Source organism: Crinia signifera, chromosome 4 (genome assembly GCF_055691185.1).
Source record: "Crinia signifera chromosome 4, ASM5569118v1, whole genome shotgun sequence".
In the NCBI taxonomy this organism is placed as follows: Eukaryota; Metazoa; Chordata; class Amphibia; order Anura; family Myobatrachidae; genus Crinia; species Crinia signifera.
In genome coordinates this window covers 172,565,685-172,709,863 of record NC_139220.1, presented here as the reverse complement: position 1 = coordinate 172,709,863, position 144,179 = coordinate 172,565,685, and the positions used below count along the sequence as shown (strand labels likewise).

Genomic DNA, 144,179 nt, shown 5'->3' with positions numbered 1-144,179 from the left:
ATATTCATTGATTATAAATCTGGACATTCACTTATTGGTTGCGTGCAAAATGAATAAATTAGATAGACTTTGCATATATAAATAAATGGACTTCCATACCTGTTTTATGGTCCTTCGAGGTTTTCCAGGTAGTGGGCGATTATGTACACTACTATTTATGTTTTTCTTTTCATACACTTGGTGCCACCTAGAGAATCTTCCTGATGAGCAATTTAAAATAAACTATGTCCTGCATTTCTCAAATTGTCTATCACGCTACATGCAGCTAAACCCATCCATAATGAGCGTGTGATCAAAAACATCAATTGAATATTGCTGTGTGATCTTCTGTCACTTTAGATGCGAAATTGGGGGTGATAAACAATTGAATTTAACCCATAGTGCCTATTCCTGATTGGGTGTGGAGCCTGGTAACTACATCATGTCTGGGGCAATTGTGTTTTTCTTCACAAGGAATCAAGGAGACACTCAAAAGTAAAAAGGACAAAGAGAAAGAAGCAAATTTATATAAACCAGGTGGGTGGATCAGTGTGGAAAAAAAAGGAAATGGTTTACTAACCCACAGCAATGGCTGTCATGGAGTATCTAGAAGATTTTGGCAATGCCAACATAAATGATCAAATACATGTTTTATTACACTTACACCAGATAGAACGGTTATGCTATAAAGGGACAACATGCACAACATAGACAAAAGGTTGACATGGGTTCTTAATGTGTTTTTTTTTTCTTTGTATGTTAATTTGTAGATTTCATCTTGTGTAATGCAAAGAAGTATACCACTTCACTCACCATGCTTCTGGCTAGGGGTTTTGCTCCGCTACCACTTTACTGTTCCCAATTAGACCCAACAATGATAATATAATATACATTTTACAATTTCTGTACAGTTTGGTGTCACTGCGCCGGTGGGTATATCATGTTAAAATTATATCCTAAAATATCTTAATTACAGTACTACAGTTTGCTTTTTTAATATAAGAGACACAATATTTGTTTATAGACAGTAGTTCATACACTTTATAGGTTCAATTTTTCAAATAAAAACATAACATACACAACATAAAAGCACGTGCTAAATAAATCCATGTAGAATTGATGGTATTATGGTCATTAGGTCGATATGCATTGGGTTGACCACTGAATGTCAACATGGGCTTATGCTGGCCACACATAAGACCAACTTTCCTCCAACCATCCAACTAGTCGCTTGGATGGAATAAAAATATGGTACCGGATGGGAGCAAATGTAATATTTACTTTAGAAATTTGCTCCCAAAATCTGGAAACTGAGAAAAACTGTCGCTCAGACACGGTACTGTAGTTGAACCTGTTTGATTGATACAACTTGACTGAATGTTTCCTGGGTTTGTGAGCACATTTCTGATTGTCCTTTGCTTCCATCCAGTACCATATTTTTATTCCATCCAAGCAACTAGTTGGATGGTTGGAGGAAAGTTGGTCTGATGTGTGGCCAGCATTAGGTTGACAACTCAGAAGGTCAACATGGGGTTAGGTCGACACAATCATTAAGTCGACATGGGGTCAACAGTCAAAAGGTCTATATGGGTTTTTCACTTTTTTTTGAGCCCACATGTGCCAACAGGTGGTATTTCATGCCCTACCATCCACTAGGGCGTGGAGGGAGAATAAAATAGTGTGCCGAGCGTAGCAAGGCACCGTGCCCGAAGCACATTTGGTACAAAAAACGGTACTCTTTACCTAGTACGGCGCCCGTCGCGGGCATCGCGGGTACATTTATGTATGGCCGCGACGCGACCGACGCGATGCCCGCGATTTCCCATTGAAACCAATGTAAAACATGAAGATCGTGTCGGTCGCGTCGCGGCCGGCCATAAACGTACCCGCGATGCCCGCGATGCGATGCTCACGATTTCCCATAGGAATCAATGTTAAAAGCCGCGATGCACCCGATTTTACTGTTAAATGCCTCAATCCACCCGATTTGGCCATAGGAATCAATGTTAAATGGGCTACAGAGCCCATTAACCCTTAAATGTCCCCCCAAATTTTTAACGCCACCCCACGATCCACGCCAACCCGAAGCGTGGCGAGCGCAGCGAGCCCGCGAGGGGCGGCGGTACGCGTCCTCCGACCTTTTCATGCCCTACTATCCACGTCGGCGTGGTGTGAGAATATAATAGTGTGGCGAGCGCAGCGAGCCACCGAGCCCGAAGCGTGGCGAGCGCAGCGAGCCCCGCGAGGGGACGCGGATACCTTCACAGTTATACGCGTCCCCTCGCGGGCTTCACAGGTGTCCGTGGCGACCCGGACACCTGTGAAGCCCGCGAGGGGACGCGTCTACCTGTGAAGGTATCCGCGTGCGCTCGCCACGCTTCGGGCTCGGTGGCTCGCTGCGCTCGCCACACTATTCTATTCTCACACCACGCCGACGTGGATAGTAGGGCATGAAAAGGTCGGAGGACGCGTACCGCTGCGCTCGCCACGCTTCGGGTTGGCGTGGATCGTGGGGTGGCGTTAAAAATTTCGGGGGACATTTAACGGTTCATTGGCCCTATTTGGGCTGTGTGGCCCATTTTACATTGATTTCTATGCTCAAATCGGGTACATTGAGCCATTTAAGTGTAAAATCGCGGTCAATCATGCTTTTTAACATTGTTCCCTATGGGAAAATCGCGGTGATCGCGGTCATCGCGGGCATCGCGGCCATCCCGATTTACCCGCGATGCCCGCGATCACCGCGATTTTTACCCCCGACGCCCGCGATTTCAATCGTGGGCGCCGTTCTAGGTAAAGAGTACCCAAAAAACTTGAAAAACTATGTTGACCTTTTGACTGTCAACCTTACCCATGTCAACTTAAAGCTTGTGTCGCCCTAATGACCCTGTCAACCTTCAGTGGTCGACCCAATGCATGTTGACCTAAGTTGTGTCGATCCTATGAACCAAACCCAGAAGTAATTACGCAGAAGATATCTCATTCATGTTCAAAGTCTCACTTTTCCAATGTTTCACACCTCATCCGTTCTTTAAGACAGACATTTATGCATTGAACACTAAAGTCAGTAACAGAGATTAGTTTTTATTGTATGTCCATTTTTGGAAGACTACTATTTATAAAACGTTACAGGATAATTGTGGGTCCGATCAGCTGACATCAGGACACCAAGCCGGGAGGTGTGTTACGCTATGCAGAGAGTGGTGCATTCCAATAAACATCCTGCCGTGATATATCTAACCGTGCAAGTTCATGTGTGCAGGAACTTGCTTTCACTTCTAAAACAAATGGACACTGCTGCCTGCTGTGCATTGGCACTATACTTGCACACCACTGGAGGTAATTAAATTGCTTTGTTCCACTTACTAATAGAGACATTGTTACCATCAACAAAGCCAGCAATATACATCTGATCGCTGAATGATGGGCACAAGGAAATCCACTCTGCACATTTACAGTATATTTCATCCAAAGGCGTAACTACCATAGGTGCAAGGGGTACAGCTGCTATGGGGCCCAGAGCTGAAGGGGGCCCATCTTTTCTGTATAAGTTATATTTTCTATATACATTTATCGCCAATATTTTGTATATAGGGGCCCTTACAAACTTTTGCTATGGGGTCTGCGAATATCTAGTTACGCCCCTGATTTCATCTTAAGATGTCGGGGAGGAGAAGGGCACTATTGCATGGGATGCAACTGCGTTGTGTATGTGGTTGTTATCTGCACCTATATCTTATACCTAGCTGTGTGTGATCCATTAGAGATAGAGAAACCAGATTCTATGCCCCAGTATCCTGAATGAAGTTGATTGCACAGTGTATATGAATGAGGCCTAATTAGAACTATCAGTCTTTTTCGTTTATTGTTACAATAGACATTTTAGGTTCTGTGAGTGCTTCTTTCAAAGGAATGCACTTCAAATTGGGACAAGAGGTTTAGGTATTCTGTTAAATGCAAAAACATCAAGTACATAAGCATGAAAATAATTTTACTAATAAATAGACATTGTATTAATTACAGGACACACCAACATTAGTCAGCAACCGTAGATTACATCATAATATGAAGGTGCTATGCCTTGAATGTTGCACAGCTTTTTTTCAGCTGGATCCTCCTGAGGAAAGAAAGAAACTGTGTATTAGCTGGAGCCATGGAAATGGAGACTATTTAAAAAAAGGTTACAGGCTACTTGTGGCACCAGAGTAGGGTCGGAGACTCTGAACCTTGCAGAACACATTTCTGTCCACAATGGAAAGTCTAAGGAACAGTTTCAATTAGCCGGGGTAATTCACTGTGTGGGAGGAAAAGGGTGATAGTTTTAGACACTATGCCCTATGGAATGCATAACGTGGTATAAGTAAAATGACGCAAGACCTGAACAAGCATGTAGATAGTAACACTAAAGGTACCTATACACTAGTGCGATTTTGCCCAATTTCATTTCATTTCGACGCATCTGGACGATAAATCCAATGAAAGTGGCAAATTGCATGTGTTATACCTTTAGATCCAATCCGATACACAGTCCAGTGTGCAACAGATAGGAGCAGGAGATCGTAGGGGCTGTACCATAGATTTATTGGATACGCAGCCCTTGCGATAGACATATGGTATGCATGTGTTCTAGACATTGGGTCAATTGCCAGGGTGTTGCATGTGATGCTAGTATGCGATAACTCTCACAAGTGCATGGTGGCCTTAAAACTATTGAACAATCATTGTGAATGTCTGAGATATTTTGCATACAAACATACAGATGTAGCCACGCCAATTGCCACATGCAACATACATGGCGATTGGCGTGATCCCATCGACATGTGCATGCATCCAGGGCCGGTGCAAGGCACCGGAGCGCCCCAGGCGAATCGGGGTGGGGGCGCCCCGGTGCCGGGGGGGGGGGGAAGGTAGCTGTCCTGCGGCGCTGTGTATTTGTAAGCCTCTCCCCCCCCCCCTCACCTCTGCTCCGGCGTTAGTACGCCGGAGCTCCCGTGCTGCCGCTGCGCTGTCAGACTCCCGGCCGCCTGTCACTTTTAGCAGTGACGTCGGCGGCAGGCTGAGGGATGATCGCGGTGGCTTGGAAGGACTCGGGTGCCTGAGCGCTCCCGAGTCCTCCCGCGCCGACCATACCCGAGCCTGCCGCCGACGTCACTGTAAAATGAGTGACGGGCGGCGGGCGGCTAGCGGGCGGCAGGGGATCGTTGCCGCCGGACAAAAGGTCATGTTGGAGACAGGGGGGGACACAAGGTTTGTGGCGGGGGGTGGGCACTAGAGGTGCTGCGCCAGTGGTGCACACCTGGACACCACTGGCGCGCACCTATTGTATGTTAGTGGTTTGCCCGGAGATTTTCCGGGACAGCCCGCTGCGGCAGCGCAGCTGAGCCCGGAAAATCTCTGGGCAAACCACTCAAGGGGTTAAATACACAGCGCCGCAGGACAGCTACCCCCGCGGCACGGGGGAGGGGGAGCAAAATGCCGCCCTCCAGTGGCCGGCGCCCTAGGCAAATGCCTAGATTTGCCTAGTGGTGGCGCCGGCCCTGCATGCATCTAATTTGCTCCTGATGGTGCGGTGTAGTGATTCTGTGCAAGCGACCATGGCACTGCAAGGATAAGCACAGCTATATCTGTATGTAAGTAGGTGTGTGTGAGTGTATACCACTGTGTCCCTGGTCCTCCCCACTGCCCGTTTCTTTGTGCTTCTCGAAAAGAGCTTGAACAGCATATCTTGAAACCTCAAACTGCTTTAAAAATCTTTGCCTTGGAGAGACACTGCTGATGCAGTAGAACTACCTTTTGTCTTGTCACTGTGCTCAGTCTTGCCATGGTGTATGACCCGTGACAATAAATGGTCTTCCACAAGCTCCATTTTGCTGCAGAGTTTGGCTGTTCCTCACCCAGTTTTAAGGCTACTACACAGCTGTTTAAGTTAACAAATGTGCTTCAACATACATATGAAAATGATGATCGTTGTCACTTGTTTGATATGATTGGTTAATTCTAAATCCTGCAATCCTAAATATTCCCTGACTTTGTGCAAGTGTACTTAGAAGAACAGATGCTGTTTTGATGGCAAAGGGTGTCAACCTTTAATATATTTTTGATTTAGATTTCTCCTTTGTTCGTTCACATCACATTTTGTAAATTGATAAAAATCTAGGAAAATGTGTGGAAGAGAATACATGTTATACTTACATGTCATATTTGAAGACTTCCAGTGTGATTTTCTCAGGTGGTGCTGGTAAATTTGTAACATCTACACCCAGGGTTTTTAAAGCTGTGAATGGAAAAAAAATACTAAAAAAATCAATTTCAAAAGCATCTTGTTTTATTTAGTCATTTCTTACTTATATTTTAAATCATAAATTAAATATCTTTTTTTTGTAACTGAGTTATTGGATTGGCTTTTTTGCAGACTGTAAACAAAATGTAGTAGAATCCATAATTGTAGGACTTTTGCATGTGTGAAACGCATGGATGTGCGGTGAGGTAAATGGCTCAAGAGTCCCTGGCAAGTACCAGAGCCAGATTTACACACAATATATGAGCCCAGGGGTACATACCAGCATAATACACATGTGCAGCAGTATATACTGCTGGACAGGGGCGGGCTGGGCCGGGGGGCAGAGTGCCATATGCCCCCCGGGCCGCTTACCCACCCATTGGCTGCGGGCCGTGCTGCGGCTGGATCAGCTTCTCCAGCCCTCCTGCACTGGCCGCGGCTTACAGAACACGGCCGCGGCTACAGGAAAATGGCCGCCGGCCCCCTGCACTGAGGACATGTTCTCAGTGCAGGAGGCCGGCGGCCATTTTCCTGTAGCCGCGGCCGTGTTCTGGAAGCCGCGGCCAGCGCAGGAGGGCTGGAGAAGCTGATCCAGCTGCAGCACGGCCCGCAGCTAGCGAGTGGGTAAGCGCTCTCCCCCCCCCCCCCTCCCTCACCCCAGCATATGTGTTTCTGTCACTGTGGGGGCATATCTGGCACTGTGTGGGGGCATATCTGGCACTGTGTGGGGGCATATCTGGCACTGTGTGGGGGCATATCTGGCACTGTGTGGGGGCATATGTGTATCTGGCACTGTGGGGGGCATATCTGGCACTGTGGGGGCATATATGTATTTGGCACTGTGGGGGCATATGTGTATCTGGCACAGTGGGGCATATGTGTATTTGGCACTGTGGGGGCATATGTGTATCTGGCACTGTGGGGGCATATGTGTATTTGGCACTGTGGGGGCATATGTGTATCTGGCACTGGGGCATATGTGTATTTGGCACTGTGGGGGCATATCTGGCACTGTGGGGGCATATGTGTATCTGGCACTGTGGGGGCATATGTGTATCTGGCACTGTGGGGACATATGTGTATCTGGCACTGTGGGGGCATATGTGTCTGGCACTGTGGGGGCATATGTGTATTTGGCACTGTGGGGGCATATGTGTCTCTGGCACTGTGGGGGCATATGTGTCTCTGGCACTGTGGGGGCATATCTGGCACTGTGGGGGCATATGTGTCTTTGGCACTGTGGGGGAATATGTGTCTCTGGCACTGAGGGGGCATATGTGTCTCTGGCACTGTGGGGGCATATGTGTCTCTGGCACTGTGGGGGCATATCTGGCACTGTGGGGGCATATGTGTCTTTGGCACTGTGGGGGAATATGTGTCTCTGGCACTGTGGGGGCATATGTGTCTCTGGCACTGTGGGGGCATATGTGTCTCTGGCACTCTGGGGGCATATCTGGCACTGTGGAGGAATATGCGTATTTGGCACTGTGGCAGAATATCTGGCACTGTGGCGGCATTTGTGTCTGGCACTGTGGGGGCATATGTGTATTTGGTACTGTGGCGGAATATCTTGCACTGTGGGGGCATATCTGGCACTGTGGACATCACATTGTGCGGTGTAATGGGCATCATGGTATGGGGCGTAATGGACATTACGGTGTGGGGAGCATTGGGTAATTGCCATCACAGTATGGGGTGTAATGGGCATCAAGGTGTGCAGCATAATGTGTAATTAGCATCACAGTGTGCGGTGTATTGAGTAATTAGCATCGCAGTGTTGGGCGTAATGTGTAACTGGCATCATGGTGTTCAGCATAATGTGTAATTGGCATTACAGCATGTGGCTTTATGTGTAATGGGTATTACAAGGTTCGCTAAAATGTGCAATCTGCAGGTACACAATACAATCATGGCACAGGCAACGCCCCTTATGATAGGCCACGCCCCTAATTTTTCGGCGCGCCTACGGCGCGCAAAAGCATTCCTTCCGACGGTGACTTGGCTGATTATGGGCCAGTGCTCTGGACTTGCCCCCTAGGCTAAAAGTTGCCAGCCAGCCCCTGCTGCTGGAGATGCACTGAGGTTGCCAGGTGAGGCACTGCCTCACCTGCCATAGACTTTTTACTCCAGCGTTTTGACTATAAAAATGATTAGAATAATAAAAACAAGAATTTCTTTATAAATTATTTGTATTTTTGACATACTTTATCAATTCAAAACGCCGGCATATGCGCTAGTATAACAGGAAAGGCTGTGCCTCACCCCACCGCACGCCACTGGTGAAACGTAAACAAGGGACACCCTCACTAATCCATATTAGTTGTCCTATAGCAGTGGTAGCCAACTCCAGTCCTCGAGAGCTACCAACAGTTCACGTTTTTTAGATCAGTGGTTCTCAACGTCGGTCCTCAAGGACCCCCAACTGCACGTTTTCCAGGTCTCCTGGCAGTTGTACAGGTGCACTCATTATTCACTGACACATTTTAAAAGATCACAGGTGGAACTAATTAGTTCACCTGTGATTCTGTGTGGAGACCTGGAAAACATTAGCTGTTTTTAGCTCTCGAGGACTGGAGTTGGATATCCCTGTCCTATAGCATGTACATTGCCCAGAGGCAAGTACAGATATACAGCACATGGTATGTACAAAGTAACAGCAAGGTGTGAGAGTAGGCCTAGGTACTACTTCTTGTATTCAGCTTTTAAGACTTTTCCTTTTGTATTCAAAAGCAAGTTATTTTTAAGGGTGTGGTATGGCCCTCCAACAGGGGGGATCCCGGCGGTCAGTATCCCGACTGCCAGTGTTCTCTATGCTCGCCACAGGTTCTATTCTCCCTCTATGGGGGTCGAGGACCCCCACAAGGGAGAATAGCCCCTGTGAGTCGGGATCCCCCTGGTCGGAGCACCGGCAGTCGTGATTCCGACATCAGGATACTGACTGTCGCGATCCCCCCTGTCGAAGTGTAATCCGGCACCCATTTTTAGGTGGTGTATTTCCACCAGACTCCATAAAACAACCAACCATGTAGCACTTTTTTAATACAATAATCCTAAACATTATTTTAAATCCTACCTAGACAGTAGACATTGAACAAATAATGCTAGCAATTAAAGTCATAAATGCAAAATAACAGAAGTAGAATCAGCATCATAAGATTGAGGAGAAAGTCAACAGCTATTTTATATAGATCATTGCTTTAACAAGAGAGCTACATGGTCTTGCTGGATAGACATGCCTGTGTTTAGATTTACATGTTTCAATCAATATCCAGGCTGAGTTCTGCTCTGACCTATACTTTCACAGAAAAACGCTATGGGAGGAATTAAATTCTCTTCATAGGGATGGTCTTTTCAGGTAAAGTGCTCAATGCTAATTAATTGTTTGTGCTGTAAATCAGCAAATAGCGCATTTTCATTCCGTTCACCATAAGGAATGAGCAGAAATCCTTGTTAGCTAATGCATTGGGGCTAGTCATGGTGTTTCCAGTCTGGACTTAAATTAAAATATGCAGTTTACCACAAAAATGCTGATTACCACAACTATGCCCTGGCCATTAGTCACGGTACACTGCAACTCCCAACTTAAGGGCCAGACATGATGTAGTCCGTTGAACAGCTTTAGGAACTTAGCGCAGGAACTACATCCCCAAAAGAGAATTTAATTTAACCTGAGCTGCATGTGTAGCATCAAAGAATTGTCCCATTGGAAACATTCATTTCAAGGTGTTTATATTATGTAATGAATAGAAGTGGAGAGTTCCTACGATTACACTGGCATAACTATAGCTCCGCAGACCCCACAGTGGCTTGGAGGCATTAGGCAGGTTTGGTCGCTGCGTGGTCTGCGGAAGTTATTGCTACGGTCGCCGCCAAATCTGTTGATGCCGCCCACCAGGACCAGCAGAGCTTCATGTCTGCAGTCCCAGCACTCCACCTGTTAGAATGTCACTGACCTCTTCTTGCATCCTAAATAACCCTCTGCTGTGAGGGGGGTGGCCAATTTTCAAGTGATAACAGGAGCACTGGGACCGCAGACAGGATGATCTGCTGGTCCAGGCGGGCCAGGAACAGAGCAGCAATGGACAGGGCAGCGGCAGATTATCAGCCTATGTGCATGGTAATCTTTATGACTACAGTAACAGGCCCTCCTTATTTTGGACCTTATCTTCTTTGGCCACTATAAAATAAACAGTGGTCCTATTATCTTGTGCTCATTCATGGCAGTATCAGCCCATATTAACTGACAGAGAAAGGAGACGGAGAACAATATACAGATGTATATTCTTACACTCGATGTACTGAATCCTTGTAATATAGCCTTGGCCTGAAGGGTCCAGTATTCCAAAAACAGCATCTACATTAGATTCATCAAAGAGGCACGGATACTCTACATCTGCCAGCCTGGCAAGCTTTAACTTTTCCAACTGAGTTATGAGAAATTCTCTTGGTCTTTCTGCACAAACAAATATTGAAGGTGGTTAAGATCAAAATATGACAGTGAGCATCAACTTTTTTTCTGCTAAAAATGCACTGGACCCAGGGTTCCATTTGTACTGCACACCCTCCACTCACTAGATACACCACTGATTCTCAGGGAATTATTCCTATGCCCTGACTACTCAGTGGCGCATGCAGGGAGGTTTCTGGTTGTCCAGAAACCCCGGACAGGCCAAGTTGTTTTTTGTTCATCGGCTGCCGACATCATGCCAAGCTCACCCGCCACCTGTCTGCTCCTCGCTGCCCGCTGTGCCACTCAGCAACAAATGCAGTGCAGGGAGGCGCTCTCCCTGCTATGCTAGCTTGCTGCTGTCAGCTGTAGGGCGTATCACATAGGCAACAGCGTTGTGAGCGGGAAGAAGCCTCAGCAGTGTCCCAGATTGGGGCGGGACAGTTTACCAGTGGCCTTGCCCTCCTGCAAACTTCAGTGGCTGCGCCCCACCCCACAATGGGCTGAGTAATTAATATACAGCTGGACCAGCGGTATGATCAGTGGCAGCTTAGCAGTGAGGGGCCTGTCATACAGTGGCTGCAGAGACGGCACACAGTAATGAACGCGCAGTCCTCTGCTTCCCTTCTACGCTGCTCAGTGTGTGTGTCCCAGATTGGGGGAGCAAGCTCTGCCTCCTTTTTCCCCACAGGCAGCCCAGTCACAACTTTCCCTGTACCCTGCCCTGTCCCATCCTGGTCGGGGTATCAAGCCCTGCCCCTTCTCCTCAGGCAACCAATAGCTTTCTCTGTACCCTGCTAGGTCTGAGGAGCATGCTCAGTCTCAGCTTTCCCTGTGCCCGGCCCTGTTCATCCCAGCAAAGTCAGGGAAGCAAGCCTTGCCCCCTTCCCCCCTAAGTCCCAGCTTTCACTGTACCCTGCCCTGCCCTGTCCCATCACAGTCAGGGTAGCAAGCCCCGCCCCCTTCTAAGGCAGTTCAGTCCCAATAAGCACGTATTATGTATATGATTGCGGTAATAGAAATGCCCAGTAGGTGCACACAACAAAATGGTCTGCACACACCTTTGACACACACAGTATATACAGTGGTGGATCCAAGGGGGGGGAAGCACCAAGGCATATGCCCCCCTTGTCGTTAGGAAAGGCTGCTGGCTGTCAGTACTCTGGCTCCAATGCAGTCAGTGAATTTTAGCAGGCTATATAAGGGTCCTCCAAGCAGCAGAGCAGCATAACTGAGTTATCTTACAGCACAGGGTGGCCACCAGCTCGGAGAGATGACTCCCGCAGCTACCGCACTGCTGAGAGCTGAGCCTAGAGCCTGTTGGTAATTTTGGAGGAGAGGCAATCGCCCAGCCCTCTACCACGTGCAGTGCCTCCACTCACTCCTCCAGAATTGTATATGCCCTTGTGTCAATGAAAGGGCACCTCCACTTGAACCTCAACCTTCTTTTCCCGCTAAGCCTGCTCTCTCCTGGCCACATTCTAGTCCCACCTCCTTTTTCCCCTTTAGCCTGTCCACAAGCCCCAATTTGCCATGCTCTTTGACCAACCAAAAGACCAGGTGCAGCCCTCCTCATGTTTCATGTTTAGGGAGGTGCTGGAGTGTTTTTTTTATGTTTAATGTAGTTTATTATAGTGATGTAGTGTGTTATATAGGGGTATGTAGTATAGTGATGTAGTGTAGAGATGTGATGTAGTGAATGTAGCGTAGTGATGTAGTGCGGCATTATGGGGATGTAGCGTAGTGAGGCATATAGGGAATGTAGCGTAGTAATGTAGTTAGGCATGTAGTGAATGTAGCGTAGTGATGTAGTGCAGCATGTAAGGGGATGTAGCATAGTGATGAGCATAAGGCGATGAAGCGTGTACTGTAGGGGATGTAGTTTAGTGCAGTGTGTAAGGCTATGTAGCATAGTAATGTAGTCCCCCACCCTTCTATTGTCATTGTGTCCTCCCCCTATCATTTTGTTCTGGATCTTCCCCTATTTATATAAAACATAAACCTGAAAATCAAAAGGATTGTCCTGAATTATTATATCTAACGTAGATTATATCTGCTTCTTTAGCGCCATCTGTTGGCTTACAGTAGTAACGCAGAAACAGTTATTAATAGTAATAATCATCTGTATTAGCATCTCTTGATAATGGAGGTCTATATATACACTTTGAGGACACCACACCCTCCTTGATGTATTTTGTTTGTCCTATGGCCTTTTACAGGTAACCGTAACTAACGTGAGTGAGGAAGCGCAGACCAAGCTACAGCAGCTATTACACACACACTCACACACCACAACACGACAGTTTACCGGGCTGGTGGTAGAGCAGAAGACTGGTCAAGTTATTAACTAGCTCCATAATCTTGTGTTCCTGAAGATAGTCCTGCGCTTCCAGCTCTCGAGCCGACGCCATGTTTGCTCTCAGCGTTACCCGTTGCCAGGTGACAGAAATACGTCACACACAGGGCGCATAGTCAGGGACAGAGTCTAGAGTCTCACGCTTGAGCCAAAACTGTACCCGAGATCACGGCGGGCGTATAGGCGCCATTCTCTGTGAGACCAAGTTTGTAGAGTATTAATTAACACAAAGTGGTCCCAATTGAAACCGCATATATTTACCTCTTCGTAACTTGCTGTCTGTTATGTACAGCCCGTGACGCCTTCTATTATTATTTTGTTGTTGCATTCGGTGGGAATACTCCCCCCCTAAAAAATTTAATATACACTGTGCGAAATGATTTCTGTTGATCTACAATAGTATTATTAGTAATACAGGTAAATAGGTCAAGCTTAAAAAAGGGTGAAATGCATCTTCACAGAAATTGCCTATTACCAATGGGCGCGGAGAGATCATGTGCTGGGCGCCGCTGACATGCACCTGCAGCAGGTGTATATCTGGTAGGCGAAAACAGGTGCTTGCCTACCTCTGTGGGGCGCCTGTAAATGAGTAGCTTTGTCAAGCTGCAACAATTAAAAAAAAGGGATGTCACTCCCTTTACACAAGAACAAATGTAAAAGTGGGTGGAGTTGCGCTATGTAAGTGATGTTTAATAATAAACGTATTAGAAAAGTGTGCATTTATTATTATAACAAACATTAGTCCATGACTAAGCATAAAATATTTCCAAGGTGAGTGGAGGAACGCCACCTCTCTAACTGTGCCTTCTCAGGATCCAGAAAGTGAACCCCACCATCTCTCCCCCCCCCCTTCTTCGCTTCAGATATTCCATACACTTGAAGGGACGCCTATTGATACCAATACTAATACCAACCTTTTTCAGCCTAAAAAGAGGGACACTACATGATTGAGGTGATATCAATATATTTTTTCTAATACTGGATACAGCAACAGTTTTCAAAGCAAATATTTTATGCTGTCATGGACTTTTAATAATATATATTTTTAAATGTTTGTTATAATAATAAATGCATACTTTTCTTCTTTTAATTTTATTGTAATACGTTTATTATTAATCATCACTAACATAGTGCAACTCCACCCATTTTTACATTTGTATATCCGGTAGGGTTAGGTCTTAATTGAAGTGGGCTAAGGAACGTTGTGACATGACAGGAGAGGGGGGCGGAGAGGAGCAAGGTCGGAACAAGGGACCAATACAGACCATCGCGGGAACGGTGGCTTCGCTCGCCACCTGGTTACTAAAGGCAACCAGTGGTGCTGTGGATACTGAAGGAGCAAGCCCCCCCCCCTTGCTCCTCCCCCTGGGCATGGAAGGTCCTATAGCCCACTACAATTTAGTAACTACCTATCCAGTTGGGAGGGAGAGAGGGCCAGATGTACTAAGTTTCAAAAGTGATAACACGGAGAGTGATAAACAGCCAGCCAATCCGATCCTACCTGCCATGTCACAGACTGTGTTTGAAAAATGTCAGGGAGGTGCTGATTGGTTAGTTGTTTATCACTTTTCAAGGCTTAGAACATCTCGCCCATTGAGAGAGAGAGAAGTGACCTCTTCTGTAGCCTCTCCCCAGCGCATCACACAGCAGCATGTCACTGCACTCCACCATCTATAATGTGGAAGGAGAGGAAATGAGCAGTAGCGCCCTCCTCTCTCTGCATGACATGCCATCACAACTAATCACCTGTGAGATAGCATTTAACAAGTACATTTTAGAAAATAATAGACGCTCATTGGTTCTTAAATCCAATCTCTCCACTTCTCCCCTTTTAATTGTAATACACTATCCCATAGGCTGTAGGGAATACATAAGGATGACAGGGGGTGGGGATTTTGGTGGTCAGAATACCTACACTAGCATCCAAATAGAAGAATCTCGAGAGGGGTCAGGTAAGTATACTTCCCTTCACCCTGCAACCCTAACCCTCCCTGCATACTTACAATCTGGATGCTGGCAGTCAGGATTCCAGCTTCTGTCATTTTTTTTCAAACACAGTTTGGACTATGACAGTTAGCAGTTGACTGTCTACTTTATTTCTGTCTGGGTGGGATGCGCACACACACACACATTTATATACACTGTATATGTTTTAGAAAAGAATAGAGAAGTACTCCATAGTGTAAACTGTATTTATTAAAACACGATCAGTGCAACAGCACATAAAATCAATAAAGACTCCTACCGATACGGTAACTGCTGTGGGCTGGTTACCACAAGTTTCAAAGTATAAAGCCACAGGCAAAACTCCAACCAACGTCCAGACTCAACAGTACCACGGAACCACAATGGCAGAGGGTGCCCTCTGACGAAGTCTGATACGAAACGCGTTACACGGGGTTGGTGACGTCAGCTGTACCTGTGCCCGGCTCTCTTCACCGTGTCTGTTCCTGGCTGGAGTCTCCGGCACGCCGCTTTCACTTAGTAAGCAGTCGGCGTGGTTCCTTTACTAGACGAAATGCAGTAAAGGCTCAGAAAACATTTTTTTCCTTTAGTATATCCCATCTAGGGTAATCAATCTCAGGATACAGTATTGAAATATACTTAAGCCTAGGATACCCTCATTTCTGTGCATTAATTTCAATATATTGTAAACCTGTCAATGTTAACATGGACCCCCACTTAGTACAGCACTTCCCTGGCCAAAATTTACCGTTCCCGATCAGAATTCCCATGGATGTTAATGTACGAACAGAGGCGGATTGGCCCAACAGGAAACCGGGCCATTTCCCGGTGGGTCGGACCAGATTTCCCTCTGGCTGGGCCACCTACCTTGGTTCCAAGCGGCAGCAGCCCAGTCCGGTCACAAACGGCAGCATTGGCCAAAACAAATATGGCCACCACATATATGCATATATTATATGCACATATGCGGCAGCCATATTTGTTTTGGGCTATGCTGCACTGTGTGAGCAGCTGCGGCCGCTGGATGTCAACGGAAGCGCGGCGGTGGTGAGTAGTAACCACCCCCCCTTCCCGGGCCTGATTTCAATCCCAATCCGCCCCTGTGTAGGAACAAATCCGAAGAATGTGAAACTTTTGTCGACCTTTTGTCAATGTGGACCTATTGCCTGCCAACCTAGGTGCTGTAAACCTATCAACCAGATACCCACTAATCCAAACATTCACCAAATGAATTAAGTGTATTATTTACAACCACCTTACTGCCTTTAACCTCAATTACTGCTTGACCCATTATAGTCCTGCTCCGTCCTCTCCAATCCGCTGAAATCCGCTCATAAAAAGCTGCAATGACCTCCTTGCTGCTAAACCGAAGGGCTGCTATGCTCTGCTGCTTTTGACACTCTGGACCACCCTTTCCCTTCTCCTTTCTTGACTCCACCTTCCCCTAACTATCACTGTAGGTGTCCCCCAAGGTTCTGTTCTTGTCCCTTTCTTTTTCACTCGCTATACAGCCTCTTTAGGTACACACATTAGCTCTATTAACTTACAAAACCATCTGTATGCTGATGATACTCAAATCTATGTTTCCTCTCCTAACTGATCACCCGCTCTTCTCACTCGTATTGCCAACTGCCTCTCTGCTATATCTTCTTGGATGTCTCAGCACTTTTATAAACTCAACATGTAAGACTGAGCTGATCATCTTCCCAACCTCCCACATAACCTCACCTCTCACAATTTAATAATCTATTGATGGCACTACCATCTCTTCTAGGCACTAAGGGGTAGATGTATTAAGCCTGGTAAAGAGATAAGGTGCCCATACATGGTACAATTATTGTAATCAATATCGCATCTCATCACATTGCATAGGTTTTGCAATGCAATAAAATGAGATCTAGTACAAAAAGTATGTGCTGCACATACTTTTTGTACTAGATCTCATCTCATCGCATTGCATTGCAAAACCTATGCAATGCGATATTGTATACAATAATTGTATTGTGTATACGCACCTATAAACTGGAGCTAAAAGGAGTGAAAGGAGATAAAGCACCAGCCACTGAACTGTTTGAAAGTGACAGTTAAGAGTTGATTGGCTGGTGCTTTATCTCCAGTTTCTCTCTTCCCCAGGCTTAATACATCTTACCCTAAGTGCGCTATCTTGGAGTAATCCTGGACTCCTCCCTCTCCTTCAAACTACACATTCAGTAGACCTGTCCAATACTTATGTATTACTGGGGCATGCTATGCTCCCTCCCCCCCCCCCGCTAATCTCCTTCTATGCACCCCCACTGACCTCAATCCTAAGGAATCCAGTAAACTCCTTCCTTCTCCACATGTCTTGTGCAGTCAAATACCCTGTAACTGAAAATTTTCCACTGCCTACGGTCACCAAGAGTTATTGAATAGGATTTGGTTTGTGGCTAGGATAGAATATATATTGATTCTTCAAAACACAGCAAAAAAAAAAAAAAAATCATTTTTTTGGCTCCCCTGGTATACATATCATACCTCTTCCTGGCCTCAAATAACTCCTCACCTCTCATGGATTCTATATAAATTAATGTAACACTAACCATCCCAATTCGCTAATGGATTTTGCACCTTTTCTCCTATATTTATCTTTGTTACAGTCACACTTCAAAATGTATTTAAAAGAATCGATTTCTACTCTTTTCCCCCCATATTCTTAGATATGGGGTGAGATTTAATAGGATGAGAGATTCAGAAAGTGAGAGATTTGGTAAGAAATCTCCAGTTTTTTTAAAGCAGCAATCATTTACACTGCAAAACCAGTTTGATTTTGCAGTGTAAATGATTGCTGCTTTAAAAAAACCCTGGAGATTACTTACCAAATCTCTCACTTTCTACATCTCTCATCCTATTAAATCTCACACGTTATGTTCATAAAACAATTGTTTAACCTGATCACTTTATACACTACTTTATATGGGGATTGTCTTCTCTTTTTGGATTGCTTGTTTTTTTAACTTCTAGTCTGTAGAGTTGTTACTTTTCTTTATTACTACCAGTCCGTTATTTGTCATCTGTCTCATTTTATGAGGTCCATGTGTCTGTTGATTTTATGGTATATTTGTACTCAATAAAAACTTTATGATTTAAAAATAAAATAATTGTACATAATTAATGCTGGACTTAAGGGCACTGTGGCTAACATCTAATATGGATAACATTTTTGTAAAACTACTGTTAATTAGACTAGTTGCCAATTGATAATGGCGCTTCAGTTACTCATGTATACTATTCTCTCTTGGTCTTGAGGGTGTATTACTAAAATGTTCATTTACATACTTATCCAGGACTCCTTTTAGCATCAGCTGACTTTTCAAGATGGAAATAGAGCCGGTTTTAAAAATAACAGTTCTGCTCCACCTACTGGTCCATCGCAGCATATAGGAGTACAAATCTATTCAGTGACTTTTGGTGTATTAATGAAAATGTTTGCATTTTATGATGATCTTTCATAGGGAAGATAATGGTTGTATTTTTTACAGCCTTTATAATTTTTACTATACCTAACAAGTTTTTTTTCATAAAATAAGATAATTAAATGATATAGCCCCTACACTTGTTCTACTAATATGGGAGTGATTTGTACTGTTTTCTTTACAGCACATTTTATCTACTTAAAGCCCCATACACACGGGGGAGATATATTGCTCAGCCATATATTGCTAGCAATATATGGCTGAGTAATATATTGCTCAGTTTCTCCTTTTCATCAGCGACCAGAGATGGTCACTGATGAAAAAGAAACTGCCGGGGGGAGCCCGGCAGTGGAAATCAGCTGGTCGCAGGAGCATGTTCCTGTGACCAGCGATCACTACAGGGGTAAAAACGGGAGCGCGCACCCGGCGATATATCGCCGGTGCACACTCCCATCGCGGGCAATATGGTCGCTTAGCTACCATATTTCCCGCGATATTACACAAAATCACCCCTGTGTGTACGCACCTTAAGACACCTTTCTTAGCATCCACTTCTATACATTATATATTACGGGTGAGCAGAGGTGTTATGGATGTAGTGATGTTTGAGGACCATCCTTCTGTTTTCTTCTATTGATATTTGCCTGTTAACATTTTCAATGTTTTATGGACATTTGGAATACATTTTTACGTGTAACCAAGTTTGGATTCAGGATGCTTTATTGGGGTCTGTAAAAATCCGAAGGAAAGAAACTGTTCAGTGAAAATAGGGCACTGCCTAAAGGTGAGCTTACATTGCATGGTAATTGAAGCACATGATGTCCTGAAAGATATGCATATAGGCCCTTATTCAGATCTGATCGCAGTACAAATTTGTTCTCAAAATAGGCAAAACCATGTGCACTGTAGGTGGGGCAGATGTAATTTGTGCAGAGAATTAGATTTGTGTATTTTTTTTTTTGTTTCTGTGCAGGGTAAATACTGGCTGCATTATTTTTACACTGCAATTTAGATTTCAGTTTCGACACACTCCACCCAAATTTAACTCTCTCTGCACAGGTTACATCTGCCCCACCTGCAGTGCACATGGTTTTGCCCATTTTGAGAACAAATTTGTAATGCGATCAGATCTGAAAAAGGGCCATAGTGCCTGTGATACAGGTCACTGTAAAGGAATACCCTTTTCATTAAAGATTCCTCTAAAGTGGAATTTTCATTTCATTTCCTTTTTTCTCTATTTCTTCTTCATATGGGTACTTACCTGTGGCGAAACATCCATCAGACGAAAGAGGAATAGATGCCACACTCTTCGTTACAGACAGCGCATCAGTTTCCACCTTTTAGGTTTTTGTATACATGTATGTGGGGTTGGTATCCCTTGGTGGTGCACAGTGCAGCAGCCTGTGTTGGCGTGGCTATACCATTTCAAAATCTAGTTTTTGTTCTTATAGCCAAAACAAACCCATCAATTTATTGAAATAAAAATTACAAAACAAATGTTTTTTTTCTTACAAACATATAAATTATTTTATTTACAAAGCCATGTTACAAAAAATAAAGAAAAAACAAAAATAAATGTAAGACAATAACAATACATCCCTCACTGGAAAATATCTCCAGGCCAGGCACATGACCATGGCAGTATCAATCAGATACATTTGTTCAAAATTTTTTAAACTACTTTTTCATTTTTGAAACTTTATGCCATAGAATTTTCTATTTACATCTACTTGAAACATATTGGGAGGGATTTTACTTTACAGTTTTTCTCCACTGGAAAAAAAAATACCCCAATATTTCTAGTTTTAATTATTTTAATTACAGCTCCACTCCAGCTTAACAGTCCATAAAAAAAGTATTTTTCCATTATTTTTTTATACAAAAATCAGTGTGAAATCCTCTACATAACTACCCATTATTGAGGACACTTCAAGTACATTGAAATTAAAATATTTAACTAAAAATACTCAAGCATATTCCTTCCTTACATTTTTTGCCCTGAATACTATCATAATCACCACACACTTTGTTATATTTCAGTCATACTGTACCAGTTAATCTTAGATCCTATGTTACGCTGCATGAAATATAAAGTGAGCTTACTTTCCTGCATCTGGTTGCTCTTCCAAAAATTCCATTTAAAATGAGAACTGGATTTGCATTGTACTGCTTGAATACCCTTGCAAACTGGGACTGGTGCTTGGGAGAAGGTTTTTAAGGCCTTTGAGGAACAGACCCTATATGATCTGACATGATCAATCCACCTTTAGTGTAGTTTAACCCTGTCAGTACTGGAGAGTTGTACGTACTCCCCAACAATGAGAAGGTTAAGGCATTTGTGTTTCAACAGATATCCTGTATGTGGAATATCACTACAATGAACCAAACTGAGGTTCCCATTCATGGGACCCTGAGAATTTGCCAGCTTCCCCTTCAAAAGGAGTTCTAGTTTGATCAGATTCCTGCCAACCACTCTCTTCTCTTAGTATTATAAGCAAGGATTGATATACATTGGATACTGCTAATACATAAAAGTGCTGAAAAAAAGAAAGGGAATACTTAGCGTTACAAAGTCAGGATTAATAAATTAAATTCCCACCAAATACAGTATAAGAACTGTAATAAATGATTTGGGCACACACTCTTCAAAGGTCTTCTGGAAAAGCGCATTAGATTTAGCCAAATTATTGTTTTCTTTTCTGCACAAAGAGCTTGAATTCAGAATGCACCAGCTAATCAAAGCCCAGTTATTATATTGTTGTTTAGATTTCATGGGTGAAACAGGCGTCAAAAAAATATGAAGTTTGTTTGATTTTTAAAGAGCTTGTCAATCATCCAGGGATAATAGTGTACGCTGTATAAACTATATTCTACGTAGGTCAGTGGGATCTATGTACATTGTTACATTGCTAAAAAAGAAGGCAGATAAGTTCTCTGTGTAATTATTTTATGGCTAACCGGCCTGTGCAGACTGATTTTCTATTGCTGGGAATGTAATTCCAATTATTACACAGTTTCCTTCAGCATATTGTTGTTCCTTTAACAGAAGGGTTAATGTAAAATTAGGACTATAGTGTCTGCTGAAATTTCCAGATGAGAAAACCTCTGCTCAGATGGGCAGTAACTCAAATATGGTTGATCAGATAAATAAAAGGCTATTGTAATGTTATACAAAGCTTGTGGGCGTGATCATCATTTGGTCCAAATACTCTGCGGAGATTTTCTGACAGTAGGGCTTGCAATATAGCTACAAATGACAGGGCTATAACCTAACACAATCATGTTTCTTTCAGACAAAATTAATATTCTTTAATACCAGTCTTCTTTTTAATCATCCATGTCAGATTTCATGAACTATATTAAAGTGCAGTACAATAATTAATTGCTTAACGCCATGGAGAAAGCAGAAGCTGTTTCGGAGGTTGCCATTGGAGATGGTCAGTGATAGTAAATTGTGGCATTTAAGTTTTAGATATCAAGACTTTAAGAGCGAAAATGGGAAGCTACTTTTAATGCCTAAAAAGCATTAAAAGAAACAATGACGCTTATTTAACTACAGGGATAAGATCCCACTAGTACTGCATTGTGCTATTAAGTTTGGCTACAAACTGAACTTGTACCTAAAATCTAGGTCTAAAAGAAAAACACAGGGGTTTTACCTCAGAGGAAGCTAAAGATAGAATGCTGAACCACAATGCACTGCAGCCTAACTCCAATTTAATAAGTCTTTTCTACTAAATAAATGTATTAGTCATGCTAAATATTATGCATAAATAATCTTCTGAAGTAGCATGAGTGTTTGATAACATTACTAAAATAAGAGGCCTGTGTTGTATGTAAATGAATGGTGAATCCTCTAAAGGTAGTATTATAATTAAAAACCTATTTGCCAACCAAATCCCATAATTGTGTCATCTTGACACGAGAATATTTTTACTTGCAGCTTGACAGACTATGAGTTACTATGCACATACTTATAAAAAAGAAAATAGGCTGCCACCATTTTATCTCTTTCACATTAGCCCACATACATTCTCGGTTATCTATACAGCCATGGCATTTGCACTGCGAATACCAATGGTTCAGAGAGGTCTTTAAATACAAATTTCTCAACACTGACAAATCAAATCACTATTTCTATCACAACAATTGCATGGCAAACAATTCAACAAATATTAATCTTTGGTCACAAAGCACAAGTATTTTGTACATTGCCAAAGATGGTATAACCCTTCAAAGCAATTGGTTTCCATTTTTCTTTTTCTTTTTAAATCTGTGCATACAAGTTATTTCTCAGGAGATTAGTAGGTTACAATTATGGTAATATTCTAATTTCTTCGCCAAATCTACAGACAGTGGACTTTACCAAAGGACCCTGGAGATTAGTCAGCAATATCAGAACAAATAATTATATTTCCATCCGATTATTTAAGTATCATTATAGCATAACATGCCCACTTTAAAGTACAGCAACAGTGCCATGACAGAATACTTCAGTTCCCTGGGCAGTTGTCCCCCCAGCACACTCATTGAGGTGTATTCTATGCCGTGGTGAGGGGGGTTTGTACAGCGAGGATGGCTTCTTTTAGGCGGGGAAAATCCACTGCATTTTGTGGAGAGCCCGCCATTTTAATGGGCACACTTGCCATTTCCACATTGATGAAAAGACCCAGTGAGGTGGAAATGACGAGTCTAGGGGAGGCAGTTGAATACACCGACGGTGAGCAATCGGGTACTTGTGTACTTTCACGGCTCCCATCGCATGCCATATGTAGTGGCATGCGATGCGAAGCGATTTTCACTTGTTTTTATGCATTTTTTATAAAATTGCATGCGTTGCGATGTCATTTTTCACAGAAATTATGGACATGAGTTGACATCATGTAAAATGCACCCCAAATGTCATTTTTCACACTGTACCACCCCCACTATCAACGCCAACCCAAAGCGAGGGGCGGCGGTATGCGTCCTACGACCTTTTCATAGCCCCACTATCCACGTCGGCGTGGAGTTGAGAATAGAAAGTGTGGCGAGCGCAGCGAGCCCCGCGAGGGGACGCAGATACCTTCTCAGGTATCCGTGTCCCCTCGCGGGCTTCACAGGTATCCGTGTCCGCTCACCACGCTTCGGGCTCGCCACACTTTCTATTCTCAACTCCACGCCGACGTGGATAGTGGGGGTATGAAAAGGTCGTAGGACGCGTACCGCTGCGCTCGTCACGCTTCGAGGTTGGCTTTGATAGTGGGGGTGGTACAGTGCGAAAAATGACATTTGGGGTGCATTTTACATGATTTCAACTCATGTCCATAATTTCTGTGAAAAATGACATCGCATCGCATCAGATCAGATCGCATGCGATCTAATGCGATGCGAGTTTTCCCTGTACGATGCACATCGTGGGAGCCGTGAAAGTACACAAGTACCAGCAATCGTTACTGCTCGCCATCAGAGCACTGAATGCCGCATAGTGTTTGTGCTGCAAAGAGAAGTCTGTAAGTAGGAAGCTGTGTGCATTCCATATATGCATTTGTCACCTCTCATAGACCCAACAGGTGTCGCACTATCACATTGTGGGGTAGATTTATGAAGCAGTGATAAGGGAGGAGAAGTGATAAAGAGCCTGGTACTTTATCACTGGCCAATCAGCTTCTGACTCTTAAATTACAGGCTGGGTTTAAATAGGAGCTGATTGGCTGGTGATAAATTACCAGGCACTGTATCACTTCTCCTCCCTTATCACTGCTTCATAAATCTACCCCTCAGTTCTGATGCTGTATCTAATGAGTCTTTGGAAACAGAGTTGAGCATTCAATTCATTTTTTTCCCTTAAGCATTAATCTCCCCCTGATGCAGGTTATGTGCCTCTTCGTATATTTACCTTTCAAATCTGCTCATTGCAAAACGGAATAATAAAAAAATGTGCTTCTACAAAATTATATGGTGGTGTCAACTAAAATAAAAACCACAAAAGTAATTTAATTCCCTTTCAAATCAAATGTAAAACAAACCCAAGCAAAATCTCTGTAGTCAGGAAAACTAACCTTGTTTGGATGTCTCTGCAGACAACTGATATTACAAGGCACAGTGTCCTATATTAGTAAAGTTACCAAACTACTCACTGAAAAGACATTCCAGAAGTGCGCATTTCAATTGCCTCAGAATGGCAATGGCCACAAAGTTCATGAGAATCCGTACTCCAATCCTGTTAGTGTCCACAGTGGGGTGCTCCACCTAAAGTAACACATAAAGTGTGCCAAAAGTGGTTTTTAATACATCATCAAAGTGATTGACTTACTACTTTGGTGATGTATTTAAAACCACATTTGCCCATTTATTGAAGCTTGGAGAGTGCGCTCTAGTCAGATCTTGTTTGGTCTGGACTTGAATTCCTACACACACACACACACACACACACACACACGCATATATATCTTTATTGTCTGTGTTAACTGAAGCTTGGCGAAAGTGTATTTGAGGCATATTAGACGAGAGCATCAGACTTGATCTGCGGTCTCCTGACTCACCCTTCTGACGCCGATATCAGATGCTAACATATGTATATATTTTCCATGTTTTCGGAAGAAATGGGTACTTGAAAGAAAGGAATGTAAAGCAGCAAAGGAAGAGGCAAGATTTTCAAATTAAATCCTCAGTTTTTGAACCCCAGAAAGTGGGAAAACAATAAATAAATACGTAAACGACCATAAGTAAGATCCTTACAATCTTTAAAAAAATGTGCAAAAATAACCAAGATATGTACAGATTATTTTCATCTTTAGAAATATACAACACAATTCATATTTAAAAAAAAAAATATAAACATTGCTTTGACTTTTCTAATTTTCATTACTCAATCTCAGTCAATTTTCTCAGCAAAACATAAATTATTATAAAATTAACACTTAATAACAAAAAAAGTCCTAAGTATCCATAATGTTTTTCCCCTGAACAATCTTAGCATGGATTCATAATTGCTTTAATCCATTACAGGTTCTGTATGGAGCAGTATAGGAAAAACAAGCAGACATCCATTTCTGTACTTTGATGTAAAAGAAGCCAACATAGTAAGTGCACTTTTAACACTGTAGAGACAAAGTGTTTGGTATGACTGAAGTTCAGGAAACTCTCAGAAATCCCCTCTGACACTAGATGAAACCGATTGTACTGTAAAACAGGGCATTTCATATGAAAAAAAAAAAACTGACCTTGTACTTAACATTCCCATTACATCTGGCAGTGAAATGGTTGATTTTAATAACAGATCAAATTTCGCTAGTACTTCGTTATCTGCTGACGAAACCGCCAAATTGCACAGATTTGCATCTTATGTGCTTTAATTTGCAACAAGTACATTTTATTAAATAAAACACCTAATGTATGATCATTGGTCCTGTAGCCCAACAGGAAATTACAATCCATCTCATAACACTGCAGCAACTTTCTAAGCTCATGCTCAGACCCCTTCTGGGTTCAGTGGTATAAAAAAAAAAGGATAGGGACAATGCTGCTATGCCACGCAGCACAATTACTTACATTGCACTAAGATTTAAATAAAGTCTTATAGCTACATGGGAAATAAAGTTAGACAATAGCTGGACTGTCAAGAGTTGGCCAAACAAACCGATCCAGTGGATCCAGCTGAAAATAAGCTCACAATAACAGAGCAATAAGAAGTACAGCTTCACTACTGTAGTGAGTGCAGTTAAGTAAAGGATGCACATCACATTTCCAAAGCAAGAACATTGCAACTGTGTCCCGCTCTGCATTTATATGCATCCGTTTGATTTTTAACAATATTAGAAAAATCGCAATTATCCAACTCATGATATTTATTGTATTGGTTAAAGTGTGCAAAACCAGATTTCTAGATAAATTGCATCATCCAAGAAGGAGTCAGAGGTGGCACTATTTAGCCTCCTACTGCAGATAGCATTTCCATAAGTATCTTTCGCTTTTTAGTTATATCTCCAGCTATATAAATATAAATATATATGTATGTACAGTAATGTACACAAGAGAGATTGTATCTTTTTTTTAATTAGTCAGCAGCTACTATGTTTTCTCTGTATATTTTTTTCTCTCAATAGATTGGCTTTGGAGAAACTGAAGTACTAATATCGCGTCCCTAATGACCAGCATCATTAACTCATTTTCTTTATTAGGGCTGGAGGACCAAGACCTACATTGTAACACACAAGGTGGTAACTCCAGTGTAGTCACCAGATGCAGTAGTGTCCCCTTACAGATCAGTCACTGAGGTAATGTAACAAAGACCCTCTTAGCAAACTGCAGCACAATGAGTGTGTGTGTGTGTGTGTGTGTGGGGGGGGGGGGGGGGGGAGCTGCCACCACTGAACTGGGATTCAACTGAAACCAGCCATCTACTTGGGAGATGCTCTGCAAGTGAATGTTCCACTTCTCTTATATGCAGTTATTTATAGGAGGCCTCCAGTTATACAACTCCCCAGGAATATCATATTGTTGCATGATACAAAAGTGATCATTACGTTATTATTTGAGTTGTTCCTTATTTCTTGCTTTCATTGACAAATGAGATTCCAAACTGGGAACAAAAATAATACAGGACATTTAACATGTAAACTTGATGTGGCAGCATACTGTAGCTACACAAAATAATAGGAACACTTCATAAAGGACACAATTACTCCCAGCCTCGTACAGTGCATCACAAACTAAAGCAGAACATTTGTACGCAGTACATCTCCCATCACAAACAGTGGCTACCGCACACCACTAGGTGTTCTGGTGTCACAGTTGGTTGTATCCACTCTCTTATTACCCTCTAATAAAAATTAATGATTGTATGCATTATTTTTTCACAACTGTTATCTGGATTCATCTCAAATGATTTCACCCGAGAGCCGTATTTCCTCTGCTGCCTTCTTCATTCATATAACAAAATATCGTAGTAGAGATGGAGGGAAAATTAAATAAGGAGTACAGGCATCGCTGATGTGAATCAGAAGGGTTGGGCTTGATGATCCTTCTTGCAAAAAAAAAAGAAAAAAGAAAAAAAGGTTTCTAAGTAGATTTTGCTTTTCTCCTAGAATACCTTTGAGATCAAGAAGAATTATTTCTACAGGAGAAAAGCAATACACCAACATAAATGGCAAAAGCAAAAACACCCAGTTTGGTTCTGTAAACTTTAGACTAACAGGTCTCCTTCACTTCATAATGAAAGGCGACATTGTCCCTGCCTGCTGCAAATGAAGTGCTTGAGTAGGGATGCTGAGATCTCCAAATAATCGGCTGATTATCTCCCAGTGTCATGGAAGTGTTCTTATCCTGCCAGTGCGGTTTGTAGTCTTCTTAAAAACAAAGAAACATGGATTGTTACAAGCATGTAAAACCAGGATTTTAGTTCAGTAAAATATCATTTTTAATGAAATTTCTAATAAAAATAAAAACAACAACACAGCTGCAACAAACAATTGAAATAGAAAATATAACAAGGTGCTAAAATTAACTGCAGCCATAAAAAAAAGACTCTGGGCTGCACAAAACTCTAAAAATATCATAAAAAGCTTCAAACAATTCCCACAACACACATTCAAGTAACTGGCAATAAAGGATGGGTTTTCCTTAGAGCATCATATTGAAAATCCCTTCAAAACTTGATGGCATAGTTCACACCTTTGCAGTCATCAGTGTACTATGTATGCTATGTGAATTACTCATTATACAACGGAACTAAGTCGCATCCAAGGGAAAAAATATGACAGCACTGTGAAATGCCACTACTAACCGCTCAGATCAAAGATTTTGCATAGTGTCATTTAAAAAGAAAAAGCACCTTCCTCAACACTTTTGCATAGTGTCATTTAAAAAAAAAAAAGTACCTTCCTCAAACCTTGAACCTGCCTCCAGTGTCTGGTTTCAGCTAGAAAACCATGGGCCTAATTCAGTAACAAAGGAAGATTAAAAAAAAAAAAAAAAAACACTGACAATTTTCAGCAATCTGCACATGCACTTACACCCCATTGCATGTGCGTGAATCTTTACACTGCTGTTGTGAAATATACACACCCAACCCACAATCGAACCGCCACTCGGCTTTACATCTCATTAGTGTTGAGATCGCAAAATCGCGTCAAGGGTCAGGACCCAGCATACGGGTGTGAGCGTGGGGACTTTTATTACCTAGTGTGTAACATCTGAGCTCTATACTGCTGCATATTTTTTGTTTTTTTCTTATTCAAGTGACCGACACTTAACTCTGAAAAGACAATGGGGTATATTCAATGCCAAACAGGCGATCTATGACAGGGAACAGTGCCTATTGCAAGCCGTCATAGCCCGCCCTCAGTATTCAACCCACCCCCTGCACTCGCTGTTTCCATGTTGCTGTTTATAAAAAGCAAGGTGGAAACGGCCGCCAGCGAGGGGTTTAAATGGCGAGGATGGCTTGTTTTCAGAGATCCTCGCATTAACTGTTGGTAGCTCTCGAGGACTGGAGTTGGCTACCCCTGGTCTAGGGCAACTATTATACTGTATTTTTAAAGTCACAACATTCCTCAACAAACTAGCCAGGAATGGCAGAATAATGATGGCCTTTAAATTAAGGTAGTGTCTCGATATCAAATTGTATTTGCATAAAACGGTTAGCCTGAAAATACAGGAGATTTATTTCCATGCTGAAGTGTACTTACTTGCTTGTTGTGTGCAGGATTTGATGTACATGAAGGAGCAGATTGTGACAAAGCTATGCTGCTACTTTTCCCCATCTGGTAAGGACACAAAAGGAAGTTACTGTAGGAAGTTTGTAGCCCCGATAAAAGCCACAACACAGTCAATGCTACATAATTCCCTGGCAATCTGTGCCCATACTTGCACACTTTTTACAAACAGTAGTTTGAGGCAGAATGTTGCCAATGCTGCCATATCTCTATCTTTAAACACAGTGACAGTCAGATTGCAGGTGATGCTACACTTAGGACAATGCCCTGGAATACAGTATGAGCAGTAGATACAAAGATAATACTGCAAACAATATTTGGTGACAGAACCAAGACAAAGCTAATTTGTTCCGGTTCTGGTGCCTCAGGCAGGAGTGTGAGCACCCAAAAACACCACCATAGCCACTACATCATGTTTTATAGTTGAAAGAAAATGTCCTGCAAGCGGCAATCATTTACACTTCAAAATCTAACTGGTTTTGCAGTGTAAATGATTGCCGCTTTAAAAAAACTGGAGATTTCTTACCAAATCTCTCACTTTCTGAATCTCTCACCCTATTAAATCTCACCCTGTGTGTTTGGGTGTGTGTGTGTATGCAGCCCTTACAACAATAAATACACAAATACCAGGTTAGCAGGAAAATCTCAAATTCACAGCTGAGCCAAGAAGCACCAACACTCTGGCTAGCTGCTGACACTCATAAAAACCCCATAAAACATGTCTGCACTGGGTGACACAGTAACACATGACACTACAGCCAATTAGCTGTTGACAGAAGGTAATGTGTCAATGCCCACAAGAATTTTTACATAGTTACATAGTAGGTAAGGCTGAAAAAAGACTTGCGTCCATTTAGTTCAACCTGGTATAGATATCCATTGCTGATTTGGTAGGTTCTGATATTTTACAGACAAATTATATTTCTTATTTGTACCCATGGATGTTTTTCTCCAGTAAATGTTTGTCCAACTTTGCCTTGAATGCATTTAATGAGCCAGCCGTTACCACCTCTCTGGGAAGAGAGTTCCAGAGTTTGACTGTTCTGACCGTAAAGAAATTCTTTCTACTAGCTGAATGAAATCTTTTTTCTTCTAATCTATACTCATGCCCTCGTGTCCTAGATTCCTTTCTAGTAGAAAAGAGGGTGTGTGACAGTTCCTTATATTGGCCCTTGATATACTTGTACATGTTGAGCATGTCCCCCCTTAAACGTCTCTTTTCTAATGTAAATAGTCCCAAATTGCTTAATATCTCCCCGTAGCTTAAATTCTCCATTCCCCTAATAAGCTTTGTTGCTCGCCTTTGGACTTTTTCTAATTCTATGATGTCCTTTTTATAGTGTGGGGCCCAGAACTGCACTCCGTACTCGAGGTGAGGTCTCACCAATGCTTTATACAGTGGCATAATTACCCTTGAGTCCCTAGTTTCCATTCCCCTCTTAATACATGCCAGAATTTTGTTGGCCTTTTTTGTAGCTACATTACAATGGGCACTACATCCTAGTTTGCTGTCTATTTGGACTCCTAGATCCTTTTCAAGTATGGAATTACCCAGTTCCTCTCCGCTAAGGTTGTAACTTGCACACTGGTTGTGTCTCCCAAGGTGCATAACCTTACATTTATTTACGTTGAACCCCATCTTCCATTTTTTTGCCCACTCATCTAGAATTGCAAGATCATTTTGAAGCATGGTGACATCTTCTGATGATTTGATGACTTTGCTAAGTTTTGTATCGTTCGCAAAAGATGGATACATTGCTGAGTAACCCTATCCCAATATCGTTAATAAAAATATGAAACAAAATGGGCCCCAAAACCGAACCCTGGGGCACTCCACTTAGTACCGGTATCATATCTGATACGGCCCCATTCACAACCACTCTTTGTTCTCTATTACATAGCCAATTTCCTACCCATCTGCAGATATTTTCACCCAATCCTAGGTTCTCCATTTTAATAATCAATCTCTTGTGTGGGACAGTATCAAATGCTTTAGCGAAATCTAGGAAAATCACATCTACAGCATTTCCATTATCGAGGTTTTTGCTAACCTCTTCATAGAACACTAGTAGATTAGTTTGGCATGAACGATTTTTCACGAACCCATGTTGGTTAGTACGGAGTAGAAGGTGATGATCTAAATATTCCTGTATACCATCCCTTAAAAATCCTTCAAATAGTTTACCCACAATTGATGTTAAACTAACGGGTCTGTAATTAGCGGGATCTTCCTTTTTTGAATATTGACACTACCTCTGCTATTCTCCAATCTTTTGGTACTATACCTGACGATAGTGACTTGCTAAAGATATAATGTAGGGGGGTAGCTAGTTCATCCCTTAATTCCATTAATACCCTCGGATGAATCCCATCTGTCCCCTGGTGATTTATTTGTTTTGAGTTTGCTTAGCCTCAGTATTATTTCCTTGTTTGTAAACTGTGGGGGTGATTCTGGTTGGTTTGCAAAAGCAAACTTTTTTAATGGACACTTGGTTTGCTTCTGCAAACCAACCAAAATCACCCCTAAAACACAAACTCCTCCCATTTAATCCCTCATTCTTGAAATTGATCACTCAGAACATCTCACTGTAGTAAGCTAAAAACATTCATATAAAAAAAAAAAAAAACACCATATAGTTTAAAATGATAATTTTGTTTTCTGCACTAAATTTCAAGAACAAGGGATTACACGACGATACAGCTCGTCTCCTGTATCCGTAGATTGGTTATCCAAAATATGCAAAAAACCATGGGTTTTATTCCCCCCGCCCTTTTTTCATACTTACCAAGTCCCCCATGTCCACGGCAACCTTCAGGATCTTCTCCAGTGGTCCCAGGAGTGCATTGCGCGAGTGCGCCGGTGACGTCACCAGCTCGCCCGCGAACTCGCGCAATGCACTCTAGGGACCGCTAAATAGGATCTTGAAGGCCTCTGTGGATGCCGGGGGACACTGTGGATGTCGTGGGACCATTGGGGTACCATCAGGTGACCACATAAGTATTAAAAAACAAAATGATTCCAAAACCCGTAAATATCCCTTAACCAAAATTCTGATGGTCCCCAACATTTCGGATAAGGGATACTCGACCTGTATGCAGAATTGTGTATTGCCTGCAATATTTCAACCAATGTGAATTACCATGAATAAAAAGAACTATAGCAAAAACCTAAAAAGGCAGCAGTATGCCAGAGTCACATATAACTTTTTGTTCGCATAAACAATCCTTATACATAAAAAAAAAAGTGGATTTGATAAAGGAGAGTACAATAGTGTAATACTGATTATTTTCTATTTTATGCATCCCTATACTAATTTTTAATTAAAAAGTGTTAATAATGAAGTTAATAAGAACTCCCCCCCCCCCCCCCCCCCCCCCGCTAGATTGACAGTCTACAAACAAATCCTGGCTCATTTGTTGCTTATAGGAAATCATCACCCTAATATTTTAAATAGAACATCACAGTTTGAAACATTTTGGGGGATATCCTATTACCCCCAAGTAACCGGTTCGCTAGGGGCTATTGGCAGGTGAAGTAAAATATCTTCCAATTGGCCATGCAGTGTGACCTACCAAAATATATCAAATACAACCTGAGGGAACGCGCAATGCCTGATATGCAGGATATGTTGTTCCGATTTCACTGAGAACTACATATCATCCAGATATTGGCCAGGTTGTTCACCCACCCTTAGTCCAATAAAGATCTAGTGCCATAAATCAGTATTGTATACCACTGCTTTAACGGTTACTAGGTACATTGTAAGTTACTAAATTATGCCGAATTCAGGTGCAAAAAAAACTTCAGGCTAGTTTTTTTTTTGAATATTTGCTCGTAGAGATTTGATCCATGCATTGATTTTAATGTTTTCTTTTTTTTTTCGCATAAAGAAATAGTATTTTTTATGTGCCACAAATTATACACATATAGTAAACGGATTAGAAAAACTCATACTTACACAGTAGATACACAATACTAACCATCTACAAGTAAGAATAACATTGCAGAGAACCAATCAAGAAACTTACCTGCCGTGACAAGGAACTATTTGGGGGATCTGGCACAGAAGATATAAGGTTGGTGGTGCTCTTTTTGTGAACACTGTTCATACCAGGCATTTTTGTGATTTTACAGGCCTTACTGCTTGCACTAGAGTTTTTACGCTTTTTTCCCTCTGATTTGTCAAAGGGAAGAGGCATCGAAGACACTGCATTGTGCACTGCCAGTGTGTGCTCCCCAGGATGGTGTACCAGGGAAGACACTGACAGGCTAGAGTCAATACTGCTAACAACCATGCTCATATGTTTTATAGAGTCCGTTGAGCTACCAGATAAAGAAGTCCTTACTGGCGGTTCCAGTTTGGCACTGATTGGGCTTGTTCCATTGTTTGCATTGTGCACAGTCACACTGTTATAGGAAGAAGTCGCCTGATAAGAGTTTATTGTCGCACTAGAATTCAAAATGCAGTTTTTCTTGTGGGACCCTGAAAACGTAGACGATGAGGACGTCTGTAAAGGTAAAGAGGAGGAGGTGGAAGAAGGCGTCTGAGGCTTTTTCTTTTTGTTACTTGAAGGCTCGTCGATCCGCGAAGACAGGTCTTTTGCTTTTGATGAGTTGCCGGTCTTGGTTTTCGGCAGCTTATGTGATGGCAAAGGGCTCGTGGTCGGCACAGGAGAAATGGCTGAAGGGGATTTGAAAGTAGAGTCCATGATATTCAGTGTGCTTGTGACATGGGGGAATGCAGTCGTGTGCGATGTGACTGAGTTCGTGTCAGATGATGAAACAAAAGATGCGTTTGACAATATATAAGAGGAGGTGGTTCTGGAGTTAGTGGGAGGGGAGGGGTGGTACACTGAATTGGGGCTGCTGAAAGGCTGCAGAACAGATGCAGGGAAAGGGCTGCTGCTATGTGCGGCTGCTGGAGAAGGCATCGGACTGTCTGCGGCTGGAGGAATTTTTCTTTTAGAGACAAAAATATATATCAGAAAATAACGCACACAGTCACTGAATAAATTCAAATATTATAATAAATCTATAGGAGATACACGATCAGTATGAGATTTTAAAATGACTGTATTCTGCATCTAGTTTTGTATATAGTACTGTGATATAAGCGATCACAACTAGTGTTTTTATTTTCATATTTTGTCTGACCGACCTGGATACAGTTAGATGGGTACTTGTTTCCTAGCAGGGCGCCCACTAAGCTATTTGCTTAGTGGGCTATTCTGTTTAGTGAAATCGCATCGCACTTCGCATGGCTTTTTGTGCCTTGCGATGCGATCTCAGTAGTTAATTTATTTCATTGCACCCTGAGTGAAATTGCATCGCACATCGTATGAGATGAGACGAGAGATATGATGCGATCTCAGTAGTTCATAGGGTAAAATGCCTAAAACACCACCACTCTCCACGTCACCCCGAAGCATGGCAAGTGCAGCCGAACGCGTCCTCTGACCTTTTCATAACCCCACTATCCACATCGGCGTGGAGTTGATTTCTATAGTGTGGTGAGCCACCGAGCCCAAGCATGGCGAGCCCCGTGAGGGTACGCGGATTACTTTACATGTATTCCGCGCCCCCTCGCGGGGTCCGCTGCGCTCGCCACACTATATAAAATCAACTCCACGCTGGCGTGGATAGTGGGGGTATGAAAAGGTCGGAGGACGCGTTTTCCGCTGCGCTCGCCGCGCTTCGGGGTGACGTGGAGAGTGGTGGTGTTTTAGGTGTTTTACCATATGAACTACTGAGATCGCATATCTCACATCTCATGCCACAAAAAAGGGCCATGCGATGCGATTTCACTCAGGGTGCAGTGAATAAATTAACTAAATTAACTACTGAGCATACGTAGGAAATCTAGGCGCCCTGCTAGGAAACAAGTACCGTTAGATGTATAGAAACTAAACCCCATATATCAAGACAAAATGCTTTATTAAAACAAGGAGTATCCGGTTAGATTAAAATGTTTTTACAAAAGGTGACAGAATACTGATTTGTTCTCTCTCTATGATTTGTAGCACTTGTTTCCCTGTGTTAAGTACACAACTGGTTTCAACTTATCATAAGTGCCTTATTTATAAGGAAAACACAAACTTGAGCCAAACAAGGAATGAATACTAATAAAGCACTGTTGGAATAATGCAAAAACTAATGACTTACTTCCACATCTGTGAATTCAAGTGTTTCTCCACCATGGAATTTAATGCAAAACGAAACCGATCCCACCGCCTATCGAACACGTAATACCCTCTTCCCATTAAACGACTTCCAAATGAGCAAAACTGTAAGTCAAATGCAACAATATATGTAAACAACTGTATAAACATATCTAGATCAGCTTGTTTATTTCTCCCTAATTGTTTGGGAGTATGTGTACAAAAAATTTCACGTGGCCTCTAGCCCCTCACCAATTATCACTCTTACTCGGGTATGCATAACTTGTAATATTCTTTGTGGAGAAATAATATTTTATATTTAAAGACATCGCTAAAGACCTATCTTTTCCACAATCTACCCAGAATCAATGGAGATGAACATTCCTACTAAGAAATGTTAACAATATTTACAGACCAGGTATTTACACTCTAAAATGGGAGAGGTTTTATCCAGAACCTCTTTTAATCCGGACAATTTTGATTTGTCCGGATTAAAGGAGTTTAGGGACCTCTTTTAATCCGGACAAAGCTAAATTGTAAATTGTCCAGATTAAAAGAGGTTGCTGAACTCTTTTAATCCGGAAACACTTTCTGCGCATGGGCGTAACACGCAATAGGCGCAAGTGTCAGTGATTACAGTTTCCGTGATAACAGATTACGATGCTTCCTGTGTCACCTGCAGTATTTGACACAGGAAGCATCGTGGCGTCTGAGGTCAAAGCAAGTACCGCACATCGGTGGAACACACAGCATGAGCAAGTGCCACTGGGTATAGCTACCAAGGATCCTGCAGGTGACACAGCAGGCAGCAGTGGGCTGATATGGCGTCCAAGATCCCAGAAAGTACCGCACATGGGCAGAAGACACAGTATAAACAAGTGCCACTGGGTACAGCTTCAAAGGACACTGCAGGTGACACAGAAGGCAGCAGTGGGGCTGATATGGCGTCCAAGGTCCCAGCGAGACTTTCATTCATACTGCACTTACTGTTAATGTTTGTTCAAAATATACCTGGTACCTGATACCTTATACAGCACTTAGTACACTGTAATAAACAGTTTTGCATACACTACTGTGTTCATTCATTCATTAATATTATGCTGTAGCATATATTTGACTATTGCTTTAGAAATGTACTGAAGGTGCAAAATTAGTAAAAACTAGAAATCCTTCGATAATCCGGCAAAATCGATAATCCGGCATGGCACTGGAACCAATGATGCGGGAAAATCGGTGGTGTACCTGTATACTGTATATATATATATATATATATATATATATATATATATATATTTTTTAACACAATTTATTGGATGAATCACAAAAAGATACAGACATGACCAGATACAAATTCAGTAAAGGGTATACAAATTGTTATTATTTAACACTGGTGTGATCCAAACATTTTATATAAAGAAATGAGTGAGAGAAGCCTCCCATGGCCAACTGCCAATAGGGGAGTCTTAAGGTGCCCATACACTAGTAAGATTTATCTTCAGATCTGGCTGGTTGGAACAAAAAGATGGTTATGGTTGAGTGACAGTTTGTCAGTTTTCCAGCATTTCCAAGCAAATGGTCAACTGTCATGTGCCCTCATCCATAACCATGGTTTTGTTCCAACCAGACAGATCTGCAGATAAATCTGCGTGTGTATGGCCACCTTTAGTGAGGTGGTTGAGGGAATTGAAAGAGCGAAAGAGAAAAAGGAGAGAGTGACAAGAGGAAATAAGTTGGGGAAAGAATAGCAGCGGGGGGGGGGGGGGGGGGGGGGATGGGCAGGGGAAGAGAGAGGGAGAGGAGTGACCACCCATTCTAAAAATCATATGGGGGGGGGGGGGGGGGGGTTTGAGAGGCTAGCCAGGGAGACCAAACTTTATGGCATGTTTTAAGGGAATGACGCATGATGGCCATCATGTATTCCATTTTATGCATATACCAGGTATGAGAAATGACTGCTTGTAGGGAGGCTGGGGATTGTTTTTTCCAGTCTACAGCTATTTGACAAGTCATGGCAGAAGCTATGTGGCGCAGTAGTTTGTTTTGGTGATGAGTGAGCGTGGAAGAAGTTGATGGAAGAAGAAAGTACCTAGGGTCAAGGGGAACGGCAATACCAAACAAGGTTGAGAGTATAGTTATTACTTCCTTCAAAATGTTAGCAATCTTCCACCACCAGATGTGCATAAAAGTTCCCTCCACGGCACAACCTCTCCAGCACCTATCTGAGGAATCAGGGAACACCTCTAGAACACCATTTAAAATGTATGCTCTCAACAGACGGTGCTGCCCTCTTCCTCCCTACAGTCATATTTAAAAACTTTATCTCCTCCCAGTCCTCAAACACCCAATTTTAACCTCACTCTTGATCCTGCACTCTCCTCTCTTAGAGCAATGGGTGGAGTCAGTAGCAAGCATTTACTGATGGGAAGAGGAAATAACTTATTGGGATTTATTGATGTTACCTGGGTGAGGAGGATAATCCCATACTTTTGACCACGATTATGTAAAAAAAAAATTATATATATATATATATATATAGATAGTGAGCTTTGTTCGGCACTCCGGATTACTGGATAATTACCACGGTGCCATCCACAGGATTAATATAGCAGGGTTTTCTTATACACATACATGTACAGGAAGGAGGCGGCACTCAATTGGATTTAGAAAAGTGCTTTTAAGTTTTTCAAGTAAGATGCATAATGATGACGACGTTTCAAGACATTTACAGTCTTTTCCTCAGGTCATTATATAATTGCAATAACAGTGCAATGTGCAAAAGCATAAACAGTGTCTTACCTTCTCTTGAGGCAATATATACGTATGTGCAGCGTGAGATAGTGATGCCGGCTTGTCAGGACTTCCGGGAGGCCGGTCTCTCAGGGACGCCCCCTGGGAGTAACCTCGAGTACGTCACCGCCCGCCAGGCATCACACTCTGTAAGTACAATGAGTGATGATAAATAACGTGCGGCATTACAAAATCACAAAAACAGTGTCAATCATAGTGAAGAGAACAAAACTTGTACGAGTGCTGGAAATAGAAATATAAACGAGTTAAAATGCTAGCGGGATCATTGCTCATATCGAGTGTATTACTGCCGCGCTGCGCTTCACAGACCCGCTGTGAGGCGTCAGTCTAACGGCGTTATAGGGATCTAGGTGTCGTCATGTGTACCATGTCGACTACCTAGAGTTACCTTATTATCAATTTATGTATGGATCCCCGCTGGCTAAGGAGGAGCTCCATGTGTCTGGAGGGGATTCAAGATGAATACTATGTTGCTAATGCAGATCCTGATGTATTTCTAGATACGTATTTTATAAAGATAGAATAAACGGGTAAATCCCACAAGATAATATTGTATCTGTGCATATGCAACATCTAAGAACTATTCTACAACCAATTGATTCACAGAAAAATGTTCCAAGTAAATTTATCATTTAGTCCATTAGGGACTAAGGTGTTTAAAGTGTGTATCCACTTAGATTCACACTGTGACAGTTTCTTTTGGCGGTCTCCACCACGAACAGGCTGTGGAACATGATCTATTACTTTACACCGCAGGCTTGCTAGAGAATGTCCTGCAAGTCGGAAATGTTTAGCGACAGGTTGCTCAATTCCTTTTAGGTCCTTGCCCTCAAGCGATGCCCGAATGGATGATCGATGTTGTGCCATTCTTGTCCGTAGATCGCGAGAAGTTTGGCCCACATATACTAATGCACACGGACATGTGATGGTATAAATTATGAACGTGGTGGTACAGGTCAACGTCTGTCTGATCTTGTACTTCTCACCGGAGTGAGGGTTCTTCACATATGTGCCAGGTTCCATGTAACTACAGGTAGTACATGTCGGACATTTCACACAACCGCGGTTTCGGATTGGTATAAATGTTTCTTTTTTGATGGGGGTCAAATTCGTTTTTACCAGAATATCTCTGATGCTTCGGCCCCGACGGTAAGCTGGCATTAAACGTTTGTCTTTCAAACATGGTAATTCCTTGTCACTGGTCACAATCGGCCAAAGTTTTTTTGTTTGTTGCGGCAATGTATCGCATATCGGTGTATATTTTGTGACGAAAGGAATTCTGTGGCCGGTTGCATCCCGTGTCGATTTCTGCAGCAATGATTCCCTGGGTATTTGCATTATCTCGTGTTTCTGTTGGATTAGTTCTTTATATGCATACCCACGAGTCACGAACTTATTGATCATTTCATCCAAGGTAGTTGATAGACATATATGATCACTGGAAATGCGGGCTGCTCGTAGCATCTGAGATCTCGGTAAACCACGAATCAGTGCCGGTGGGTGGCAACTGGACTTTAGCAGGAACGTGTTCCTGTCTGTCGGTTTATTATATACAGACGTGTTGATGCGATTATCTTTCAAGGTGATTAGTACATCCAAATAATTTATGACCCTAAGGTCCATTTGGTGGGTAAATTTTATTGGAGTATCTTGCATATTAATAGACGTGATGACGGCCATTAATTGCTCTGTTGTATCCGTCCAAAAGATGATCAAATCATCTATATACCGTGTATATAGGAAAATCTTGTCAGATATCGTTGCATCGTCAAACAAGAATATCTGTTCCTGTTCGAACAGGAACAGATATTCTTTTTTGACGATGCAACGATATCTGACAAGATTTTCCTATATACACGGTATATAGATGATTTGATCATCTTTTGGACGGATACAACAGAGCAATTAATGGCCGTCATCACGTCTATTAATATGCAAGATACTCCAATAAAATTTACCCACCAAATGGACCTTAGGGTCATAAATTATTTGGATGTACTAATCACCTTGAAAGATAATCGCATCAACACGTCTGTATATAATAAACCGACAGACAGGAACACGTTCCTGCTAAAGTCCAGTTGCCACCCACCGGCACTGATTCGTGGTTTACCGAGATCTCAGATGCTACGAGCAGCCCGCATTTCCAGTGATCATATATGTCTATCAACTACCTTGGATGAAATGATCAATAAGTTCGTGACTCGTGGGTATGCATATAAAGAACTAATCCAACAGAAACACGAGATAATGCAAATACCCAGGGAATCATTGCTGCAGAAATCGACACGGGATGCAACCGGCCACAGAATTCCTTTCGTCACAAAATATACACCGATATGCGATACATTGCCGCAACAAACAAAAAAACTTTGGCCGATTGTGACCAGTGACAAGGAATTACCATGTTTGAAAGACAAACGTTTAATGCCAGCTTACCGTCGGGGCCGAAGCATCAGAGATATTCTGGTAAAAACGAATTTGACCCCCATCAAAAAAGAAACATTTATACCAATCCGAAACCGCGGTTGTGTGAAATGTCCGACATGTACTACCTGTAGTTACATGGAACCTGGCACATATGTGAAGAACCCTCACTCCGGTGAGAAGTACAAGATCAGACAGACGTTGACCTGTACCACCACGTTCATAATTTATACCATCACATGTCCGTGTGCATTAGTATATGTGGGCCAAACTTCTCGCGATCTACGGACAAGAATGGCACAACATCGATCATCCATTCGGGCATCGCTTGAGGGCAAGGACCTAAAAGGAATTGAGCAACCTGTCGCTAAACATTTCCGACTTGCAGGACATTCTCTAGCAAGCCTGCGGTGTAAAGTAATAGATCATGTTCCACAGCCTGTTCGTGGTGGAGACCGCCAAAAGAAACTGTCACAGTGTGAATCTAAGTGGATACACACTTTAAACACCTTAGTCCCTAATGGACTAAATGATAAATTTACTTGGAACATTTTTCTGTGAATCAATTGGTTGTAGAATAGTTCTTAGATGTTGCATATGCACAGATACAATATTATCTTGTGGGATTTACCCGTTTATTCTATCTTTATAAAATACGTATCTAGAAATACATCAGGATCTGCATTAGCAACATAGTATTCATCTTGAATCCCCTCCAGACACATGGAGCTCCTCCTTAGCCAGCGGGGATCCATACATAAATTGATAATAAGGTAACTCTAGGTAGTCGACATGGTACACATGACGACACCTAGATCCCTATAACGCCGTTAGACTGACGCCTCACAGCGGGTCTGTGAAGCGCAGCGCGGCAGTAATACACTCGATATGAGCAATGATCCCGCTAGCATTTTAACTCGTTTATATTTCTATTTCCAGCACTCGTACAAGTTTTGTTCTCTTCACTATGATTGACACTGTTTTTGTGATTTTGTAATGCCGCACGTTATTTATCATCACTCATTGTACTTACAGAGTGTGATGCCTGGCGGGCGGTGACGTACTCGAGGTTACTCCCAGGGGGCGTCCCTGAGAGACCGGCCTCCCGGAAGTCCTGACAAGCCGGCATCACTATCTCACGCTGCACATACGTATATATTGCCTCAAGAGAAGGTAAGACACTGTTTATGCTTTTGCACATTGCACTGTTATTGCAATTATATAATGACCTGAGGAAAAGACTGTAAATGTCTTGAAACGTCGTCATCATTATGCATCTTACTTGAAAAACTTAAAAGCACTTTTCTAAATCCAATTGAGTGCCGCCTCCTTCCTGTACATGTATGTGTATAAGAAAACCCTGCTATATATATATATATATATATATATATATATATATATATATATATTGAATTGCAGAATGTATTGGAATTCTAATTAGTAATGTCAGAACAGTACAAATGCATTTTCTCTCTCTGTGTGCAGTACTGCAAGTCTCAGCAGCGATACGCCTTTCATTACATGTAGTTAGGGTTTGCAGTCTAGGGCTCTCCCCCTTAATAACCTATATTGTTTATTTGTATGTACGCTTAAAGGAGAGAGGCATCTTCAGCATGGAGTAATACCCATCTCACCTGCCCCCTAATGTTTTTAAGTAGGAATATTTTAATTTGCTCACAGATTCAGGAGCATGGGCCACCCACAATTGCTTTGACTGGACTGCTCCATGGCATCACAATGAAACACTTATTTTAGCACTTATCCATGTAACATGTTTCACACATTTTCACCCCTGTAACACTAATAAATATTAGTTCCTCTCACTTATCTAATATAAAATGCACTTGCTTTCTCTAACTACTTTGGTGTCTTGACATGGTTTGGTTAGACTGGCTTTGTGGTGACCCAAACCCTTGCCTTGAAGCCTTAGAATGTTAGGGGCTTATACTATTATGTCATCTGGACATGGTGGGTAAGACCATAATTTTGACCAAGATTATGCATAAAAGCTATTTAATTTCAAAAGTTAATACAATTCTAATTAGCAATGTGTGAACAGTCCACATGCATTCTTTCTGTTTGTGTGAGACCTCTATTGCCTCAGGTCCCATGAATTCCGTCCAATCACACGGACAGTAATGTTCTGGGATTCATCCAAATATATCAAATATGGGAAAAACTAATGAAAGATATTGGTGATTTCAATAAGTTACATAAAATTTATTGCGAAATAAAAAAATAAGTACAAGACCAACCATAATAACGGGCATGGTAATTGTGGTGTGAAAGAATAAGGCAGGGTTATAACCTGATAAGAAACAACATACCGCAAGAGGTTTAGGATGATGCCCAGAGTAGTAACAGTCTAATTTTTCTGCCTCTTCACCACCTTCCAATTCCCCTTCGTCACTGGAGAGCCGACTGGCCAAATCCCCTGCCGCAGTATTAATAGTGGTGTCTGGCACAAAAGCACTGTGGTTTACTGAACTTGTGCTGTTTACGATATTTGCAGTAGACGGTCTGAAAAAGTAGAGAATACACAAAGTTAACAGCTATGGACACCAACATACGAATTATCAGCTCTGGGTTACTTTAAAAAGTACCTGAAATCATACTCGATTTCAACGTAAAATGAAAAAAAGATATAGTTTATAAAAAAATGGGTACTTGTGAGTTATCCGGGCGTCCGATTTTTTGATTGTATGCCTTAAGTTAAGGCATACAATCAGATGCGATGCGATATCGCATCGCATGCGATCATCGGATGCGATGACCCGATTTTTCCATAGGAATCAATGTTAAAATGATTCCTATGGAAAAAGGGGTCCTTTTCATACCCCTACTATCCAAGTGGGCATGGAGTTGGATATAAACCTGTGGCGAGCGTAGCGAGCCACCGAGCCCGAAGCGTGGCGAGCGAAGCGAGCCCCGCGAGGGGACGGTATTCTGTGTCCCCTCGCGGGGCTCGCTACGCTCGCCACGCTTCGGGCTCGGTGGCTCGCTACGCTCGCCACAGGTTTATATCCAACTCCATGCCCACTTGGATAGTAGGGGTATGAAAAGGACCCTTTTTCCCATTGAATTCCATGTTAAAATGGACTCAGTCCATTTTAACATTGATTCCTATGGAAAAATCGGGTCATCGCATCCGATGGTCGCATGCGATGCGATGCGATGTCCCGATCCGACCCGATTTAAAAATCGGACGCCCGGATAACTCACAAGTACCAAAAAATGTTTTCTTTTCTTCAGGATAAAAACAGAAATACATAAAAAAAAAAAAAAAAAAAAGAAAAACATTTCTCCAATGTATAAGGATTCTGTGAAGGACAAATTCTGAATATTCACAAATATGTAGCCTTGAACAAATCCAAAATTCTTACGTGGGTTTTCAACTTTGCTTCAGGTTTACCTTCTTGCAAATTTTGCTAAATGAATGGCTTTTCATCTCACTTCCTTCTGTATCTTCCTAGTAATTTATTTACATCATCATAGCAGTTTTGGTAATTTAAAAAAATAAAAAAAGCATTTGAGCAGGGTTTTTTTTGCCATGTAATGCAGTCATAGCCGTTGACTGTTTATGATTGAATACCGATGGAAACCATTGTACATTAAAATCCTACATAAAACCTTTTGGTTGTTGTCCATGCTATTGTGCTCACCTCGGTAGGACAGAGTTTGGAAGTCTGGCTTTTGCAGGAGATGTCACTTTTGGTTCTGAAGTAGAGCTGGCAGACGGCCCCGACAACTGTTCTTGTGCTGGTGCAGGCTGGTTCTGATGAGTTTCTCGTGCATTCTGTGGGTGCTCTTTGTCTTTTGTCACCTCTTTTTCTCTCGATCGAGCCTTGTGTTCAGCTAAGAGAATATCAAATGGTTTCTTTCGTCCTGGGACTGCCCTTCTGTGGTTAAGGGTGTGTGTCTAATGAGCAGAATTGAATGTAAGAAATTACAATTATACCAGGTAACTTTATGGTCATTTGGAAATAGTTTCATTACTTATAAAAGACCTGTTTGCTTCAGATCTCCAATGTATGCTATAAAAATGAGAATACAGTTCCAGCAATTATACAGAGACACCTACCAACAAGATTAGATGGGGCTCTTAGTGTGGTAGGAAGGTGGCTGCACAGATACATGTTATTAATGAACGTTTTGAGTTTCTTAACTGACTACAAGGTATTTAACCATATAAAATATTATTATTAATAATAATAATAATAGTTATTGTATCTTTTAATTTCATCACAGTAACCTGTTAAGAGACCGGGCCATATAATATTGTCACCAACTCATGTCTTAGATAACAATGACATTCCAGGTTATGACAAAATGCTTCCACTTGACTTTATTGTGTATTTTATACCAATAACTACCTTGCAAGTTAGAGATCTCGTACACGGCTTCTTTGTCTCAGGATCCAATACTCCACAGTGTTTATTTGGGTCAAATTCTCTCTCTATTTAACAGAAGATCAATAATTTGTATCACATTTCCATACTAAAATTCTATGCAGGGTGGGGTTGGGAATACATATATATCTTAGTAGATGGTATTCGTAGCTTTTTCTATTTAGACAATTTGTCATTTAGGCTCACAGATCCTTTAGTATGCAGGCACAGTACAGATTAAATAGTTACAATAAGACAATGATTTAAAGCTTGAAATATTGACAAGGACACATTTTTAAATACAACCTCAAATGTATAATAGATACAGTTAAGAAAGGTTACCAAATTAATGGTGTCTAATATTATTCCTCATTCAGACACTATCAATTACTTAAATATAGATTTAACTGTTAAAAGCTCTCAATTTAGTCAGTGGCACACACAAACTTAGTTTACAAATCAAGTGGGGTCTTTGTAAAATGTATAAACTTCACGAAGAAAGAGCATGTTACTGAGGGAATAACAATTTACAGAACTTTATGGAAACTGTATGGTAAATTCAGTGTCCCAATAATCTCCTCATCTCACTGCTAACTGTAACGTTATGTATCAACAAGCTGCAGAAGTTCTTCTTCAAAATTCAGGCCAATTAGAGAGATTCTCAATTATGGGACACCAACAGGCTGATGGATCTGATACAACCAATTGAGTTCCTTAAAGACAGGAAACCATGGAACACTGTATGCTGATATTCTGGGATATAAATACAAGCTACACTCACCAGAAAGTCTCTTGTAAGGCTTGTTACTGCTTTTGGTACCATTTTGATGCTTTTTGTCTAGAGATGAAATTCCTTTTCCATTCAATATTTTTTCCGGTGAAGGCGGAACAGGTTTTGGTATCACAGACTGCTTTGCTAGGGAGGATGCTGAAGACGCTGCCGTAGAGGAAGAGTTGGCGGTTGAATTCATTTTAACATTGGCACCATCTGTTTTCACAAGATTTGGGATTTTCTCAAGGCTCACTACAGGAACAGGGCCACTGGAAAACAGAAAGGTTCACATGACATACAGATAAAGCACAAGTTACATACCCAGTACCACAGACATCAGCTTTATATACTTAGTATCAGTTGTTTTTTTATAGTGACTACATATCTCAAAATAAAAAAATAAATAAAAAAAAAGGGGAATCACAGCCAGCCTTTGTGTCAGCAGGTGGAGCTTAACCCAAGGATGTCATAGCTGGCATTTGCTCTGTCATATGTGTAATATACATGTGTTATAAAACCCACAAAGTGAAATGTTAGTTGGAGTGGATAACATCCAACACAATATACACAAAATGCAGGTGGTTTATAAATCTCAATACATAAAACCAAAGAGTGGAACAGCGAAAACAACAAAGACATGCACAGGAAAGCCCCACTGGAAGAACTTATATATAGAATATACACTATCAAGGGTATGTACTTCAAATAATTTAGTTGCTTACACAACATATACATAATATGGACAATAGTATAATTTGGAGCATTTCAGTATTGGACTCAGTATTGACATGCTCCAAATTATACTATTGTCCTTTCACTAGAGTCAAACTTGCACAATACGCTTTTATATAGCCACTATGTAATCTAAATGATCATCCACATAAAACCTAGTGTTCATTCTAGCATCATGCACCTTTAAAAGTCTGTGCAGTTCCTCTTTCCTGCCTGGGGTGTCTGCTGTAGTGTGCTGCTTCTTGCACAGTTTAGTCTGTAGCTCTGTGTCAAAATACATATCACACTACGCTAGAAGTACCACAGCAGAGAGTGACACCCCAGACAGGAAAGAGGAACTGCACAGATATTGAAAGGTGCTAAATACGAATACACAAATACGGATATTCGCTATAATATATACATGCATACTGATCTGCTAAAAGGAGATGTTCTCCCAAACATGTTTTCATATTAAATGCTTAACCCTTTTAGTGTCAGGTGCATTTGCAAACATTTTTATTCATCATAATGACCTGTAATGTTTACCTTATATAGGAAAATAAGGGGGATATTCAACCTCACGCCGCTATTCCCGATGGGGGAAATAGCAGTGGGGCCCTATTCAATGCCGTCTTCCCCGACAGCATTGAACAGGGATCTCGGCAGAACGTGCCTGACTTTACAAGCAGCCAGGCACGTTCTGCCAAGAACAGCCAGGTATTGTCGAGCTCTCAGTCACGCACCCTTCTCGGCGCTCTGCAGGCGGGACATTGAATCCCGCCTGCCAATTCAGTGTCGAGCTGCCCGAGAACCGGACAGGGTCAAGGCTGTTGAGCCAGCCTAACAGTCGTGACCCTGCATTGAATACCCCCCATAATCTTTTATTACACAACATTTTTTATTTAAATTTATATAACAAAATGAGTGACGCTGGCATTTTTAGCGGATATTTTGAACATCTCTCACAGATGTTGGCACTCAAAAGGTTAAGTATAAAAATAGCACTGTGCAGCACTGACTGGTCAATTGTCATGTCATCAATTTCAATTTTTTCCTACCATTAATGGGAAGATGGGAAGAGACAATTAGTCTTTTCCCAGGGGGTGTTGGATTCAATTAGCCATGAAGTTCCACATGCCAATAGAATGCAGATTGCCAGGGCAGGAAAACCTTGCTTGTTTGTGTTGGATTCTTATGGAAGTGTGCACAAAAAAAAGCAATAAAAATGTCCTCCAGTAATAACTAGATATTTGCACAGTTGAGCATCATGTGTGGCTTACTGAATCTACCCCCCACTATACATTATATATATATATATATATATATATATATATATATATATATATATAAACAGTTCCAGTAAAACCAGAAAGGGCACTCACCACCATTTGCAGGTAAAAATGCTTTTTCATCACAGGGTGTCATTATAATCCATGTCATGGAACTTGGATTCTTTAAGGAGCACCCCTATTCCTCAACCGGCCGGATGTGAGTGCAGATCCCTGGAATATATATATATATATATATATATATATATATATATATATATATATATATATATATATATATATATATATATATATATATATATATATATAGGGCAAGGGGGTCCTGGCACTCGTCTGGAGGGTTCAACTACTTGCGGTGCCTCTCAATTTCTCAAAGGAAAGATGTAGCAACAAATTTGCAGATGGCACTCACAAGATTAAACAAAGTCTGCACGGCGGCAGCAATAATGAAACAAAACGGAATCAACACCGGCTTGTGTCTAAAAGACTGATTCCGTTTTGTTTCATTATTGCTGCCGCCGTGCAGACTTTGTTTAATCTTGTGAGTGCCATCTGCAAATTTGTTGCTATATATATATATATATATATATACACATATATATATACACACACACACACACACACACACACACACACACACACACACACACATATATACTTATACACACACACTGTCATATAACAGACTTCAAATAACATCACTACACTTTACTACCCTGCCACAAATTTGACTCTTAATATTTACAGCAGTCACTTTTCTCATTAGATATATTGACAGAACGCTCACATGTGTGCATTTGCACAAACTCTTGTGAGGGTAACCTGATCAGATAAAGTAGGAAATACAAAACCCCTTATTGACAAATTGGATTTATAAGTAGCCAAGCAACCTCACAAAGCCAAAACAAATACACACTGCACATCATAACACAGGCAGTGGAAAGAGCGATGACACAGAAGAGTCTTCTGTTTACTGCAGGAAAAGGGAATTCCCCCGGAAAGCTAGCTTTATGTATGAAGGAGACGGATACTTTCACCACTATACTTTCTTATAGCAAATACACATCTTGTAGAATTGTTTTTTTTATCAGTGCACTTTTAATGTGATGTACAAGTTCTTATAACAGTAGCAATATTATTCCTCATAGACTTCACAAACTATATTAAGAACAGTCTGTAAACATTTTGGGGTCACATCATTATTAATATTTTAACTATAACCATTCAGTTTCTGAATATAATAGTGTGGTGAGCGCAGCAAGTCTCCGTGCCCGAAGCATGACGAGTGAAGCGGTACATATATACGGTGTCCATGTTGACATACAATATCATAACACGAAAAACTGAGGTCAACCTTTTGATTGCCGAACTTGCCTATGTCGACTATAAGCATGTGTCGAACTTTTAGCAGTGCCTAAGGTATGTTAACCCATTTTCGGTGTTGACCTAGTCATCGTTGAATATTAGTGGTCAGCCTAGACATTGTCCATCATTTATACAGCAACCAACAAAAAGGTGGTCATTTTGAAAATTAAGTACAGGGGGGATAGTTGCTGCACTCATACCAGCTAAAAGCAGATAGAAACATTACAGATGTGGTTCAATAGATCTACAGTAAAAAGATACAGACAATAGGTCTACAAGGAATAGGTAGACAAACTATAAGGTCGATGCACGTTTTGTTTTTTAGATTATTTTGTAGGTGTGTCACCATATCTGAGCCAAATTAGTGGCTAACGATAACCTTGCTTTTGGCAGGGTTCCTCACTCAAATTGGCAGTTTGCTATTCCCTTTCCCATTCATAGTCCATGTGGATGGCAAACGTAAAAAATAAAAAAACTTATGCCAACTATACATATACGTTGACCAGTCATATGGACCTTTTGAAACAGTCAGCCTTTAAGCACTGCCTATTTTTACCTGTCGAAACCTATTGTCTGAGTTTGCGGAAAAGACTTCTGTTCTTAGCACAGCAATGTTCAGGCCACATTAGTGGAATATTATGACATCATGGCCATATTTGAAAAGAGAACATACTTCAGAAATGTAAAGGCATCCATTCACCTCCTCCCTGCCACAGCTGCTGTCTGCAGAGTACAGCCGGTGGATACGTCTGCGCATTTTTGCTAGCAGCAGCTCCGGGCGGCTTAGAAAATCATTAGCCGGGAAGAGAGCGTGCTTTAATCGGAGGCGCATAGCGGCATACAAACATCTTTGCCGCGACCCTGCCAGACTGCGAGCGCAGGCAGATTCTGACAGGAGGGAGCACACTTGTTACCAACTTTTCGTGCTCCTAGCTCCTACTCTCTTCTGATTTTCCCTTACCACCAGGAAACCTATTAGACACAGGGAAAACCCGAAGGTCAACCACAGTGGCAGTGTGGCACCTAAGGGAAGAGTACCAGTGTGGGAAGGACAGATGTCCTTTTAAGTGGGAACTCCTGCTAAAGATCAGTAGATTTAAGGTGAAAAATCACATCCCCAAGAGGTCCGGTGAGCTGATAATCTCTTCTTATAAAAGAACTGTTTTTTTCATGTGTTTTTTTATGTTTTGTGGTACACATACCCTTTTTTATTGGATTGGTCTTTGGGTTTGATACGCTTTTTTATAAATAAAGTGACTATATTTTTAAGAAGTTGACGCAATTCATGTGACTTTTTTGTTGGATACATTGGTTAAAACCTGCAAGTCCTACAGATTTATTGGACATATTGGGGCAGATGTACTAACCCCCCCCTTTGCGTTTCAGACATAACGTCCCGCTTCTCCTGCATAACGAGGAGAAGCGGGCACTTGTTACTGGGGAGATGTATTAACATCCCCCATGCCGATAAGGAGAGCCGTTATCCCCAGCGTTAACGGCTCTCCTTATCGGCTCCCTCGCCGTCGCCCCCCCCCCCTGCCCGGCTTACTGGGCATGCGCGAGATCTCGCAAAAAACGCGAGATCGCCAGCGCAGCCCGAGCCAGAAGCAGGGCTAGCGTTGTCCCCACAGTGGGGGATAGGACAACGCTAGCCCTGAGCTGGCGAAGCGGCCGGGGCGAATTAACGCCTTGAAGGCTGTTAATACATCGCCCCGGCCGCTAATCCCTGGGGGGGATTGCAGGGACAGCCCCGCCGAGCGTAACTCGGCGGGCTGTCACTAGCGCACGTTAGGTGCGCTAGTAATACATTAGGGATAGACGTAATCCCCCCCAGTTAACCAGCGTTAAGTGCATTTTTGCACTTAACGCTGATTGATACATCTGCCCCATTGTTCCAGCGCTGTGGTCAGCCCTCTTATATATTTTCTTTGATTTCTTGGAAACAGTTCTTGGAAGTTATGGATGTTCCATTTCAGATACTGCTGAATATCACCATGCTCATTACCCAATAAATTATTCCAGGCTGTATGATCAAAATATGATTTCGATGGGGCAAAATGATCTTTTCTGTGAAATGCATTGTGCAATATCAGGAAAATGTGGTCAATGTGTACAAAACAGCACACTAGATATACACGTATCCCAGTGGTAGCCAACCCTAGCCCTCGAGAGCTACCAACAGTTCACATTTTCCAGACCACCTAGCTGCTGCACAGCTGCACTCATTAATCACATTTTAAAAGATACACAGATGGAGCTAATTAGCTCACTTGTGATTCTGTGAGGAGACCTGCAAAACATGCACTGTTGGTAGCTCTTGAGGACTAGGGTTAGCTACCCCAGCACGTGTCCTATTCAAACAACCAACCAAAACACTCCATATAACATTATCGTCATAATCTAGCACAGGGGTCCTCAAACTATTTTGCTCTGGGACTCCATTAGACAAAAATAATGACAGGACCCCAGCAAGTTACTGCAGAAGGTCATCACATGTGTAGTCAGCATTGTGGAGGTGCAGAGTGATGTGGGCAACTAAACTAACAGACAATTCAACAGATTTGTCAGACTCTCTTGACTGAGATTAGAAAAGTAATCAGCCTGACGGTCAGCAACATGGAGTCGCGACCCAATGCTGAGAAGGTTGGGACCCACTTTGGGGTCAGGACCCACAGTTTGAGAACCACTGATCTAGCATATTAAAAATTATAGAGGGATTAGCAATTCTTTAATTATGAACCTTACAGCAAATGTTTCACAAGTCATTGCTGCGACAGCAGAGAATAGTATCAGATGCTAAATTCCTTCTATTCCGCAATGCCCATTACAGCTTGATAAAAATCAAATCACATTAGGCTCACTAGTCTTGCTGGGATCCTGAGACATCAAGGTCTCACAGTATATTCATTCAGAAATAGTGAATGAAACCCAGAAAAACATTAAATAGCAAGCCCAACGGTTTATTAATAGCATTTTAATCTCCATAAACAAGGCAATTTACTAACACATAATTTATTTACGTTATTATGATACAACAGCTTACAAGGAATGAAATTAGTTGTATTTAGAAATACAATTAATAAATGAAGTTACTTATTTGTTGTAGACTAATCCTGGTCTTCAGTCATGTTTTCTGCAGTAATATAAGCCCAAGGGTTGTAGTTACAAGGTATAAAATCAACAATGAAGTTACTAAATAAAATAAATAATAGTTTGACCTAGTATAAGAATAAACCTCCCACATTTTTAATCAGTGAAAAAAGCAGGCAATGCTTTATTAAGGTGCCCATACACGGTGCGATTTACTAGTGCGATTTGAACTTTTTAGTTCAAATCGCACCGTATTAATTTTACCTTGCGATGCCTGCTCCCATGTAGTCCATATCATGAGGCAAAATAGTATGTGCATGCAGGTATTTTTTAACTAGATCGCATGCACCCTGTAAATTGACTGTTGTAGTGTAGTCAAAAATCGGGTGTAGTTCAAATCGCAGCCAGCATACAGCCCAAATTGTATAGCACAAACTGTATGGCACAAATCGCACCTAGCACACATCTCACCGTGTGTGGGCACCTTTAGTAGAACTGCCTCGGACCGCCGAGCATCCTTTCCTATTAGCTCACCTATGCTGATTCCCTCCTGTCTTCTCTAGAGCTGATCTAATTTCTCTCCTCTAGTTCTCTCCACCACATGCTGCAAGAGAAAACAGTTTTTTACAATGTTCAAAGAGGAACTCTTGTCCAATTTCAACAAATGAAAGTGTACAATAAATAATGCCACATGAAAAAACCATATACATAAAATACTCCAATCTGGGTAGTTTGCTTATTATACTAATTATAACATACACCTAAATCACAACTAATTGTAGGCTGCAAATGATGAAAAACTATAAATGAACACATCTATTGCTTAAAGATTTTATGCGATTCCATAATTCTCAAGAAATGTGACAACACCACTTCTTGTATCATCTCTACACTACTTTGGAAAAAACTTGGGAAATATTATTTATATACCTCACAAAAGGTTTCTTATACCCCTTTCACATTGCAAAAACCTGCTTTCAACCCGTTTTTCTAAACGTGTCTTAAAACTGGTCAAAAGCCAGTTAAACCCCTTTCATATTGCATGATGTAAAGGTATATTGCAGTTTTTTTTGTACCTTTCAGATTCAACCCGTTTCACCCATAGAAAGCCATACAATGTCATTTTAAATGTTTTTTTTCCTGCTTGTGGGCGGGTATCAAGTGTGGTTATCATTTGTAGCAAATACCGTTTTTGAGCTGTTCAGACTGCAGGGAAAACGGCTCAGAAACGTGTAGGATCCTGCTTTTAACACGTGTCAAAATACCGGTTTTCTGTAACCGGTAAATTGACAATGTAGCTTTCACATTGCAGCTGGAACCGTTTTAAAGCACTAAAAAAACGGCAATATACCGTGTTACAGCTGCAATGTGAAAGGGGTATTACTGCTTATGTCCTCCTATAGAATCAGGGGGCCAATGTTATGCTATTCCATTATATACTTTTTTTTTACCAGATACACATATTTATATCAAATGCACACTAAGCTATATAGAACAATATAGAAAATATGAACAACTAATTCTGATCAACCCACATTATTAAAACACGAGTAAGAGATTCTACACATCTTCTGAAGCAGTGTGTGTTCCTGAATTAAAGTATCCAGTCACATCACTAAACTCCAGTCATGTACTGCAATGTTTGGGCCCTAACTGCTTCAGTGCTTGTAGTGTCACTTGGCTGATTATGATCAGATTCTTTGGGGTATTTTCATTGGGGAAGGGGGGGGGGGGGGGAGGGAACGACACGTGGGTACCTGACAGCGAGCAGCACCGACAGCTACTCATCAGTATTCAACTCACCCCCCTGAACTCGCTGTTTCCACCTTGCCTGTTCCCTGAGGTGGAAATGGAGAGAGTGTGCCCGTCAAAACGGCATGGCTCACTGTATTTAAGGTGAACCTCGCCGATTTCCCAGGAACATAGAATACGGAGAGCAGCCTGCGAGGGGGCTGGACGGTGAGGATGGCTATTCCTCACCAAAAAAGCCACCCTTTGCTGCCGCTCGCTGAGGACATTGAATACAGCCCTTTATGTCCGATGTCCCAATTATTTGTAGTTATACCTGCATTCTGGTTACTGCAATGGAAGTAAGATGCCCATAACACTGTGTATAAATAACTTCCTGGAATTATTTCTTTATTTCCCCAAACACTGTTGGGGATAGTTCGCAGTTGTTTTTCTTTTTTTTTTTTTATACAGAACTAGCTGCAGTACCCAGCTCTGCTCAGATTGAGATAAAGTGCCCGGTCACTCACTCCAAATGTAAATAGTCAAGATTAGATGCAATTAACCAATGGTGTTTATTATGCAAATAGCAATTTTTCAAATCAGTGACTCATATTCAAGCTCAACCGTTTAAGATGCGGAGTGTGTTTAGCCACCCTATCCATGCACATATATCAGAACGTGACTGCACACCCAAAAGTGGAATATCGATCTTATAAAATGGTCCCTGTTGCTACAAAATAGTTCTACATGAAATGATGTAGAGTGAAACATATGCAGAATAGGAGGGAAAAAATAGTCCTGTTCATCTTTGAACAGATCATCATTGTACCAGCCATCTTTGGTGAGGTTTGAGGGCCTTTTAGTTATGTAGTAACTCTCTGAATAAAAAAAAAATCTGTAAGAAATGTATATTTCGGTCATTGAGACAGAACAGGATACTGTCCACAAGGCAGTGGCGTGGTGTTGTCAGCGAGGCAATGACATGCTACTGGCAGTGAGGCAGCGATGGGCTTCTTTTCTGTGTGTATCGTCTCTGGGAATGATGCTAGTCGTTAAGGCCCCCATACACGCTGCGATGCTTTATGGGCTGATTCGCATCGCATGCGATTTACGTGCGGTGCGATCCATGTGCAGTACAAAAAGTATGTGCAGCACATACTTTTTGTACTGCGTGATGCGATGCCCGCGGGATCGGGCATTGCATCCTGCTATTGCAACATGTATAGGGGCCTTTACATGTGTGGCATGATACAGCCATGGCTGTGATGAGGTTTGAGGTTTTGGTGACAGTTGGAACTTCAGTTAGCCGATCGTTGAGAAAATGTTATTGTAACACACCTTTATGTATAGTCCCTGCTCACAGCCCTCTGGTGACCAATTTGGTTGATACTTAGCCTAGAACCTGCCTGCTAGCAATTCCAACACAATGGTAAAAAACACAATCTGTTCACTGGGTTTGGAGTTACTCTCACTCAGACTTTCCTATATAAGATATATAAAAGAGTCCCTCACAAACTACAGTATAACAGTATTGGCATTTTTAAAAAGACAATACATACCCCATGGTATGAATCATGGTGTTTAAACAACTTGGTTGATGCATAATTTTTTTTTTTTACAAATGGATGGAAGGAAGGTGGAGATCGTGGATGTGTGTTCTCACCATTTTCAAAGATTTGTGGGTTGATACCAACCTTAACATTTTATTGCAGATATAAAAATGTTACTATATACTGTACTGTGTGTAATATTGTACTATATGGAAAGTACATTTCTGATGTCATATCCAAAGACCTGTACAACCATGTTGTAAAATAGCAAATGGTAGGACCATTAACTCAAGGTAACATGGAGTCAAAGCAGACAAGCCAAATACAAGAATAAGACAAGAGAAAAAGAAGGGCAAATAAAACTAAATGGTAAAAAAAAAGGGGGGGGGGGGGGGGGAAATAGATAAAAGTGATGACTCGATTGGGTGTGGTACGACACTCAGACAGTTATAATTACGGTCATTAGTCAGATGACTTGGAATACTGAATGACGGGACTCCAACATGGGGGCGGCTGACACAAAGCCCCTTGCGGGCTTTATTGCTCACTGCGATTGCCACAGCTTTTATTATTCCTCTATGGGGGTCGTGGATCCCGATGGTTGGGCATTTAGGTTGGGATTCCGACGTCGGACTAATGACCGTCAAAATCCCGTCTGTCGAAGCATCATCCTGCACCCGCTATATTAATGTGACCATGGCTATGCCATATGACCTACATGCATAGATTCTATCCTACAAAGTTGATATCAAATTTGAATTTGTAGCATCAATGCTTCAGTAGTCACAATTTACCAGCCCCTTCGGATACTCATGGAAATGGTTGTTTATTTAACAACTTGCTCACAGAAAAAAAAAAACAGTTCATCCAAACCAGGAGAAACTGTTTCATACAAAATCATTTTTTTTTTAGCTCTACTCAGGTACTCTACCGAGTAGCCTACTTTACACATCTTGACAAATTCAGTTTCCAACTTAGTACATGCTGCCCTCTTTGGCAAGATACACTGTTATATATCCTCTTGAAATACTTGCAGTGTTAACTGTGTGGGATTCTAGGGTGTCTAGTGCTAACCTTTATCATCATTTTAGGTTAGGGATGGGGACCCTCCTGCTGTTATGGAACTACACATCCCAGCAGTTTTGATATGTGGCCATGCTACAAATGTTGCAGGGCATGCTGGGATGTGTAGTTCAACAACAGCTGGAGGGTCGAAGGTTCCCCATCCCTGTTTTAGGGTATCTTTAGGACAAGGGTGATTTTGTGTCTCCATTTGGCAAAAGGGAGTTCTTGAGAAATCTTCATGAATAAGACATTTATTTATTTTATTACCAGTTACCGGTATTTACATAGCGCACACATATTCCACAGTGCTTTTTCAGAGAATATTTGAACAGTCACATCACTCCCTGCCCCAATGTAGCTTACAATCTCTATTCCCTACCACATGTACACGTACACACAGTCATTATAGGGTTAATTTTTTGGGAGCCAATTAATCTACTAGTAAATTTGGATTGTGGGAGGAAATCAGAATACCCGGAGGAAACTCACGCAAGCACATGGAGAATATACAAACACCACACAGTTAGTGCCATGATGGGAATTTTACCCATGACCTAATTTCTGTGAGGTAGCAATGCTAATTATTAAGCTGACTTTCTCTATCCAACAAATACCATGGGCACAAATACATATTAATTACCATGAGGTGTGTACTGAAACCCTAAATGTAGCAATGCATAATATTTACCTTAGATGCAGCAACACTTTCCTGTGGTAAGTCTAAGCACTGCTCAGTACTTAAGCTGCATGCTCTCAAGCTGCAGCAAAGCTATCCGATGGGTCTATAGGCCTAGGTTTCCATGCAGCTCAACTACCTGCATAATATACTCTATGGAGATAGATTTGCTAGCACATTATATTTAGTGATACAAATTATAAAGGCAGCAGGAAACATGGCTCTGTACATCTGTGAGGTAGTTTGCAAATCAAGAATAAAAATAATAAATTTACTATTGCAGTGTAGAGAAATGATATATAGGTGGATGGAGGGTAGGATTAACTGGAGAACCCACTAAAGTTCAACTTTCCCCAATTTCTACATAAGAACTGCTTGTTCACCTTTACTAAATTTAGAAAGTGACTTTTGGAGCCTTTATTAGTACTTTAATTGCAATAAACATCGGTAAATATGTTTTAAAACATTCGGGTGGCTCGGGGGGGACTCAGGCGGCCAAACTCCCGAGTCCCCCCTGAATGGGGCCTGCCACCTGGTCACTGATGCAGTGCTAATGGCGGCGGTAGCAGTAGCAAGGGAGCTCCAGCGCATGACCGCCCCGCCGGAGTACGGAGGTCAGCCAAAGGAGGGAGGGGAGCAACGGGATGGTGGCGCTAGAGGTGGTGCACAGCTGGAGGCACCACTGGTGGTATGCCTGGAAATTTTCAGAGACAGCCCACTGCGGCAGCATACCAATGAAGTGGTAAGAACATGTTTTCCTACTGCATACCAGCAATAGGTCTGAGAAACAAGTAAGAATATCATTAGGAGATCACAGTATACAGAACATTAAATTGTGTTTTTTTCCATTACATACTTTTGTTGCATGTCCCCCCAAAAAACATGGTACTCCAAGTCACAGGTTCTTAAAATCAGTCCTCATGACCCCACACAGCGTATTTTTTCAGCGTCTCCTCACAGAATAATAGGGAAATTATATTATTTAAAATGTGTTTGAATGCACATTGAAGGTCAGTAATGAATGCACCTGTGCACCTGTCGGGTGACCTGGAAAAATGTGAACTGTGTGGGGTCCTGAGGACCAAGTTTTGGAACCATTGCGCTATCTGCTTGACTTAAAAGATTAAGGAACGGCACTCATTAACCTTTGTTTCTTTATCATGCAAATCCACAAAAACACTTTCCACAACTCAGTCGGTGATACTTTAAGGTTTCATTTTTTTTAATTTTATATAATCTAGAAGGCAGTATTTGCTGTATTCATTTTCTATTTTTGTGATGAGAGCTAGCGGGATAACGGGCAATTAGTCATCAAGCAAGTCCGTTCTTTTGAACTGGAAGAATAAGGCATACAAATTTTTTCCCTGGAAAATCATAAGAAATATAAACATATACTTGCCAATACATAATGCACATGCAGAGTATTCAACAATGTATAAAGGTGCTACTGTTGCAATACATGGTAATGACAATTACACAAGCCCAGATGTCACCTAAGCCCAGATTACATTGGGGTAGATTTATCAGTAAACAACATATCAGTTATGGTGGGAATGCCAGGCAGCTGATATGGGTTGGGATCGTTTAATCGACCAAAACTAGGTCGACACCACTAGGTCGACATGGGTCAATGTCGACATGGGTTTTTCACAGGTTTTTTTACCCAAATGTCGACATGGACACAGTTTTAAGTGCAACCCATCGCCTCGCCACGCTCGGCACATCATTTTATTCTCACACCTCGCCCTAGTGGATGGTAGGGCATGAAATACCGCCTGTCGGCACATGTTGGCTCAAAAACCCCATGTCGACCTTTGACTGTAGACCTAGCCCATGTGGACCTAACGCTAGTGTCGACCTAAAGTCATGTCGACCTAATGACCGTATCCCGCTGATATAGTGAGGAGTACTTTCAGTAATGCATACCATCAGTAAGAAATTGGAGACTATATTGAGTCTATTCACCATGTGCTCACATGTGCTGACAATAGGTTAAATTAGCAGGGTAATTCTGTTATTTAATATTGTATAAAAAATAGTCAAATAATTACCTATTAGTCTCAATATTCTTAAACCAATGATAACCTGCAATTGTACTAAAATGATTATGAAACAAACTTAGCAATTTATAAACCTATATAGGTGAAGGGGCTCTAGACTGGGGTGCCGGATGATTGGCCGGCAGTCAGGATTCCAACAGTTGGAATCCCGAGTGTTAAAACCCCGACAAACGGGCAGCGGCTATTCTCCCTCATGGGGGTCCACGACCCCCATAGAGGGAGAATAAAATAGGTGTTGAGCGCAGCAAGCCACTGTGCCCGCACCGTGGCGGACGCAGCAAACCTGCAAGGGGCTTTGTTGTGCTCGGCCCGCTGTCTGAGTCCCGGAAGTCAGGATTCCGATATCGGGCTAATGACTAAAGGTGGCCATACATCAGAAAGATATTGTACCCAATCATACAATCTCAACTGATTGTAAGATGGATTGTATGCAGATTGTGTGCACATCTTATGTACATAATCATACAATCCATCAGCAGATGGATTGTATGACTGATTGTAAGATGGATTGTATGCAGATTGTGTGCACATCTTGTGTACACAATCATGCAGTAGATGGATTGTATGATTGATTGTATGATCGATTGTGTGTAGATTGTGTGTCCAAAAACCACCAAGGACTGCCGGGGATTTCAAGGGAAATTGTACACAATCATGAGCGCAATCGATCTTAAGATCGATCTTTCTGATGTATGGCCAGCTTTAGAATCCTGACTGTCGGTGTGTTATACCACACCCTTAGACTGCATACCCTAGTTGCTTGTAATGAGAGGTGTTACCTTGCTGAGATTTATGATCTAACAAAAATATACAGGTGAACTATACAAACATTACTACTCAAAATGTAAATACATATTATAATTAAATATCATATAAGAGGTTGTTAGCATATATTTATAATGTTATGGGCCTGCCCACCAATGTCCAGGTCATCTCATCGGGCAGGGTCCTAACATTCTAGTGGTGCACAGCAGGGAGTAGGGCACCCACAAACCCCATGGGGGTTGAAATGAATGAATAAAATGAACAAATGAAAGATAGCATTGAAATGTTACAGAGTTATCATGTGAGTGAAAACAGCTATCCAGTGGCAGAGTTACAAGAGTGAAGGCTATTTTCACAGATATAAAAGCCAGGAAGAAAGCATGTCCAACTACTAGCATCTTAAATGCTGAATACACCTACTGCCTCTCGTTGTATTGTTTACTCATTACTAGGTGCTGGTTTGTAAGGCACTGCCGACCCCTTGTTTCAAATGAATGAAAGAAGATAATATCATTGCAATGTGTATGTCACAACTCATGGCACGATAACAGTTCTGGTGATACAAGGTACCAGGCAAGCAATTTCTAACTGCTGTGAGGAAAGGGCAGAAGTTCTACAATGTTGTCACAGTAATAACATCAGGATGTTGCAAAACTAGAGTCACCTAAACTAATACTGAATATAAAATTGTGTACATTTGACAACAATGGAAATACAATAAGGGTATAACTTAGGTGCATGAGTGCAGCAAATGAACCTGCAAAAATAGTGTAGGTTCTAAAAGGATGTATGTATCCCACCAAATTATGCAACTAAGCCCAACATTGCTCATCAGGCACACATTTAACTGTAATTAGTGGATGTTGCAAGACTTTCTCCATGAGAGGCACGCTAAAACATATGCATGAAATAGGATTTCGGATTTTTTCTTCTTCAATAAAGCGGTAATGCAAATAAATTTGTTTAAAAAAATATATATATATTTTCCATGGTGGAAACAAGAGAAAATTAGTTACCAAAATCTGGGTAATGCTTTTGGTAGATTTAGCTGAGCTCGTCTGCCTGCTGTCCAGCTGGACTGGACGGACACTGAAGCAAATACTTAAGTTGAGGAACTTACAGTATTGGCCATCGTAAGTTGTGGGGTATACAGGTTTGCCCACCCAGTTCTGTGTATATATTTAGATGTTTGCAATGGTTTCCCTGGCCACCAATTTTATGAAAGTGAACAGTACATTTGGAACTTCTTGCGCCAGGTATTGTGTGCCACATATTAATTTATTATAGTTATGGCAACATGGGAAAGATGTGAAGCAAAAGGTTGACATGGAAATTGTCCACACATAAAAAGATTGACACACGTTCCTGACTTTTTTTGGTGTCAATCTATACATTTGACATGGACCCCCCCCAATCATAGTCCACATGGATAGTGAAGTATGAGATAATACAGAACATTTTTTAAAAATAAATCATAAAAAACCTTTTCATGTAGACCTTTTGCTTATGTCAACCTATTGTCCATGTCGACCTAATGCGTATCAACCCAAAGGTCAGATCCCAAATTATTTGCTGCGATACGGAGTCACTTAATAGTTTAGACACAAGCAAGCCATCTGTCTGAAGCTGCTCATAGCTTTTTGCGGCACTCCAACCAAACTTCTGACATCTGCCACATGAAGTAGCAGTGTGAGCTGGGCATATATAAAAGGACTGCACGTACCGGTCTTACCAAATTCAAAAATAAGAAGGAACATTTAAATACTAAGAACAATAGTTCACAAGCTGGAACGTATCCCTTCACTTTTACAAAATGCACATCACAATGTCCAATTACCATTTTGCTGAAGTTTTATGATCATTATTTATGACCAGTTATTTATATAGCGGCCCTCCTACCTCCATGTCGGTTTATATCTACCCAGTTTGTTTAATCACGTTTGTTTCCAATTGTAAAGTGTAACAGAATATGCTGCAGCGCTGTACAGAGAATATTTGAACATTCACATCAGTCCCTGCCCCAATGAAGCTTACAATTAATATTCCCTACCACATGTACATGCACACACAGACATTCTAGGATTAACTTTGTTGGGAGCCAATTAACCTATCAGTATATTTTTAGTTTGTGGGAGGAAACCGGAGAACCGAGGAAACCCATGCCTTGAATAGGAGAGTATCCTCTTTCAAATTATATGTTCTCTCAGTAGATATTTTCTGATCATCCTTAGATAGGAACTGAAAAATGTACACAAATATAATAAAAAATATCCACAGATGTGGGTGATGTTAGGCCAATAATCAGCCATGCTGTGTCAAATAAAAATAAGGAGTCTCTTCATTTAATCCAATACGGTTTAAAATTGGTGGGTGCCTTCCCAATGGTAATCTATGTAGTTTGCAGAGCAGACGGCACTCCCGGTCCTTCTAATGGGATGTAACAAAGATATCCCACACACAGATCTTGTTCAACGTTTCAAATTGAATGAATAGAATTGTGAATATAATGCTTGTGTTAGCAACATGTCAGGTTGTTCCTGTTGACGATGAAATTCGAAACGTTGTACAAGATCTGTGTGTGGGATATCTTTTGTAAATCCCATTAGAAGGACAGAAAGTGCCGCCTGCACTGCAAACTACATATCTATCTATCTAATCGCCCAATTAAAAAAAAGAAAAAAAGAAAAAATTTTCTTCTGAAAATACACAGAGATCAGTGAAATCAGTGTTTGTTTGTTTTTGAGGCAGGTGAAACAAAATCCCTAATAAGCCACTAATTGAATAGGCCCTGGAGAGCCAATTATCCATGATCAGTGATTGTACATAGCATTAGATACAAATCCAATTACCCACAGACTAATAGATCTATCTGCATATCAATTGATCTGCAGCTATATCTACAGATGGAGTGGGCAGCGTATTCTCCATACAGGCTGCCTGATTCATTGGGACCGACATCACAAATGGCCCACTGTGCTCCCGACGCGGCTCTACAGGTAGTTGGCGGATTGCCCATACACACAGCATGATGCACCGCTGTGGTGCACAGCCAACGCAATATATCTGTGAACGACACCATTCACAGATATATCGCTCATACACACTGGCCAATAGTGCATCGATATATCAGCTATTCAATCGAATGGCCTATTTATTGCCCAGAGTCTATGCACCATGTATGGTTTTTAATTTAGACAAAAAAATATATATATAATTTGAAAAATAAATAAAACCATAATACTGATGTTGAAATGTGACATTTGCTAACATCAAAACTAGGCCTCAGTGGGAAAGTATACATTGCAAGGTCTGCAATTTTTTATATAGCTGTGAAGTTGTCTGGTACCTTAACATGCCCATAGCCCAACCATTACTAATATCAATAAATACAAAATGCATATATTATTACTTCTACAATTCTTTGTTAACATACTTAAATACTACTGCATCCATCACTGATTTAGGATAAGAGGAAGAGTTGCTAAAATCTGTATAATGAAAACTGAATTATGACACAGGATTTCTGTGGGTTTATCGCTTACCATGGTTTATCTCTTGACACTTTTGAAGAAAACACTGTATGTTGTTTATTATTGGAGGTAAGTAGATTGTCTTTGGGCGCTTTGAATGGCTTTGAATTACTGTTGACAGGGTTATGGCTGCTTATACAGGTTTTCGTTTTCATTTGTAAATGTGATGCTCTGGTGTTGCAGAGAGGAGAAGCTGGGGATGAGGAAGGTTTGCACATTGAACCGTGTCTTCTTTCTGAAAGATAAATAAAAAGAAAATTGCATGATACATAGACTCACAACTTCGTCCTGTTTATAGTGGTCTTTACTCTACCAGAATTATATATTTAACCATTTCTTTTTATCCCCCTTATTCCAACTACATAAGAGATTCTCCTGGGAGATCTTACAGGAAACACTGCGATTTAAAGCCCACTAAAAGAGCTAAACATAAGTATATTCAGAGCACAAGTGATGTGTCTTATCCCGACAGATATGAGTTCCTCTTTAATTATAATGATTACAGATTTAATTATAGACAACCAAAAAGAAGGTTTACAGAACGTTCTCTGGGTTTGTCTACACTGGAATACACTCCAAAAAGAGTGGACAATCCTCCTGGTTTAATCTGGGATATCAATGATGTCATTGAAATGACTACACCTCCGTATGGCCTCCCCTCTCTCTGGCATCTCCCAGGAAGCATGGGTAAATAGTCAGTGGTATATTATTTTTTTTCCCCAAAAGTTTTTTTCTATTAAAGCACTGTATAGTGTACAATAAAATACAGAGTATATAACAATATTTGCACAGTGGACTAATTTCCAATGAAAAAGATAGTCAGGACAGTTAGATGTATTGAACATACAGTCACAGAAAAGAACAGTTTGGCAGTAAACATCATAACATATTATCCAGCTTGTCATAAAAGTAGATGTAGTATCTTAGATAACAGACAAGGTAATTCACCATTGGAAACCAGGGCACATCAAGTTTATGTATATCCAAGGGTATATTTTTTGAGCAACCTTCAATATTTATTTGGCCGTGTTCAAATATGTAACCACAAGTAACAGACAAGTGTTTTGGCATAGTGTGCTTTACAACTACTTGAATGTTTTATTATTTGTCAAATGTTCCAAGGAAGGGAAATATTATTTTCTTTGAGCTATTACTAGTAATTTCTGGATGACATCATTATCCTCTTGGAGTCTTGGGTATGGATCATAGGATAGGCAAGCATTAGGTCGACCACTGAAGGTCGACATTTATTTACAGTTTGCTTTATAGTGCAGCAGATTCATGGGGACATGGGGTTGGGTCGACAGTCAACAGGTCGACATGGGGTTTTTCACTTTATTTCGACCTGAATGTCAACATAGTCGACATGGACACTAATAAAGTGCACCCCTACCCTCGGCACACTATTTTAGTCTCCCACCATCGCCTAAGGAGACGTTAGGGCCTGAAGTACCACCTATTGGCATACATCGGCTCAAAACCCCATGTTGACCTTTTGACTGTCAAACTTCCCCATGTCGACCTAATGACCCTGTTGGCCTAACCCCATGTCGACCTTCAGTCAGGTCGACCTAATGCTTGTCGACCTAGTGGCGTATCCCATCCTCTTATGCATTCGAGAATAATATGAACTCCAACAATGATGCAACACTTCCTAAAACACACAAAATTTACCAGACTAAGGGATGCTAAGACGCACCTGTATACTACTGCATACGATTTACTAAGGAGCTTCATATTCTAGTCATGCTTACTAGATGAATTGATATTCTTACATCTAGTAAGCATGTCTAGAATATGAAGCTCCTTAGTAAATCGTATGCAGTAATATTACAATAGGAAAAAGGTACTTAAAAGAGCTGGTTAAAAAAAAGTTAAAGCATACTATCTTGGTTAATAGTTTTTTCTGAACTCAAGAAATTCCGGGTTAAAATAAAAACAAGTCATAATAACAAAACATACACAGACCTTTGGGCATGTCCTACTGCTTGTAGGTTTCTAATGCATACTGCATATTATCTCCTGCCAGAAAAGGAACTTTGAAAAAGTACATGAGAAACTGGCAGAGACACCTGGCAGACATCATTGCTCACTTTGGCCATGGTTATTGTGACAAAGGAAAATCCCTTTAGAGGCAGAGATAAATGTTTGTCACATTCTGTTTCAAGGTGGAATCCCAGAGCTTTACCAGTTGTGCCAGGGATGTAGTTTGGAAGCATTACCCTTGATCTTCTATAGTGGCCTGCTAATTATAAGCTTTCACCATCTTCACAAGTGAAAGCTGATAAACATTTACATTAAATATTTAACTGAATCTTAAGCAACAGCGGACACAAATGATAAATCTTTCAATATATCTGCAAGTAATGAATCTAAAGACGCCTACACACTTGTCGATTCTGGCAAACAATGACGACTTGCGGAAACACAGCCATCGTGTAGAGCTTACACACTTGATGTACTTGAATACACGCAATGAAATGTGAGATATCGCTCAGAAGGGCTGAAATAAGTGATCTCAGTGTAGAATAGGGTCCCAACAAGACAGTCAGGTCCATGTTCACCCAAACCACAATAGTATCAGATGAGGCAGCCTTATTGGGCGCACTAAGAAGGTTACAAAGTGGGAGGTGAGCCATGCAAGGATCCAATGTAGATATGGGAAAGCAGATGCTTGTGTAGTAGTGTGATATACCCGGCATGGAAACATTCATGTGAAGCACAATCTGCCCACAGAGGAAGCATCTGAAGCAACCATCTGGGGAACACTGCATAGGCCACCGCTGGCAGGGTGTGCAATTTGCAGAGCTACACATTACAGGAATAGAACAAGGTAGACGTACAAGTTTTTTTTTTTTTTTTTAAAAGGACATGAAGAAAACACCTTTGCAGGGGACTGCCAAACTGGGGAAAATGTGGAAGTCTTTTTCATAGTCATAAATGCCCTGGTCTCATGAAAGCAGTACAGATGGTTGTTAGAAGGTGTGGAGCACAATCCAGTATGCGGGAAGTGTTACTATGTAGGCTGGCCCTGGTGCTTTCCAACAACACCTCCATGCCCCCCATGAGGGGTAGGTCTGGGGGAAGTTGCGGTGGTGGGCCTGGTCCAGGTGTCCTCATGGCATTTTCAAGTCAAACTGACAATGAAGTTAATGAAAGGATTGTGACACTAAGCATATGATTAAAAGATATTGGGTTAAGATTTTTAATAATTTAAAGAACCACTTCAGTTTTTCAGGTTTTACAAATAAAAATTCAAGTAAGTCTTTGTCTATTAACTCTTTGAGTGTCAACATCCCAGTGAGAGATGCACAAAAAAAGAAGTCAACATCTGAGAGAGAAATGCAAAATATCTGCTACAAATGCCAGCGACGCTCACATTTGGTATGTAAATTCAAATTAAAAAATGTTCTGTAAAAAAAAAAAAAAAAAAAAAAAAAGATTGTATCTGCTAGATAAAAGATAAGTTCATTATGATGATGCAATTTTCACACCAATTTTGACAAATTCACTTGGCACTCAAAGGGTTAAAGTAATGTGTGTAATTCCTCTTCGTTTTCACAATGACAGGTACGTGTAGCCTGGTTATATATATATATACATATATATATATATATACACACACACACATATTTTGCATGTGTTACATATTTGTTCTAATAGCCTAATCCCCTGCCAAAGGCTATCAGTGCACATCACAATCCCTATTATCATCAATGGGGACTACGGTCTAACCCATATTATTGTTACGCCAACATATGATGGGATAAACGGCTATAAGCCTATGGAGGCATTTGTGCAAGAGGGAGGCCTTACATATGGCAGGCGAAAATCACAAGGACCTGATTCCGATGTGATCACAACTTTAATGGTATCACAACTGAGCTATTATTGGTAGACTGGGCAGGCGCCATAGGCGTAGCGCGCATGCGTCAAGTTACCTTTGCAATGCCTCAGACAGCGAGGAATCAGCTTTGTGAAGAGGACGTGGGGGGAGGTAATGGGGAACACCTGCAAAAATGCAGGCGTGTTGTGACCATTTTTGGGACGTATTGCTGAGCAAGTTGCAATAGCATTGGTGGGCTCCTATGTTCACTTGCTTTACCTCATAGTTCTGATGCTAAAAAAGGATCGCTGCTGTGTCGGTATCACAAACGCATCTGATGAAAGATTCCAGGTGCCCTGGGCTAATACACCTACAGCTCCCCTTGTAATGCTGCTAAACACGTGTGTATTGCTTAGGTGTAACAAAGGTTATACAACTGGCATGTAAGATCTAATGCTTGTGGCGTATGAAGGAGGCTTAGGCTTTAGACTGCCCGACTGGTGCTGTAGCATAATTTACATAAAGTAATGGTTCTATCAGTAAGTTACATTGGCACAGCCATCTGGCAGTCACCTTAAGGACTTTACTCACCACAGTGCATAAGGACGGGTGAGAGCTAACAAGCATGGAATAAATTAGGCCTTTATTTTGTTCCTCGGTTGTCACCTCCTCCCCCCACCCCCTAGTCCTGGCACCCTAGGCTGCAGCCTAATCAGCCTATTGGTTAATCAGGCCATGTGGCTCTCTGAGCATAGTGGTAACATGCAGGGACAGTGGTTACCACTACTACTGTCCATGTGAGTTCACTATAGCACATAATATGGATATTTTCCTTTTAAAATGTAAGAAAAAAAAAAATCTGTTGTGATACAGACGGTTACTAAGGGGGGTATGCAATCTGTTGCCGCTATTTCTGACGTGGGAAATAGCGGCGGCTCCCTATTCAATGCTGTCTTTAGCGACAGCATTGAAGCGGGATCACGTCAGAACGGGCCCGGCTTTAGAAGCTGTCGGGCCCGTTCTGCCGATAACGGCCGTGGATTGTAGCAATCCCAGCCGCAGATCGCCAATTCACAGCTGTTTGAGGCCACGCCGCCTTTGCACCGAGCGGCAGGTGGGACATTAAATCCTGCCTGCCATTCTGCAGTCGATCAGACCGCAAAGGGGCCAGGATCACAGCTGTCGGCGGGGATCGACAGCCGTGATCCTGGATTGCATACCCCCTAATGCTTTCAGCAGAGTTTGAAGCAAGCCATTCAGACTGCTGTAAAAGTAATAACAGCATTAGCTCCAAAAATAAACCTGTAAAATTAAAAAGGCCCATACACACTACCTGATCCCTGACAATACTGGCAGCAACAGGGACCCAGCAGTGTGCATACGCACTAGCCAAACCCGGTGGGGGTGTGCAAGAGCAGGGAGAGGGGAAGTGGAGGCCATGCTGCAGCTGTGCATGTATAGAAGGGTATGTGCAAGAACGTGTATCTTTAATGATATTGAATGAACACAATAGACAAGATAGCAAAAGATACGCTCAGAAAGGCCCTTCCGAGCAATATCTTTTACTATCTTGTCTAGTGTGTATGAAGCTTAATGGAGCCTACACACGTGGCGTTTTAGGGGCATTTTCTAAGTGATCTCACTACATTGCTCCATGTGTAGGGGCCATAGTGATAACAATACACGGCCCCGCGATTCATATTTAGCATGCTGGATTAATCTACAATCTCCGGTGTCAGGGCCAGTGTTCTCACCGGAGAACACTGGCCCTGACCGATCGCTTACCACACATCGCTGTGCGCTGAGCGACTTAGCATTGCTCAGAACGCTTCAGCATCTCCATGGTGTGTAGGACCCTTTAAGACTTTTGTGGGTAAAATTCATGAATCACTTCTAAAAGTTATAAGCATGCAATACAGAAGAAAATCACATACACAGGCAGGCAGACAGTTAGATATTATTTATGGTTATTTGATATATACCATTTAGTAAATTTCAGTTACACGTTGTTCTGTTTGACAAGAGATACAAAGATACAGAAATATTAAAAAGCAGCACTGCAACTACAGGATCTAACTGGAACTAATATGCCATACAGTTACCTGTCTGTGATGAAATAGTGGGCAGAGAATTACAGCGGCTACGGGCTACTGTACCAGCGAACGAGCAATGGCCTAGTCAATTTTGCACTGCTTAAGGCACCAGTGCACGGATGACACCATTCCCTGTAGCTGCCAGTGACTCCTGCGTGCAGAGACACAACACCACACTGATCCCGTCCGCTAGGCACAGGCAGCCTTATCAGGCAAGTGCACAGACTGCAGCAGCGCCTCGCACAAACACACACGCATGCTGTGCAGGCCGTTCCGGAGCCTGTTGTTGTTATTGTGTATATGTGTGTGAGCGGCGCAGCAGCACTCGGAGGAGGAAATCCACAAACGACAAAGGCCACTTCCCCCGTCACGTATGATGATTACACGGCTCATCCCATGCAGCCACATTCTCCAAATAACGAAACCAATAGGGGCTACGTGGAGGAAGCTGCCGCCGGGGAACCCGCAGCATACATAGGAACCAACTAGAAGATTTTTTCATGGAGAACAAACAAACAGAAACGAGGGAGAGAAGAAGCGGCGGCGCCGCCAACTTACTCTGCCTGCGCCGCGGCTGTAACCATGCTGCCCCGCCGCTGCCGTCACACGCTCCCGGGGGAGACGCAGCTGCAGATGCGCTGGCTGCCCGTGTGCGGTACCTACCGCGCTGCTGGCGCCAAGTTCCTGCGCTCTCACCAGCCGGGTACCACAAGTTCTCAGAAATGGGACGATGCCAGGAACAACAATAATAAAATGGGAAGCGATCTCCACCCACAGGGCTCATTTTTGTTAATGACGCTAAATAACGGGATTTATATATTATTTACTGGTAACTAATACAGAGGAAATGCATTGGGAAAATAAACTGCAACTACAACCCTTTCATAAATATTTAAAGCAATGAATAAGCTCAGTGTATAAGGCGAGTCATGAAACACAATTCAAAGTTTAGCCACAATTAACTATTTTTCTAAATAACAGCTTTACCAACGTGATCAGAACATGTCAAAAGAATGTACTATAATGTCACCACCAAGTGTAAAGAACGTACTGTCACCACCAAACTGTGCAGCTCCCTACCTGTTTATACCAAGCACAACTAAAAAACATCTGTCAATTTGTGTCCAGGTAGCCTATGTACAAAGGAATTTATTTATTTATTAACAGTTTCTTATATAGCGCATACATATTCCGCAGCGCTTTACAGAGTATATTTGAACATTCACATCAGTCCCTGCCCCAGTGGAGCTTACAATCTATATTCCCTAACACACATATGTATATGTATATATATATATATATATATATATATATATATATATATATATATTCATTCATATTCTCTCTCTCTCTCTCTCTATATATTTTTTGGAGGAATCACTTGATGTAAGTTAAAACTGGGATAATAATTTCTTACATGATTATCTCTGCTATGGGCCAGATGTATCAAGTATCAAGAAGTGATAAAATGAAGAGTGATGACAGCTACTCAGCTCCTGACACACTACAGTCTTGGTTTGGAAAATCACAGTTAGGGGCTGTCTGTTTATCACTCTACAATCACTTTTGAAGCTTGATACATCTGAACCATAGATGTTCGCAGAGACAGAAGTAGCGATAACTAGATGCCAGGAGGCCGGGGGCATATTTTCCAAAAAAGGTGCTCTGTTTTTTTGCGAGAGGCTACACCAGTGGCTGTGTGATTGGATACAGCTTCATTGGACCCCTAGCAGCATGAATGGAATGGGATCATTGGGTCGACCAAAAGATGGCTGACACTTGGGTTTACATACTGGAAGGTTGACATGGGACTAGGACGACACAAGCAATAGGTCGACAGTCAAAAGGTCGGCATGGGGTTTTTGACAGATGATTTTTTACCCGAATGTCGGAATGGACACAGTTTTAGATGCACCAAGTGCGCTCGCCATGCTTCGGGCACGGTGCTTAGCTAAGCTCAACACACAATTTTATTCTCCCACCATGCCCTAGTGGATGGTAGGGCATGAAATACAGTCTGTCGGCACGTAGACTCAAAAAACATTGAAAAACCCCATGTCGACCTTTATACTGTCGACCTAACGCTTGTGTCGACCTAGACACCTGTCGACCTTCCAGTATGTTGACCTAATGACTGTCTACCATCTTTAGGTCAACCAACTGACTGTATCCCGCATGAATAGCCCAACCATCCTGAGTAACCAGAGTTGATCAATGAGCTCATGTTGATCCCATGCTATGTAATCAGAAGCAGCAGCGGAGCACACAAGCATGAAGAAGACTTACATTTTCTCAAGATGCCTCCTGCTGCTTTGCATATTTTCAAACAGCAGCTGTACACACTGCATCAATTTCTCCTGCGACCAGCGATTAGAACGGGGCTGAAAACGGGAGCGTGCACCCGGCAATTTATCGCCGGAGCACACTCCTATCACTGGCAATATGGTGTGGTGTACACAGCTTAAGAGATTCCTGGGCTGTCTGTGGCGCACTGCTCTTTTAAGGTCTATCCATAGATTGTAAATTATGTTGAGGTCAGGAGATTGTGAAGGCCATGGCAAAACCTTCAGTTTACGCCTCTTGATGTAATCCACCATGGATTTTGAGGTGTGTTTAGGATCATTATCCATTTGTATAATTCAGCCTCTCTTTAACTTCAGCCTTTTCACAGTTAGCGCCCAAAACTTGCTGGAATCTTATTGAATCCATTTTTCCTTCTACTCGTGAAATGTTCCCTGTGCCATACAATCCCAAAGCTTGATTGATCCACCCCCATGCTTAACAGTTGGACAGATGTTCCAAATGTACCTTTGCTCATTACGCCCAAAAAGTTATATTATAACCTCATCGGTCCACAGAACTTGATTCCAAAATGCATCAGGCTTGTCTATATGTTCATTTGCAAACTTTAAATGCTGATTTTTTGTGGTGAGGATGCAGAAGAGGTTTTCTTTTGATGACTCTTCCATGAAAACCATATTTGTACATGTATCTCTTTATAGTGGAATAGTGTACCACAACTCCAGTGTCTGCCAGATCTTCCTGGAGGGATCGTGCAGTTAAACATGGATTTTGACTTGCTTTTCTCACAATCCTGTGAGCTGTTCTGTCTGATATTTTTCTTGGTCTCCCAGATCTTGCTTTAACTTCCGCTGTTCCTGATGACTAAAGCCCCGTACACACGGCGGAGATATATTGCTCAGCAATATATTGCTAGCAATACAATGCTGAGCAATATATTGCCCAGTGTCTCCTTTTCATCAGCGACCAGAGATGGTCGCTGATGAAAGGGAACCTCTGCCGGGGGAGCTGCAGAGGTAATCAGCTGGTCGCAGGAGCAAGCTCCTGCGACCAGCGATTACAATGGGGCTGAAAACGGGAGCGCGCACCCAGCGATTTATCGCTGGGGCACACTCCCATCACTGGCAATATGGTCGCCTGCGACCATATTCCCAGCGATTTCAGCCCCTATCGCCCCCGTGTGTACACAGCTTAACTCTCTCTAACTACCATCTTATCTCTCAGCTTCCTTGCCTCTCCAAGCTACTGGAGAGACTTGTCTACTCTCGTCTCACACACTTTCTTAACTCCCACGCCCTATTAGACCCACTTCAGTCAGGCTTTCGTTCCCAGCACTCCACTGAGACAGGACTGACTAAAGTGGTGAATGATCTGGCAACTGCTAAGTCTAAAGGCCATTACTCACTACTTATTTTTCTAGATCTTTCTGCTGCGTTTGACACTGTGGATCACACTCTTTTCTTACAAACACTACACTCCCTAGGTCTTAATGATACAGCCCTTTCCTGGTTCTCATCTTACCTATCTGATCACTCTTTCAGTGTTCCCTTCTCGGATTCTTCTTCCTCTTCACTACCTCTGTCAGTCAGAGTTCCGCAAGGCTTAAGGTGCCCATACACTAGTAAGAGTTATCTTCAGATCTGGCTGGTTGGAACAAAAATATGGTTATGGATGAGGGACAGTTTGTCAGTTTTCCAGCATTTCCAAGCAAATGGTCAACTGTCATTTGCTCTAATCCATAACCATGTTTTTGTACCAAACAGCCAGATCTGTAGATAAAGCTACGTGTGTATGGCCAACTTTAGTCTTAAGTCCTCTGCTTTTCTCAATCTATACTTCCTCTTGGCAAACTAATCAGCTCTTTTGGATTTCATTATCACTTATATGCGGATGATACTCAAATCTATCCATCAACCCCAGAGTTGTCACCAGTGGTTTTGGGCCAATGTCTATCTGCCATCTCATCTTGGATGTCTTCTCGCCAACTCAAACTCAATATTTCCAAAACGGAATTACTTATATTCCCACCAACCAAGAACAGTTACCATCCTGATATCTCCATAATGTTGACAACTCGACAATCTACCCTACCCCGCAAGCTCATTGCCTTGGGGTCATCCTCGACTCTGAACTGTCCTTTCTTCCCCACATTCAATCTGTCTCCATATCATGTTACATGCATCTAAGAAACATATCCAAAATACGACCATATCTCACTAGACACTACTAAATCTCTAGAAGAAAGAATCTTGGCTGTGTGAGATGCACGTGTGTTACTTGCAAATCTTTAATACCTGGGGATACATTTTATCATCCACAGTCGGGTAAACTGTAAAAAATTAGGCATACTTTAACTTGCAACAGTAAATTAGTTGTGTATCAAATTGTATGCCCGTGTGGCCTCAGTTACATAGGCAAGACTGAGCGTTCTTTTAAAGAAAGAATGTCAGCACATAGGTCTGCCATAAAAGGAGCGTTGACATCTGGCGCAAGCCAGCAGCCGGTGGCGAGGCACTGGGCCACAGCAGGACATACTATGACCAGTATAAAATATTGCATGATCGATCAGATAACGACCTCGGTCAGGGGAGGAGACAGGGGGAGACTACTAATGCAGTGTGAAGCTAGGTGGATTATGCGCCTGGAAACATTGAACGAGGCGACAGGTTTGGGAGCATTTCTGCATTGATAGGTAACTGTTACAATATTCATCTTACAGATACCATATATACTCGAGTATAAGCCTACTTTTTCAGAACATTTTTTATGCTGAAAAGGCCCCCCTCGGCTTATACTCGAGTGAGGGTCCCACTTGAGTCAATAAGTTTTCCCAGTTTTTTTGTTGTAAAATTAGGTGCCTCGGCTTATATTCGGGTCGACTTATAATCGAGTATATACGGTATGTAATGTTGCGGTCTGTGATCTCTTGTTGAAATTTGCCTTTTTTTCATCATACGAAATTGTTATATGGTAATGGGCTGACATTACCAAATGCTGCTGTATAAGTATTAAGAAAAAATGTTTGTATTTTTATGTAGTATTGGATTTTTGGTGTTATGTAAATTGGTTGCCCTTGGTAACCATCATACTGCACAACTGTTTGTATTGAAGCCGGTTGTCGGCTAATTAAGGCTGACGTAACCTAGGTGCGCGGAAAAGCCGGGCGTACACGCCACGGGCGGGTCTTAGCGTGGGATGCATCACATATAAAGGTCAGTGTTTGTTCCACAGAGATTAGCCTGAGGAAAATACAAGTTTTGTATTGAAACGTTGCTATGAGCTATTTAAGTTTTGCACATTTTTTCAAAGAAGCTGGAGTGCTGCAGTTGTTTTGGAGACTATTATCGCTCGAGGAGAGCTGACTGCGAGCACCCGCCAAGTACCTTATTTCAAGTGGCTGTGCCGGACCACCACGCTAATATTATATATATATATATATATATATATATATATATATATATATATATATATATATATATATATATATATATATATAGACATTGGATGGGCTCTGCACACACTAAATTAACTGATAATAAATAGTGGAGATTTGGTTCATGAATTGATCAATGCATTTAAGCCTGCAGCCCCCGTCAAGGGACCCCACTGTTCTGCAGGTCCTACCACTATCGCTGAAAATGGCTGCAATACACATAGCTATCACATCAATGTTTGATACCATTTTCAGCGATAGTGGTAGGACCTGCAGAACAGTGGGGTCCCTTGACGGGGGCTGCAGGCTTAAATGCATTGATCAATTCATGAACCAAATCTCCACTATTTATTATCAGTTAATTTAGTGTGTGCAGAGCCCATCCAATGTCTGTTTAAACAATGTGGTCACAAGCCATAGGGCACCCCAAAACTAGGAAAGGTGAGTGCCAATGTTAAGTGTATATATTGTTTATTAGATTAATTTTTTAATTAGTCTTATTGTGGTCACATTCTCTCATGCACCCTGTTTTTAACTAAGATTCCATAGCTTGTGTTAGCCATTTCCCTAGATGATTAGTGACAGGTGTGTTGGTAGCTGCTCACCTATAAAAGCAAAGTCTGCTGTGAGCTTCAGACCTGATAGCATGCCTGGTATCAAACATTGATGTGATAGCTATGTGTATTGCAGCCATTTTCAGCGATAGTGGTAGGACCTGCAGAACAGTGGGGTCCCTTGACGGGGGCTGCAGGCTTAAATGCATTGATCAATTCATGAACCAAATCTCCACTATTTATTATCAGTTAATTTAGTGTGTGCAGAGCCCATCCAATGTCTGTTTAAACAATGTGGTCACAAGCCATAGGGCACCCCAAAACTAGGAAAGGTGAGTGCCGATGTTAAGTGTATATATTGTTTATTAGATTAATTTTTTAATTAGTCTTATTGTGGTCACATTCTCTCATGCACCCTGTTTTTAACTAAGATTCCATAGCTTGTGTTAGCCATTTCCCTAGATGATTAGTGACAGGTGTGTTGGTAGCTGCTCACCTATAAAAGCAAAGTCTGCTGTGAGCTTCAGACCTGATAGCATGCCTGGTATCAAACATTGATGTGATAGCTATGTGTATTGCAGCCATTTTCAGCGATAGTGGTAGGACCTGCAGAACAGTGGGGTCCCTTGACGGGGGCTGCAGGCTTAAATGCATTGATCAATTCATGAACCAAATCTCCACTATTTATTATCAGTTAATTTAGTGTGTGCAGAGCCCATCCAATGTCTGTTTAAACAATGTGGTCACAAGCCATAGGGCACCCCAAAACTAGGAAAGGTGAGTGCCGATGTTAAGTGTATATATTGTTTATTAGATTAATTTTTTAATTAGTCTTATTGTGGTCACATTCTCTCATGCACCCTGTTTTTAACTAAGATTCCATAGCTTGTGTTAGCCATTTCCCTAGATGATTAGTGACCGGTGTGTTGGTAGCTGCTCACCTATAAAAGCAAAGTCTGCTGTGAGCTTCAGACCTGATAGCATGCCTGGTATCAAACATTGATGTGATAGCTATGTGTATTGCAGCCATTTTCAGCGATAGTGGTAGGACCTGCAGAACAGTGGGGTCCCTTGACGGGGGCTGCAGGCTTAAATGCATTGATCAATTCATGAACCAAATCTCCACTATTTATTATCAGTTAATTTAGTGTGTGCAGAGCCCATCCAATGTCTGTTTAAACAATGTGGTCACAAGCCATAGGGCACCCCAAAACTAGGAAAGGTGAGTGCCGATGTTAAGTGTATATATTGTATATATATATATATATATATATATATATATATATATATATATATATATATATATATATATATATATATATATATATATATATATATATATATATATATATATATATATATATATATTACTTGTGAGTTATCCGGGCTGCCGATTTTTTGATTGTATGCCTTAAGTTAAGGCATACAATCAGATGCGATGCGATATCGCATCGCATCGCATGCGATCATCGGATGCGATGACCCGATATTTCCATAGGAATCAATGTTAAAATTGACTGAGTCCATTTTAACATGGAATTCAATAGGAAAAAGGGGTCCTTTTCATACCCCTACTATCCATGTGGGCATGGAGTTGGATATAAACCTGTAGCGAGCCACCGAGCCCGAAGCGTGGCGAGCGGACGGTATTCTGTGTCCCCTCGCGGGGCTCGCCACGCTTCGGGCTCGGTGGCTCGCTACGCTCGCCACAGGTTTATATCCAACTCCATGCCCACTTGGATAGTAGGGGTATGAAAAGGACCCCTTTTTCCCAGTGAATTCCATGTTAAAATGGACTCAGTCCATTTTAACATTGATTCCTATGGAAAAATCGGGTCATCGCATCGCATCCGATGCGATGCGATGTGCCCGATCCGACCCGATTTAGAAATCGGCAGCCCGGATAACTCACAAGTACTATATATATATATAATATATTAATTATAGATGGCTTATACTATCATACATATAAAAATACAAAAATTATTATTAATAATAAACCACAGGGTATTTATCAAAACTTGGAAAAAGATCAGAAAAAAAAAATCAACTGCCTTTTCTTTTTAGCAGGCTGTGCTGTAAAATGTTAATGAAAGCTGATTGGTGCATACTTTATCTCTATAGCTTTGAAAAATATTAAAGCTGCTGCTGGTAATGTGATGATTCTCCTGCATTAGTTTAACTATAAATACACTGCAAAATGTACAAGCACCTGCAGATCACTTTACTGCTGAACCTGTAAAGTGAGCCGCTAGTTTAATCAAAACAATCAAAGTAGAACTCCAAAGAGCAGGATATCACAGTTGAATCGTAACACATGAGCCACTCATCACACCTGGCAATTCATGTTTGTAAGTTCAGTGGTGCAAAGGCAATACACTACCAAGCAGCAGAGGAAGATTATATTCTGAATTCTCTATATTACACAAATAAAGGAGTGCATGATACTACAGACCTATGCAACCACAAGCACTTCCCTAAGGAGTAATCTTACTAAGATGAGAATTCTATTGAAGATAGAATGTTGCCCATAGCAACCAATCAGATTCCATCTATTAAGTTCTAGAAGGCGCTACTAAAATCCCCATACACATTATTACCTGATGCCCGCCAACGCCGATATTGGCAGCTGCATGGACCCTGGGGGCTTGCTTTGGCAAGTTCATGCACAATTGGCATTACCTGGCGTGAGGGGGAGTGACTATCATGCTGCAGCTGCTGTCATTGGTTCAGTGCACAGGTCAATCTTAAATTGCATTAATCATGTTCAAAACATATTCTAGCATTTGTCATGGGTGATTATCGTTCAGGATGACACAGAATGAGATGTAGTAGTCCCACTGTTTAATGAGGACACCAATATTTTTTATATTCTGGAATGACATGCGAGACAACAGCATACATGACAATCAGCTATTTTTGTTTGTTTTGTGCAAGAATGATGTTTCCTCCTTTAACCAGATAAACTTTCTGTCACCATAGGGCTCAATACACTGGTACCAAAATGTTTTTTAGGTCTGCAGAGATGGCGCAAGGGTATTCAAGCTGATCTGTTTAAAAGAATCTGGACCCGTATAGGGAATTTAATAACCAGAATTAATTTTATTGTACATAAACAAACAGTTTAAAAAGTGCAAGTGCAAATTATCACAAAAGTGCAAATGCAATCAAATACATATACATAGAATGTATCATTTGGTAAAAAACAATGAGAAAAAAGACGGGGATAGAGATCAGGATATTGATCTCACCAAATAAGGTGCGTGCGGTGGGCTTGGTGCTTTGCAGATGGCGATTCCCAGGGAAGCAGTAAGGTGCACCACTGCACAGGCTTTATCAATAAAGATATCAGATGGATCGTCTCCCGTCATTGGCATCCCGCGTAACATGTTTCGGAGGTAACTCCTTCAGACGTGGATGCCAATACGCTGAAGACTCCGGTATTTAAACCCTTTCAATTAGTTTAATGTCCCACACCTGTATGGTGCTTCCGCATTTGCCGTATTTGCGGAAGTGACGTTTCATTAGTGTGTCCGTTCCTTTTGGTCAGCAGAGAGCAGCAGGGTCCTAGAGCTAAAATAGTGCGCAAATAGTGTCACCCAAAAAACCCACTCCAGTACCCTCAATACACTGGTAGGCAGTTAACTAAAAGGCCCCCATTGCTTACATTCAATTTGGGCACTTTATATGCAAATGAGACGATCAATCACATGAAAAGTGCCCAAATTGCATGTGATTGACAGCAGGTCCAATGCGATGCACGTTCCGGTTTGCGTTTCACCGGAGCCTGCGAGTCGCACTGGATGCAGAAGCAGGCAGGCTTGGCTGGGATCGCATGCGATATATTGCATGCAAAAGGACCGCATGAGATATATGGCATCTCATCCTGCCACCCCGGAAGGTCCGGGCAGCTCAACAGCAGATAGCTGCCAACTTCTTCTAAGGGAGAAGTCACCTAGTCTATGCCAAACCGTTATATCAAACGCACCTGTAGTACCACATGGTTTTGCCCAGTTGTGTGCTCGTTTGCAAATCAGGCCCTATATCCCAGAGCAGACAACCCTGCCCCTAACTATGATAACAAGGGTTTAAGGCTCAACACACTGCCGCCCTGCTATGGCACTGTATACGGGCACCTGGAAAAGTTTCTCTCAGGATTCTACTACAGTCACCTGGATCCACTGCTAGGTATGTATGGTCACACCACTGCAACACATCCTGCTTAGTGTCAGCCAATTTTCGTATGTCAAATGCTATGGACCAATCTGTATTAAGTGGTGGCAGAGAACTTGAGCTAGTAGAGTAGGCTCAACCCAGAACAATCTGAGAAAAAAATAAATTTTGCGCTATTCTGGTTACAAGGATGTACCAACCAAGCAGATGTTTATTGTCAAATGAAATGTCTTTATAAAAGACAGTTATTCCCAGCATACAAGGTTACCATAGTAAATTCCTCTGAAGATGGTCAGAGGATAAACAATTTCAGAGCTCACATCCCACTTATGAAGGATGTGCAGTAAGTAACCGGATGTCCAGTGCATGCAGACACACACTGTCTGGTTGTGAACTCTAGTCTCGACTAATATTTTTGTGAAATTTGAAAGCACAGAACTGTATATAAGAAGCACTGCATACTGAAAAAGCCAGCATGTGTACATTCTTAAACTCATCATGGATCTCAACAGAGGCCACTGGAGAGCGATGATCTTTGACAAGAGTGGTATACGACAGCAGGAGAGTTTTGACCAGCTCTGCAAGCTGCTTTTTGGGAGGAAGCACAGTCCCAAACAGCTTCAGACATCTCTGGTAGACAAAGATAGGACATCATTGCTGCAGTCTGAGCATAGTTGATTTGATTGCCCGTGTAATTGTTGCCCAGTTAGAGAAGGAGATAGGCATCTCATCGGGATTCATCCTGATACTGATACTCCACGAGAAGCGTTGTATGACCAACCAAGTTTCTACATGCTGTGTGCCCCATCAGCTAAAAGGAGGGGGTTTGGTGACTCAGTGATGCAACATGCTGGCCGAGTTTGAACACAATTGCTTAACTCTGTTTAGATCATCATCTGTGGTGATGAATCCTGGATCTACAGTTTCGATGCAAGACAAAACGATAGTCAGCCCAATGAGTTTAGGTTCTGACATAAGCCAGTGTAGCTGTATTTCTGGTTAAAACTGAAGTGCACTGTCAATGGGGATCTGTATGCCTAAAAATGCCTGCTACAAGAGCTAGAAGCCATTTCCTGGTGCCATCTGAGAACTACTGCTCGTGGTGCCAATCTCCATCCTGATAATGCCAACAAGTGGTGGATTTTCTGGTGCATAAATGCATCCAGGAGCTGGGTAATCCGCCATACAGTCCAGACCTGTCCCCTTGCAACTTGTGATTCCAAGATTCTTGGGATTTGTTTTGAGTCACCAAAAGCAGCAGTGGAGACCTTCCTGCTTCAAAATGGTCCAGCTGGTTCACCAAGTGGTTTGAGCGATTGTAATTTATCATAGACTCGTGATGAAAACTTAAAAAAATGTAATGTGTGGTCGCTCTTGGGAGTTAGCAACTCCTCTGGTGCCTGTAAGAACAACGAGGCAGATTATCTCTCTCCATCATCCTAAAACAAACACTTGGGAAGCTTTGGCTTTCCATTGTACTGTAACAATTATGTGGCTACGACCAGGATATACTCAAACAGATACTGGGGACTAATGCTGCTGGCAACCGTGCTCTTCAGCACCTTGGCAAACACATTGTCCTGTTAAAAACATGTATTCTCTTTTAAATGCAGTTATTTAACCATTAGTCCCATTTTTTATTTGAATTTATATAACAAATATGAGCAACGCTGATATTTTTAGCAGATATTTTGCACATCTCTCCCAGAAATGTTTGCACTGAAAGGGTTAAAACCATGGATTTTAAAACCAGGATTTAAAACCAGATGCCAAATTATCCCAGAGCTGAGGCACACTAACATGGATAGTGTTCCCGCTAGGCTGTTTTAGCGGGGCGCTGCGCCCTGCCCGATTTCTAAAGGGCAAAATGCGCCCTGCCTCTCCAGCAGCGCCCCGCTAAAAGAGCCTGCTGCCTGTCTAATGTTGTGCCCGGGGAAGCTCCAGGCACCGCAATCTCGGCGGCGCTAGGCTTCCCCGGCAGCTCACGGACTACGGAGGAAGCCCGGGCACGCCTCCTCTGGTGACGTGGCGGCCCGGACACGCCCCCAGCTGTGACGTCGGTGTGCCCGGTCCGCCCCCCAGCTGTGATGTCGGTGTGTCCGGTCCGCCCCCCAGCGCCCTGCCCGGTGTCACTCCTAGAGTGAACATTAATGGAGTATACACATTTTTTGTCTACCAAGTGCCAAAGCCGCCGTAGCTAGTCCATGGCTGTGGCAAACAATTACATAAGGAACTACGCTGTCACGGTGCCTAGTGCTAATACTTTGAAAATGTTGTCGAAAGAGATTTACTCCCACAGTGCTGCGACCCCCATGGCCACACCTCCATTTTGACAATTCCAAACATTGGAAGTATAAATTACACAAAAAGCATACAGGCTGTACTGGTAAAAAATCCAGCAAATGACTTTACATTAGTGTAAAAGGTACATACACACTGTACAATTGTTTTTACCAACTTTTTTGACCAATTTTCTACATTTCAGCCATTCTGAACGAAATTGGTCAAAATATATCTTTCAGTGCGTTTGCGACGAACGATGATGCGCATACCCGCCAGTTGTTCATCAAGGTTGTTAGTCTACTGTGCATGCAGCTCAATTTGGATATCTTTCAAAAAGAGCCTATACACTGTAGCTAGATCTTTCGTCCAGGACACGGAGTTCAAGGGAAATGTCTTTCAACTAAATTGGTCAAAAAATTGTACAGTGTGTATGCACCTACATTTGTTTTATCAAACACAGCGGCAGCTTAAGCCAGTGGTAGCCAACCCTAGCCCTCGAGAGCTACCAACAGTTCACATTTTCCAGACAACCTAGCTGCTGCACAGCTGCCCTCTTAATCACTGACACATTTTAAAAGATACACAGATGGAGCTAATTAGCTCACTTGAGGAGCTAATTGAGGAGCGTGATTCTGTGAGGAGACCTGCAAAACATGCACTGTTGGTAGCTCTCGAGGACTAGGGTTGGCTACCCCAGGCTTAAGCGAATGGTCATTTACCTGATATTTTTGTCAGCAAGTGGATACTACTGCAGAAATAGAAGGACATAAACAACTTTCAGGTACTGTATAATTCTCAGCATGAAAGGCAGTCATTCTAGAGAGATGAGAGGCTAAACATATCCTGATAATCATCAGCTTTGTCCTCCCCTACATGTACCAGATGTCTGCTGTCTTGTAAATGAATACACCTTATTGGGATCTCTCACAGAAAAGTTATGTAATAAACAAGTAGCACGATGTTACAGCAGCATGCATAATATACTTAGTGTGACATGGATACTGTGAAAGGTAAAAACATAGCAGCAAAGTTTTATGCTTTCTTATGCCTATTAATTTGTTTTATATAAAGTAAACAAAGGCTGAAACATTACAAATGTGTTGTATCTTAATTATTAATAATCAATAATCTTAATGTGGGCCTAAAAAAGGCCACTTTCAATGACAGTTTCAGAGAAATGCAGGATCAACCTGGGTTTGGTATGAAAGGTACCGACCTGTGTTGTCCCTGCTTCAAAAGCATGTGTGAATGGGTCTTAACCCGGGAATGTCCATGCTTGTCCCCGTAATTTAATTCCCGGGTTTGTCTCTGCATTTGTGGTGTGAAAGGGGTATAAGATTATATGGGGGCACATTAAAATATACTGATATTCACAGGATCATTAAAAAACTTGGTTTTCTAACAGTTTACATTAGAAATTATACCAAAACAATATAAGAGCCAGTTAGAGCCATGGGGCAGATGTATTAAGCCTTAACAAGAGATAAATGCAAGAGTGATAAGGAGAGATAAACGTCCAGCCAATCAGCTCCTTACTGGCTTTTTTTCCAAAACAGCCTGTAACATGGCAGTTAGCAGGTGATTGGCTGGATGTTTAGCTCTCCTCATCACCCTTGGATTTATCTCTTGTTAAAGCTTAATACATCTGCCCTAATGACCTGTACATTTAAAAGCAAACAGCATATTGTAAAAAAGTGTTATGACTGCAGAGCATAAACATTTTCATTTTACTTTACAGTTAAGACATATACTTTAAACATGTATTTAAAGAAACCAAATACAATTGTAGTATTCTATCAACTGAGCATATCACAGGCATACCATTTGCATGATCCCTGCTAATCCCAACTAACTGTATACAACAGGGGTGGCCAACCGGTCAGAGGTAAAGAGACGAAAAAAATCGGTAGTCAAGCTAAAGAGCCGGCATCATGCGCGCGCGCCAAAAAAGGGGCGTGGTCTATTTTGACCCCTTGGGTGGGTGTGATACAAATATGCCTCCAATAGTGCAGTGCCATATATACATATGCCCCCAATAGTGCCAGATACACATAAGCCCCCCCACAGTGCCGGGTATGCCTCCTGATTGGCTGCTGGCCCGCAAGCTCGAATTGGCGGACGGCCCAGTCACAAGGATGCACAGTAAGGGGTAGGAGAGATGCGCGATGCACGCTCTCCTCCCCTCAGAAGAAATATGGATTCAGGGAACCGGCAGCGGGGGGACGGGAACGGGCAGCGGACAGTAGTGGGAGCAGGAGCCGCACCTTACAAGGGGGAGAGCCGCATGCGGCTCGCGAGCCGCGGGTTGGCCACCCCTGGTATACAAGGTTAAACGATTGGCTTCAGAATTACTGTAGATAATCGAAATAGCTAGAGCTGTGTAGAGAAACTACATGAGTACATAGAATCTCACATTATTATTGGCTGACTGGTCAGATAGATGATATCCCTCTGTAAACCAGTGAGAAAGATTATTTTTGTCGCTAAAACCAACATCAGCACTTAGCAACCAGTTGAACCTTCACAGCTTACATGCAGGGCTTATTAGTACCATCAGTACAAAGCTGAAAGAGTGATAACAATCCAGTAAAATGTTCATTAAATCTTAATGTTTGTGTACAAATCCCTAGGAATGTAAGTGAGATTGTATCCGTACTAAACTTAACCACTCAATCTCATTTACACTACTTTGAATGCATGAAGTTAATTTTTAAAAAAAAATAGTGTTTACAATGAAAACATTTCCATATAAACATAGGACAAGTGCACATCAGCAGCTACAGGCAAGTAAAGCTGCAAAACAGTGCAGTGATCTTTAGTTGACTGGCTACTGTTAAATAGACAACACTGACAGGTGCGACCCCAAAATAATTGTTCTGAACTATCATATCCTGATTCAAAGTGATGAACGCCAGTTGAGCAATTTTAGGAGCTTTAAAAAAGCTGAGGAAATATATTTCCAGGTACGGATCATTTGATAGATAGACATTAGGTTTACAAGCCTTAGGTCAACCACTGAAGGTCAACATGCATGAAGGTCGACACAAGCATTAGGTCGACACGGGTTAGGTCAACAGGGATATTATGTGAACACAAGCATTAGGTCGACACGGGTTAGGTCAACAGGGACATTATGTGGACACAAGCATTAGGTCTACATGGGGAAGGTCGACAGTGAAAAGGTGGGGTTTTTCACTTTTGTCCCAAATGTCGAAATGAACACCAAAAATAAAAAAAGAAGTACACCGCTGTGCTTGCCATGCTTCGGGCACATGTGGTGTTCTCTCACCATGCCCTAGTGGATGGTATGGGCATAAAATATGGCCTGTCGGCACATGTCAGCTAAGAAAAAAAAGTGAATGTCAACCTTTTGACTGTTGACCTTCAGGCATATTGACCTAGTGACCTTATCCCATATTTCCATTGACATCAATCGAAATAACTAAGAAAGTTAGACCCTAGCAATAGATTAGAGCAGTGGTTCTCAAACTGTGGGTCGTGACCCCAAAGTGGGTCCCAACCACCTCAGCATTGGGTCACGACTATGTTTCTGATCATCAGACTAATGTGTCTGTGGAGGGGGGGACAGGGTATAACTCATTAAGTAAACAGCCACTGCTTCCCTCTTCCATCCCCCTGTGACCCTTTTCCATTACCTACTGCCTCCCTGTCACAAAAGCGGTCACTTCACTGACCACACATGTGGCGGCCATTCAGTAGTAACTTGCTGGGGTCCTGTAATAATTTTTATTGTCTTGACGGAGTCCCAGAGCAAAATAGTTTCAGGACCCCTGGATTAGAGTTACAATTGCTACCTGGCCTCTGGTTTAGTATCAATATCATATTTTAAAGTATGCAGAGGAAATCTGGCAAACTCATTATTCATGTCTGGTCCATTGCCGAGTAAGTAGTATAAAGTGAGGAGAACACTACAATTTTCGGTACTTATGTTAGTTGAGCGCCCATTAAGCTATTTGCTTAGTTTTCCGCGAACGCTCGGCCACGCTTCGGGCTCGCTGCGCTCGCCACACTATATAAAATCAACTCCATGCCAACATAGATAGTGGAATTCACCAATGATACTATCAAGCTAGGAATATGTTCTTGCACAACATAAAACAAGGAAATACACCTTAGTTAAGATCAAACACAAATAATTACCTAAATATAGTAAAGCTGGCAATACAACTAGTGCCATATGGTGACTTTTCACCTGATTCCAACGGACCGTAATGAGAAATTGGGTGATAAATGGGCAAAGTGGGTCGGAGAGAAGACATCCTGCCCGGAATGGGAACGCATACAATATTTCGTATGCAAAAGGACTGCATATGATATAACATATGTGATCCAGCGGCAAGCTCCTGGGCGGTTCAAAGGGCATCAAAAGCGAGAAGTTGCATAGTGTATGGGAGGCTAAAGGTTGGCTACACGTCCACCAAACCGATGACAGAGCAGCTGATTAGGTAAGTTATACACACTTACCAATAGGCTGCTCGATAAGTTGATCCAGACATAACAGCTGGGTGGGAATTTGAATTGTCAGTCCCTGCAGACAGTGTACAGACATTCAGCAGGGCTCCCATACAGCCAGACATGCAGATATATCAGAAACAGCTGTACCGCTGGGCCGGTCTGATAGGTCTGGGAGCAGATCCTAAACTTACACCCTGCTAAAAGGCAGGAATTGACGTCATATACTGATTTTAACAGACATTGCTAGTGTTGAAGTCACATATAGTGTGACTCCTCTGACATCCAAAGGTGGTGTGCAGAGGGATTCTTCCTACACCCTAGAATCTATAACGCGGAGGTCTGCCTATGAAAATCTCCTTTTTCTATTGCATGTAGTATAGAAGATATATACTGTGACAACAGCTCTGCCCGGCTGTTGCCGTTACCGCGGATGGTGGTAACAGCAGGGTGGAGGAGGAGTCTGCCCTTTACCCCTTGACAACGAGCAGGATAACCCTGTCAAAGTTAAGTTTGCATCCACACACACACACACACACACACACACACACACACACACCTTAGCCCCTTCCCGACATTGGCCCTTATTCTGATTGACGCGGACTTTACCGCATACTTTCGGATCGCGTGTTTACGGCGTCTGCGCATGCGTGGAGAACGCAACGCGCATGTGCCACGCCTTGACTCGGTACCAGTTCGGCCAGATCCCGTCCAGAACTGTTCACCGCTATCATTCGGGAAATAGGGGCGTATTATGGGCGTCATGCGGAATGACACATGGGCGTAGTTTCAAAGTGGGCAAAACGGGGCGGAAACATGGGCGGACACGGGGGAGTACACTTATGTTGGGGGGCGTACATTCGGAAACCACTCCGAATGCACGCGATCAAAAAGGGCAGAAATGTGCGGTGTCCACAAGTGTACTATTGCTTTGCGGACACCACTCGTTCATGCGCTAGGCGAACGTACGCCTAATGACTACAACCATTAACACCTGAACCCAATAGAATCTACTCCTTTACTCATTACTCACTAATAGGACGCTTGTCAGTGCTTTAATTGAAACCATTGCACTTCAATTGCTGTAAGGGTTAATGTGTGCAATGCATGTGTTAGGCATGCTTGTAAGGATATATTGGCATCTAATTGATTCCAATTCAAAATAAGAAGTTTTTTATGAGGATAGGTAATTGAATAAGTGGGTCATGTGATGTATAGCAGAAGATACTTCATAGTGGGTTGTTTGGCGTAAATACTCCGCTTACGTGCGGTAGCACCGCTTGGCTCCCGTTCGAATGCGGTATTCCCGAGCATACTCTGTAATACTCTGTAATACCGTGCCGAATCGGAGTGTTTCTCCCGCACACGCATGCTTTGTATGTCGTCCGTAAACACGCCCTGTTCTTAAAGAGTGAGTCCGTCCGAATGCGGAGGACACGTGGGCGTTTCTACGGACGATGGCCGCACGCGGCAAAACACCGTGGCGTGCGGACCGCACCGTAAGAATGCGGGAATATCCGCACCGATCAGAATAAGGGCCATTGCCTTTTAAGGTAATTTTTTTTTTTTTTTTCCTCCTTGTGTTCAAATAAGCGTAACTTTTTTAATTTTCCGGCTATATAGACACATGAGGGCTTTTTTTTTGCGGGACAAGTTGTACTTTCTAATGGTACCATTTACTATACTGTATAATATTCTGGGGAATCAGGAAATAATTCAATGTGGGGTAAAAAAAAAAAAAACGCAATTCCACAATTTTGCGCTGGTTACGGTTTTTTTGGAGTTCATAGTTCGTATAAAATGATGGGTTATCTTTATTCTATGGGTCGTTACGATTCCGGTAATACCAAACTTATATAGTTTTCGTTACATTTTACCACTAAAAAAAAAAATAGAAAATGTTACGGTTTTTCGAATTTGCGTTGCGTCGCCATGTTCTGCGGCTTATAACTTTTTTATTTTTCCACCTACGGACCTGGGTGAGGGCTCATTTTTTGCGGGCTGAAGTGTACTTTTTAATTAATACCATTATGGGATATGGGCGACTTTCTGATCTCTTTTAGCTATTTTTTTTTGGGTAGGCGATGCGACCAAAAAGCGTAGTTTTGGCGTTGGGGATTATTTTCCGTTTACGCCTTTAACCGTGCGGGATAACTAATGTTATATTTTAATAGATCGGACTTTTAGGAACGCGGCGATACCAAATATGTTTATTTTTTTTATTATTTATTTATTTTTATTTGGGAAATGGGGAAAGGGGGGTGATTTGAACTTTTAATATTTTATTATTTTTTTTTTATTTTTAAACTTTATTTTTTTTTTTTTTTTACTTTTACTACAAGGCCCCCTAGTGTACTTGACCACTAGGGGGCGCGATCGCCTGTACTAGGTTCAGCCATAGAGCTCTATGGCTGAACGTAGTGATTTTTTGCACTTCCTATTACATCCTGCCTGAGGCAGGATGTAATAGGTATGAATACACGGACAGCACAGGGGTCTACATTAGACCCCTGGCTACCATGGCAACCGATCGGCACCCTCCGATCGCGCTGCGGGGGGCCCCGATCGGCGCCGGAGGGGGGCGCCCCCCCCTCCGATCAGCTATTTAAGCACTGCGGGCGCTTTGCCCGCGGTGCTTAAAGGGTTAAACGGCCGCGATCGGCGAACTCGCCGCTCGTGGCCGTGAGAGCAGGGACATGGCTGTAATATACAGCCATTACCTGCTCTCTATCAAGCCAGCTCACTCCGTGAGCTGGCTTGATTCACCCCCAACCGACATATGACGTAAATGTACGTCATATGTCGGGAAGGGGTTAGAGTATCATGGTCGCCATTTGCAGCAAGAGAATATGCGCTTGTTAACCGCAGTTATAATGTTACTAATAGTCTTATACTTATACTCTCATAATAGTAAAATATAGTAATTTAGCTGAAAATGCACTACACATAGTTTAAGGTTAAAACATATTTTCTTTCCCTCGTTTGGTATCAATTTGTTTGGCGCCGCATACGCAGCCTTCCGGAGGTTGAAGGAAAATTGTGGTACGTTTTATTCGCAGGTTATGAACCATAGTAATAATAATAAAAGTTTGGCCATGTGAAAAGGGGACATATAATAGTCTGTTTGAACCAGCTTCTCAGTGGGACCCTCAGGGTAAGGTGACGAGCCTGGAACAAAGACACAACTGTGCCCCTGGACTAAGCCTTTCAAAAGAGTTGACCCCCTGACCAATGGAAGACCTGCTGGATCCTATTGTTTTTCCCTTTAAATTACTGCATCCTGGATCGGGAGCTCACTATGCTGTGATCAATCTTGACTACAGACTCCTAGCCCAGGATGCGCTACGTATGTATGATGGTAACTGGTATTTTTGTATTGGTGTAGTAGCATATTGCCGATTGTACTTTTGTCTGTTTTCCCTGGTGAACGTTACATGTTATTATATAATTGATTCATATTGTGTTACTACTGTGTAGCATTGTTACCCATTTGTGACCGCTAGGGACTAAATACATATGGTTGTTGGGTTGGACCTTTAATCTAAACTTATCCATCGGTCTCGGCTAAGTAATTTCTATAAGCTGACAGAGCGTCAGGGACGCTTCCTGATAACACATACATAATATATGTTCAAGCGTGTAAAATTGCTGTTATCAGGTGTGATAAGGTATGCTATGTGGCACTATGAATAGGTACACCCATAGATAGGAATAAAGGGTAACAGATTGTGTAGAATTATGCAAACTGCGCAACTGACTTATTATCGGTTTACTTATTAATAGGATTTAACAACCCCTTGTCAACAAACAGGTTAATCCCTTGGCAATGAGCAGGTTAACATCTGGCAGACCAGGTTAATCCCCTGGGCAAAGTAGGTTAACCCCATACCAACAAGCATTTACCCTAGGCAGAGCATGTTAACCCCTTGGCATTGAGCACAAAACCCATAGCATTGAGCATGTAGGTAAGCAGAACTTATGTGGCATAATATGTAATTACGGCATGTGGTATTATATGTAATAGATATATCAGTGTGTGGCATAATGTGTAGTGGACATTATGGTGTGTGGTATATGTAATTGGCATTATGGCATCTGAAATTTTTTGGTGTGCGCGCACTGTCCATATTATTAGTTTATCTGGCTCTTACATTTTCATCCTGGCTCCTAGATTTTAAAGAAATTTGTCGAGCCCTGATGTAGTGGTATACTATCTGTTATTATGGTTAACATTTGTGTGCTGTATTGCTGTACCATCTAACAGCATCTATGTGACTCCCGAATTCTACTGCTATTTATGTGAGAAATGTTTTTTTTACCTATATCTGGAAAGCCCTGGTGAGTGCACTCTATTTTACCTACTGTTTATATTTGGCTGCCATGCCAATGAGTGGCTACCCTAGGCAGATGGATATCTTGGGAGGAGAGTGCTGACTGCTATAACTGTGTGCCTCCCACTTTTTAAGGGACCAAAAGTAATGGGACAAACTAAACAATCCTAAATCAAACTTTTTAATACTTTGTAGCAAATCCTTTGCAGTCAATTACAACCTGAAGTCTGGGTCGCATATACATCACCAGATGCTGGGTTTTATCCCTGGTGTTGCTCTGCCAGGCATCTACTGCACATGTCTTCAGTTCCTGCTTGTTCTTGGGGCATTTTCCCTTCAGTTTTGTCTTTATCAAGTGGAGTGCATGCTCAATCAGATTCAGGTGATTGACTTGACCATTGCATAACATTCCACTTATTTGCATAAAAAAAACCTATTTGGTTGCATTTGTAGTATGCTTCGGGTCCTTGTCCATCTGCACTGTGAAGCACCGTCCCATGAGTTCTGAAGCATTTCACTGTATATGAGCAGATAATATTGCCCAAAACACTTTAGAATTTATCCTGCTGCTTTTGTTAGCAGTCACATTATCAATAAATACAAGCAAACCAGTTCCATTGACAGCCATACATGCCCACGCCATGACACTACCACCACCATGCTTCACTGATGAGGTGGTATGTTTTGGTTCATGAACAGTTCCTTTCCTTCTCCATACTCTTCTCTTTCTATTACTCTGGTACAAGTTAATTTTTGTATTATCTGCCCATAGGATGTTGTTCCAGAACTGTAAAGGCTTTTTTAGATTTTGTTTGGCAAACTCTAATCTGGTCTTCCCATTTTTGAGGCTCACCAATGGTTTACATCTTGTGGTGAACCCTCTATATTCACTCTTATGAAGACTTCTCTTGATTGTTGATTTTGACACATATACAACTACAACCTCCTGGAGTGTTCTTGATCTGGACAACTGTTGTGAATGGAGTTTTCACCACCAGGGAAATAATTCTTCTTTCATCCACCAGTGGTTTTCCGTTGTCTTCAAGGTCTTTTGGTGTTGCTGAGCTCTCCAGCGCGTTCTTGTCAGTTGATTTGGCCCCATCGGTTCTTATGTAATATCTGGGCTCCCATTTTTCTTATGAGACCGCGTCTCCTTGCGGGGCTCGCTGCGTTCGCCACGCTTTGGGCACGGTGGCTCGCTGCGCTCGCCACACTATATAAAATCAACTCCATGCGTAGTTGGATAGTAGGGGTATGAAAAAATGGGGTGCATTTAACATGGGAGCCCAGATAATACATAAGTACCGCTCCATCTAATATTTTTTGCTGTCAGCCTAATGATGGCTTGCTTCATTGATAGTGACAACTCTTTGGATCTCATATTGAGAGTCGACAACATATACATATATCGCTGAATAAGGGACGGCATTTACTCCACCTCAATCAATGTTGCCTGGGGTGACACACAAAGGATCATGCGTAAAAGCCACATACTTTACACAAAATTCAAAGAAAAGGAGCCTTACACTTCTAATTTAATTAGTGCCCAGCTCTCATTAGTTACCTCTATACCCATTGTAAAGGATCTCCAGTGTCCCCTGCTAGATGAAAGAGAAATATAAAAAAATAAAGGTAGTGCAGTTGCTTTAATGATAAGCTTCCAATATCAAAATCCATTGAGTATAATGAACAATTGCTTCAATGTGTGCCCCCCTTTTATTTTCCCTCTCCCCTAATATTTGTACTACCTTACCCTTCTGCAATTTATCATTTGTCCAATATTGTGTAAAACTAATAAAAATTAATGTTTAAAAAAAAATAATCCATTGAGTAGTTTCAGGTAATCAGTAGTAGTTTTCTGCAAAAGGAGTACTTTATTTTCTTTTAACAGTAATTTTTATTTGGATTGCTGGCAAAATAGTTTTAAAAGACATCACAACATTAATGACATTTTGTATATCTTATAAATGTACGAAAATAAAAATATATATTTGCATCATGTAATTATCCATTTTTTTGATAATACAATATAATATGGTATACTTTAAGAAGTAATTAACCATGATTGATGTCAACTCTAGAAATGATAGGTTCTATCAGTGAGTAGTGAACAAAGGTTGGGTGAACAAAAGAGTTAAAACAGAAAAGTATAAAATAATGTGGTGTATGGAGTAAAGGATATGGTAAAGCAGATGTAGCAAGGGTGTAAAAAAAGTTGTCATGAGTAGAAAACTGTGCGTCAGGCTGACAACAGAAAAATAATAATAAACAATATGCACTAAAATTACGTTAGAGTCAAAAGGAAAGGTAGGAGGTGATATAGTGTTGGGATTCATGGATTTTTTTTGTTTCACAGCTATAACACATTGGATGGGGGAGTAAGCCGTACCAATTCCACAAACTAATGCAGAAAATATTAAACATATATACATCAGAACCAGCAATGCTAGTGTAATTGCTTATTAAAATTATAATTGCATAGAGCCAAATCTCGTGTCACAAGCAGTAGATTATTGAGACTTCATACCTGAACCAGAGGGAATATCTCCATGCATTGAAGCTTATTATCTAGAGCTGGGGTAGCCAACCCTAGTCCTCGAGAGCTACCAACAGTGCATGTTTTGCAGGTCTCCTCACAGAATCGCAAGTGAGCTAATTAGCTCCATCTGTGTATCTTTTAAAATGTGTCAGTGATTAATGAGTGCAGCTGTGCAGCAGCTAGGTTGTCTGGAAAATGTGAACTGTTGGTAGCTCTCGAGGGCTAGGGTTGGCTACCACTGATCTAGAGAAATATGAATACGATCAAGAGAAGATACTATACCATTGAGTTTGTTCTCTAAAGGTGTGCCATACACATGCAGATTTATCTTCAGATCTGGCTGGTTGGAACAAAAACATGGTTATGGATGAGAGCAAATGACAGTTGACCATTTGCTTGGAAATGCTGGAAAACTGACAAACTGTCACTCATCTATAACCATGTTCAGCCAGATCTGAAGATAAGTCTTACTAGTGTATGGGCACCCTTAGTGAGACATGAGTAATGGCACTGCTGCAGATAAGTAAATAACAGATGTAAGGCAAATATATATATATATATATATGTGTGTGTGTGTGTGTGTCTGTTTACTGGAGGATTTAGGCCTCTTTAATAATTATTATAGCATCAGGTTAGGCACCTCTCAATGTCCCCAGGTGGGGTAGTTATTTTCCAAAGCAAGCTTGGTAATCTGTGAGTTGTGCGATATGGGGCTTCCACCTCTAGCATCACAGGAGTGGAGTTTGATATAGATAGCTTTGGTCAGCTAGTGGAGGCTGTAGTCAAAGGGGAAAAATGGAGCTGGGGGAGGGTGCAGAAATATCAAAGCAGTGTTTGCATCTAACAGGTGATGCAGGAAGAAGATGGCAAGGTCTGGAGTCTATTTGCAGCTTTTGCAGCAGTCCCTTAGCCACTACACCCAAAAGTCCAACTTTTGCGCTGACTCTCACTGATCTTCAGGTAAAATAGGGAGCTATAGTCCCAACAAGCCTTTTGTGCAGAGGAATAGGTCTCAAAGAATCAAATAGCAGAGGATATGAGCTTGTCTGTTCACAGGGAGGAATAGGTCTTCTCGTTGCTATTATAGCGCCAGGTCAAGCATCTCCCATCCGCATCCAGCAGTGCAGGTTCCCCCCCAAGGTCGGCAGGCAGAGCTCTACTCAGCTCGCCTCCACCCCACACCACCAGAGCGCCCCCAGACCACGCAGCACAGGTCCACCTGCGAGGGCCCCGGCCGACGGGGAAACAGATTGTCGCGGGCCGATGCACCAAGTCAGCTCCACATCCGCCCGTGCTAGGTGCAGCAGGGGGAGGACAACAGGTCCCGTAGACCTTGTTCGTGGCCACTGCGGCACCTCTCTCCGCCTCCGACTCCTACAGTGAGGCTTTGGGAGCAGCCCACCACCTCACACTGCCCCACTGTTACCGGCGGCCGGCACCTCACCCGCAGCTCTGCGACAGGCGGCAGCACTTACAGGGTTCCGGCTGGCGTCTTCATAAGGTCAGTTCTTCTTTTTGCAGATGAGGCATTGCACCCCATCTTCAATGGCAGGGACTGGGAGCAGCTTGTAGGGGAAAGCAGCAATGTTGTCTCCTGACTCACGTGGCTGCAGGCCCCAAATCTCGTAGGCCAGACTCCAGTGGCTGTGTAGCTCCAAATCCTCCAATTTTGGTGGATGGGTGAGGATTTGAGCTAGGGGAGAAGGAGAGGAAATTAAAAAGGCGGCCATCGCGATGCTCCGCCCACCGGAAGTCCCTACATTTTATTTTTTATGTTTATTCACTTACTTTGCGTACATTTTTATTTAAAACAACAAAATTGCTACAAAAGCACCACCTTTATCTAAAAATGCATCCACACGTCTGAAGTGTTCAAACACAAAAGTTTGAATACAAAAGCATAGCATGTTATCTATTTTTAAGTATAAACATACAGTGACGTTAAAAAGGCATAAAAAACCAGGAGAACTATTACCGTTAATTTAATTTCCTTTAAATACTCCATGGCAGACATAATATGTGAGCTAACTACGTAGTCAGCTGAGAGCAGACAGGAAGGCATATCATGTACTTCCACCTTCCTTTGGTGTCCACAAGAATCTTTCCTAACTCACCTAAAACAAACAGAAAACATATGTGGGAATAGTGGGCTGTCATGGAGTATATCAAGGAAATTAAATTAATGATAATAATTCTACCATTCCTTCATCAAACTCCATGGAAGCCATTACTAATGGGACATACCCAAACAATATGAAAGAGGATACTGTTGTTTTCCATAAATCCTCAATAACAGTGGAAAGAAAATGCTTCAAAATATCAGGTAAACACATAACAACCAGGAGAGGATCCAGCCTGGAATGCCCAAACGATGCCAACGCTTTCATACAGTAGAATATCTGCTGAATGCCACATCCGATCTCCTTGTAAGACTTCACAATAACGGTCTTGCTCTATCTTGCAATAGTATGTTTAGAAGGAACAAGAACTTGATAATGTCCTTTAACAAGATAGAAGGTTGGCCCTCTTTATTATGCCTTTATACTGCTGAGGTACACAGAAATTAAATCCAGGCTATGTAATCTTTTTTAAATTTATCATTAACTGAAATGACAGCAGTTTGATTTCCTGATCAAAATGAAAAAAGAAATACTATTTTAAGTAGTGAACTAGGATCAGCCCTCAACATTAATTTATACTTGTAAAATTCACTGGTTTAGATGTATGAAGCAGTAAAAAGAGTGAAGTGTGCCAGTGGAAAAGATGCCCATGGCAACCAATCATCTACTACCTATAATTTTATGGAATGCACTTTGTAACTGTTAATTCAAAGCGGATTGGTTCCATGGGCAACTTCTCCACTGAAACATTTCTCCACTGTTTTCACTGCTTCATACTGTACATCTTTCCCAATGTTTTTTTTTTTAGATACCAGTTTGGTTATTATAAAAATAAGTGTAAAGACTGTACTTTCTTGGTAGTGAGAGGAAGACCTTTTTCAAATACAGCAGGTTTGTCAAATGTAACAGCATTTTGACATTTGTTGATTAGTAACAGCAGGTTTGCACAACTAAATGTATCTTTTCCACCTAAGGGGAAGGGGTATTCAATCCCAGCAAATATTTTGGAAATATCTGCCGTTTTTGCGTAGAATAGACCTAATTTGCATTCAATCTATTCAATGTTATTTTTTTCCCAACTTTTGGAAAACATTCCAAAAGTTGTAAAAAAGACGTGGATCGGCAAATCTTTTCCCACTAATTTGCAAATTGTGCATTCGTTTCCACAAATAGATTTGGCTTGTCAACATTTTTCCGGTCTTTAAGAACATCTAAAAAGGAGACCTCACAATACTTTAGCTCTAGATCCTGCCTTTATCCGAGGGATAACTTATATGTGCAAGACTGATTAAGTGACCTACAAAACACAAACTGTTATCCATAGGAGTATAAGCAGATCTAGCTGAAAGTCTTGCACATGCTAACTTGTCCAATAAAAATTACAGAGAATAAATGATAACTTTCCTAAACCACAGTTATTGGCTGTGTGAGTATGGTACGCATTACTGGCATCTTATGTCCTATGTCCCCCTCCCGATGACTTTAGGAACCTATGTAGAAAACCTATCAAGAAACCTTTATAGACACAATACTGCTTTTCATTTTGTGAGTGGGGTACGCTCCTCAATCATTTTGGTATATACTCCATCTATATAAGGTTGAAGAACCTTATATACACACACATCTATTTTTTTATGTTACAAACATCTGTTTGAGAGAACCATCAGTGATCCAATAAAGGGAGGCCTGACATTATAAAGATACCTTTATGTAAGGACCACTGCTAGCCGCTGTGTGAGTACAGTACGCTCATTAATATTACCATTTGGTAAATACAGTCTGATCCTTCACCTGGGTGACCCTTAAAAAAAAACCTTGATACACTTGTATTACTTCCACTCCAAGTGAGTAGAGTAGGCACCCCCTTATCTCCTTCCTTGGAGCAACACCTCTTCATATAGACCAATGATGGCTAACCTTGACATTCCAGATGTTGTTGACTACACATCCCAGCATGCCCGGCTACAGTTTTACTATTTGGCCATGCTAAAACGGATGCAGGGCATGCTGGGATGTGTAGTTCAACAACAGCTGGAATGCCAAGGTTAGCCATCACCGATATATACGGTTTATTTACACCTATAATTTCTCTTCATTTTCATATAAATCAAATTCAATACCTACCCATTCGTGAGAATTGGATGCTTAAGTCTGAAACCGGAGTCCAGCGCAATCCGCCACTTTTTGCTGTTTCCGGATTACCTGCTTGAGGATTTCCCGTGGTCCTTGTCCGTGGCGAAGCAGCAGAGACTCTGATTGTGCCTTGGGACATTCTTCTTTTATTTTAGTAAGCACATAATGGTCCATATTATTTGAAATCCTGCCGCGCACTGGATTTCATTGAGGTTGAGCTAGAACAGTCAATACGGGAAGGAAGAATCACACTACATACTGTCTTCAGGTGTTTAATTTCCTGTCTCCGCTCAGATAACTAATGAGTTAACCCATTCCTTATAACTGCCATGGAGTTTAATAAGAAACGTACAGTTTTACATCCTTCAACGCATATTTAATTGTTGGCAGTTCATAGAACACCAAAACAATTCCTGTAAAGGAAGTAGATTGTTATCCAAACACTACAAGCAAACTGGTGCAATTCCAGGTACAAACATCAGTCATAGGTGTTTAAGTCAAATAACCTCCTTAGAGACACTCTCATTTATTATACTATTTTGCATTAGGTGTATAATATATTAGCTGCTAAAGTGGGCTGTAAAACTATCCATGCAATTTAATGTTTGCTTTAAAGCAAGTGAAAAACACATCTGTATACCAATAGACTTACAAACAGCTTTATTGGGTCATAAACAGATTCTATGGAGCATCATGAGAAGACTTTTCAATGCATGGAATGTTCACACAAAAGATGCCTCTGTTCTAGATCTCATATTGACATGTGAAATACAATATGGAAGAAAATAGACCAATATACACTAATTAAATGCCCATTCTTCCAGCAAAAAGTGATTAAGTGTAAACAGGATCAAATAGGAAAACTATTGTGTGATGATGATCAAGCCCGTAGTTGGATCTTACAGCACATTAACCTAAATTGCGTTCCAAATAACGTAGAATAAAGAAACATAATGGCACTAGACCACAAGCATCACTTTGGCGAGGCATGTATAAATTAGCATGGTCTAATGCATTAGATGTACTTGTACAACTTGCCGGTATTTGATACCGGACAGAGAATGTTATCATCCTTTGACAGGTAAACCTTTTACCATCAGAAATAAATTGACCTGCAACTCCAAGTATACAGTATATCAGATAATTTGCTCCTGTGGCTTATCTTATATTGGAAAGACCATTTAAAGATCGTATGGCGGCACACAGGTTTGCAATAAAATCTGCAATTACTTTGGGTACCAGTGACCAACCTGATGTCTGGCATTTTGCCACAGCTAGACATGGTGTAGCAACAATAAAATGCAGCATTATTGACCACATACCTGAAAGTATATGGGGTGGTCTTAAATTGCTCCAGTCTGAGGCCAGGTGGATTGCCAGCTTTAGTAACAAGGTGATTGAATGAACAATCTGGAATCCATATGTTATTGAATTGATATACGAGGGCAGTTCTTTTTATTAAGCAATTAATACTATGTGATGGGTACTCCTGCATATCTGATGTCCCATTATGTTTGTCTTTTAAAGATTGCTGTATAAGTGATTGCATAGTTCTTTAAATTTCATGTTTTTGTTTATTAGTTACCATGGTGATGGTGTGCGCTCGCCGTTGGTAGAAGCGTTACTTAGACGCATCCTATTGACGTCATTCATTGCCAACCGAAAGCATGACTGCACTTAGTCTCGACAATCACTGGGTGATATAAGGTAAGCTCACATTATGTTCTTTCGACCTGATGAAAATGCCACATTAAACCGGCATTGAAACATTGTAGTAACAGCCTAAGTCTTTAATTCTTGTCCCGTGGAGTGCCGCACATATCGTTCTACATACCTTCTCCGTGAAGGCATCCCGGAAGCAATCACCTTCAGTAGCTGTGCCAGTTCCCTTTTTTATTAAAATGAGCAAAGTTGTTGGGTCACATAATTGCCTTCACTCATCCTTTTTTTGTAGAGGAATGCAGTCACTGGTGGACAATGTCAATGGGTTGACCACTAATGGTTACAGTAACTAGATTGACATACTCAAGGTCAACATTAACAAAAGGTCAATTCAAGCTTATGCTCGACAGACATGGTGGACATGCATTTTTCACGTTTTACTTTAAAAAAAAAAGTTGTTTTTTTTTTTGTTTTTTTTCATACTTTCCAAGTGGGCACAGAGTGAGATTATAAACAGGGGTGTAACTAGATACTCATAGGCCCCATAGTTTGTAAGGGGCCCCTATTTAGCAGCTGATAAATGTATGTAAAACATATTACTTAGACTGTAAAGATGGGCCCCCTTCAGCTCTGGGCCCCATAGCAGCTGCACCCCTTGCAAATATGGTAGTTACGCCCTAGGATTATAATAGTGTGCCCTAAGCATGGAAAGCATAGCAAGCCATAAGAGGGGATACTGTGCTCTTATACAGTGTCCATGTCGACATAGAAAAAAAAAAACCTCATGTTGATCTTGGGTAAGTCTACCATTTCAAGGTGTCGACCATTAGTGGTAAACGTAGTGACTGTTGAACTAGACATTGTCTACCATTTATACCTTAACCATTTCGTCAATGATTTCCCTTGAACTCCCAAACATAGTGCATACACACTGTGCAATCTTGCATAACATATCATCAATGACCACATTCAGGCGAATGCTCTCATTGACGGCACATACAAATCTTTCGGAATGTTCAAAAGATCAGAAGATGCAACAACCAACCAGCGGAAAAGCGCATCGGCATTGTGATTTGTCATTCAGAACCTGTTCTACAAAGTTGTCTAGTATGTACACACCTGATCTTAAACACTGCTTCTAGAACATTGCAAATATGTGAATTCTGTATTTCATTGTTTCATGTTCTGAAATAAGGGCTATGTGATTAACACAAAAAATAATAATAAAAAAACAATTACAATTTCCTTTGGCTCCTGGTGCAACAAAAATACATTAAAGATTACACACAAACTCAATAATTTGTATGTCAAACTGCAAACTACATAGTTTAGAACAAAAACACAATGCTATCAATCAACTAGGTATTAGCTAATAAAAACAAGATAATGTCCTTAGTTAACCTCGTAGGGCCCCTTGTCTTAACCACAAGCACATGATCCCTTTAAACAGCACTGCATTCTGGATCCTACAACAGAAGAAGATGAATGAAGTTTTTTCTTTTATTTTCTTGGAGAATGGTAACCAAATAACTATTTGGAAATAATTAACTCAAGATCAAGTCATCTTAATAAATCTTCTGTATTTACAAAAAGACACAGAATGATTTTTGCTGGTACTGAAAATAGTTATTTGTTTGATTTATTTATAAAAATAAAACTGTCAAAGTTTAGACTTTGGGGGGTGGGTGTCAATCACTATGACACACTAGCCCTGCCTCAGTGACCTCAATATACCCATGCACACTAATCGTGGCAATGACCAAGAGCGCACAGCTGGAACTAGTCACACCAGCACAACAGAAGAACATTTTGTGAGAGTCTGCGCTCTCCCATGATTTCAGGATACCTGGGATTAGACTGCACACGCAAATTTCCTGCATGTCGAGGGCAGTAACACACTGTGGGAAGCATTGAAGCAGTTCCTTTTCACCTTTAATCACCCTCTCTTTTTCACTGGAAACTCTCATCCCTAACAAGGAGAAGGATTACCCTCCACTGGAGGATCTCTATCCAGGGTACCCACAAGGTGAATGGGACAGCAGAATTGCAGCTGACTTATATTCCTGACATCCCCATTATCAGGACCCGTTGACCCACCATACCTTAAAAAAAAAAAAAAAAAACTTTAGTGGCAGCTGGCTCTGTTTGGTCTGATTAGTAACAGAGAAGGTGACGTCCTTTGGAGACATACCAGGGAGACTTTACATTTTTTTCCCCAAAACTTTTATCTCTATCCCTATATACCTCCTTCAGAGGGGAGACGCTCACTTATACCCCTTTTACACCAGAGGTTGGACCCGGGATATTGCCGCTCCAGTCCGGGGCAGGGCATGGTGTAAATGGGCTGAAAAAAAATAACACGGGTACTGTTCCCCGGGAATCTGACCCGGCAAATGTTTAGGGTCGGGGACGGGGCTTATCCGGGGCTCAGGGTGGTGTAAATGGTCATTATCCGGGTTATTTGGTGGGTAGAGGGGCGCGAAGAGCTGAATGGTGCTTCTGCGGCTCTGGCAGATGAGGTCATCTGCTGGAGACCCGCACAGGGCGCATGTAGCAGCGCAGCAGCAGCGTTACCACGCTCTCTCCTTCAGCACAAATATTGGTGTCGAGATCTAGACCTCTCAGCCAAGAATTGTGCTCTCCTCCTCCAAGTGTGAAGCAAGTAGCACAGGGTGAGAAGCTGCTTCAAACTCTCAATTGCTGAAAAGTACAGCACAAACTGCAACACAGCTACTCCGTCTGCCATCTTTGCTGCAATGCTGGGAGCAGAACCCACTCCCTCCCTTTTCCCTTTCTTGTGACCTCATCTCAAACAGCCCAAAGGTCCATTTTTAATGACACCAGCAAGGAAAGACAGGGCTGATCCGTTTTCAGTGTGAAAGGGCCTTACCCGGGAATAACCCGGATTGAATTGCAGTGTAAATGGGGTCTGAGGCAGGGCATGCCCTGGCAATTTCCAGTGTTCGATTTCCCGGGTCCTACCCGGTATTCTGGTGTAAAAGTGGTATCACCTGTACACCTTGATCCAACAAAGATTCATAAAAACATGTGAACCTGGTCTGTATGAATTATACAGAATATTCTAAGCTATTTAAATTGAATTGCAGTGAAATTCAAAAGGCGCATTCTTGATGCCATCATTAATGCTGTTATTACATCTACTTATATTTTCGCTGGCTACCTGCCTTTGATGGATATGTAATTTATACAATTGCCCATGAAATGTTACATAAACAATTATTGTATCTTTTTCCCAATTAGAACAAAAACTTTCCAAATACATTGGGGAATTAGACATTTTGGGTGGAGATTGTATAATTGGACATGGTCTTTAATCTGATATAATTACCCATTCTGCTTTTTGAACTCTATGTCCCCCTTGTAACAGGCATTTCTAGGAAAGCTTTTTGCCTAACAGGACCAATAATCACTTCACTACATCCATGAACAATTTTTGTTGGCTACCTGCTTGTGATAGATATATAATGTATATAATGATCCATGAAACGTGACACTAATTTTGTTTCTCCTAATTAAATCCTTCTAGAAAACACTGGGAAGTAAGATATATTGAATGTAAATAAGATAATTAGACATGTCTTATATTTGAGATGACTACTTGTTTTGCATCTTTCCTCCCTGTGACTTAATAGGACTAATTATTGTCTATCTAGTGATTTTCAATCTTTTTACCTCATGGCACACTATATGAGATTTTAAAATTGCCACGGCACACCATGAGATCCCCACGGGGCAAAACATATTGGCCCCCACAGGAAAAAAAAAAGCCTATTGGCCCCCATATAAAAGAAAAAAAAAAATCACACTATTCCCCACAGGTAACAAAAATAAAATACATTGGCCCTTTACATGAAAAGAAGAGACCAGTAAATAACATTTGAACTGGTGGCGGCTGTAAACTGGTTTGGGCATCTCTAGATCTGGGGGCACACTTGAGAACAAGTCAAGGCACACTAGTGTGCCATGCACAGTGGTCCATGGCTGTGTGGCTCTGAGCAGCTGGATTGAAAAAATGTCCCAGGATTGCCTTCCATAGACCGTGTGCTTCACCCCGATTGACTCGCCATGTCCATCTTGGATATTTTAAAATGGCACCAATTGGTTCGCCGAAGATGGCCACAATGAGCCAATCGCGGCTTTCCGACCCATAGTCTCGTCCCCTTTAATTGGCTAATATTAGCTAGTGCGAGGATGATGCAGCAGTTCAACTGAGGAAGAGCGAGCAAGTGCTCTTGAACAAAGACAAACACAACAAAGACCTAGGATGAAGTAGATTAGTCAGCAAGTGGGCATCTGTGAGTGCAATTTTAGCTCTTGCCTTTGCCATATTTACTACACTGCTGTGGTGTCTCATCTCAGCTCTTCAAGATCAGCTCTTCGAGATCAGCTCTTCGAGATCAGCTCTTCGAGATGGTTTAACGTTTTAATCATTGGATTTAAATGCAAATGCAAACCTGATTTGAACACTTTTTAAATGTTTTGTTTTCTGTTCTAGAAGACCAGACAGTCTAGGAAAACAGAGCCATAATCTTGTGGGGACAATGACATTACACAGAGCCATATAGTATTGTTTTACTACACATAAAACACTCAATTACAAAAAATTAGTAAGTCAAAACAAAGAAATAATTTGTGTAATTTAGTAATGAAGATATGTACGACTTGTCTTCATGGTCATTGTGAGAAACTATTTTCTGAGTCTCAGGAGGATGCAAATAAAAATAATGGGCAACCACAGTATTCACACCAATTCGAAATAACAAATTAATAATTCCTACATACACACACACACACCTCACACTAAACATGGACCATCAGGAGTGACATTTTAAACAATTTTTCAAAACGTTGACCACCTACATCTCAAAATTAAAGGAGTCCCACAGAAGAAAAAATGAACATGTGTTTGTAGTTTCATGGGTTTTTCTGTGAGTTGATACGGTGTCAACTACGACAGTCGACACATCACCCATGACCTTCAAAATCTGCTAAAGACAAAGGAATCTATCAGTATTTATGCCAAGAGATGACACTATGCTGCGATAAGGTGTCTTTCTGACTTTGCAATTAACTGTTCTTTGTACATGCAATACCACCAATCTGCAGGCTCTGACAGTAGACCTATCCGCAGAAGCCATTGGGCCAATACATAGATAATAAGAATGGTTATAATTAATACACACAAAACACTATTGCTCTATGGACTAAGTCACAACTATTGCATCTCTAGAAATTATAAGTGTGATGTAACTATTGAAAAGATGACACCATGTCGACTATAGCAATTTGAGCAACAGCTGATAACCCAGTACCAATTGGGAATCGCAGCTTAAACCCCGTTTACTAATTGCAAGAAGAACCCTAGATATATTATCTCCCTGAGATCACTTCACCTCAAGGGGATCAATATATCCATATATATACACGAACCTGCTGCATCATTGTGGGTATCACATCTTATTTATAAAGACACTGAGACACAGTAATAAAGTTATTCATTTTGAGTACACCTCTATCAACCTCGAGATAAACCTGCTAATACAATATTACACTAGTGCGATACGAGTATGCCACCAATTTTAATAAACACACCTATCCTTCCCCTGTATTCACGTTTCAATGTTACATGTGGGTTTTGTCATATTTCGCTGAGTTTTAGTAATAATAATAATAAAGGTTACATTTTATTTATCTAAGGACCATTTAGGTGCACCCGTTAAGGACATTCTTTTCTTTCCTCCTTCCCATTAAAGTTATCTCAATACTGTCCAGTGGTGGCACACCTCCCGTCAGTCGATTCAAAGGCAGACGACACATCGAACTAAACTCTAGGGGGGTCCTAATTTTCTCAATCACAATGAGGATCCTGTGCGGATAACCACCTCTCTTCTTTTGTTGCTCTTGTACAAAGTTTCATAAAAATCTAAGTAAGTGGGTGTCATGGTCTGGGTGAACGGACATGAAATGACCCTTCACTAGTAGAAAGTTCAATTATTTAATATAACGTTAAATACACTTTTTCCATTTTTTTTTTAAATAATTTGTTTTGTTTGAAAGACAAACATTACCTATTATTCCCTCCATCTTAAATATGGGGGGGGGGGGGGGGACGCACTGCAAAAACATGCACACAAAAAATAATATAAGGCATGCACAGCAAATAAAAGCATCCGTTAGCTCAGGGCTGGGCAACACCGGCCCTCTGGATGTTGATGAACTATACATCCCAGCATGCCTTGCATCAGTTTCAGCATGGCCACATAGCAAAACTAATGCAAAGCATCCTGGGACGTGTAGTTCATTAACATCTGGAGGGCTGGTGTTGCCCAGCCCTGCGTTAGCTTCACACATATATTTAAGGTAGTCAATGTGATTATCCATCACAGAGTATATTTGCACCAGCCCACAGTTACTACAGCTTTACAGGTTGGGGCTCCCAAATCCAAAATGCTTGGGAAAAGTATGATGGATGTTTGGTTTTCTGCATTTGGATTGGAAAGTTTTGCATATAATGGGAATCCCACTAGGTTACAATTAAAGATAACTTGGCAGGATTGATGAAAATATAGAGTCTGTTTTTAAAACTTTAGCTAAACTTAATGGAAAGAGAAATGATCACATTAGGCATGAAATACAAACAGAGTATAATAAACAAAGTGGAGAGAGTGACTAAGAAGTGCAAGGTATAGTTCCCAAGTTAAGTGCCTGGAGCTGTTCAATCACTTTTGTTATTAGCCCACAACCAGACTTTAACGTGGGTTTCTGCTCACACCCTTTTGAGTTAACTAGAGCCTTAGGAATAGTCGCAGGTGTATCACATGCGGTAACTGCATGGCACCTGAAACCAGGAGTAAGTTGCACCTCCTGGGTTAAGTGCACTATCATGCAGTCAGTTGAATAGTTCCGGGTACCTAATGCTGGAGCTACATCCCTGTGATGCCAATTGATTCACCCCCACAAAGCAAACAAGAACGCAGCATCACTGGTATAGGAGTACAAGGCATGTAACATTATAATAATATACAAGTTACGCATTAGCAGGGCCATTTGTAAAAGGTCACAATTGCCATCATCCATATTCCCTATACCCACTCATGTTTATAAATGAACTGTAACCACTACACATAGAAGATCTGTTTATAAGTAAACCCAGGATTCTATGCTCTAATCTATTTTAATAAGGGATGTACGCCAGACCATTTGTTCTGGATTTGGATTAATCAACTGACTTTGTATATGGATTTGCCAAACAACCGTGGCTGGCTTTGGATTTTTTCAAAATTTTACAAAAAAAGCTCAAAAAAAAAACCCACATCATTTGGGAGTTTTTTTTTTTGTCTCTAGAGCAGGGGTTCCCAGACTTTTTTGAATCACGGCACCCTATAGCATCAGAATATTTTCAAGGCACCCCTAGGCCAAATGCTTCTTATCGAGAAATTCAGAAAAAAATATTAAATTAAGTGCATTGTGTTTATATGTCACAGTTATCTGGTGAGGGACAGGATTTGCTTCTGTTTGTTCACATATATTATGATTGGCAGCCACAAGCACTGGTTTGCCTGGTACATTGATCATATATAATATGAATTGATCCTGGTCCACCAACCCAAGGCACCCCTGCAAGTGTCCTGAGGCACCCCAGGGTGCCTAGGCACACAGTTTGGGAACCACTGCTCTAGAGTATTATTTACCTAAATAACATACATCTTTAGTCATTTGCATACAACTGTTACCACATTACAGCTCACAATGTTGTTTTCACAAACTTTAGCCCAAGTCTTTAGCAAGCTAGCTGGTTGCTTACTACTAGGGGGCAGAGCAGCAGTACAAACAGATGGCAGTTTGTAGCATATCTATGAAACACTGCCACACAGTGGTGGGAGAATGAATCATGGTGTCAGATAAAATTGCCTATGGGCCCTCCCTACCACCCACTGTGAGACGTGGCCTTCTCTTGGTTGCTTGTCATGATCCATATTATTTAATTTTGTTGTCATTTTTTTTTTTTACTTGCATTAACAAATGGTATCATATGGACAGCAGTCCCACTATAGTTTGAGTATCCCTTATTCAAAATGCTCGGGACCAGAAGCATTTTGGATACGGGATTATTCCGTATTTCAGAATATTTTCAAATGAGGCATTTTGAGGTATCTTGCATTTTATTTGTGCATGAAACAAGGTTCCAAAACATGAAACAAAGTTTGTGTACTATCTCAGGCACTTTATATGAATGGCAAGCAATTTTCTTGCACTTGTTACATATCATGTACCCAGTAATGCTTTTAGCCAAAAAAAAAAAAAAAAGTACGCAAACTATGGTTTTCAGAATATTTTGGATAACGGATACTCAACCTGCTCTGTATTACCAGATGGGGGTAAGGACAGCAGTCCCAGTACCATATAAACAGATGGGGTACAGACAGTAGTCCCAGTACCGTTTAAACAGATGGGGTGAAATGTAATAGGATGAGAGGATCAGAAATTGAGAGATTTGGTAAGAAATCTCCAGTTTTTTAAAGAGTCAATCATTTACACTGCAAAACCAGTTTGATTTTGAAGTATAAATGATTGCCGCTTTAAAAAAAACTGGATCTCTCTCAATTTCTGATTCTCTCATCCTATTACATTTCACCCAGCCGTCCCAATACTGTATTATCAGATGGGGTACGGACAGCAGTCCCAGTACAGTATTAACACAGTGCGGATGTAGACAGAGAAAAAAATAATAATTTTGTTTCTTTTATTATTTTTTTACTTTAATTATTATTATTTTTTATAATAATAAACTGTGGGATACAGAGTAGATTAACAGATGAGGTACGGGTCAGCAGTCCCAGTACCATATATACAGATGGGGTACAGACAGCAATGACACTACATTAGGGATAGTGTTAAGTTACAGAAGTATGCACACAGTGGGGATCAATGCCAGCCAATGTACAGTAGTAGTACTTTGCATAGATGGGTTTACAGACAGCATTTACAGTAACTGCACATCTAGTTTATTTATTTATAACAAAATGTTCCCCAAAAAACCAGCAGTGACAATGACAATGTATGCACCCAGTGAGGCTAAAATATGCCAGCCAGAAGATAACAGTTTGCACACACTGTGGGGTTAAATCAACTCTTATTCCATATTTCAGTTATGACAACTATGTGGGATCACTGTGCATTAACTGCAATCTCGCTCGATAGAAGTAAATTGAAACAGTTTCAAAATACTACACAATCACCATTATAGTGAAATTTGAACTACAAGTACTGGAATAGTGGGGCCCCACGTTGTGAGGATAGTGATATCCTTTTTATTATGTTAAATGTTTTTATATGTATGTATCTTGTCTTTTATTTCGCTACTGTTTTTACAAATGATCTAATAAAAAGGTTATATTTTAGTATTAGAATTCACCTGGTGCACCACATAGAGATACTCCTTTTGGGCGAAATGTATCAAACGAAAATACGTTAAAACCCCGGTTTTACCGCATTTTCCAATGTATTAAAAATGATACAGCATTGAAGGGTATCGCCACCTTTGGGTGGCGATACCCAATAGAAGGTATGGGCTTCTTTTCGCCACCCGCCGCCTTGCCGACCCCCCCTCTGACTTACCTTCCTGAAGGCTCCTCCTGTACCCTGGAAGGTAAACCCCTCCTCCCCCTAGTGAAGCAGCCGGACATCCTTCCGGCTGCAGGGGGGAGGAGGAGGCGCCGGGGACACCCTGCTTAGCTGTCCCCGGCGTGAGGGGAGAGCCAGGCAGCAGGGAGGTGACGGAGACCCCCCCGCACACCAGAGTACAGGTATCGCGGGGGGGCTCCGTCACCGCACCACGATGCCAGCCGCATATGTTAGTACATATGCGCTGGCATCGCGGCGGCGGGGGGGGGGGCGCGAAGGGCGGCGATGTATTTTAATACATCTCGCCCTTTGCCTGTACAATTTCTTTAGCCTCCAACAAGTGTCCAGTGGTAGCACACCCTTACCGTGACAATAAATATATCTAGATAACCTAATTTTTTAAGGGGTCTCACACATTCTCAATTGAATTCTCAATTTGAATAAAATAATTTTAACTGTGCGATTAATCCTCCTCTTCCCCCTGTCCCTTGTTTTAGGTTAAATCAAATGGCCAGCCTGCAGTGAGGTGTGGTATATGGTCCCGACTGTCGGGATCCCAACAATCATTGGCCCGATGTCGGGATCCCGACTGGCCGGACTTAGACAGCGGGGCGAGCGCAACAAAGCCCCTTGCGGGCTCGCTGCGCTCACCGCGCTGCAGGTACAGTGGCTCGCTGCACTCGCCACCTATTCTATTCTCCCTCTATGGGGGTCGTGGACCCCCAAAAGGGAGAATAGCCCGTGGCCGTCGGGTCCCCAAATGTCAGGGTTTTGACTGTCAGGATCCCGACTGTCGGGAAACTGTCCGGCACCCCTGCAGTGAGAGTGTAACTATGCACACTGTGGGTCACACAGCCCAGTAACTAAACAAGCAGTTAAATAATAAAAATGTTCCTCATTTATAAAAAAAAAAAAAAAAAAAAAAAAAGCAGTACAGTCAATGCACCAATAATAGGCTAATACTGATTTTAACAAGGCAAGAATAATATAGAAATGGCAGCGCTGAGTATACTGTAGAAAGATGTACTATGAACCAAATGGACTGGTTTTACAAACAAAGAAACAATTTATTAGACATAATGCGACCTGTATGGAAAAATAAATGAATAAGAGGATTGTTTTTTACCTTCCACCGTGTATGTGCACAGTCCCGCACTGTTGTTTGCCTCCTGGGCAGGTGTTTTTAGCTGGTCCAGGAAGGGTCGGACCATGGACCAGCTAAAAACACCTGCCCAGGAGGCAAACAACAGCCACTGCGTAGTGCGCTGTGGCTGCCAGCTGCACCTTTAACACAAGTGGCAGCATAAAGCACAGCTCTTCGGCCTGAACTTGGGTCCTACAGATGTCTCTGGCGGCGGAAGGGAGCAGCGGCTTTAGCATTAAGGATGCTGCACTCTGAGGATGGAGGATAGGAGAGGCACTGCTAACACTCCGCTCTCACCTGATTCTGCAGTTGTTTTTAGAGAGCACTGCGCTACACTTCCTAGCCGTACTGAGGCCCTTCCTATTTTATTCAAGGCTCTACTCCTTCCCTCTGGTAACCTTTCCCTATCCACTTCTCCCTGAGGCTCTGCCTCCTTCCTTCCTATACCACATAACTATTACTGATCCCTTTCCTCCCCACGGGCTCTCTGACCATTCTTGTGAGCTCCATGATTGTGTGGAGCCTACAAGTTCTTCCAGCTAAAGTAAGTGTATGGATTGGGATAGGAGGGGGGGGGAGGGGGGTTACTTTCCAACAGGTGGGTTGGTTTTAAATTTGTCCGGACTCCTCGCCTCATTGACCAACCCAGAGCCAGGCTAACTAGGTGAGGGGGCTACAGGTCAGGCTAGACCATTGTATAACTGTGTTGTAGTTTCAGAATTCATGCACACCAGCATGAGGGTTCAGGCACCAGGCTACCAAAGCAGAGAGATTTCATGTTGCCATTGCTCACTGGGTGTCACCCACCTGTAGGGAAATCCCTGTCAACCATATGTCTCTCCTGCCCAACACTGCCCCCCCCCCCCCCAAACCCACTCTCTGTAAAAGTTGCTGAGAACAGGAGAGCAGTGGATCCCCCAGCTGCACCAGGACACCCCAAATGCATTGCAGTTCTCACAGGGGCCAAGGACAGACACCATATCTCCAAGTGCCGTCCTCTCCTTCCTGCTGCCTGCACCTGTATGTTGGCAGTGGGGCATCTGCTCTTTGGTCACAAGTACACCCATCCCATACGTCACAGATTGTGGTAAAATGTGTAAGGGACATTATAGTGTGCAGCATAATGTGATATTATACATTATGTGGCATAATGTATAAATGGGCATTACGGTTGTGGCATAATGTGCAATGGGCGATACAGTGTTATTGGTCCTATTATGTGTACACGCCCCTTCCCCATTAAGTTGGGCCTCTACATTTTTCTCTCTCACACATGCACAAACAGAGGCAACCACAAGGTAGCGGACTAGTTTTCAAAGCATTTACTTGAGTGGGCTTACTAGTGTATAATATACAGACACACATATATATATATAGATATATATATATATATATATCTATATATATATATATCTATATATATATATATATCTATAGATATATATATATCTATAGATATATATATATAGAGATTATATATATATATATATATATATATATATATATATATATAGATATATATAGATCTATATATATATCTATATCTATATATATATATATATATATATATATAGGCCCCTGATGAAAACCAGGACCCCCTGGTTGAAACGGCTGTTGGGTCAGCTGTTGCAATGTCTGTATAACATGCTTACATTGTGAATACAATTTCTACTTTCTTCACCTTCATTTGAGTGCTGGTCATTTCCTGCTTGGTCTGCTCCGGAGATTGGGTGAGTGTGTCGACTATTATACCTATATGGACCATGCACCTGCATAACTACTAAAATTGAGTGCCTGCCTGCCTGCACTACTATATATGTGTGTGTGTGTGTGTGTGTGTACATAGGTATATATACAGTATGTGTATGTACTGCACTGCTTTTCCCAGGGGCCCATAATGCCGTTAAGAGTGTATGCTTATTATTCAAACACATCAATGCCATACAGAAATCATACACTACTGCTGACTTGTATTGGAACAAGATGATTAGTCATACAACTTTAATAGAAACAGCACACTAATAAACCACATATTACACTAAATAACTTCAGCACAAATCCTTCTTAACACAATACAAATAGTATTCTCTACTAGGAACTACTTGGAACAACAGCTCTTAAAAAAAAAAAAAAATTGTAAGAGTTCCATGCCAGATGCAAGGGGTGGAGATTTTTGCACACATGAGATTTTGTAAGTTCCCCATTTACCAAGAAAGGGTAAAAATAAACACATACAATGATGTAACTCAAACAGGAGAGATTGGTGCCATAACGGCAGCACCCCTGCCATTTTTTACGGCCATTCATAACCAAAAATTATATCACTGGAATTAAATATATTTGTTAAATATGTTGGAACTGGTAAATAATGTTGCATATCATCTCAGTTACTTCTGTATTTAGAAATATATCTACAAGATCAAACTGCTGCAATGAAACGCACAACGGAATTACTTACCACAATGTGATTGGAATACTTGTGGCTTCACTACCTGACTGCAGATGTTACAGACCACTAGATAGAAGTCATCATGAGCTGGATAATGCCCAAATAAGTGCATGTCTGTGAAAATGAAACAGGAATTAGTATATACTTGTCTACACCAATTCAGCTATCCTTACTACTATGTCTATAATAGAGATTATGGGCTAGATTCTCTAAGCTTCAAAAGTGATAAACTAGAGAGTGATAAACAGCCAGCCAATCAGCTCCTACCTGCCATGTCACAGACTGTGTTTGAAAAATGTCAGACAGGAGCTGATTGGCTGGCTGTTTATCTCACTCAGTTTTTTTCACTTTTGAAGCTTAGAGAATCTGGCCCTATATATGACCTTTTTCTGGAATCAGTGCATGTTTTATATACCTAACATACATGCCAAAACAGTCAACTGCAGAGTATAATGCAGTAAAATAGTTACAAAACAATGTGCCTTTTTTACAGATGAGACAAAACATTACAACCACCTGTAACACGAGGTTGCTCCTCTATGTGCCACCAAAACATCTCTGACCTGCATAAGCATGGACACAAGTTCTCTGAAGTCTGTCCAGAGTTATCGGATAACAGGACATTACCAGTTAAATGGTGTACACACGGTGAGATTTTGGAAGGAGATTTTGACTAGAAAGTCAAAATCTCCTAGAAAGTTAGCCAAAATCTCCCAGTTTTTCACCAACTTAGTCAATATTGTCTGGCATAGATTGACAGAGCAGGCAAGGCAATTTTGACTAGATCATAGACTGTCGTTACTCAAGGCCCGACTTCCCCTGAGCTCCCCAGGAGAGCTCAATAGGATTTGGCACTTGATGTGCAAATAATTTTTACATGTCATGTTATAAATCAGATGTGATTTATCACATGTAACTCGGGGAGTTGCAGGCAGGGGGCGAAGTAGCAGCCGGAGAGCCGGGTCCGGGGTAGCATCAGACAGCAAGCGGTGGGAAAAAAAAAATACTATTAATAAGACTGGCCGGCCACTGATTGGCTGAGCTCTCAGCACCTGCCGAGTCTTTTGAATCTGATTTTTTTCTATTCACCCACAGCTCGCCATCTGCCACTACCCCAGACCCTGCTTTTTGGTCCCCGCCCCTGTGCCTCTACCCCAGACCCTGCTTTCTGGTCCCTGCACACTGCTCTAGGGCCCCGCTCCCCTGATCTCACTCTGCAGCATGGAGGCTGCACATCTTTTTTTTTTAAACACATTTTTATTAATTTATTTAATTTATTAATTAATAAAATAAACATTGCAAAGAAGACATCACAAGTGTTTGTTTTTGTTACAACAACATTAATACAATCAACTTGTAAGCAATCTCATGGTATCAAGGTTGTTGCATAGGCGCCAAATCAGACCAGGAGGGTCAAAGAGCCGAACCAGTCCCAGAGTCAGGCGAGTCATTAATCCAGCCATTCCTTAAGGCAGTGGTTCCCAAAATGTGCGCCTAGGCTCCCTGGGGTGCCTCGGAGCACTTGCAGGAGTGCCTCAGGTTGGTGGTCCAGAACCAATTCAAATTATTTATGGCCAATGAAACAGGCAAAATCAGTGCTTGGGGCTTCCAATTATAAAATATGTGGGGAAACAGAAGTGAATCCTGTTCCTCACCACATAACTGGACCTAAGGATGACATTTAAGCACAACTTATTTCATTTAAAAAAAAATATATTCTTGGTAACAAACTTTGGCCTAGGGGTGCCCTGAAAAATATTCTGATACTCTAGGGTGCCGTGATTCAAAAAAGTTTGGGAACCTCTGCCTTAAGGGTAAATCGTCCCACTACAGGAACGGTTATTTGTCTATCAGTGTATTTATGAAGAACAGTGGGATGAAGATCATATCTTATAACTTGTGTTTTTATGGGACATCAGTATAGCTTATTCTATAATCTCAACATAGACACTGCAATGTCTCAAATACAAACTGACAACTTCATAATGGGGGGAAGGGTAAGAAGGGGGGAGGGGTAAGACGGGGAGGGGTAAGGCTGACATACAGGGGAGACCAGTCATCAACAGACTAACAGCATCTAAGGTCCGTAGTCTTGGGTCTAGGTGAGGAATGGATACTTCAGGGGGAGCTTTTATGGTTGACAGGGAAGACGTGGGCAGTCAGTACTTTCAATGGATCCATTAGTTCTGTTCAGGACGAGCCAATCTGGCGTAACAGAAACCAAGTCGTGTTCTCAAAGATCTTCTGTATGGCTGTCTGTACAGTAATGTCTAAGGTTTGTATATAATATCCTATTTGGCATAAAAGCGTGCCACGCCTTTTTCAATATCACACACGGCAGCCTGGCGTTCAAAAAATAATATATTAAGGAGGGATTTTTTTCAGTTCCGTCAATGAGGGGGCTGTCCTATGGATCCAGTGAGTTAGGATCAATTTTTAGCCAAAACTAGTATCAAGGTAATTAATGGTAAGATTCTTTTTTTATTAGGTCCTAGGGTCCAGTTACGAAAGTCAAGGAAGAGTATGGGGAGTGGGTCGTAAGTCAGTTGTAGGGAGAATAGCGCATTTAGGAAACCCTACAGCCTCCTCCAGAAATTTTTGTATCCGCCCACACTCAAGATTTATCTTATGTGCAGACTGTCCGAGCTCAGAGTCCTATCTGCATGGGACCACACATCGGATCAAATCGGATGTCATACACTACGCAATTTAGTCCTATTTCACCCGATTTCTTAGGCCGATCCTCCAGCCTTTAGACAAAATCACTTAGTGAAAATCTCCAGAGCATCAAGTAATGCTATGCCTTGGGGGAATAGTCAAGATAGTGACAACCACACTTTAATGCAAAAAAAATTCTAAATCATGTACTTGGGTCTTAAAAATCCAAAGGGTTAAATACTAATTTACCTGTAAATAACAAGCAGCAGATATCCGCAGCTACATGTGATAATACAGGTAGAGTCTCCGGTATCCAGAGATCTCTTATCCGAAATATTCCAAAAACCGTGTTTATTTTTTTTAAAGAATATTTCGGATTTTTTCCCCCTGCCCCTTTTTTCATACTTACCAAGTCCCCCGATGTCCATGGCAGCCTTTGGGATCTTCTTCAACGGTTCCAGGAGTGCAATGCGCGGGTGCGGTGATGTCAAACTCACGCCTGCACCCCTGGGACTGCTGAAGAAGGTGCTGAAAGCCACAGAGGACACCAGGGGGACCGGGTAAGTATGTAAAAAAATAAAAATTCCAAAAAACGTAAAAATCCCTTGTGGTCCCAAGCATTTCGGATAAGGAATATTCAACCGGTATCATCGCTCAGGAAGAAACCCAACAATAAGTGAACTCTCCACTAAGTAACACCTGGGACACATAGCCCTGCCATACATGAGCACCAACTTATAGCATGATGTTAGCACTAGTAGTCTGCAGACAGAGAAAATTCCTTTAGTTGATACTGAGAAACAGTATTCACAGGGATTGTTGCTGCCTTTCCCCAATGTTCTCCTCTTAGTAAACAGACCCCAATGTACAAACCAACCCGGTCCTGTCCTGTAGTGAAAGAAGCGGATTGGTTGGTACTTTATTGTTCGCCAAGGTTTGATATATTTCCCCCAATGTCTGTGGTAAAACTACAACAAATACAAAATAGCAGCCACCTTATTATATTGAAAAAATATTCTATATAAGTTTATTTTCACAATGTACACATACTACAGGTAACCATCCGCTCTGGGAGAACACATCTATTTACAATGCTTGTCACCTGCTATCTGTGATTTTATTACTGTCATCATTATTATATACAGAAATGTTAGATTCCAGTGGTCCCTGCTGCATGTCAGAGAAACCAAACATAGAAAAACACGCCCCATAGGCACTTAACATTTAGATGACAATTTCACCTATGAACTCTTATAGGCAGAATGCCTCAACCACATCTGGGACTACACAGATCCTGAAGTAAATATCATTTACAAACTTGCTGAATTAGCTTATGGCTAGCGGACATTACAATGTACATGAAATCATGTGCTTGTCTTGTTAAGGATATGATTTGACAAATGACGAACGATCTAGGTACAGTGTATAGGCTTTTTTTTTTTTTTTTAAAGATATCCAAATTGAGCTGGCTGCACAGTAGACGAACAACTTTGATGAAGAACCCGCAGGTACGCACATCATCGTTCGTAGAATGCACACTGAACGATATTTTGCCCAATATTGTTCAGAAGGGCTAAAATGAACAATATTGGTCAAATACATTGTAGAGGGTGTATGCACCTTTAAACTACAATTTCCAGCAAGCCCTAGCAGCAGTAAACAATTGAAAGTGTTCATTGCAAAAATAAAAACATGTCATCTCTGTTCGCAGCAATTCATTTTGGGAAACATCCGATCCCATTAAAATGCTAGAAGACTAGTGGCTAGTCTATCACTGGTTGCGGGCATTCTGCCTATAAGAAGAAAACACAAGGAACTCCTTCTTAGCAGTGTGGTTTCTGCCAAATGTGCAGGTGGTTTTACTGCTGTAAGCAAGGGATACACACTTCAGGCCTGGAGAGTCACAAGGAGGCTAGAACTCTGACTGCAGATGTATGCATTTCATTTACATGTACTTGGCCTACTTATCAATCATTCAAATGCAGGACCAATGGATAGAATTACAAGGGTTCACAGACTATTCTGACAAAGCGAGACGCCAAGCAGAACAGGGGAATAAAATAATGAAAAGAGGAGTAAGGCAATCTTGTGATTACTCTTCACTCTCACTAAACACATAGGGGCAGATGTATTAAGCCTTAACAAGAGATAAATGCAAGGGTGATAAAGAGTGATAAACGTCCAGCCAATCACCTGCTAACTGCCATGTTGCAGGCTGTGTTTGAAAAAAGTCAGTAAGGAGCTGATTGGCTAGACATTTATCTCCCCTTATCACCCTTGCATTTATCTCTTGTAAAGGCTTAATACATCTGCCCCATAATATATTTGTACATACACTTTGTCCACTAAGTTATGAACCAGCCATCAAGCACTTCACATGGGAATATGACATTCACTCATCAGCACTCTTCTCTATGCATCCAAATTTCAACAGCTGTGTATTCTCAAATTGATATTTGAACACTACAAGCTTTCATCTGCGTGTACTGCCTGCATTTAAATGAATAAGATGTGCTATCACAGTCTCTTACATTTCATTTACAGCCGTTGTTAGAGGTTTGACAACTTTTCACAATCTCATGGTTTAGGCTTGAGAGCAAATGCAAAAATGAATGGCTTATCCTGCAGCAAACACAAAATCAGAGTGCCACCTAGAGGTGACAGACCGGGATTACTGACCGGACACAACGTAGTTAGAGAAACACATCTATACATTATTTGTCATAGTAATGTGACAAATATAGACAATGTTCAACAATAGCCTATATTACTGCTGCAATCAAGCGTGTTAAAAATATGAAATATTATCCAATGAACATTATTCGTTCTAGCTTCATCACTTTTCCGACAAAAACACGTAGATCGGCGAGTAATTTGGCGATCAGTGTGTTTTGCGAACGTGCCAGATGTTTCTACTATTTAAAAAAAATGGTACTTTGATTGACTGAAACATCTAAGAGTTACGTGTTTTCCACTAGTCCAAAAACCTGCACCCCCCTCTTCTAGTGTCCCTGTGATGAGCATTTAACTAGATTACCCTGGTATTCTAGGATGCTGCTATCAAATCTAGAGTATTTGAAGAAGTACACAGCACTGTAATAGAAATTGTATAACTTCTTTGTAGAAGTCAGGCTATTTGCTTGAATTGAATTAACTGAGAGAATCAACTGGTTGTCTGTGACTCCAATGTGTAAGGTAAAAAGGGATTCCTTTCTGACCAGGACATAGTTATGGATACTTCTGCCAACAAGGTTCCTGCTTCTCATGACATTTTAGCAGTTTATGAACACAACTGGTTGATGAAAAATATTCTCAAGGTGCTGGTATCTAAAGAAAGGTTTGAAAAAAGTTGAATTGCATGCCATACATCTGCATGACATTTTCATGCAGATGGGTTTTGTTCTGCAGTCACAGTCACTGCACTGGGTACGTTGAGGGGAACCCCAACCTTTGTAGCTCAGTTCAAGTTACGTGAAGTCACGTAGAAACCAGATTTTGTCCCACAGCAAATACTTTGTTTTCAGCATTGTAAGTTTAATATATTTTGATGGTGGATTGAATTGTGAGCTCACAAATCGAGTAGGATCAATCAAAATTTCTCATATCGCAAAATACCTAAATCAGATGACTACTAATGGGAGACAGATATATTAAAGCTCTTTGTGGAGACTACATTGAAGTGTTTGTCAGAAATACTATAGGGTCCCTGTCAATTAAAAGGATGCAAGTTATTAAAGTGGTGATGTTTCATTTAATGTAGCACCAGCTGACTTTAGCCTTTCAAAAATGACTGTGGCTAAATTACCAAGACTGCTCTGTGCTCAGACTATTACAAGAATGTAATACATATAAGAGACTGTGATTCCTCTTTTCTAAGAACATCCATAACAATAAACCACTGCGTTTAGCGAAGGGAGAAACATGAGCAGAAGACAGTTGAACTGGAAATGGTCTCTGAGGGCAGTATTCAATGTGAAAGTTCTCCGTGCATGGAGAGCGTTTTATTTCGCTCTCCATGCACTCTCCGTGTTTTAGTGTAGATTCTCCGTGTTCCGGAGCCTCCTACTCCCACTATTCAATGTGGCTGATGCTCGCCGCCACTCGCGGCGAGTCTTAACCCCTGCAGCGGACGAGCGTCCACGGCAGGGAGCTTTCAGGGAGCCGGGGGACGGAAGCAGCCAGAGAGATTAAAGTCTCCCTGGCTGCTCCAGAGGAATGTGGAGGGTAGGGGGGCTCCCCTGGACCCAGGCAGCACAGGCTGCCCCCCCCTATAGCCAGCGGGGGACCCAGTATTCCCTGCACCCGATCGTGCATATTAACGATCGGGTGCAGTGAATATATGAATATCTAATGAGCGGCTCGAGCGCTCCTGCCCCCTGCTGGCTGCACTGTGTAAAAAAAAAAAAAAAAAATTAAAAAAAATATTTTTTTTTAAATTAAATATATATTCATGTGCTATAAGAATAAAAATAACATGTCCCTTCACAAAAAAAAAAAACTGATTTTTTGACACCAAAATTAAAAAAAAAAAACTTTTAGTTTAAAAGTTCACATTCCAGATCTCCATCAAAAGATAGAGAATTGCTACACGGAGAGAGACAGAGAGAGACGGAGAAAATCACTTAGAAAGACGGAGAATATTTCACATTGAATAGGGTTGCTCGCTTTTGGAGAGCAAAATGCTCCGTCCAAGGCGAACAAAGCACAAATTCTCCATAAAACACAGAGAACTTTTCTCATTGAATACTGCCCTAAATATAAAGACTGTGATCATGTTGGGCTGCAATATGAGCGCACAAGCATGCATATTGCAGATCTATTGAAGAAAGTCACCTTTCTCTGCTGCATGTAGAATGGATGATGCTCCAACAATCGGGATTTCGACGGTCATTATACCAACATCGGAATCCTGACTGTTAAATTTCAGACAGACAGGATCCCAATTGAGAGGGGCTATTCTCCCTCGTGGGGGTCCATGACTGCCCATAGAGGGAGAATAGAGCCTGTAGTGAGCACAGCGAGCCACCAGCGATGCGCTCGGCCCCCTTTCAGAGTACCGGCAGTCAGGATTTCAATGTCGATATACTGATGGTTGGGGACCCCGACTGTCGGAGCATCATAGCACACCCGAAATAACACATTTCATAAATAGAGCAATTGAAGCTTCTTAGATCTAGAACTGTTCTACTAGAAAAACACTGGAATCAAATTCTGCACATATATGCTTCAAACGAACAGGAAATTACATTCTAATATAGAGTCCGTGTATCATGTGTAGGCAACATATATCCCTACAGCTGCTGTGGAACTACACAACCTGATATACGAAGCCAGTTTTTCCATTAGCGCATGCTAAAACACTATGATCTTCAGGATTGAACCCATTTATGTGAATTTAAAAGGATGTTTAACCCTTTGAATGCCAACATTGCTGTGAGAGAGCTTTAAGATATTCATTAAAAATGACAGTATTGGACATAGCGACTGTTCGTTTAGTATAAATAAATTTAAAATAACAGCCAAGCCAATTAATTGAAGTTTAGTGAAATATTGTACCCAAAAAAAGAACAGTCGCTGTGAGTGCCATTTTTAGCAGATATTTTGAGGATCTCTCACAGCAATTTTGACACTCAAAGTGTTAAATGTGTACCAGTTTAAAATGACCTTACGAATCACTGTTCTCCAACAAAAAAATCTCCCACACATGGAAGCATAGGGCCTTATTCTAGTTCACTCTTTCTGACAAAATCCTTCTTAGATGGACATAACCATGTGCACTGCAGGGGGGCAGATGTAAAATGTGCAGAGAGAATTAGATTTGGGTGAGTTATTTTGTTTATGTGCAGAGTAAATACTGGCTGCTTTATATAATCTAATTCTCTCTGCACAAGTAACATCTGCCCCACCTGCAGTGCACATGGTTTTGTCCATCTAAGAAGGAATTTGTCAGAAAGAGTGAACTAGAATAACCCCCATAGTTTCTTTGAGTGTAGTTCTGTATCTGTGTCTAGAGAAACTTCACAAATCAATCATCCAGGGTAATTTACCCCAGCTGGTGTTATCCAATTAGCCCAGAATGCAGCTCTAATCGGTTATTTATTTTTCAGGACCTCAGCCGGCTCTCCCCCCCCAAAAAAAAAATTATTCAGGTGAATGGTGTAGGTATTACAACGGTTTATATATATGTGCCTCCTACATTTTAAGGGTCCAAAAGTAATGGGACAATGGACTCAAAATTCATGGACAGGTGTGGGCTATTCCCTGGTTATTTTATCATCAATTAAGCAGGTAAAAGGTCTCGAGTTGATTTCAGGTGTGGCATTTGTATTTGGAATCTGTTGCTGTTGACTCAATATGAGGGCTGTCACTATCAGTGAAGAAAACCATCATAGGCTGAAAAATTAAAACAAACCCATCAGAGAGATAGCAAAAACATTAGGTGTGGCCAAATCAACTGTTATGAACATTCTTAAAAAGAAAGACCGCACCGGAGAGCTCAGCAACACCAAAAGACCCGGAAGACCACAGAAAACAAAAGTGGTGGATGACAGAAGAATTATTTCCCTGGTGAAGAAAAACCCATTCACAATAGTTGGCCAGATCAAGAACACTCCAGGAGGTACAGTAGGTGTATATTATAGAGACACAAGACTGAATATAGAGGGTTCATCAGGTGTATATGTAGAAACACAAGACTGAATATAGAGGGTTCACCACAAGATGTAAACCATTGGTGAGCCTCAAAAACAAGAAGACCGGATTAGAGTTTGCTAAACATCTACAGATGCCTTTACAGTTCTGGAACAACATCCTATGGACAGATGAGACAAAGATAAACCAGAGTGATGGGAAGAGAAGAGTATGGAGAAGGAAAGGAACTGCTCATGATACAAAACATACCCCCCCCCCCCCCCCTCATTGGTGAAGCTTGGTGGTGGTAGTGTCATGGCATGGGCATGTATGGCTGCCAATGGAACTGGTTCCCTTGTGTTTATTGATAATATGACTGCTGACAAAAAAACAGTAGGATGAATTCGGAAGTGTTTGGGGCAATATTATCTGCACATATTCAGTAAAATGCTTCAGAACTCCTTGGACATCTTTACATTGCAGATGGACAAGGACCCGCAGTATATTGCAAAAGCAACCAAAGTTTTTTTTTTAAGGCAAATAAGTTGAATGTTATGCAATGGCCAAGTCAAACACCTGACCTGAATCTGATTGAGCATTCCACTTGATGAAGACAAAACTGAAGGCAAAATGCCCCAAGAACAAGCAGGAACTGAAGACATTTGCAGTAGAGGCCTGGCAGAGCATTACCAGGGATTAAACCCAGCACCTGGTGATGTCTATGTGTTCCAGACCTCAGGCTGTAACGGACTGCAAAGGATTTGCAACAAAGTATAAAAATGTGAGTTTGATTTAGGATTGTTTAGTCTGTCCTATTACTTTTTTTGACACCTAAAAAGTGGGAGGCACATATAGAAAAACTGTTGTAATTCCTATACCGTTCACCTGATTTGGATGTAAATACCCTCAAATTAAAGCACAAGGTCTGCAGTTAAAAAAACATCTTGTTTGGTTCATTTCAAATCCATTGTGGTGGTATATAGAGCCCAAAGTATGAGAATTGTGTCGATGTCCCAATATTTATGGACCGGATATTCATGCACCATCGGCCAGTGTGTATGAGCGATCTATCTGAACAGCATAGTTCACAGATATATTGCATGAGCTGTGCATATGGGCGATCAGCAGACCGCCTGTACAGCCACATCGGCTTGTCAGTCACAACGGATAAGGCGGTGTGTATGGAGAACATGCTGCCCGATCAGTCTGTAGATAGATCTGCAGATCCATTGATCTGCAGATATATATATATTAGTGGATACCCAGCTTTTTCCAAAGGAAATTCATTAAATGGAAATATACCTACAATCTTCCCCATGTATTTAAATTAGGCACTTCAATAGGGTAATAAAAAAAGGTTAGTGAGCCTCTAAAGAAAAAAAAACACTAAATCAACTATACCTAAACTTTACTAAAATAAAATTAATGTAATATACAATTTCATCTTTGCTTTATCTTGCGCTGCAACTTTGTTTCTACAAATGCAAAACTGAAACAAATGCTTCAATCCCAATTCTAATGGGAGATTTTTTTTTAAAGATGCAGAACAGCCAGTTATACAGTAGTTGTTGTGATATCAGTAACTTGCTGATTTAAATGAATGCTTAAATGAACCTGCAGTCTGGGCAAAATTCACAGATTTTACAGTAAAGGGGCATACACAAGGGGTGATTTTAACCCCTAAGTGATCTGACTAGATCACTTAGAAATAAAGCCCAGATCACTCAGTGACGGAAAGATAGACCGTAGATGCACTGTCTATCCTGCTAGATGGCGGGGTTTTGCCTACAAACAATAGGCAAAACCCTGCTCAGCAGAGATTGCGGGTGCAACACTTGTATGCTGTAATGTGTACTGAGCAATCTGTGCTTAGCACAAAGGCTGTGTAGGTGGCTTAAAAGTACTTACACCACACAGAGTATTTAAGGGAGGACTTCAACTGAGCCTGATAACTTAACATGGGTGAAAATGGGTTGCCCCCTTGGGTTTTAATGCCCAGGACTATTCAATAACAGCATAATTTTCCAGATGAAAAAAAATGGGCTAACATGTGTTAACCCATATAATTCTATATAAGTTCCTAGACCTATGGGTTTTACAGGGCTAAAGCTCAACTACGTCTTTTTTTTCAGCCACAGTTAGAAGCCATGTGTCTTTTATGGGGTCTTTTTCTCATAAAGGTCACAGAAATGTCATTAATATATTTCTACCAAGTGTTTAAGGAGGAACTAAATTTCTAAATTAGACCTCAGCAGTACTTTATAATGGAGCAAAACGAAGCTTTTCTTTCTGAAGCCCCTCTTAATGCAGACAATATGCTGCTGGCTGTACATGTAGCAGATTGGCACTCGTCTAGTTGTTTTCTTCTCCCATGACTCATTCTTACAATGCACATTGTGAAATGGACAAGGGGAGATCAGTTAGTAGGTGCTTCTCAAGTAAATTAAATATAACCCTTAAATGCATAACGACTGTATTGTTATTCCACTTTTCCCCAGTAATGTAATATTTCCACCCAATACATAATGATGCATCTGCTGTGATTCTTTGACACAACAAACCCCGGAAAACTTACAATTGGGATTCCAGCGCCTGTGTTTTGCCCTCTTGTCAGGATTCTGGCACCAGGACTGCCAGCATGCTACATGCATCCTCTGGTAGTGTCAATTAAAAATTTTCAGACAATTTACATTTGGCTTAAATAACTGAATGAAATATACTGTACTTAAAAGATAATTTCTAGATTAGTAATGATATCATGAAATCAAACATTTTCATGTGAATGTATCTGGATTTCTAAGAATCCAGTGGTTTTTAAATACAAATGAATCCATTTTTAAAGAGTTAGGACACTCCTGAATTCAAGTGAAACAAATTGCTTAACAAGCAGCAATAGTATATAGCTATAAGCACACTTTAATTACTCACTTCCCTATTTCAACACAAACAATGTTCTATTCTTAACTATACTGTAGTAGCATATTTACACATACACTGCTCAAAAAAAATAAAGGGAACACTAACATAACACATCCTAGATCTGAATGAATGAAGTATTCTTATTAAATACTTTGTTCTTTACATAGTTAAATGTGCTGACAACAAAATCACACAAAAATTATAAATGGAAATCAAATTTATTAACCCACGGATGTCTGGATTTGGAGTCCCACTCAAAATTAAAGTAGAAAAACACACTACAGGCTGATCACACTTTGATGTAATGTCCTTAAAACAAGTCAAAATGAGGCTCAGTAGTGTGTGTGGCCTCCACGTGCCTGTATGTCCTCCCTGCAATGCCTGGGCATGCTCCTGATGAGGTGGCGGATGGTCTCCTGAGGGATCTCCTCCCAGACCTGGACTAAAGCATCCGCCAACTCCTGGACAGTCTGTGGTGCAACGTGGCATTGGTGGTTGGAGCGAGACATGATGTCCCAGATTTGCTCAATTGGATTCAGGTCTGGGGAACGGACGGGCCAGTCCATAGCATCAATGCCTTCATCTTGCAGGAACTGCTGACACACTCCAGCCACATGAGGTCTAGCATTAGGAGGATCCCAGGGCCAACCGCACCAGCATATAGTCTCACAAGGGATCTGAGGATCTCATCTCGGTACCTAATGGCAGTCAGGCTACCTATGGCGATCACATGGAGGGCTGTGCGGCCCCCAAAGAAATGCCACCCCACACCATTACTGACCCACTGCCAAACCGGTCATGCTGCAGGATGCTGCAGGCAGCAGAACGTTCTCCTTGGCGTCTCCAGACTCTGTCACGTCTTTAATGTGCTCAGTGTGAACCTGCTTTCATCTGTGAAGAGCACAGGGCGCCAGTGGCGAATTTGCCAATCTTGGCGTTCTTTGGCAAATGCCAAACGTCTTGCACGGTGTTGGGGAGGCCCTCATACCTCCCTCATCCTGTTTCTGACCGTTTGAGTAGACACATGCAGATTAGTGGCCTACTGGAGGTCATTTTGCAGTGCTGACAGTGCTCCTCCTGTTCCTCCTTGCACAAAGGCAGAGGTAGCGGTCCTGCTGCTGGGTTGTTGCCCTCCTCCTGTCTCCTCCACTTCTCCTGATGTACTGGCCTGTCTACTGGTAGTGCCTCCATGCTCTGGACACTACGCTGACAGACACAGCATATATAACCTAACTCCCCAGTGCAGCGTTATTTTTTCTTCTTCTTTGTTTTCTCTCTTTTGGGACTGAGCATCCCATAATATTGCAGCCACAGGGGAGCAAGGTATCCATATTGAATCGAGCACAACGGTTTGAGCGCTAAACTATTTATTTTCCAACTTTAACAACTGCTCAACTCTTGACAATGTCCAGTGGTATATTGCACAAAACATTAGCACACAATCACAGTAGCAGATGCATATAAACTTGCAGCCATTACTATATGGAGTCCACTTCTGAATCATCCCGAATGCTCACTTGCTACCCAACATATTCCACACCTAAATAACCAATGTTATTCATTTTGTCAGTGGTTTTAAATGTTGAATGTGATGGGTGTACATTTTGTATTCAAATATATATATTTGGCCTACTCATTTTATGGGAATATAAAATTGCAATTTGCAGTGTGATTACTGACGTATGAGTGGTTGTATCTCCCCATAATTTTACAATTGAATTAGGTTGGAAATATAGCTAAACAAAAGCGCAGTCAAAAACTGGATGTCGCATTTGCGGCCACAAGGTAAGGACATGCATGTTGAAAAGCAAAATACATCAAAAGTGGTCGAACGGAGACAAGCACTGAGGAAAATTAAGCTTTAAATAGTCAGATAACACCTTCCCCATAGAAAGCTTTGAATAGTGCTTTGTCAAGTCCTGTTATTCTGATCGTTCTTGTGTTATATTCTTCTTAAATAGTGGAAATACTTTAGATTGCTGTAAACATGCATTTCCAGACTTTTTAAACAGGGCTGTGGAGTTGGTAGAAATGTACCGAATTCGGCTTCAAAATAAAAATAAATATTGTATCAGTATCAATGATCGCTTCTCTGAATGTATAAAGTAGATCATTATATTCCAGAAAAGAAAGCCTAAATGGCAAGAGCTTTAAGTCATTAAAGTGTTGTTGGCCAAGACAAAACATGCAAAAACACAGCAATGTTTTGTCTCTGTTCTGAAAGCAATAAAGGTTTATCCAAAACAGTAAAAACTAGCGGCAAAGTTAAGCTGTGATGTCTCTTAACCAGACTGATCTATGTATAGGTCATTTATGATTCTGATAATAGTGGCACTGGACAGGCCAGGGATACGTAAATACGATACTAATGTTGGCACAACAGGTACAAGGTTTAGCAGCATTGTGCATTAGTACCGGAGAATACATGACCGTGAAATTATATATTGCATTTATTTAATTACCCTACTTTCATACTTACACTGATAAGTAATTGATCAATTATTTGTTGGCATAAGTTGTCACTACAGTTTTGTATAGAAATTAAATTATTCCTCTCAACTATTTCTGTCCAAAATAAGTAAATAACAAAATATTATAGAACGCCATTATAATTATCCCATGCTGCTATCATCGCCCACAACTAGACTCCAAGGGTGATATTCAATTGTTATATTGTGCCCTCTAAAGTGATGGGAGTATTTGGGGTTTCCTGATATTTCATTGAGTACCTCTGTAGTTAACAAAAATGACTACAATTTATCCTTCCAACTGGTAATGCTGCCTGTCACACATCTTCCTTCTACCAAAGTAGTCAATGTTTATATTCTTGAAAGAATAGCCCCATATAACAAAAAGATTTTCAATTACATTCCAGTGATGTGAATCTAAAAGCCTGTTCTATAGTATTTCCAAATATGGTGAAGCCATCTGAAATACTGACAATGATCTATCAGCCACTACTGTGATGTATTACAAATAGAAAAAGTACAACATTTATATGCTTTAAGTAGCACATTTTGCACCAGCAATCAAAGCAATGTAAATTCTGCATCTTACCTCTGACAGTCAGGAGTCACCAGTAAGTTGCACTACAGTATAATATGGCCCCAGTGAGAGAACAACATCCAGGAGGACACTGGGCTATTCTCAGTAGCAGAAGCTTTCCGTAGCTGCTGTTAAAACTGAAAGTCTCCCTGTAGGGGTCAGTTTAGCACATCAGCATGCGTATGAAAAAAGGACAAATAACAAAGGTTTAAATGAAGATTATTTCCCCATTACTGCAATAGGCCCCCATAGCCATAAGATGATCTTTTAAAAGGATAAAGAAAAAAAAAGTTGCAACACAGAAAAAAATAAAATAAAATCCCACAACACAGTTCTGACCAGGACATGTGGAATATTAGATTTGGGATTTGTGTAGATTTCAAAACGGTTAAATCGATTTAGAAAACAAGGCTAGAACATAGAAGGAAGGTGTAACAAAATGGTACACAATTAAAATGGGGGTGAGTGAATGGTATGGCCTTTTACGGATTCAAATTCATCACAGCAGATGAATTTATATTTGCAAGTTTAGTTACTATACAACGTATATTTGAAGGGAAAAAACACCTCACAACTGTTAATTGCAAACATGCAGGAAAGGATTAGGTACTTGTTTCCTAGCACGGCCACAAATCTTGGCCATCGGGGGTAATTTTCTTGGCCTGCGACGCGACCGACGCGACCGACGCGATGCCCCCGATTTTTCCATTGAAATATCGGGTCGGTCGCGTCGTGTGCGCCTAAAAATGCTTAAATGGTCCACCCGCGATGGCCGCGATTTCCCCATAGGGAACAATGTTAAATGCCTCAATTTACCCGCGATGACCCCGATTTCCCATAGGAAACAATGTTAAATGGGTCAATTTACCCAAATCATCATAGGGAAGAATGGTAAATGGGCCAGAAAGCCCAAAAAACCCCCCTGACCAGTGAAATGTCCCCCCAAAAGTAGTTCACGACACCCCGCGATGAACGTGAACCCGAAGCGTGGCGAGCGCAGCGAGTCCGCGAGGGGCGGCGGTACGCGTCCTCCGACCTTTTCATACCCCCACTATCCACTAGGGCGTGGAGTGAGAATAGAATAGTGTGGCGAGCGCAGCGAGCCCGAAGCGTGGTGAGCGCAGCGAGCCCCGCGAGGGGACGCGGATACCTTCACAGGTAAACGCGTCCCTTCGCGGGCTTCACAGGTATCCGCGTCCGCTCGCCTCGCTGCGCTTGCCACACTATTCTATTCTCACTCCACGCCCTAGTGGATAGTAGGGGTATGAAAAGGTTGGAGGACGCGTACCGCCGCCGCTCGCCACGCTTAGGGTTCATGTTGATCACGTGGTGGCGTAAACAAGTTTTGGGGGGACATTTCAATGTTCAGGGGTGTTTTTGGCCCATTTACCATTGTTCCTATGATAATTTGGGTAAATTAAGCCATTTCACATTGTTTCCTATGGGAAATCGTGGTCATCGCGGGTAAATTGAGGCATTTAACATTGTTCTCTATGGGGAAATCGCGGGCATCGCGCCTGGCCCATCGCACCCGATTTTTTTGCGCATGCGATGCCCGCGATGGCCCCGATTTTACCCCCGATGAACGCGATTATGATCGTTGTGGCCGTGCTAGGAAACAAGTACCAAGGATTATTTACAAATAGGTGACAGTGGACCTCAAGTTACTTGTAGTTTTACTCACCCCACAGCTGGTATCTGTGGCCATCTTATTCTAACAATGTCAGAAAAAAAAGCAAGAAAAATGTGAGAGCCCCCTGACTTCTACACATTATATATGCTATATGCGCACACATGCAGTTGTATGCAATAGATGAGGCACCTCTGGTCAAACTGCATATTACCATTTTTGCTATTTTATGGTTTCAATCAGTTAAAATGAGAAAATAAATAGTAATTATATTACTTTGAAATGTGCAGCAATGTCATGTGTAAGTTGGGGCATTATCCTTCTTAGATGGACAAAACCATGTGCACTGCAGGGGGGCAGATGTAAAATGTGCAGAGAGAATTAGATTTGGGTGAGTTATTTTGTTTCTGTGCAGGGAAAATACTGGCTGCTTTCTTTTTACACTGCAATATAGATCTCACTTTGAAGTAAAACCCCACCCAAATCTAATTCTCTCTGCACCAGTAACATCTGCCCCACCTGCAGTGCACATGGTTTTGTCCATCTAAGAAGGATTTTGTCAGAAAGAGTGAACTAGAATAATGCCCCAACTTGCCCTTGGTGCCCTACTGTGGTTGTTAGAACGTATTTTCACTTAGAGATTCAGGAAAACATGCAGTTTGTTCAGGGTTCCCTACATTTTTTGTAAACATTTATTTTCTTTATACATACACTATATATATATATATATATATATACATACACACATATATATATATATATATATATATATATATATATACATACACTATATATATATATATATACACATACATACACTATATATATATATATATACATACACTATATATATATGTATGTATGTATGTATGTATGTATGTATGTATGTATGTATGTATGTATGTATGTATATATATATATATATATATATATATATATATATATATATATATATATATATATATATATATATATATATATATATATATATATATATATATATATATATATATATATATATATATATATATATATATATATATATATATATATATATATACATACACACACACACACACACACACACACACACACAAGAGACAGGCAGCGGCACTCCAAGGATTTTTCAAGTGGTATATTTCAAAAGGTCAGGAACCTGACCTTTTGAAATATACCACTTGAAAAATCCTTGGAGTGCCGCTGCCTGTCTCTTGTCTGTCTACAATTTGTTTCCAGAAGGCACCCAGGTATTTGCCCCCCCACAGTTGGAGTGCCAGTCCGCCCTCTACAAATATATATATATATATATATGGTACTCTTTACCTAGAACGGCGCCCGCGATTAGAATCGCGGGCGTCGGGGGTAAAAAATCGCGGTCATCGCGGGTAAATCGCGGGTACATAAAAATCGTGTACCCGCGATCACCGCGATTTTCCCATAGGGAACAATGTTAAAAAGCCTGATTGACCGCGATTTTACTTTAAAATGCCTCAATGCCCGCGATTTTCACATAGGAATCAATGTTAAATGGGCTACAGAGCCCAAATAGTCACAATTAACCCTTAAATGTCACCCCAATTTTTGTACGCCACCCCACGATCCACGCCAACCCGAAGCGTGGCGAGCGCAGCGAGCCCGCGAGGGGCGGCGGTACGCGTCCTCCGACCTTTTCATGCCCTACTATCCACGTCGGCGTGGAGTTGAGAATAGAATAGTGTGGCGAGCGCAGCGAGCCACCGAGCCCGAAGCGTGGCGAGCGCAGCGAGCCCCGCGAGGGGACGCGGATACCTTCACAGTTATACGCGTCCCCTCGCGGGCTTCACAGGTATCCGTGGCGAAAAGCGGACACCTGTGAAGCCCGCGAGGGGACGCGTATAACTGTGAAGGTATCCGCGTCCGCTCGCCACGCTTCGGGCTCGGTGGCTCGCTGCGCTCGCCACACTATTCTATTCTCAACTCCACGCCGACGTGGATAGTAGGGCATGAAAAGGTCGGAGGACGCGTACCGCTGCGCTCGCCACGCTTCGGGTTGGCGTGGATCGTGGGGTGGCGTACAAAAATTGGGGTGACATTTAAGGGTTAATTGTGACTATTTGGGCTCTGTAGCCCATTTAACATTGATTCCTATGTGAAAATCGCGGGCATTGAGGCATTGAATGCAAAATCGCGGTCAATCAGGCTTTTTAACATTGTTCCCTATGGGAAAATCGCGGTGATCGTGGGCATCGCGTCGCGGCCGTTTATATGCCAATATGTAGACTGCCAAGTTCCATTTACCCTGTTGCTCAGACACCAACCAAACAGATGGGACAATGTTTTATTCTGGAGGTGTCACACACCAAAACAACATCCCACAGTCTCAGCTCTACATATAACTTATATTGGTTTGTTTTTCAGTTATAACCGCTCAAATTCTTTCCAAAAACATTTCATTTTCATGAAGTAGAACAGTTCAGCAAGCTTGGGCAGTATAAGGTCACAACCAGTTAAAGTATTTAGGGGTACACTACTGCTGTAGTAAACCAACAAGCATATGGCTATATAAGCAAACAAGGGTACGTTCAATTCCCACCAAGGCCCTAACTGTGTGGATATGTGAACATTCTACCCAGTGTTTCTTCTGGGTACTCCGGTTTCCTCCCACAATCAAAAAATATACTACTATGTTAATTGGTTCCCAACAAAAGTACCATATATACTCAAGTATAAGTCGACCCGAATATAAGCCGAGGAACCTCATTTTACCACAAAAAAAACTGGGAAAACGTATTGACTCAAGTGGGACCCTCACTCGAGTATAAGCCGAGGGGGGCTTTTTCAGCATGAAAAATGTTCTGAAAAAGTAGGTTATACTCGAGTATATATGGTAACCCTAGTGTTAATGTGTATACAGGTGGTAGAGAATATAGATTGTAAGCTGCACTGATCTGAATGGCCAAATATTTTCTGTCAATTACTACTGAATAGGTCAGCACTATAAAAATGACCAATAAAAGTACGAACCCTGACTGCACTCATTTAACCTTTATATTATAGACACTAATCTAGGCAATAGTCAGAATATAGGGACAATGCTTAACCCAAGTGGCAAGAAGCTGTCCACAAGCATGAGGATAATGCAACATTTCCATTTTTTCCCGGCGATTGCTTTTGGGATAGATATTCTGTCTGATTGCTCAAACAGGACCAGAACACTGTTTACAGACAGTGCAGACATAACTGATGGATGCTACCATGACTTTGCTGCTTTATTGTGGGGGTGGAGCCTTTGTTTATGGAGCAGGAGTAATAAACAGAATTAAATAAACAAACTTTATTGAGTAATTATTTAAAATGTGATTAATGGTCAACCAGGAAAAAATTCTCCAGAGTGCCCCTGGAAGAGTCAGGAAGGCACTCTGTGGCAATGTATCTTCGCTAATTTTTCCTCACACTCCATGGAGGTGCCTTGGAAATCTGGTACTGAATTACTCCCTGAGTTATAGGCAGGGGTGAAAAGAATGTTGCTTTGCATTTGTGTGCAGATTAAGGCCTATTAGCTCCTAGAAAACATTGGCAGTGAAAAACTACTGCTTTTTTTTCTCCCCAATTTAATTTACATCGGCCTAAACAATTAGGACCACCCGATAAAAAGCATGTGTTCTCAGCCGCTGAAAATAGGGCTGCTTTCAGGGATTTTGCTTTGCCAGGTAAAACAAAATCCCTGATAAACCAGGTTGAGCACTGGCTTGATGGGGCTAATAGGGAAAATTCAAAGCTGAAATGTTCTGTTACCACTAGCAGTTTGTGTGAGACTGGAGTAGATTTAGAAATGGCCGATGAGTTTCCTTGCTTCAATGTAGTTGGGATTGTGTACCTCTCAGATTGTTCCTGCTGTGCGCATTGCACATATGCTGTTAAAGTAGATGGTTTCAGTGCTCCCTAAACCACCGCATGATTGACATGCTGCGGGCATTTAGGGGAGGGATGTATACGCCCAGTGTTTTACAAAATGGAGATAGCGTTAGCCGTGTTTTGTAAGCATGCCAAAGCCAGGATCTGTACAGATTTCCTTGTCTCAGTTGCATGATTTCACTGGTCATGCTGAGTGACCCGAGGGATACTCCAGCAGCCAATGTTCACGCAGATGATCCAAAGCTGCGTTTTTGGACACAGCAGCGGGATCAGAGAGTCTGCAGGAGGCATCTATTTACACACACGACTCCTGCGACATTAGCATCTTTTCATGCATCAGCTGCTTCTAAAGATATAGCTGTTGTATGAAGTGCATACATCTCTGAATCAAGCCATTAGTCAACAACAAACAAAAAATTGGGCAACAGAATTGGTTTTGAACCCCTATTAGTACTTCCTATGAAGGGGGGGGGGGACACGGGGGACTATTGGGTTCACTAAACCCAGGATGTTAAGATGCTGTTTTGATTTTTCGGATTTCCTGGCGGCTCGACAATGATCAATATCAACCATTCAATGTAGAATCAGGCAGTAGATGTATGATGGCCCGAATTAGCCCTTAAATAATCTTGTTGCTACCAGTAGGAGTTCCATAATGGTTCCTCCTCATTAAAAAAGAAAGCGAGTTCAGAATACCATTGGCTAATCTGTATATACAGGGTTAGTTCTTGGTATGATGATCAAGTTACTAAAAGCCAAAAGAAATAAATCTACAGAGACAGGACTTTTAAGTCCCGTACACATGAGGTGACAGAGCTTCCATGCTGAGCAAGGTGCTTAAGCAGCACACATGCGATGCACCTGAGATCTGTGCCGAGAAGGGTTTTGCCTATGCTTCTAGACAAAACCCTGCGATCTCAGCAGGATAGAGTGCATGCCCGGTCTACCTCTGCGGGTGATGGCGCCGCATGTGATCACACATCGCCATAGGGTGTACACACAGAGCGATTCGTGCTTCAGAAGTGAGTGATCTTGTCAGATTGCTTGGAAATGGAGCTTAAATTTCCCCTTGCGTATACCCCATTACAGTGCAATTAATAAGTTATACAGTTTAAGGCAGTGGTTCTCAAACTTGGTCCTCAGGACCCCACAAAGTTCACGTTTTACAGGTCAACCAACTGACTGAAATTATAAAAGATGCACAGGTGGAGCTAATAATTTCACTTGTTTCTGTGAGGAGACCTGCAAAACATGCACTGTGTGGGGTCCTGAGGACCAACTTGAGAACCTGTAGTTTAAGTATTCCCACAAAAAAAGTAATTCATCAGGTTTTGAGAAAACATGTAAAAAAGCATTAAGTGAAACTAAATAAAATCTATACTTCAAACATAAAACCTTTGTATACAGAAGTATACAAATAGCACAGTTCTAAAGACTAAACTTTATATTAGATACCGAATAGTTAACTAGTAGTGTTCATTCTAGCACCCGCCAACTTTGAAAACCCATGCAGTTCTTCTTCCCTGTCTGGGGTGTCGCTGTCTGCTAAAGTGCTTCTAGCACAGTGTGGTCTGTGTATCAGCACTGATATGCAAACCAGACTTGTGCTAGAAACACCACAGCAGACAGTGACACCCTAGGCAGGGAAGAGGAACTGCATGGGTTTTCAAAGTTGGCGGGTGCTAGAATGAATACTATACTAGTCAGTGTGAGAAGAATATATACATTGTATTAGGGGTACTTTACTGCTGCCAATAGGTTTACCAGGATCCTTATCCTCCAATACTGGCACTTATCGGGCGGATTAGTGCGTCAGCCACACAAAGCATAATCCCTGATAAACAGCCTCCTGTGTGTATCGGGTTCATAATAATTTCTCACTGGTAGGTCACAGAGTTTCCTCTGGAGTGTATTCATAATCACCAGTGCCATTTCCATGTGGTATCCCACAGGGTTCTATATAATTTCCCATGCTTTTTGCAGTTAACATGCTACCACTTGGTGACATAATCAGACGTCATGGCCTGGTCTACCACTGCTACGCAGATGATACCCAACTATACCTGTACTTTGCTCCAGGTACTGAGAACTCAATAATAACCCTAATTGACTGTCTAGATGAGCTCAAGGAGTGGATCAGTGCCAGTTGGCTGCAACGGAACCTTGATAAAACAGAGGTGCTTATTATAGGTCAAAGGACAAGACTGCAGAAGAGCCAACCAACAGGACTTGTGCTTGGGGATGCAGAACTTCAAAACAACACTGAACATGTGCGGAATCATGGTGTTATCCTGGATAGTATCTTGACATTAAACACCAGGTATCAGCCACAATTAAATCCATTCTATCATCTAAGGCAGTGGTAGCCAACCCTAGCCCTCGAGAGCTACCAACAGTTCACATTTTCTAGACAACCTAGCTGCTGCACAGCTGCACTCATTAATCACAGACACATTTTAAAAGATACACAGATGGAGCTAATTAGCTCACTTGTGATTCTGTGAGGAGACCTGCAAAACATGCACTGTTGGTAGCTTTCGAGGACTAGGGTTGGCTACCTCAGATCTAGGAATATAGCCAGAATCAAGTACTTAATCCCCTCAGAAGATCTGCCCAAAGTCATACATGCCTTTGTATCATCACGCCATGACTACTGCAATGTCCTCTACCTCTGTCTCAGCAAAACAATTCCACCGCTTGCAGATGGTACAAAATACAGCTGCCAGGCTATTAACCAATCAGCCCCGTTCCACCCACATAACACCCATTCTGCTCTCCCTTCACTGGCTGCCTATAATACCCCTTTTACACCAGAGCCGCGAACCGGGTTATTGCTGTTCCAGTCCGGGCCAGGGCTTGGTGTAAAAGGGGGGGGAAGACGCAGGTCCTGTTAGCCGGTGTCCGACCCAGCAAATATTCAGGGTCGGACAAGGGGCATCCCCGAGTCAGGGCCCATGTAAATGGGTAACCTGGGTCATGGGACCCATTTCCAGGGAGCCCAACCTCCGGGGTCAGGAGGTTGGGCAGGGGCTGCGTACAGCCTCTGCTGCTGTCTGCGGTACTATGCAGACAGTAGCGGAGGCTGGGAGAAGGTGAATGGATGCCAGTGTGCGGCATCCATTCACCTCATGAACGGAGGCTAGGGGGCAGCCTAGCAGCTTACCTCAGTGCTGGGCTTGCCCCCAGCATGTCAAATGGTGGGTTTCCCGGCACTTGGAGATGATGTCAGGGCCCAAATTCACCGGCGTCACCCACCCGGCATAATGCCAGGGGACGCCGGTGTAAAAGGGAACAACTGCCGGGTCGCACCCGGTTCCAAAAACCCAGGTGCGACCCAGCAGTTTTGGTGTAAAAGTGGAATTAGATGGCGAATCATTTTCAAGATTGGCTTACTGATTTTCAAAGCTCTACACATGACCAGGAACCAAGGTACCCAAAGCAGATTTTGATCCCTTATTGTCCCACTGGATTACTGCGATCAGTTGATGAAGGACTACTAACTACCCAGAATTTCCCTGAAATCATCTGGGGGGGTGGTTCGAGCTTTCAGCACTGTGGCTCCGACTCTAGGGAACGCACAGTTCGAGAAGCTTCCATAAAAGCAGCCTCTAATTGTACTGCGATAATGAACATCGGACATAAATCTCGATATCAGGCCATTTTTATTGTCCGAAAAATGCATCAAGGCTAATTGGATACTCCCTTACCCTAAATTGACAATTCATTATATGGTCAAATAAAAATCCCAAATATTCTGCTATGAATAATACCCTGAGAAATTGTGCACACCTTAGCCGACAGTTATTTTACCTTGTTAAAAATAATACATATACAAATGGAGCCAGCAATTAAATTTCTAATATACATTAGAAAACAAAAAAAGTCAAGTGGGGCTTAAGCAGTAATGGGGTTATGCAAAATTCTAAAGAGGACTACATGAATTTTAGATCACCTCTGAATAAAAAGCCAAGCTCGGGATCCAGACAGTTAGCATCCCAAATGCAAGTACAGTATGCTGGGGAGAGTGGTTAGGGTTAGTTAGTCATCAGGGGGAGAGTTAGGTTTAGGCTGTGGGAGGGGGAAGTTGGGGGGGGGGGGGAGGTAAATAGTAAGTTTATAAAACGTACTAATATGTGTCGGTATTCAGACCTTGAAGCTGCTGCTGTCAGTATTCTGACTGATGGCATCATGACTATCGGGATCCTGTACCGAACCCATTCTGAACATAGGGATAGATTTAATAACAAAATAAATTATCACTGGTTACTAATCTAAAATAGTGCTCCAACCAGTCATGTGTTTAAATCAAATGACAGCTAGGAGCTAATTGGTTGGACCACCATTTAAGATAAGTCATAAGTGACTAACAAGATAATTTGCTAATAACTATACCCCAATAATAGCACAAAAGCATATATTAAAATAAATAAAATAGAGAAGACATAGTTAATGATAAGGGTGGGACTGCCATACATTTGAAATTGTAAACAAGGACACCCATATGAAATGAAGCGGTCAGGTCATAGACGGCTTAAACAAGGTAAACAATTATAAGAGACTAAAGCCCATACACATGGGGCAATTTTTGCTGGTTTCCTAAGCGATCTATTTAGAAATTAAGCACAGCTCAGTGTGCACACCCCATAGTGATGGAGATGCGCGGTCCTGCTCGTCGCCATTGCCCGTTCAGATCTTTAGCACATGCAGGCAAAATCTAGATAGATTGCCTAGCATGTGCATAAAAACCAATGGTTAGCACAGATCGCTCAGCATACATCATGTTTGTATGGGCATGTAGCCATTAAGAAGTTCAAGGGAAGTCGCCTACCCTAGATCGCTAAGCACAAGTCCCCCTTGTATGAGGCATAAAGGAGGCCATACACGCACCGGTGCGGGCGGTGCGATGCTGTACGATGGGGTGCGCGCTCCCGCGGCACCTCATCGTACAGTACAAAAAGTATGTGCTGCACATACTTTTTGTACTAGCTTTTTCTAGCACAGCATCGCATGCACATCATATGCACAAGGCATACGATGCGATGCTATGTGTGCTAGTTAAGCCCACAACGCACGCTGGGATCGGTGCGTGTGTGGGCTGCATCAGGAGTCTATTTACTAAGCCTTGGAGAAAGATATAGTATTTGTAGATAAAGTACCAGCCAATCCGCTCCTGCCATTTTTTAAATACAGACTGTAAAATGACAGAAGCTGACTATTTTGTACTTTATCTCTTTCCAATGTATTTCTCTCCAAAGCTTAGTATGTAGAGCCTTAGTTCTACTAATAACGCTAGTCTGGTAGTTTGTCTTAACTATGAGAAATAAGCAGTGCTTATATAGGAGGTAGGAAAAGGGGACACATGAGAACCAAATATAAGACGGCACTCTAAATATATTAAAAGATATTCTAAATATGATAAAGACGATGATGTACTTAGCATTAGAGAGATAAAGTAACAGCAAATAGCCATGTAACAGGCTGTTAAAAAAAATTGAACCAGTGGATTGGCTGGTACCTTCTTACCCCATATAGTGAGCAACCAGATGAAAATAAATGTGTGTGGAATAGTGTTTTTAAACCGAGAATCTTAAGGCCCATACACAGTGGGTGACTTTGAGCTGAAAGCCGCTCAGTTTACTCATTTGAACAGCTTTCAGCTGGAAAGCCGCCCAGTGTGTACGGGGCAGAGATAAGCGGCGAGCTCTGATGCGCGCTCAGGTATCATTGCTGGCGCAGCCACTCATCTGCTGGATGGCTTTCCATAATGTCCTGCGATGAAAAGTTGTCCACCCTTGGGAAAAAAATTGCTAAAACGGATGACAAACGCTCAGTGTGTATGCACTGAACGTTTTCCCCATTATTATTATCCATACACGCTGGGCAAAAATGCCCAGTGTGTATGGACCTTAGGATACAGTTTTCCGAAGAACAGGATGCTAGCATAAAGTGGATAGTCCATGAAGATAGATAATTATTTATTTAAGGGTAAATACAATAGGTAAAATAAATGAATGCTGCATCTATGTCTTTATAAAACATTACTTCAGATATTCAGTTTCAAAATAATAGTCAGTAAATATTCAGCTACAAACGAATATTTAGACACTGAGAAACAACACATTTGTCATCTCCAAAGGTGCCCATACATAAAGCGATTAGCTCCCTGCGTTTTGAATTAGATCGCATCGCATCTAGTTCAAAACGCATGTGATGTGCTTAAGCAGCGTGCATCATCAACTAGATGCAATGCGATCTACTGTAGTTCAAAAAAAAGTACATGCAGCACATACTATTTTTGCTTTGCGATGTGAAGCGCATCGCCTCACAAAAGCAAGATCGCTCCGTGTATGGGCAACTGAACAGTACTGAAACAGAATGAGTGCTCAAAACCAAGAGACACAAAGCCTAAAACAAAAAATATAAGAACCAAGAATAGTATAGAGAATATAAAACCATTAAAACAATCATTTTTGTGTACTACTTTATAAGAAAGGGAATGCAGAAGAGTATTTCTGAATAAACAAACAAAAAAAAAACAGATGAACTGCTGGGTACACACAATAGACAGTTCACGTAGCGGCTGATATACTGTAGTAACTATATTGGCTGTGCTGTAGGTGAACGATATTGAGTCAGTGACGTTAACTGCCCCATATTTGCAGTAGCTGCCGATATTGTCAGATTGCACTGCATATACAATAGACAGGGAATCGTTAACGACCAGCATACGTGCGTATCATTAGCAATATCGACTGTACACACTGGATGATATATACGCAATATCCTCCATATCATTGACGATATATCGCTCCATGTGTACCCATAAGTGTAGACCACCCAGCCCCACCTCACCCCACAAAGACGTCATAAAAAAAAAAAAATCACTGCTGGAACCCATACTTTTATATAACCAATGTAGTGTGTGACTGAGGCGGAATATGAGTTTTTAAGATCAACAACTGTTCTAGTAATTTTTAGTCAAAGTAATGACGCTACGTGCACACACAGTGCAGAATAGGACAGCAATGACAAAGTATACTTTCCAAAATCATTAATTTTGTATGTAAAACAAGAAAGCCAACAATGCTGTATATATTTAAAACCTGCTTTCAAAAGAAACATTCATACAAATTCCACTAAATATATAAAATGCAATGTGCAATATAAAAACCTCCAGTGGACACACCATATTATATCTGAGAGTGTACTATATTAGTCCATAGGGATTTATTTATGGTGGTTACATGGCCTTTACCATGTAATCACCACTATAGCACAATAACAACAATTGGTACATCACAGACTAAGGCAGCATTTAGAACCACAAAGAACATCTAGTCACATGGAACTAAAGATGGAAAGTACACAGCATTTTATAAACAAGGACTAAAACAATAGGAATAGTATGTCCATTTCTACAGTGGCACAGGACTGTACAGTAACATCTTTATAGACAGATTTTCTTAAACATATTGCACACACATAGACTTACGTTTATGCCAAGATTATGATGTAGTACGGCTGACAATAGGTACATTTTCATTCAAGGACATACAACGTATATGTAAAGGCCATGGATGATAGCTTTTATAGGTTTGTAGTACAACTAGTGCTCATTGGTCAACATAACACACCAGGTTTGTCTTGAATACATTGATACCTAATAAAAGCCCTGCAGACCACTTACCTTCTTTATTAAGCCTCATAACCTCCCTGCTTTTTCCACCCTCTTTTCCAGTCTCTTCTAAATCTACATCTGTGGAAGAAAGAAAAGCCAAAGTAAGGATGAGCATCTCAGCAGTAGCCTGGACAGCAATGTCTATGAAATCTTCCAGCCAAGTCTTATTTTCTCAGCTTGGACCATCCAAGCTCCACAACCTGAGGGCATGGGCTGCCGGCAATTACATTATCTAGGATTTCTAGCACATTGTAAGAAAATACACAGGCATGCATAGGAAGCCCCTGTGGATAAAACAGCACAGACAGCACTAAAGGATGGGCCTCTCTCTAATAGACACACAGTAAATCCACACACACACTCAGTCTCAGTCTGGATCTACTAGCTCTCCCTCTTTCTAGGTGTCTTTCTCTGTATATGGGGACTGCCTTTATGTCTATTACTATAGGGAGTAGCGCGGGGGACACCAGGGACCAGGCTCTCACTTTTATTTTATATATATCAATCTAGATGCCTATCAAACCAGGGTGTGCGGGGCTGATGGATCGGCTACAGAGCATTGGGCAGGCGGATGGGGCCGTGTTCTTACTGTCGGAGCAGTGTATTTTAGCGGCGTCGATCCAGGTGGACCACGGTTTGCCCAGAAAAGCCTCCGGACTGGGCACTTTGCGATCCAGTGTCGCCATTGCTCTTCCTTCTTGTTGCTTTTCCTTTCCTTCGGAAGCGGAGCGACACGGGATTCGAGGCTCTGTTACGTCATCTTCGGAACGTTCCGACATTGAGCTGAGTGAAGGGGAGGGGGAAGCCGAGCGGCTCTGATCCTCCATGCTCGTGTTTGGCATGCTCAGGCTGTTTGGACGCTCCCGGCCACAGGGGGAGCCCCCGAGCAGCTTCCCATTCATACTATATAGAGTGAGCGAGAGGGAGATTAGAGATATATACAGTAGCTTGCGCTGCTTGGAAATGAGACGGTCGCTTGGGTCAGTGGGGCAGATGTATTAAACCAAGAGATAAATGCAAGGGTGATGACTGAGGAAAGATAAACGTCCAGCCAATCACCTGCTAACTGCCATGTTACAGGCTGTGTTTGAAAAAAGTCAGTACGGAGCTGATTGGCTGGACATTTATCTCTCTTTATCACCCTTGCATTTATCTCTTGTTAAAGCTTAATACATCTGGCTCAGAGTATCTTATTATACTGAATAATATTTCTGCGCAATCACATATGAGAATGTGTGTTTGCCCTGATACTTTTGTTTTCTTAAGATAAAGAATATCATAAAACATTAATGAGTCAATTCATGTAGATGCGTGTGCGAATGTGAGCTCTATAACAAATCAACTTTTCTACAGAAAGCAATCTGATAGAAGTACATAATTTTTTTTTAAAGGAATTCATCCTAGACGCCAAACTAAAGGCCCCCATACACCTGTGCGACTTCCCCAAGGGGAGAAGTCCCACACGATTCTCCTTAAACTGCACGGCAACTTCCCAGGCAGCAGGATTGCCTACTATATCCTGTTTGCGGTTGTTTTGCATACAATGTATTGTATGCGACCCAAGCATGCGCGATCCGACAGTGAAGCACTTGCGATCTTTTATTTACCATGTAATTGTCCTAATTTGCATTTGTACTGTAAGACACTTTTCTTGTTTTGTTATTTTGCATATTTATGCATTTTGTCAGGCACTGCGGAACCCTTGTGGCGCTTTTATGCTTTTACCAATATGAAATGGGAGTAGCGCGGGGGACACCAGGGACCATGCTCCGTTTAATTTTATATATATATAAGAGTCCGTAATGGATGGCACTCACGTATTGAAGTGATAAGACCAGCCGGTGCCCTCCATGAGACCTCCTGTCTGGGGATCACTGTACATGTATCGTGTTGGCGGCACTCGCGGCGATAAATTCAGTCAGACAGCAACGTGTAATCCAACGTTTCGAAAAAACTTTACTTTTTCGTCATCAGGGTACAAAGAAATAACATACAATCTCACCTTATAAACCCTCAAATACCCGTGCTCCCGCCTCTGTTAAATTGTTATATCTGTAACCATTGTTAAATTGTAACTTTTAGTCTTGATCAGCTGGGCAGTAGCTCAGAGCGTGAAGCAATTGTATTTGTATTTATGGTTGCTGGGCAACGCGTACCTGAAGGCGTACACTTCCGGACACGGCTGTGCCAGGTGAGAGGCGGGAGCACGGGTATTTGAGGGTTATCAATGTATGTACTTTCTATATAAGTCATTTTGTATCTACTATGTGCACATTGTAATATATTGTATTTTTCATCCTGTATTTTTCATTCTATATTGTAAACTATATATTTGAGGTATTGCACCTTTAAGATCAAGATTGAATTCATTATGCAAATGTTATCCAGAAGGGTATTTAAATGTTGACTGAGCTACCAAATGACCCGCCTCCTGACGAAGTCATCACTGAGGAAACTAGTTGGGGTGTTTCTCCTGAGTGACACAGACTCTTCCTTTGACGCTGCTGACGTCCATCTGTCCGGTCCCGGCTTCCAGGCTCTGGCTGTTTGCACGCTGTGCACCTGCCTGTGAGAAGTTCCACTCCTGCCGCTCGGGTTTTTATAATTCTAAGCATGTCTGCTGTTTTAAACTTCCATGTATGTGAGCATTTATAACAGTAAAAGTGTTTTTTTACATTTACGCTCATTGTGCGCCTTTCTGTTTTTTTCTCATATATATATATATATAATATATATATATATATATAAAAATATATATACACACAATATGTATCAATCTAGATGCCTTTATCAAGTAAGGATGGGCGATCCTAGAGATCCGAACACACATTAGCGCCATCTTCATTCCCACACTTGATTGCAGACAGCACAGAAGTGTTCCATGCTGTCTGCTACTAGGGGCTGCCTGTAATGGAGTCTGAAAGGGGCTTCTACAATGGGGGACACCTAAAGGGGACAAATACTATGGGGGAAACTATTATACTAAGGAGGAAACTACTAT

At 41.7% G+C, this 144,179-nt stretch overlaps 2 protein-coding genes across 7 annotated transcripts; both read right to left on the bottom strand.

Moving 5' to 3' along the window:
* Window positions 1-3,047: 3,047 nt before the first annotated feature.
* On the bottom strand, window positions 3,048-13,234 carry EFCAB10 (EF-hand calcium binding domain 10). Of its 2 annotated transcripts, none has more exons than XM_083182993.1 (4): window positions 12,997-13,234; window positions 10,548-10,712; window positions 6,172-6,253; window positions 3,048-4,096 (listed from the first exon to the last, which is right to left on the bottom strand). In XM_083182993.1, the coding sequence occupies exons 1-4, from the start codon at window positions 13,115-13,117 to the stop codon at window positions 4,054-4,056; spliced, it is 411 nt and encodes a 136-aa protein (XP_083039119.1). In that variant the 5' UTR covers window positions 13,118-13,234; the 3' UTR covers window positions 3,048-4,053. The 2 variants fall into 2 exon arrangements, with proteins under 2 accessions (XP_083039119.1, XP_083039120.1); XM_083182994.1 differs by having other exon boundaries at window positions 13,015-13,170.
* A 10,533-nt stretch (window positions 13,235-23,767) lies between these two features.
* On the bottom strand, window positions 23,768-142,072 carry ATXN7L1 (ataxin 7 like 1). Of its 5 annotated transcripts, none has more exons than XM_083182988.1 (12): window positions 141,768-142,072; window positions 141,188-141,256; window positions 112,734-112,838; window positions 63,578-63,800; window positions 45,740-45,999; window positions 44,944-45,026; window positions 44,233-44,489; window positions 42,898-43,090; window positions 35,340-35,461; window positions 33,206-34,136; window positions 29,150-29,224; window positions 23,768-27,805 (listed from the first exon to the last, which is right to left on the bottom strand). In XM_083182988.1, the coding sequence occupies exons 1-12, from the start codon at window positions 142,018-142,020 to the stop codon at window positions 27,767-27,769; spliced, it is 2,610 nt and encodes an 869-aa protein (XP_083039114.1). In that variant the 5' UTR covers window positions 142,021-142,072; the 3' UTR covers window positions 23,768-27,766. The 5 variants fall into 5 exon arrangements, with proteins under 5 accessions (XP_083039114.1, XP_083039113.1, XP_083039117.1 ...); XM_083182987.1 differs by having other exon boundaries at window positions 23,768-27,808; window positions 141,768-142,070; XM_083182991.1 differs by lacking the exons at window positions 112,734-112,838; window positions 141,188-141,256; window positions 141,768-142,072 and adding an exon at window positions 70,043-70,163 and having other exon boundaries at window positions 23,768-27,808.
* Window positions 142,073-144,179: the final 2,107 nt, after the last annotated feature.

Bases quoted from the DNA above. Each gene is read 5' to 3' on its own strand.
- EFCAB10 (XM_083182993.1), bottom strand. From the start codon at position 13,117: ATGGCGTCGGCTCGAGAGCTGGAAGCGCAGGACTATCTTCAGGAACAC. The intron at 10,713-12,996 runs GTGTGTGAGTGT...TTGTTTGTGCAG, and splicing joins CGGTAAACTGTCGTGTTGTG to AAAGACCAAGAGAATTTCTC. The intron at 4,097-6,171 runs GTAAGTATAACA...TTCTTTCCTCAG, and splicing joins GAAGTCTTCAAATATGACAT to GAGGATCCAGCTGAAAAAAA.
- ATXN7L1 (XM_083182987.1), bottom strand. From the start codon at position 142,020: ATGCCAAACACGAGCATGGAGGATCAGAGCCGCTCGGCTTCCCCCTCC. The intron at 141,257-141,767 runs GTAAGAACACGG...TTTCTTCCACAG, and splicing joins TAAAATACACTGCTCCGACA to ATGTAGATTTAGAAGAGACT. The intron at 43,091-44,232 runs GTGAGCACAATA...CTACTTTTTCAG, and splicing joins CCAAACTCTGTCCTACCGAG to ACCGTCTACTGCAAATATCG.